General features: G+C 57.6%; 4 protein-coding genes across 10 annotated transcripts in view; 1 reads left to right on the top strand and 3 right to left on the bottom strand.

Annotated features, from left to right (window-relative positions):
- Positions 1-7709: 7709 nt before the first annotated feature.
- ANO8 (anoctamin 8) lies at positions 7710-49065 on the bottom strand. Of its 4 annotated transcripts, none has more exons than XM_042780045.1 (18): positions 48768-49065; positions 40915-41025; positions 37450-37582; positions 36500-36638; positions 33118-33214; positions 30666-30782; positions 29016-29143; positions 25818-25979; positions 23255-23407; positions 22282-22408; positions 22145-22200; positions 20917-20991; positions 20557-20700; positions 18818-19474; positions 16158-16349; positions 13036-13167; positions 10601-10711; positions 7710-8467 (listed from the first exon to the last, which is right to left on the bottom strand). In XM_042780045.1, exons 1-18 carry the CDS (start codon positions 48853-48855, stop codon positions 7802-7804), a joined length of 3288 nt encoding a protein of 1095 aa, XP_042635979.1. In that variant the 5' UTR covers positions 48856-49065; the 3' UTR covers positions 7710-7801. The 4 variants fall into 4 exon arrangements, with proteins under 4 accessions (XP_042635979.1, XP_032938191.1, XP_032938193.1 ...); XM_033082300.2 differs by lacking the exon at positions 48768-49065 and adding an exon at positions 48094-48204; XM_033082302.2 differs by lacking the exon at positions 48768-49065 and adding an exon at positions 41291-41400.
- A 1422-nt stretch (positions 49066-50487) lies between these two features.
- Positions 50488-69515, top strand: GTPBP3 (GTP binding protein 3, mitochondrial). 4 transcript variants are annotated; one of them, XM_033082456.1, is made up of 11 exons: positions 50488-50531; positions 50918-51384; positions 51772-52203; positions 52492-52956; positions 55807-55893; positions 59279-59481; positions 61042-61114; positions 63802-63945; positions 65546-65711; positions 66448-66732; positions 69219-69515. In XM_033082456.1, the coding sequence occupies exons 1-11, from the start codon at positions 50494-50496 to the stop codon at positions 69469-69471; spliced, it is 2613 nt and encodes an 870-aa protein (XP_032938347.1). In that variant the 5' UTR covers positions 50488-50493; the 3' UTR covers positions 69472-69515. The 4 variants fall into 4 exon arrangements, with proteins under 4 accessions (XP_032938347.1, XP_032938348.1, XP_032938346.1 ...); XM_033082457.1 differs by having other exon boundaries at positions 50918-51537; positions 52069-52086; positions 52420-52956; XM_033082455.1 differs by having other exon boundaries at positions 50918-52086; positions 52420-52956.
- Positions 69516-71146: 1631 nt separating this feature from the next.
- On the bottom strand, positions 71147-79688 carry LOC117008519 (plasmalemma vesicle associated protein). Its single transcript, XM_033082458.1, has 6 exons — positions 78858-79688; positions 76532-76610; positions 75091-75680; positions 73741-73855; positions 72463-72520; positions 71147-71263 (listed from the first exon to the last, which is right to left on the bottom strand). The coding sequence occupies exons 1-6, from the start codon at positions 79233-79235 to the stop codon at positions 71257-71259; spliced, it is 1227 nt and encodes a 408-aa protein (XP_032938349.1). The 5' UTR covers positions 79236-79688; the 3' UTR covers positions 71147-71256.
- A 33422-nt stretch (positions 79689-113110) lies between these two features.
- The window catches only part of CILP2 (cartilage intermediate layer protein 2), a 10512-nt gene continuing 4877 nt past the window's right edge, over positions 113111-118745 (bottom strand). Inside the window, 29 exon segments of the mRNA XM_033082281.1 lie at positions 113111-113347; positions 113349-113401; positions 113404-113454; positions 113457-113493; positions 113495-113728; positions 113730-113798; positions 113800-113817; positions 113819-114036; positions 114039-114279; positions 114282-114308; positions 114310-114429; positions 114431-114508; positions 114510-114614; positions 114616-114720; positions 114722-114754; positions 114756-114845; positions 114847-115164; positions 115166-115327; positions 115329-115496; positions 115498-115550; positions 115635-115652; positions 115655-115687; positions 115690-115735; positions 115738-115792; positions 115884-115992; positions 116086-116145; positions 116148-116345; positions 116461-116593; positions 116595-116620. Of these exon segments, the coding sequence (XP_032938172.1) occupies positions 113150-113347; positions 113349-113401; positions 113404-113454; positions 113457-113493; positions 113495-113728; positions 113730-113798; positions 113800-113817; positions 113819-114036; positions 114039-114279; positions 114282-114308; positions 114310-114429; positions 114431-114508; positions 114510-114614; positions 114616-114720; positions 114722-114754; positions 114756-114845; positions 114847-115164; positions 115166-115327; positions 115329-115496; positions 115498-115550; positions 115635-115652; positions 115655-115687; positions 115690-115735; positions 115738-115792; positions 115884-115992; positions 116086-116145; positions 116148-116345; positions 116461-116593; positions 116595-116620 (3056 nt within the window). The 3' untranslated portion in view covers positions 113111-113149.

The following is a 118745-nucleotide window of genomic DNA, read 5'->3' as shown; positions in this document are numbered from 1 at the left end:
TGGGAATGGGGAAAAAATGGGAATGGGGAATTCCAGGGGTGGGAAACCCTGGATTGGTTTGGGATTCCTTGGATTTGGGATTCCTTGGATTTGGGATCTCTGGGATTTGGGATTGTCATCCATGGATTAATTTGGGATTCCTGGATTTGGGATTCTCCTCCCATCCTTGAATTTGGGATTCCTTGGATTTGAGATCCCTGGATTGATTTGGGATTCCTGGATTTGGGTTCCCTGGGATTTGGGATCCCTGAATTTGGGATTCTTGGGTTTGGGATTCATGGATTGATTTGTCTTCCCTGGATTTGGGATTCCTTGGATTTGAGATCCCTGGGTTGATTTGGGATCCTTGGGTTTGGGATTTCTGGGATTTGGGATTCCTGGGATTTGGGTTCCCTGGAATTTGGGATTGTCATTCATGGATTGATTTGGGAGTTCCTGGATTTAGGGTTCCCTGGATTTGGGATTCCTGGATTTGGGATTCTTGGATTGGATTGGGATCCCTGGGATTTGAGATTCCAGGTTTTGGGATTCTTGGATTTGAGGTTCCTTGGATTGATTTGGGTTCCCTGGATTTGGGATTCTCCTCCCATCCCTGGATTTGGGATTCCTGGGATTTGAGATTCCAGGATCTGCGATTCCTTGGATTTGGAATACCTGGATTTGGGATTCTTGGATTTGGGATTCCTGGATTGGTTTGGGATCCCTGGGATTTGAGATTCCAGGTTTTGGAATCCCTGGATTTGGGATTCCTGAGATTTGGGATCCCTGGATTGATTTGGGTTCCCTGGATTTGGGATTTATGGATTTGGAATCCTTGGACTGGGGATTCCTTGGATTGGGGATATCTGGATTTGGGATTCCTGGATTTGGGGTTGTCATCCATAGACTTATTTGGGATCCTTGGGATTTGGAATTCCTGGATTTGGGATCCCTGGATTGATTTGGGATTCTTGGATGTGGGATTCCTGGATTTAGGATTCCTTGGATTTGGGATTCTGGATTTGGAATTGTCATCCATGGATTGATTTGGGAATTCCTGGGTTTGGAATTCCAGGATTTGGGATTCTTCTCCCATCCCTGGATTTGTGGTTCTTGGATTTGGGATTCCTAAATGTGGGATTGTCATCCATAGATTTATTTGGGATCCCTGGATTTGGGATTCCTGCATTTGGGATTCCTTGGATTTGGGAACCTTGGATTGATTTGGGGTCCCTGGATTTGGGATTGTCATCCATGGATTGATTTGGGAATTCCTGGATTTAAGGTTCCCTGGATTTGGGATCCCTGGGATTTGGGATTCTCCTCCCATCCCTGGATTGGTTTGGGATTCCTGGGATTTGGGATTCCTTGGATTTGGGATCCCTAAATGTGGGATTCTCATCCATAGGTTTATTTGGGATCCCTGGATTTGGGATCCCTGGATTTGGGATCTCTTGGATTTGGGATTCCTGGGATTTGAGATTCCAGGTTTTGGGATTCTTGGATTTGAGATCCCTGGATTTATTTGGGTTCCCTGGGTTTGGGATCCCTGGATTTGGGATTGTCATCCATGGATTGATTTGGGAATTCCTGGATTTAAGGTTCCCCGGATTTGGGATTTCTGGGATTTGGGATTTTTGGATTTGGAATTCCTGGGATTTGGCATTCCTGGATTTGAGATTCCTGGTTTTGGGATTCCTTGGATTTGAGATTCTTGGATTTGGGATTGTCATCCATAGATTTATTTGAGATCCCTGGATTTGGGATCCCTGGATTGATTTGGGTTCCCTGGATTTGGGATTTTTGGATTTGGGATTGTCATCCATAGATTTATTTGGGATTCCTTGGATTTGGGATCTCTGGGATTTGGGATTCCTGGGATTTGAGATTCCAGGTTTTGGGATTCTTGGATTTGAGATCCCTGGATTGATTTGGGTTCCCTGGGTTTGGGATCCCTGGATTTGGGATTGTCATCCATGGATTGATTTGGGAATTCCTGGATTTGGGATTCCTGGGATTTGAGAATCCAGGTTTTGGGGTTCTTGGATTTGGGATTTTTGGATTGATTTGGGATCCCTGGGATTTGGGATCCCTAAATGTGGGATTCTCATCCATAGATTTATTTGAGATCCCTGGGTTTGGGATCCCTGGATTGATTTGGGTTCCCTGCATTTGGGATTTTTGGATTTGGAATCCTTGGATTGGGGATTCCTTGGATTGGGGATTCCTTGGATTGGGGATTCCTGGATTGGTTTGGGATTCCTGGATTTGGGATTGTCATCCATAGATTTATTTGGGATTCCTTGGATTTGGGATCTCTGGGATTTGGGATTCTTGGATTTGGAATTCCTGGGATTTGGCATTCCTGGATTTGAGATTCCTGGTTTTGGGATTCCTTGGATTTGGGATTCTCCTCCCATCCCTGGATTGGTTTGGGATTCCTTGGATTTCGGATCCCTAAATGTGGGGTTCTCATCCATAGGTTTATTTGAGATCCCTGGATTTGGGATCCCTGGATTTGGGATCTCTGGGATTTGGGATTCCTGGGATTTGAGATTCCAGGTTTTGGGATTCTTGGATTTGGGATCCCTGGATTGATTTGGGTTCCCTGGATTTGGGATCCCTGGATTTGGGATTGTCATCCATAGATTTATTTGGGATTCCTTGGATTTGGGATCTCTGGGATTTGGGATTCTTGGATTTGAGATCCCTGGATTGATTTGGGTTCCCTGGGTTTGGGATTCCTTGGATTTGGGATTGTCATCCATGGATTGATTTGGGAATTCCTGGATTTAGGGTTCCCCTGATTTGGGATTTCTGGGATTTGGGATTCTTGGATTTGGGATTCATGGATTGATTTGGGTTCCCTGGATTTGTGGATCCCTGGGATTTAGGATTCTTAGATTTGGGATTCCTAGGATTTGAGATCCCTGGATTGATTTGGGATCCCTGGATTTGGGATCCCTGGATTTGGGAACCTTGGATTTATTTGGGATTCCTTGGAATTGGGATCCCTGGATTTGGGATCCCTGGATTTGGGATCCCCACACTCTGCCCTTCCATTTCCACACAGAATCTCAGATTCCAAACCTGGAATTTCCCAAAATCCTGCAAAAATCCCATAAAGATTTCCCCAAATCCCACAAATATCCCGGATTTCCATTGGAATATTTTTAATTTTGGGGAAAATCTTATTCAAAATCCTTCCATTTCCACCCAAAATCTTGAACTGCAGAGCTGGAAAATTCTGGAATTCCCAAAATCCAGCAGCAATCCCAGATTTCTCTTGGAATTCTTTTCCCAGGAATTTTCCCCCAACAATTCCACATTTTTATAAATAATAATTCGATGAAATTCCAAGATTTTAATCGGATTTTTTTCCATCCTTTCCTCATTCCTGGGAAATTTTGGATCCCTTTAATTAAAATATTCCGATATGCAAATGAGATGCAAATGAGCTGTCGAAATAAATTTCTTTTTTATTGCGGATTTTACAAAAATAAATTAAAAAGAAATAAATTAAATCCCACCCCTTTCCCCCCCCTTTCCCATTTTCCTTCTTTTCCTGGAATTCCCATTCCAAGGGAAAAACAAAAAAAAAAGAAAAAGAAAAAAGGAAAAACCATTCCTGGATTTTTTTTGATGTCCCCGAGCGCGATTTTTAGGGGGAAAAAAAAAAAAACATAAACAAAAACAAAACCCAACAAATCCAGGGAATTCTACAGAATTCCCGGAATTCCAGGAATTTTAGGAATTTTAAGAATTCCTCCCCGCGGCAGCAGCGAAGCTCCCACCCCTTATTGCGACAAAATTCCCGAGAATTTTCCCCCGCTGGGATTTGGGATTTTTTTGGGATTTTTTTTTTTATCTTTTGGGGCGGGGGAGAAGCGGCACCGGCGGCGGGATTTGGGATTTTTTTTGGGGAATTTTTTGGGATTTAGTGCAAGAAACGCTGCCCCATGCACGGCTGGAAAATTCCTCGGTTTGGGAAATTTTGGGATTTTGGGAGCGGGGTTTGAGGCACGGCTGAGATCGGGCTCGTCCCGGGAATCCCAAAATTTCCGGGAATTTCGGGAATTTCGGGAGCGGGGATGTGGCTGCGGCTGCTCCCGGAGGATCCAAAAGGATGAACCGGGAGTGTGGAAAATTCGGGATGCTCCGAAAAAACCGGGATAACTCAAAAAAAACCCGGGATAACTCCAAAAAAACCGGGATAACTCCAAAAAAAACCGGGATAACTCCAAAAAAACCCGGGATAACTCCAAATAAACCGGGATAACTCCAAAAAAAACGGGATAACTCCAAAAAAAACGGGATAACTCCAAATAAACCCGGGATAACTCCGAGCCGTGAGCACGGAAAATTCGGGATGCTCCGAAAAAACCGGGATAACTCAAAATAAACCCGGGATAACTCTCAACCGGAGCATGGAAAATTCGGGATACTCCGAAAAAACCCGGGATAACTCCGAGCCGTGAGCACGGAAAATTCGGGATACTCAAAAAAAACCCGGGATAACTCCTCCCGGTGAGATTTTGGGATGCTCCAAAAAAAAAAACCCGGGATAACTCCGAGCCGTGAGCACGGAAAATTCGGGATGCTCCAAAAAAACCGGGATAACTCCAAAAAAAACCGGTATAACTCTCAACCGAAGCATGGAAAATTCGGGATACTCCAAAAAAACCCGGGATAACTCCGAGCCGTGAGCATGGAAAATTCGGGATGCTCAAAAAAAACCCGGGATAACTCCGAGCCGTGAGCAAGGAAAATTCAGGATGCTCCGAAAAAACCGGGATAACTCCAAAAAAACCCGGGATAACTCCGAGCCGTGAGCGTGGAAAATTCGGGATGCTCAAAAAAAAAACCGGGATAATTAAAAAAAAAACCGGGATAACTCCTCCCGGTGAGATTTTGGGATGCTCCAAAAAAAAACCGGGATAACTCTCAACCGGAGCATGGAAAATTCGGGATAACTCCGAGCCGTGAGCGTGGAAAATTCGAGATGCTCAAAAAAAAAAAAACGGGATAATTAAAAAAAAAACCGGGATAACTCCTCCCGGTGCCCACGGAAAACGGGATGTTCCAGCCAGAGAGGGAGCACGGAAAAAATTTGGGATGCTCCAAAAAAAAACCGGGATAACTCCGAGCCGTGAGCATGGAAAATTCGGGAGCCCGGGACCGGGATTTTTCCGGGATAATTTGCTCCGTGCTCCCGGTACCGGAATTTTTCCGGGATAGTTCCATGCCCCAGGTACCGAGATTTTTCCAGGATAATTTGCTCCTTGCTCCCGGTACCGAGATTTCCCAGGATAACTCCGCGCTCCCAGTACCGGGATTTTCCAGGATAAATCATTCCATGCTCCCAGTACCGGAATTTTCCGGGATAACTCCGTGCCCCCATACCGGGATTTTTCCAGAATCCCTCGCTCCACGCTCCCGGTACCAGAATTTTGCAGGATAACTCTCTCCGTGCTCCCAGTACCGGAATTTCCCAGGATAACTCCGTGCTCCCAGTACCGGGATTTTCCAGGAGAACTCCGAGCTCCCGGTGCCGGAATTTTTCCAGGATAATTTGCTCCGTGCCCCCGTACCGGGATTTTTCCAGGAAAACTTTCCGTGCTCTCGGTACCGGGATTTTCCAGGATAACTCCGCGCTCCCGGTACCGGGATTTCCCTGGATAATTCTTTCCATGCTCCCGGTACCGGAATTTTTTCCAGGATAACTCCGCGCTCCCGGCACCGGGATTTCCCAGGATAACTCCGTGCTCCCGGTACCGGGATTTTTTCAGGATAACTCCACGCTCCCAGTACCGGGATTTCCCGGGATAACTCCGCGCTCCCGGTACCGGGATTTTTCCAGAATAACTCTTTCCGTGCTCTCGGTACCGGGATTTCCCAGAATAAGTCCGTGCCCCCGGTACCGGAATTTTCCGGGATAACTTTTTCCATGCTCCCGGTACCGGAATTTTTCCAGGATAGTTCCATGCCCCGGGTACCGACTTTTCCAGGATAATTCGCTCCACGCTTCCGGTACCGGGATTTTTTCAGGATAACTCCGTGCTCCCGGTACCGGGATTTCCCTGGATAACTCTTTCCATGCTCCCGGTACCGGAATTTTTTCCAGGATAACTCCGTGCCCCCATACCGAGATTTCCCAGGATAACTCCGCGCTCCCGGTACCGGAATTTTCCGGGATAATTCTTGCCGTGCTCCCGGTACCGGGATTTCCAGGATAACTCCGTGCCCCCGGTACCGGGATGTCCCAGGATAACTCCGTGCCCCCGGTACCGGAATTTTCCAGGATAACTCCGCTCTCCCGGTACCGGGATTTCCCGGGATAACTCCGCTCTCCCGGTACCGGGATAACTCTCCCCGTGCCCCCGGTACCGGAGCTCTCAGCCCTCCCCCGCTGTCCCCCCGCGGGTCCCGGGGCGCTGCCGGCGGCGGCTCCGCGCGGGGGAACCGGGAGGGACAAAGAACCGGGGACCGGGGGGACACAGCCCGGAGCACCGGGGGGACACGGGGGGACACCGGGGGGACACGGGGGGACACAGCACAGGGCACCGGAGCGGAGCGCGGCGCTGGAAGCCCCCGGGTTCGGGCTGGCCCCGCGGGCGAGCGGCGGCGAGAGGCTCCCGACGGCCACGGCTGCGCGGAGCAGGGAGCGAGCGGCTCCCGGGGACACCGGAACCACCGGAGCTCCGGTCAGAGCCGGGAATCGCCGCCCTCCCGCTCCGCCCGGTTCCTCCCGAACCCTCGGAACCACCGGAGACCCGCTCAGAACCGGGAATCGCCGCTCTTCTCCCGGTTCTTCCCGAATTCCCCGAGTTCCCGGAGCCCCGGTTAGAACAGGGAACCTTCGCCCTCCTCCTTCTCCGCCCGGTTCTCCGGCTCCCCAAGCCCGGGGATCCCCGGTCAAAGCCCGGCACCGCCGCTCTCCCGCTCCTCCCGGTTCTTCCCGAACCCTCGGAACTCCCGGAGCCCCGGTCAGAACCGGGAACCTTCGCCCTCCTCCTCCGCTTCCTCCTCCTTCTCCGCCCGGTTCTCCGGTTCCCCGTGACCCCGGATCCCCGCTCAGAGCCCGGCACCGCCGCTCTCCTCTTCCTCCTCCCGGTTCCTCCCGTTCCCCCGTATCCCGGGTCAGAACCGGGCACCGTCGCTCTCCCGGTTCCTCCCGAATTCCCCGAGCTCCCGGAGCTCCGGTCAGAACCGGGAACCTTCGCTCTCCTCCTCCCGGTTCCTCCCGTTCCCTCGTATCCCGGATCAGAACCTGGCACCGTCGCTCTCCCGGTTCCTCCCGAATTCCCCGAGTTCCCGGAGCCCCGGTCAGAACCGGGAACCTTCGCTCTCCTCCTCCGCTTCCTCCTCCTTCTCTGCCCGGTTCTCCGGCTCCCCAAGCCCGGGGATCCCCGGTCAAAGCCCGGCACCGCCGCTCTCCTTTCCCTCCCGGTTCCTCCCGTTTTCCCGTATCCCGAGTCAGAACCGGGAACCTTCGCCCTCCTCTTCCTCCTCCTTCTCCGCCCGGTTCTCCGGCTCCTCGTGCCCCCGTATCCCGGGTCAGAGCCCGGCACCGCCGTTCTTCTCCCGGTTCCTCCCGTTCCCCCGTATCCCGAGTCAGAACCGGGAACCTTCGCCCTCCTCTTCCTCCTCCCGGTTCCTCCCGTTCCCTCGTGTCCCGGCTCAGAACCGAGCACCGCCGCTCTCCTTTCCCTCCTCCCGGTTCCTCCCGTTCCCTCGTATCCCGGCTCAGAACCGAGCACCGCCGCTCTCCTTTCCCCCCTCCCGGTTCCTCCCGTTCCCCCGGAGCCCCGGGAGCCCCCGGTCAGAGCCGGGCACCGCCGCCCTCCTCCTCCTGCCGGTTCTCCGCTTCCTCCCTCGCCCCTTCCTCGTTGAGCTGCGCCTTCCCCGTCCCCGCGTCCGCCGAGGGCCCGGCCCGGGGCTGCGGGGACGCTCCGGTGCCTCCCCCGTTGGCCCCGAGCCCTTCGGATTTGCCAAAATTAAAAAGCTTGCCGGGGTTGAAGGGCTTGGTGGGCGATTGCACCTTCTCGGTGCCGCCCGCGTCCCGCTTAGTCTCGGGCGATTTGAGGAATTTGAAGCTCAGGAACGCCGGCAGTTTGTTCTCAGTGCCCGTGGGCGACTGAGGCGACCTGGAGGTGGCAGTGCCACCCGCGGCCGCGCCACCCGACAGGAATTTGCCCTGCAGGGGGATGATCTGCTTCAGCTTCATCACGTTGTTGGTGGCCAGCAGCGAGCTGGGCCGTTTGGGTTTGTCCGAGCCGTGCGAGGAGGAGGCTCCGGAGCTTTTCCCCTTGGGCTGGCTCTTGTCGTGGGCCGGGTCCTGCCCGGTGGTCTCGGATTTGGTGGCCTCGTCGCGGGCGGGGTCGCGGTCGCGTCGCGCCTGCAGCTCCGCGTGTCGCTGCCGCTCCTCCTCCTCGCGCTTGCGGCGCTGCTGCTGCTGGAAGTGGTGCTGGGCCTGCCGCTCGTGCTTCTGGGGACACCAGGGGACATCGAGGGGACACCGCGCGTGGGGGGACGGCCGGGGGATGGGGACAGGCAGGGGACACCGGGAATGGGGACAGGGAATGGGGACAGGCAGGGGACATCGAGAGGACATCGGGTATGGGGACAGCCAGGGGAGAGGGAATGAGGACAGAGAGGGGACATCGGGCATGGGGACATCGAGGGGACACCGCCCGTGGGGGGACGGCCGGGGGGATGGGGACAGAGAGGGGACAGGGAATGGCGACAGAGAGGGGACATCGAGGGGACACCGCGCGTGGGGGGACAGCCGGGGGGGATGGGGACAGCCAGGGGACATCAGGCGGGGGGACAGCTAGGGGGACACCGGGAATGGGGACAGAGAGGGGACAGGGAATGGGGACAGCCAGGGGGACATCGAGGGGACACCACACGTGGGGGGACGGCCGGGGGGAGTGAGGACAGCCAGGGGGAAACGGGATTTGGGACAGCGAGAGGACAGTGAATGGAGACATAGCTAGGGGACAGAGAATGGGGACACCGCGCATGGGGGGACGACCAGGGGATGGGGACAGGCAGGGGGACAGGGAATGGGGACACAGCTAGGGGACACCGGGAATGGGGACAGGCAGGGGACATCGAGGGGACACCGCGCGTGGGGGGATGGCCGGGGGGATGGGGACAGGCAGGGGACATCGAGAGGACATCGGGTATGGGGACAGCCAGGGGGGAATGGGGACAGCCAGGGGAGAGGGAATGGGGACAGAGAGGGGACACTGGGAATGGGGACAGGGAATGGGGACAGCCAGGGGGACATCGAGGGGACACCGCGGGTGGAGGGACGGCCGGGGGGATGGGGACAGCCAGGGGGAAACGGGATTGGGGACAGCTAGGGGGACACCGGGAATGGGGACAGAGAGGGGACAGGGAATGGGGACAGCCAGGGGGACATCGAGGGGACATCAGGCATGGGGACAGCCAAGGGGGAATGGGGACAGAGAGGGGACACCGTGTGTGGGGGGACAGCCGGGGGGAATGGGGACATCGAGGGGACATCGGTCATGGGGACAGAGAGGGGACACTGCGCGTGGGGGGACGGCCGGGGGGATGGGGACAGGCAGGGGACAGGGAATGGGGACAGAGAAGGGACACTGGGAATGGGGACAGCCAGGGGGACATCGAGGGGACACCACACGTGGGGGGACAGCTGGGGGGAGTGGGGACAGCCAGGGGGAAATGGGATTGGGGACACAGCTAGGGGACACCGGGAATGGGGACAGAGAGGGGACATCGGGCATTGGGGGACAGCCAGGGGACAGGGGATAGGGACAGAGAGGGGACACTGAGTGCGGGGATACAGTCAGGGGGACATTGAGAATGGGGACAGCTAGGGGGACACTGTGTGTGGGGGGACAGCCGGGGGGATGGGGACAGCCAGGGGACAGGGAATGGGGACAGAGAGGGGACACTGGGAATGGGGGGACAGCCGGGGGGATGGGGACAGAGAGGGGGACATCGGGCATGGGGACAGAGAGGGGACATCGGGAATGGGGACAGCCAGAGGAAGCAGGAATGGGGACATGGAGGGGACAGGGAATGGGGACACAGCTAGGGGACACTGGGAATGGGGGGACAGCCAGGGGGACATCGAGAGGACACCGTGCGTGGGGGGACAGCCATGGGGATGGAAATGGGAACAGGGAATGGGGACAGAGAGGGGACACTGGGAATGGGGACAGGGAAGGGGACATCACACCGGCATGGGGGCAGCGAGGGGGACATCGAGGGGACACCGGGCATGGGGACACAGCCAGGGGGGAATCGCAACGGGGACAGAGAAGGGGACATCGAGGGGACATTGGGAACAGGGATACATCCAGGGGACACTGGGCATGGGGACATTGAAGGGACACCGGGCATGGGGGCCACACCCAGGGGACACCAGGCATGGGGACAGCCTGGGGTGGCCATGGGGACACCTTGGGGCAGCCACCAGCCCTGGGGGCACATTGGGGACCCCAGCAGCCCCCGGGGACACCTCGGGGACACTCTGGGGACACCTTGGGGACACCTTGGGGACACCCTGGGGACACCCTGGGGACACCCTGGGGACACCCTAGGGACACGGTGGCCCTGGACCCACCTTGAAGGCCTCTCGGCGCTGGTACTCCAGCTTGGCCATCTCCTCGGCCACCCAGGCCGGGATGTCGGGAATCGCCGCCTGGATCACGAACTTGAGCAGCAGCGCCAGGTGCTGGGGACATGGGGACAGGGGACGTGCCTGAGCACTCCCAGAGTGCCCCAAATCCAGCCCAAAACAAGGCCCAAAATCCCAAATTATGGCCCAAAATCCAGCCCAAAATCCAGCCCAAAATCCCAAATTATGGCCCAAAATTTGGCACAAAATCCTGCCCCAAATCCCAAAACAAGGCCCAAAATCCAGCCCAAAATCCTGCCCAAAATCCAGCCCAAAATCCCAAAATATGGCCCAAAATCAGGCACAAAATCCGGCCCCAAATCCCGAAATATGGCCCAAAATCCAGGTCTAAATCCCAAAATTCCAAAATCAGGGTTGTGAATTTCCAGGGATTTGAGTGTCCAGGCTGCCCAACCATTCCGTGGGCCATTCCCAACATTCCCAGTCCCGCCATTCCCACCAGTCCCACCATTCCCATCAGTCTCACCATTCCCAGTCCCGCCATTCCCAGTCCCACAACTCCCAGTCCCATCATTCCACCATTCCCACCATTCCCACCATTCCCAGTCCCGCTATTCCCAGTCCAACCATTCCACCATTGCCACCATTCCCACTCCCACCATTCCCACCATTCCCAGTCTCACCATTCCCACCATTCCCAGTCCTGCCATTCCCACCATTCCCATTCCCATTCCCACCATTCCCACCATTCCCACCCTTCCCACAATTCCCACCATTCTCACCATTCCCAGTCCTGCCATTCCCATCATTCCATGTTTCCACCATTCCCAGTCTTACCACTCCCACCATTCCCACTGTTCCACCAGTCCCCACCATTCCCACTATCCCACCATCCCACCATTCCCACCATTCCCAGTCCCACCAGTTCCACCATTCCCAGTCCCACCAGTTCCACCATTCCCAATCCCACCATTCCCAGTCCCACCAGTTCCACCATTCCCATTCCCACCAGTCCCACCAGTCCCATCCCACCATTCCCACTCCCACCCTTCCCACCCCGAGCCGCACACCCCCAACCACAACCACCACACCCCAAACCCCACAGCCCAAGCCCTGCAGACCCCAAACCCCACAGCCTGCAGACCCCAAACCCCCCAACCCCAGCCCTGTAGACCCAAACCCCAAACCCCACAACCAGCACACCCGAAACCCCACAGCCCCAGCCCTGCAGACCCCACAACCCAAGCCCTGCAGACCCCAAACCCCACACCCCAAACTCTGCAGACCCCAAACCCCACACCCCAAACTCTGCAGACCCCAAACCCCACAGCCTGCAGACCCCAAACCCCAGACCCCAAGCCCTGCACACCCCAAACCCCACAACCTGCAGACCCCAAACCCCCCAACCCCAGCCCTGCACACCCCAAACCCCACAGCCCAACCCCTGCAGACCCCACAGCCCCAGCCCTGCAGACCCAAACCCCACAGCCCCAGCCCTGCGGACCCCAAACCCCACAATCAGCACACCCCAAACCCCACAGCCCCAGCCCTGCTGACCCCAAACCCCAAACCCCAACCCCTGCAGACCCCAAACCCCACAGCCAGCAGACCCCAAACCCCACAGCCCCAGCCCTGCAGACCCCAAACCCCACAGCCCCAGCCCTGCACACCCCAAACCCCACAGCCCCAGCCCTGCACACCCCAAACCCCAAACCCCAACCCCTGCAGACCCCAAACCCCACAGCCCAAGCCCTGCACACCCCAAACCCCACAGCCCCAGCCCTGCACACCCCAAACCCCAAACCCCAACCCCTGCAGACCCCAAACCCCACAGCCTCAGCCCTGCACACCCCAAACCCCACAGCCCCAGCCCTGCACACCCCAAACCCCAAACCCCAACCCCTGCAGACCCCAAACCCCACAGCCCAAGCCCTGCACACCCCAAACCCCAAACCCCAACCCCTGCACACCCCAAACCCCACAGCCCCAGCCCTGCACACCCCAAACCCCAAACCCCAACCCCTGCAGACCCCAAACCCCACAGCCCAAGCCCTGCACACCCCAAACCCCACAGCCCCAGCCCTGCACACCCCAAACCCCAAACCCCAACCCCTGCAGACCCCAAACCCCACAGCCTCAGCCCTGCAGACCCCAAACCCCAACCCCTGCAGACCCCAAACCCCCCAGCCCCAGCCCTGCACACCCCAAACCCCACAGCCTGCAGACCCCAAACCCCACAGCCTGCACACCCCAAACCCCACAGCCTCAGCCCTGCAGACCCCAAACCCCACAGCCTGCAGACCCCAAACCCCACAGCCCCAGCCCTGCACACCCCAAACCCCACAATCAGCACACCCCAAACCTCACAGCCCCAGCCCTGCAGACCCCAAACCCCTCTCGGGGTGACCACCACCCCGCACCTCCAGCACCACCACGGACACGATGGCTCCCTCGGGGCTGAGCCACGGGAACAGCCTCTGCAGCTGCCCACACTGGGCTATCAGGTAGCAGTTGACCACGATGGCCAGCACGCCCATGGCCTCCATCACCTTCTGCAAGAGCACAGATTGTCCCTCTGTGAGATGTCTTGGGTTGAAATGCGGGATGTGAGCAGAAGTGTGGGATCTATCTGCATCTGTTAAACCAGGTGGGGCAGTGATTCTGATCTCTGGGGGATATCTCCTGTTAATGGCTCATATTTTATAAACCAGGTGGGGCAGTGATTCTGATCTCTGTCAGAGATATCTCCTGTTAATGGATCAAATTTTATAAACCAGGTGGGGCAGTGATGTTATCTCCATGGGAGGTATCTCTTGTTAATGGGTCATCTGTTAAAAACCAGCTGGGGCAGTGATCTTTATCTTTATCATCTTTATCTTTATCTTTATCTTTATCTTTATCTTTATCTTTCCACAACCCATCCTTCCTCCAAGAGATATCTCCTGTTAATGGCTCATATTTTATAAACCAGATGGGGCAGTGTTCTTTATCGTTTCACAACCCATCATCCCTCCAGAGGGATATGTCTTGTTAATGGGCCATATTTTATAAATCAGGTGGGGCAGTGCTCTTATCTCTGTGGGAGATAATCTCTGTTAATGTGTCATTTGTTAAAAACCAAGTGGGGCAGTGATCCTTATCTCTGTCAGGGATATCTCCTGTTCATGGCCATATTTTATAAACCAGGTGGGGCAGTGTTCTTATCTCTGTGGGAGATAATCTCTGTTAATGGGCTATCAATTAAAACCAGGTGGGGCAGTGATCCTTGTCTCTGTCAGAGATCTCTCCTGTTCATGGCCATGTTTTATAAACCAGGTGGGGCAGTGTTTATCTTTATCTTTATCTTATCTTTATCTTTATCTTTATCTTTATCTTTATCTTTATCTTTATCTTTATCTTTATCTTTTCATAACCCATCCTTCCTCCAGGAGATCTGTCCTGTTAATGGCTCATATTTTATAAACCAGTTGGGGCAGTGCTCTTATCTCTGTCAGAGATATCTCCTGTTAATGTGTCATTTGTTAAAAACCAAGTGGAGCAATGATCCTTATCTCTGTCAGAGATATCTCCTATCAATGGCCATGTTTTATAAACCAGGTGGGGCAGTGATCTTTATCTTTAGCTATCTTTATCTTTATCTTTATCTTTATCTTTATCTTTATCTTTATCTTTTTGTCTTTATCTTTATCTTTATCTTTTCACAGCCCATCCTTCCTCCAGGAGCTATCTCCTGTTAATGGCTCATATTTTATAAACCAGGTGGGGCAGTGATCCTCATCTCCAGGAGATCTCTCCTGTTCATGGCCATGGAGTCTCACAGCCTGACTGATAAAATTCCATCAGCTCATTTGAGTTGCTCCAGCCAGGGGGAGGAGCCAAACCTTTCCTACCCAGATAAAAACTGAGATTTGGAACATCAGAGCAGCCTTTCCCACTGGATCCCAGAGGAAACCCAGACCCTTCCACATCATCCCTGGAGCTTGGGAGGGAAACTGCACCTTGTACAGAACCACATCTGTCAGTGCAGGAGGATGCAGCCACCATGGGATGGCACTGCTGCCAATCCCTGCCTGACTGACGGTGTCAGCTTGGATTCTGGCTCTGGTAGGGTTTGGGGTTTGTGCTTTGTAATTCTGTATTTCTATTTTAATTTCTTCAGTAAAGAACTGTTATTCCTATTCCAAATTTCCTGAGAGCTCCTTAATTTCAACATTATAATAATTTGGAAGGAGGGGGTTCCATTCTCCATTTCAAACAGAGGCTCCTGCCCTTCTCAGCACACACCTGTCCTCCAAACCAGGACAGTAATTCTGTATTTCTATTTTACTTTCCCTAGTAAAGAACTGTTATTCCTATTCCCAAATTTCCTGAGATCCCCTTGATTTCAAAATTATAATAATTTGGAGGGAGGAGGTTTCCATTCTCCATTTCTGCCTTTCTCAGCACACACCTCTCCTCCAAACCAGGACAGTAATTCTGTATTTCTATTTTGATTTTCCTAATAAAGAACTGTTATTCCTATTCCCATATTTCCTGAGAGACCCTTAATTTCAAAATTCCAATAATTTGGAAGGAGGGGGTTTACATTCTCCATTTCAAACAGAGGCAGGGTTTGGGGTTTGTTCTTTGTAATTCTGTATTTCTATTTTACTTTCCCAGTAAAGAACTGTTATTCCTATTCCCATATTTCCTGAGAACTCCTTAATTTCAAAATTACAATAATTTGGAGTCGGGGGTTTATATTCTCCATTTCAAAGAGAGGCAAGGTTTGGGGTTTGTTCTTTGTAATTCTGTATTTCTATTTTAATTTTCCTAGTAAAGAACTGTTATTCCTATTCCCATATCTTTACCTGAGAGCTCCTTAATTTCAAAATTATAATAATTTGGAAGGAGTGGGTTTACAGTCTCAATTTCAAGGAGAGGCTCCTCCCTTTCTTAGCAAACACCCATCCTCCAAACCAGGACAGTAATTCTGTATTTCTATTTTACTTTCCCTAGTAAAGAACTGTTATTCCTATTCTCATATTTCCTGAGAGCCCCTTAATTTCAAAATTCCAATAATTTGGAGGGAGGGGGTTTCCATTCTCCATTTCTGCCTTTCTCAGCACACACCTCTCCTCCAAACCAGGACAGTAATTCTGTATTTCTATTTTACTTTCCCCAGTAAAGAACTGTTATTCCTATTCCCATATTTCCTGAGAGACCCTTAATTTCCAAATTATCATAATTTGGAGGGAGGGGATTTTCATTCTCCATTTCAGAGGCTCCTGCCTGTCCTCCAAACCAGGACAGTAATTCTGTATTTCTATTTTACTTTCCCCAGTAAAGAACTGTTATTCCTATTCCCAAATTTCCTGAGAGCTCCCTAATTTCAACATTACAATAATTTGGAGGGAGGGGGTTCCATTCTCCATTTCAGAGGCTCCACCCTTCAACAACCACCCATCCTCCCAACCAGGACAGAGACAAAACCACCCCAGACCCCCTTGGGGTGTCCCCAGGGTGTCCCCAGGGTGTCCCCAGGGTGTCCCCAGGGTGCCACCTGCCACTGGCCGATGCTGGGGACGCGCTGGCCGAAGGGTCTCTGCAGCCCCGTGCAGAGTTTGAAGGCGTCGCTGCGGATCTCGATGACGTTGTTGAGCAGGGCGCACATGGCGGCCAGCGGGAAGGCCGAGGAGAAGAGCACCACGTAGCCAAACTGGATGAACATCTCCTGGTAGTCCTGGAACGTGTCCTGAGGGGGGAAAGGTGGCGTGGGTGGGGTAAGGGACATTTCTGGGGGGTTCTGGTGGCCGTGGGGACACCTCGGGGATTCTGGTGGCCATGGGGGGACATCGGGGAGCCCACCAGGAACAGGGACACTTTGGAAGGCCACCAGGCATGGGGACACCTCAAGGAACCTTGGGGTTCCTGGTGGCCATGGGGACACTTCAGGGAGGCCACCAGGAACAGGGACAATTTGGGGATCCTGGTGGCCATGGGGACATCGGGGAGCCCACCAGGAACAGGGACACCTCAGGGATCCTGGTGGCCACGGGGACACCTCAGAGAGACCACCAGGAACAGGGACACCTTGGGGATCCTGGTGACCACAGGGACACTTTGGGGATCTTGGTGGCCATGGGGACATCTTGGGGAGGCCACCAAGGACTGGGACACCTCAGGGATCCTGGTGGCCATGGGGACACCTCGGGGAACTTGGTGGCCATGAGGACACCTCAGGGATCCTGGTGGCCATGGGGGGACATTGGGGAGGCCACCAAGTCCAGGGACATCTCAGGGTGTCCTCAAGGACACTTTGGGGATCCTGGTGGCCACAGGGACAACTCAGGAAGGCCACCAGGTCCAGGGACACTTTGGGGAGGCCACCAGCCATGGGGACACCTCAAGGAACCTTGGGGCTCCTGATGGCCATGGGGACACTTCAGAGAGGCCACCAGGTCCAGGGACACCTTGGGAAGGCCAACAGGAAGAGGGACACCTCAGGGACCCTGGTGGCCACAGGGACACTTTGGGAATCTTGGTGGCCATGGGGGCACTCTGGGGAGGTCAACAGGAACAGGGACACCTCGGGGATCCTGGTGGTCACAGGGACAATTTGGGGATCCTAGTGGCCATGGGAACACTTCAGAGAGGCCACCAGGAACAGGGACAATTCGGGGATCCTGGTGGCCATGGGGGCACCTCAGGGAGGCCATCAGGAGCAGGGACACCTCGGGGATCCTGGTGGTCATGGGGACACTTTCGGGAGGCCACCAGGAACAGGGACACCTCGGGGTTTCTGGTGGCCATGGGGACACCTTGGGCATCCTGGTGTTGGGGACACGTCGGGGAGCCCAGCAGGAACAGGGACACCTCAGGGATTCTGGTGGCCACGGGGACACCTCAGAGAGGCCACCAGGTCCAGGGACACCTTGGGGAGTCCACCAGCCATGGGGACACCTCAAGGAACCTTGGGGTTCCTGATGGCCACGGGGACACCTCGGGAAGGCCACCAAGTCCACAGGGACACCTCAGGGTGTCCTCAAGGACACTTCGCGGATCCTGGTGGCCACAGGGACAACTCAGGGACCCCACAAGCCTTGGGGACACCTTGGGGTTCCTGGTGGCCACAGGGACACCTCGGGAAGGCCACCAGGTCCAGGTGGCCACTTCGGGGATCCCAGTAGGTCCAGGGACACTTTGGGAAGGCCACCAGCCGTGGGGACACCTCAAGGAGTCCACAGGACATGTTGGGGATCCTGGTGGCCATGGGGACACCTCGGGGACCCCACAAGCCCTGGGGACACCTTGGGGATCCTGCTGGCCACGGGGACACCTCGGGGAGGCCACCAGGAACAGGGACACTTTGGGGAGGCCCAGGCACACCTCGGGGATCCTGGTGGCCATGGGGACACTCTGGGATCCTGGTGGCCATGGGGACACTTCAGAGAGGCCATCAGGAACAGGGACACCTCGGGGATCCTGGTGGCCATGGGGACACTTTGGGGAGGCCACCAAGTCCACAGGGACACCTCAGGGTGTCCTCAAGGACACTTTGGGGATCCTGGTGGCCACGGGGACGCCTCAGGGAGGCCACCAGGTCCAGGGACACTTTGGGGAGGCCACCAGCCATGGGGACACCTCAAGGAACCTTGGGGTTCCTGGTGGCCATGGGGACACCTCAGGGAGTCCCACAGGTCCAGGGACACCTTGGGGTTCCTGATGGCCACAGGGACACCTCAGGAAGGCCACCAGGTCCAGGTGGCCACTTTGGGGAGCCCAGTAGGTCTGGGGACACTTTGGAGAGGCCACCAGCCATGGGGACACCTCAAGGAACCCACAGGCCATGTTGGGGATCCTGGTGGCCATGGGGACACCTCAGAGACCCCACAAGCCCTGGGGACACCTTGGGGTTCCTGATGGCCACAGGGACACCTCGGGGAGGCCACCAGGAACAGGGACACTTTGGGGAGGCCCAGGAAGACCTTGGGGATCCTGGTGGTGACCATGGGGACACCTCAGGGAACCCACAAGCCCTGGGGACACCTTGGAGATCCTGGTGGCCGTGGGGACACTTCAGGGAGGCCACCAGGGACAGGGACACCTCGGGGATCCTGGTGACACCTCAGGGAGCCCCAGGCACACCTTGGCGAGCCCAGCAGGTCCAGAGACAAGATGACAAAGGTGACAAAGGTGACAAAGGTGACGAAGGCCACCCACCTCGTACTTCTTCATGCAGCTCTCCACCTCGGCCTGCGTCAGCTGCGTGGAGAAATCCTCCTCGGGGGGGTCAATCCACGAGGCTCGGTTGCGCTTCCTCCCCTCCTCCTCTCCTTCCTCCTCCTCCCTCCTCCTCCTCCTCGCCACCCCCGCGGGCTCCTCCGCCCCGCCGGGACTCCCGGGCTGCGCTTCGGCCTCATCCTCCTCCTCCTCCTCGCACATCTCGAACACGGCGGCGGGGTCCATGCCCTTCTCCACCATGGTGGGGCTGCCCTCCTCCAGGAAGGGCTCATCCTCGGGGCCAGCGGGCTCTGCTCGCCGCTCGCCACGCTCGATGAAGCTCACCTTCTTCAGCTTCAGCCCGCAATCCAGCGCGCTCTCCTCCTCCTCCTCCGAACCTCTCCGCTCTTCCTCCTCCTCCTCCTCCTCCTCGGGCACTCCGCACCCCCCGTTCAGACATTTCTTCTCGCCGCGCGGTCCCTCCGGAGGGGGCTGCGGGGGTCGCCGAGGGGCGAGCAGGCAGAGCAGGGCTCGGGCGAGCTGCCGGAGGTTGCGCACGGTGAGGTCGCCGCGGCGGAGGCGCCGGTACAGGTGGGGCTGCGACACCTCGCGCACGTTCTGCAGGAACTGGCGGGTGATCAGCAGCGTGGCCAGCATCTGCGGGGACACGGCGGCCACCGCGTCACACCCGGGTGGTGGCGGGGGTGTGGCCAAGGTGTGGTTCTGGGGGGGGGTTTTGGTTCTCCTGGGGTGTCACCAATTCGGCTGAGCTCTCCCTGCTCCTCTCTGTTGTCCCCTCGGTGTCCTCCCTGTGTCCCTGCTCCTCCTGTGATGTCCTCGTGGTGTCCCTGCTCCTCTCTGCTGTCCCCAAGGGGTCTCTGTTCCTCCTGTGATGTCCCCGTGGTGTTCCTGCTCCTCTCTCTTGTCCCCTCGGTGTCCCTGTTCATCCTGTGATGTCCTCGTGGTGTCCCCACTTCCCCCGTGGTGTCCCCAACTCCTCCTGTGATGTTTCCCTGATGTCCCTGCTCCCTCTCTGCTGTCCCCAAGGGGTCTCTGCCCCTCCTGAACTCTCCCTGTTCCTCTCTTCTGTCCCCTCGATGTCCCCTGTGGTGTCCCTGCAGTGTCCCCACTCCTCCTGTGATGTCCCCATGATGTCCCTGCTCCCTCTGTACTGTCCCTGTTCCTCTCTCTTGTCCCTGCGGTGTCCCCACTCCCCCTGTGATGTCCCCGAGGGGTGTCCCTACTCCTCTTGTGGTGTCCTCCTGATGTCCCCGCTCTTCTCGTGGTGTCCCCAATCCTCCTGAGCTGTCCCTGCTCTTGTCCCATGTCCGGGTGTGTCCGGGACAGTTGGGGACACCGCTGTCCCCTGGCTGTCCCCACAGCCAATGAGGGTTTGGGGACACCGCTGTCCCTCCCATGTCCCCAAAACCAGGGGGGATTGGGAACATCTCTGTCCCCTGGCTGTCCCCATGGCCCAGGCGAGGTTGGGGACACTGCTGTCCCTCCCATGTCCCCGTGGCCAAGGCGGGGTTGGGGACAGCACTGTCCCCCGTCTGTCCCCATAACCAAGACAGGGTTGGGGACACCACTGTCCCTCCCATGTCCCCGTAGCCAATGGGGGTTTGGGGACATCGCTGTCCCCTGAGTGTCCCCACAGCCAGGAGAGCTCGGGGAAGTTTGGTGACACCTCTGTCCCCCCTCTGTCCCCCCCGTCCCCACCCTCCCCTCCCCGCTCCTACTTTGGATACTCCCAGGGTCCAGCAAAAGCGCAGGAGGCGCCTGAGGAAGATGAGGGACAGGTGGAGGTGGAGGAGGATGGAGGGGAGCAGAGCCTCCCGGAGCTGCCGCGCGAGGCTCTGCGACAGGGACAGGATGAGCAGGAGCTGCGGAAGGGACACACAGGGACACAGAGGGGACACCGAGGGACAGGACACAGAGGGGACACCACGGTGACACAAGGACACAGAGACACCCGTGAGCCGCGCTGGCACCGCCCGTGCCACGGCGGGGACACACGCGGGGACAGCCGGAGGGGCTCGGTGGTGGTGGATGTTGGGGACAGTTTGGGGACAATGTGGGGACACGTGTGTCCCCCTCACCTCCTTGAGGCGCTCCATGTCCTTGAGGTAGAATCCGATGTAGAAAAGGCTCAGGTAGGAGTTGACGAACTGGAACTGGCGGTGACACCGGGGGGGTGGCACCTCGGTCACCTCCGTGTCCCCTCGGTGTCCCCTCGGTGACATCGCCAGCCCCAGCTGTCACCTCTGCAGCTGCCAGGACCCCTCTGGTCCCCATGTCCCTTCTGTCCCCTCCAATCCCCTTGTGTCCCCTGTGTCCCCATGGTGTCCCCATGTCCCCTGTCCCAGAGTCCCCCTGTCCCCTGTCCCAGTGTCCCTATGTCCCCCCCAGTGTCCCCAGTGTCCCCCTGTCCCCTGTCCCAGTGTCCCCATGTCCCCATGGTGTCCCCTGTCCCGTCACCAGGGCAATTTTAATGATGAGGTGTCCCCTGTCCCTCTGTCCCCTTTCCCCCCAGTGTCCCCATGGTGTCCCCATGTCCCCTGTCCCATCACCAGGACAATTTTGATAATGAGGTGTTCCCTGTCCCCTGTCCCAGTGTCCCTATGTCCCCTCAGTGTCCCCAGTGTTCCCTGTCCCCCCAGTGTCCCTTGTCCCCTCACCAGGACGATTTTGATGATGAGGTGTCCCCTGTCCCCCCAGTGTCCCTAGAGTCCCCATGTCCCCCTGTCCCCCTGTCCCCTCAGTGTCCCCAGTGTTTCCTGTCTCCCCAGTGTCCCCAGTGTCCCCAGTGTCCCCTGTCCCCTGTTCCCCTGTCGCCTGTACCCCCAGTGTCCCCAGGTCCCCTCACTGTCCCCTCACCAGGACGATTTTGATGATGAGATGTCCCCTGTCCCCTCAGTGTCCCCAGTGTCCCCTGTCCCCCTGTCCCCTATCCCCTCAGTGTTCCCTGTCCCCCCAGTGTCCCCATGTCCCCCCAGTGTCCCCAGTGTCCCCTGTCCCCTCCCTGTCCCCTCACCAGGACGATTTTGATGACGAGATTTCCCCTGTCCCAGTGTCCCCTGTCCCCTGTCCCGTGTCTCAGTGTCCCCCTGTCCCCTCAGTGTCCCCAGTGTCCCCTGTCCCCTGTCCCCTCACCAGGACGATTTTGATGACGAGATGTCCCCTGTCCCCCCAGTGTCCCCAGTGTCCCCAGTGTCCCCATGTCCCCTCAGTGTCCCCTCACCAGGACGATTTTGATGATGAGGTGTCCCCATGTCCCCTCAATGTCCCCAGTGTCCCCTGTCCCCTCAGTGTCCCCTGTCCCCTCACCAGGACGATTTTGATGATGAGATGTTTCTCGTAGGCGCTCTGCAGCCGATAATTCTCTGCAGGGCACGGGGAGGGGTCAGGGGGTCCCAGGGCCACCCCAGGGCCACCCCGGGGCCACCCCAGGGTCCCCAGCTCACCCATGTCGTTGAGCCACAAGGCCACTTTCTTGTAGAGCTCGTCACAGGCGGTGACAATGACAGCCAGGATGATTTTGGGCAGGAAGCGAAGGATGCGCGGCAGCTCGGGGACACTGAGCACAAACTCCTGAGGGGACAGGGACAGAGGGGACAGAGGGGACAGGGACAGGGATGGGACAGGGACAGGGATGGGACAGGGAGAGGGATGGGACAGGGACAGGGACAGGGACAGGAGATGGGGACAGGGATGGGGACAGGATTGAGACAGGGGACAAGGGATGGGGACAGGGAAAGGATGGGGACAGGGATGGGGACAGGGATGGGGACAGGGATGGGACAGGGATGGGGCAGGGACAGGAGATGGGGACAGGGGCGGGGACAGGATTGAGACAGGGGACAAGGGATGGGACAGGGGATGGGGACAGGGATGGAACAGATCAAGACAGGGTTGAACAGGGAACAAGGGACAGGGATAAAGGTCAAGGGATAAGGGACAGGGACAGGGATGGGACAGGGACAGGGATGGGGACAGGGACAAGAACAGGATCAGGGTCAGGATCAGGAACAGGAGCAGTGTCCCCATCCCTGTCCCTGTCCCTGTCCCCATCCTTGTCCCATCCCTGTCCCCATCCCTGTCCCATCCCTGTCCCTGTCCCATCCCTGTCCCTGTCCCTTATCCCTTAACCTTTATCCCTGTCCCTTGTTCCCTGTCTCAACTGTCCTGATCTCCTGTCCCATCCCTGTCCCTGTCCCTGTCCCTGTCCCTGTCCCCTCCCTGTCCCATCCCTGTCCCCCCTGTCCCTGTCCCATCCCTGTCCCCTCTGTCCCCATCCCTGTCCCTCTCCCCTCCCTGTCCCTGTCCCCATCCCTCTCCCCTCCCTGTCCCTGTCCCCTCTGTCCCCTCCCTGTCCCACCCCTGTCCCTGTCCCTGTCCCCTCTGTCCCCTCCCTGTCCCTGTCCCCTGTGTCCCGACCTGCAGCTGGAAGCAGCCCAGCATGAGGACGAAGACGATGGCGAGGCAGGCGAGGCACAGGGGGAGGCTGACGAGGCTCTGGAACAGGAGGCGCTTCCAGGGCGGGTAATAGAACTCCTCGGAGCTGGTCACGGGGCTGATGCGCTTGGTGCCCTGGGGACAGGGAGCTGGCACCGGGACTGGGACCCCAAAACCCCCCTGGGACACCCCTGGGACCCCTCTGGGACCCCCCTGGGACCCTAAAAACCCTGGGACCCCAAAAACCCCCCTGGGACCCCAAAAACCCTGGGACCCCCCTGGGACCCTAAAAACCTGGGACCCCAAAAACCCTGGGACCTCATAGCCCTGGGACCCCAAAAACCCTGGGACCCCCCTGAGACCCCCCTGGGACCCCTCTGGGACCCCATAGCCCTGGGACCCCATAAACACTGGGACCCGTCCCCAACCCTGTGACCCCATTCCCATCCTGTGTCCCCATTCCCATTCTCTGACCCCATTCCCCATTCTGTGACCCCAATCCCATCCCTATTACCCCAATCCCACTCCATGACCCCATTCCCCATTCCATGATCCCATTCCCACTCTGTGACCCCATTCCCATCCCTGTGACTCCAACCCCCATTCTATGACCCCAATCCCAGCCCTATAACCCCATTCCCCACTCTCTGACCCCATTCCCCATTCCATGACCCCATTCCCCATTCCATTACCCCAATCCCATCCCTGTGACCCCATTCCCCACTCCATGACCCCATTCCCCATTCCATGACCCCAATCCCATCCCTGTGACCCCATTCCCCACTCCATGACCCCAATCCCATCCCTGTGACCCCATTCCCCACTCCATGACCCCATTCCCCATTCCATGACCCCAATCCCCATTCCATGACCCCAATCCCCATTCCATGACCCCATTCCCCATTCCATGACCCCATTCCCCATTCCATGACCCCATACCCCATTCCCCATTCTATGACCCCATTCCCCATTCCATGACCCCAATCCCCATTCCATGACCCCATTCCCCATTCCATGACCCCAATCCCATCCCTATGACCCCATTCCCATCCTGTGACCCCATTCCCAATCTGTGCCCCCATTCCCCACTCTATGACCCCATTCCCAATCTGTGACCCCATTCCCAACCCTATGACCCCATTCCCCACTCCATGACCCCAATCCCATCCCTGTGACCCCATTCCCCATTCCATGACCCCATTCCCCATTCCATGACCCCATTCCCATCCCTATGTCCCCATTCCCCACTCTGTGCCCCCAATCCCCATTCCATGACCCCATTCCCCACTCCATGACCCCATTCCCCATCCCTATGACCCCATTCCCCATTCCATGACCCCAATCCCACTCTGTCACCCCATTCCCATTCCATGACCCCAATCCCCACTCTGTGCCCCCATTCCCCATTCTATGACCCCATTCCCATTCCATGACCCCATTCCCACTCTGTGCCCCCATTCCCCATTCCATGACCCCATTCCCCATTCCATGACCCCAATCCCCATTCCATGACCCCATTCCCATTCTATGACCCCAATCCCATCCCTATGATCCCATTCCCCATCCTGTGACCCCAATCCCCATTCTATGCTCCCAATCCCATCTCTGTGCCCCCATTCCCACTCCGTGACCCCAATCCCATTCTGTGCCCCCATTCCCCATTCCATGACCCCATTCCCCATTCCATGACCCCATTCCCCATTCTATGACCCCATTCCCCACTCTGTGCCCCCATTCCCCATCCTGTGCCCCCATTCCCCATTCCATGACCCCATTCCCCATTCCATGACCCCATTCCCCATTCCATGACCCCAATCCCCATTCCATGACCCCATTCCCCATTCCATGACCCCATTCCCCATCCTGTGCCCCCATTCCCCATTCCATGACCCCATTCCCCATTCCATGACCCCATTCCCATTCCATGACCCCATTCCCATCCCTATGACCCCATTCCCATTCTATGACCCCAATCCCCATTCCATGACCCCATTACCATCCCAGTGACCCCATTCCCCACTCCATGACCCCATTCCCCATTCCATGACCCCATTTCCCATTCCATGACCCCAATCCCCATTCCATGACCCCATTCCCACCCCTGTACCCCCATTCCCCACTCTGTGACCCCATTCCCAACCCTATGTCCCCATTCCCCATTCCATGACCCCATTCCCCACTCCATGACCCCATTCCCACTCTGTGCCCCCATTCCCCAATCTATGACCCCATTCCCCATTCCATGACCCCATTCCCATCCCTGTGACCCCAATCCCAACCCTGTGACCCCAATCCCCATTCCATGACCCCATTCCCCATTCCATGACCCCCTCCCCACCCTTGTCACCCCATTCTCCATCCCATGACCCCATTCCCATCCCTATGACTCCAATCCCATTCCATGACCCCATTCCCATTCTATGACCCCATTCCCCATTCCATGACCCCATTCTCATCCCTGTGACCCCATTCCCCATTCCATGACCCCAATCCCCATTCCATGACCCCGTTCCCACTCTGTGCCCCCATTCTCCCACCCCCTGACCCGGAATTGGGGCCGGGGCTCCTCCAGGGACTCCCCGGGCGTGTCCAGCGTTCCCCACTTGTAGGCGAACTCGGCGCCGCGGCGCTTCCACTCCTCCAGGAAGAGCGTGGCCCAGAGCACGTTGAACAGCGCGAAGAGCACGCAGGAAATGTCCTGGCTGGTCTGGGGGACGCACGGCACCCACTGCAGCGGCCCCACACACCCCACACGCGGCTCGTGGGGTCGGGAATTCCCTCGGAGGGGGAGGGGATGGGGGGGAGGAGGGAAATCCTAAAGGGAGGGGTGGGAAATCCTAAAGGGAGGGAAATCCCAAAGGGAGAGATGGAAAATCCCAAAAAAGGGAAAGCCCAAAAAAAGGAAATCCCAAAGGGAGAGATGGAAAATCCCAAAAAAGGATGGAAAATCCCAAAGAAGGATGGAAAATCCCAAAGAAGGATGGGAAATCGCGAAGAAGGGAAAGCCCAAAAGGAGAGATGGAAAATCCCAAAGAAGGGAAATCCCAAAGAAGGGAAAGCCCAAAGAAGAATGGGAAATCCCAAAGAAGGATGGGAAGTCTCAAAGAAGGATGAGAAATCCCAAAAGGAGGGGTGGGAAATCCCAATGAAGGATGGGAAATCCCAAGGAAGAAAGGGAACCCCACAAGGAGAGATGGGAAATCCCAAAAGGAGAGATGGGAAATCCCAAAGAAGGATGGGAAATCTCAAAGAAGGATAGAAAATCCCAAGGAAGAAAGGGAACCCCAAAAGGAGAGATAGGAAATCCCAAAGAAGGGAAATCCCAAAGAAGGATGGGAAATCCCAAAGAAGGGAAATCCCAAAGAAGGATGGGAAATCCCAAAGAAGGGAAATCCCAAAGCGGGATGGGAAATCCCAAAGAAGGAAGGAAAAGCCCAAAGAAGGGAAATCCCAAAGGGAGGGGTAGGAAATCCCAAAAGGAGAGATGGGAAATCCCAAAGAAGCGAAATCCCAAAGGGAGGGGTGGGAAATCCCAAAGAAGGGAAAGGCCAAAAGGAGGGGTGGGAAATCCCATGGAAGAAACGGAACCCCAAAAGGAGAGATGGAAAATCCCAAAGAAGGATGGGGAATCCCAAGGAGGGGTGGGAAATCCCAAAGAGGGATGGAAAATCACAAAGAAAGATGGGAAATCCCAAACAAGGATGGAAAATCCCAAGGAGGAAAGGGAACCCCAAAAGGAGAGATGGAAAATCCCAAAGAAGGGAAATCTCAAAGGGAGGGATGGAAAATCCCAAAGAGGGATGGAAAACCCCAAAGAAGGGAAAGCCCAAAAGGAGGGTTGGGAAATCCCAAAAGGAGGGATGGAAAATCCCAAAGAAGGGATGGGAAATCCCAAAGAAGGGATGGGAAATCCCAAAAAAGGGAAATCCCAAAGAAGGATGAGAAATCCCAAAGAAGAAAGGGAACGCCAAAAGGAGAGATGGGAAATCCCAAAAGGAGAGATGGAAAATCCCAAAGAAAGATGGGGAATCCCAAAGGGAGGGGTGGGAAATCCCAAAGAAGGGAAATCCCAAAAGGAGAGATGGGAAATCCCAAAGAAGGGAAAGGCCAAAGAAGGGAAATCCCAAACAAGGATGGAAAATCCCAAGGAAGAAAGGGAACCCCAAAGGGAGAGATGGGAAATCCCAAAGAAGGGAAAGCCCAAAGAAGAACGGGAAATCCCAAAGAAGAATGGAAAATCCCGAAGAAGGATGGGGAATCCCAAAGAAGGGAAATCCCAAAAGGAGGGTTGGAAGTCCCAAAAGGAGGGATGGAAAATCCCAAAGAAGGGAAATCCGAAAAGGAGGGGTAGGAAACCCAAAGAAGGATGGGGAATCCCAAGGAAGAAAGGGAACCCCAAAAGGAGAGATGGGAAATCCCAAAAGGAGAGATGGAAAATCCCAAAGAAGAATGGGAAATCCCAAAGGGAGGGGTGGGAAATCCCAAAGAAAGATGGGGAATCCCAAAGGAAGGGGTGGGAAATCCCAAGGAAGAAAGGGAAGCCCAAAAGGAGAGATGGGAAATCCCACAAGGAGGGATGGGAAATCCCAAAGAAGGGAAATCCCAAGGAAGGGACAGAAACCCCAAGGAAGGATGGACACCCTCAAGCAGGGATAGAAACCCCAAATAGGACAGAACCCCTGTGGGATTTGGGAACCCCAAAAGGGCCCCACTCCTATGGGATTTGGGGATTTGGGATTTGGGATCTGGGGTCCCCACCCTGTGGGATTTGGGGTTTGGGGTTTGAGAATTTGGGGGTTTGAGGATTTGGGGATTTGGGATTTGGGGGTTTGGGGATTTTGGGTTTTGGGGATCTGGGAATCAGTGGATTTGGAGGTATGGGATTTGGGAATTTGGGATCTGGGGTTTGGGTGTTTAGCATTTGGGGATTTGGGGATTTAGGATTTGGGGTTTGGGATTTGGGGGTTTGGGGATTTAGGGTTTGGGGGGTTGGGGTTTGGGAGATTTGGGTATTTGGGGGTTTGGGATTTGGGGTTTTGGGGTTTGGGGATTTGGGAATCAGGGGATTTGGGGGTTTGGGATTTGGGGTTTGGGGGTTTGAGGTTTGGGATTTGGGAATTTGGGGCCAGCCCCAGCCCTGTGGTATTTGGGGATTTAGGGTTTGGGGTTTTGGAGGGTTGGCATTTGGGTATTTGGGGGTTTGGGATTTCAGGACTTGATGTCTGGGATTTGGGGTTTGGGTGTTTGGCATTTGGGGATGTGGGGATCTGGGATTTGGGGTTTGGGGATTTGGGGATTTGGGAGTTCGGGGATTTGGCGGTTTGGGATTTGGGGGTTTGGGGATCTGGGGACAGCACCAGCCCTGTGGGATTTGGGGATTTGGGGTTTGGAGTTTGGGGATTTGGGTGTTTGGGTGTTTGGGATTTGGGGATTTGGGATTTGGGGTTTGGGACCAGCCCCAGCCCTGTGGGATTTGGGGATTTGGGGTTTGGAGTTTGGGGATTTGGGTGTTTGGGTGTTTGGGATTTGGGGATTTGGGATTTGGGGTTTGGGACCAGCCCCAGCCCTGTGGGATTTGAGATTTGGTGTTGGCGATTTGGGGTTTGGGGATTTGGACACACCAAAAGGACAGACCCCAGTAGGATTTGGGGATTTGGGGTCTGGGGTCTGGGATTTGGTGTTTGGGATTTGGGGTCTGGGGTCCCCACCCTGTGGGTTTTGGGATTTGGGGTGCGGGTCCCACCTGGTCGCTGTCGGTGAAGCCGTAGAGCACGGAGCCGAACACGGCCGGGTACAGCAGGGCCGAGGTGTAGAAACCCAGCCAGGAGAAATACATGGCGATCTTCACCCCAAAATAGTCACAGATCTCATCTGGGGGGGACGGGGGGTCAGCGGGGCCCCGAAAACACCACGGGGGGATCCCAAAAACACCACCAGGGTCATCCCAAACTGAGGGGCTGGGACCCCAAAAACCCCATAGGAGGACCCCAAAAAACCTCTAGGACCCCAAAAACATCACAGGGGGACACCAAAAACACCGTGGGGGGACCCCAAAACCCCTTTGGGACCCCAAAAACACTTCCAGGGTCATCCCAAACCCACTGGGACCCCAAAAACCCCACAGGGGGACCCCAAAAACCCCACAGGGGGACCCCAAAAATCTCACCAGGGTCATCCCAAACTCTCTGAGACTCCCTCAAATCTGCCCCAGGGTGACCCCACAGTGCCCAGAGTGACCCCAAACTGTCCCAGGGTGACCCCAAACCCTCTGGGAAAACCCCCACTGTGCCTGGGGTGACCCCAAAAACCCCACCAGGGTCATCCCAAACCCTCTGGGACCCCCTAAACCTGCCCCAGGGTAACCCCAAACCCTCTGGGACAACCCCCACACTGCCTGGGGTGACCTCAAACTGCCCCAAGGTGACACCGAACTACCCCAAGGTGACCCCACAGTGGCCCAAGGTGACCCCAAACTGCCCCAGGGTGACCCCAAAGTGCCCAAAGTGAGCCTGAACTGCTCCGAGGTGACCCCACAGTGGCCTGGGGTAACCCCACAGTGCCAGGGGTGACCCCAAACTGCCCAAGGTGACCCCGAAGAGTCCCGGGGTGACCCCAAACCCTCTGGGATCCCCCAAAGTGCCCTGGGGTGACCCCAAAAACCCCGCCAGGGTCATCCCAAACCCTCTGGGACCCCCCAAAGTGCCCCAGGGTGACCCCAAACTGTCCCGGGGTGACCCCACAGTGCCCAAGGTGACCCCAAAGAGCCCCAAGGTGACCCCAAAAACCCTCTGGGATTCCCAAACTGTCCAAGGTGACCCCAAACTCTCTGGGACCCCCCCAAATCTGCCCCAAGGTGACCCCAAAGTGCCCCGGAGTGACCCCAAACTGCCCCAGGGTGATCCTGAAGTGCCCAAGGCGAGCCCAAATCTGCCCCAAGGTGACCCCAAAATGCCCAAGGTGACCCCAAACTGCCCTGGGGTGGCCCCAAACCCTCTGGAACAACCCCTCCAGTGCCCCAGAGTGACCCCAAATCTTCCCCAGGGTGACCCCAAACTGCCCCAGGGTAATCCTGAAGTGCCCAAGGCGAGCCCAAATCTGCCCCAGGGTGACCCCAAAAACCCTCTGGGATTGCCAAAGTGCCCCGTGGTGACACAAAGTGTCCCAAGGTGACCCTGAAGTGCCCAAGGTGACCCCAAACTGCCCCAGGGTGACCCCAAACCCTCTGGGACCCCCCAAAGAGCCCCAGGGTGACCCCAAGGTGCCCCGAGGTGACCCCAAAGTGCCCCGGGGTGACCACAAAGTGTCCCAGGGTGACCCCAAACCCTCTGGGACCCCCCAAAGTGCCCCAGGGTGACCCCAAGGTGACCCCAAGGTGCCCCATTCCCCCACTGACCGAGGGGCTGCGCCTCGCACACCGCCTGCACCCAGGACTTCATCAGGCGCTTGAGGATCCTCTGCTCGTGCAGCGGGAACAGCTGCTGGATCACCCCCCGTGCGGCCAGCTCGGGGACTGGGACATTGGGGACATTGGGGACATCATTGGGGACATTGGGGACAGCTGCTGGATCACCCCACGGGCTGCCAGCTCGGGGACTGGGACATTGGGGACATTGGGGACATCATTGGGGACATTGGGGACAGCTGCTGGATCACCCCCCGGGCTGCCAGCTCGGGGACTGTCACAGGGACAGGGACATTGGGGACATCATTGGGGACATTGGGGACATCATTGGGAACATTGGGGACAGCTGCTGGATCACCCCATGGGCTGCCAGCTCGGGGACTGTCACAGGGACAGGGACATTGGGGACATCATTGGGGACATTGGGAACAGCTGCTGGATCACCCCACGGGCTGCCAGCTCGGGGACTGGGACATTGGGGACATTGGGGACATCATTGGGGACATTGGGGACAGCTGCTGGATCACCCCCCGTGCGGCCAGCTCCGGGACTGGGACATTGGGGACATCATTGGGGACATCAGGGACATCATTGGGGACATCATTGGGGACATCATTGGGAACATTGGGGACAGCTGCTGGATCACCCCCTGTGCGGCCAGCTCGGGGACTGTCACAGGGACAGGGACATTGGGGACATTGGGGACAGGGACAGGGACAGGGACATAGCCTGGGAACCTCAGTGACATCCCATGGGACAGGGACACGGCTCAGGGACATTGAGGTCAAGGGTCAGGGACAGGAACATTGGGGACACGGGTAAGGGACACGAGGACACAGCTTAGGGACATTGGGGACATTCGTCAGGGACGGGGGATATGTGACAAGGACATTGGGGACATTGGGGACACGGCTCAGGGACAGGGGACAGGGACATTGGGGACATGGCAGCTCTGTGCCCAGCACCACCCCACAATGGCAGTGCCACCAGGTGCCACCAGGTGCCACGACAGTGTCACCAGGTGTCACGGCAGTGCCATCAACTGCCACCAGGTGCCATGTCAGTGTCACCAGATGTCATGGCAATGCCACCAGGTGCCACTGGGTGTCATGGCAGTGTCACTGGTTGTCACCAGGTGCCATGGCAGAGTCACCAGATGCCACCAGGAGCCATGTCAGTGCTACCAGGTGTCCCCGTGCGCCGTGTCAGTGCCACCAGGTGTCCCCGTGTGCCATGGCAGTGTCCCCGTGTCCTGTCAGTGTCCCCGTGTCCTGTCAGTGCCACCATGTCCCTGTGTCCTGTCAGTGTCCCCGTGTCCTGTCAGTGCCACCATGTCCCCGTGTCCTGTCAGTGTCCCCGTGTGTCCCCGTGTCCCGTCAGTGTCCCCGTGTGTCCCCGTGTCCTGTCAGTGTCCCCATGTCCTGTCAGTGTCACCATGTGTCCCCGTGTCCTGTCAGTGTCCCCGTGTCCTGTCAGTGTCCCCGTGTCCTGTCAGTGTCACCATGTGTCCCCGTGTCCCTGTTAGTGTCCCCGTGTCCTGTCAGTGTCCCCGTGTCCTGTCAGTGTCACCGTGTGTCCCCGTGTCCTGTCAGTGTCCCCGTGTCCTGTCAGTGTCCCCGTGTCCCCGTGTCCTGTCAGTGTCACCGTGTGTCCCCGTGTCCTGTCAGTGTCCCCGTGTCCTGTCAGTGTCCCCGTGTCCCCGTGTCCTGTCAGTGTCCCCGTGTCCTGTCAGTGTCCCCGTGTCCTGTCAGTGTCACCGTGTGTCCCCGTGTCCCGTCAGTGTCCCCGTGTCCTGTCAGTGTCCCCGTGTCCTGTCAGTGTCACCAGCTGTCCCCGTGTGCCATGTCAGTGTCACCATGTGTCCCCGTGTCCTGTCAGTGTCCCCGTGTCCTGCCAGTGTCCCCGTGTCCTGTCGGTGTCCCCGTGTCCTGTCAGTGTCCCCGTGTCCTGTCAGTGTCCCCGTGTCCCCGTGTCCTGTCAGTGTCCCCGTGTCCTGTCAGTGTCCCCGTGTCCTGTCAGTGTCACCGTGTGTCCCCGTGTCCCGTCAGTGTCCCCGTGTCCTGTCAGTGTCCCCGTGTCCTGTCAGTGTCACCAGCTGTCCCCGTGTGCCATGTCAGTGTCACCATGTGTCCCCGTGTCCTGTCAGTGTCCCCGTGTCCTGCCAGTGTCCCCGTGTCCTGTCGGTGTCCCCGTGTCCTGTCAGTGTCCCCGTGTCCTGTCGGTGTCCCCGTGTCCTGTCAGTGTCCCCGTGTCCCCGTGTGTCCTGTCAGTGTCCCCATGTCCTGTCAGTGTCCCCGTGTCCCCGTGTCCTGTCAGTGTCCCCGTGTCCTGTCGGTGTCCCCGTGTCCTGTCAGTGTCCCCGTGTCCTGTCAGTGTCCCCGTGTCCCCGTGTGTCCTGTCAGTGTCCCCCTGTCCCGTCAGTGTCCCGTGTCCCCTCACTCACTGATGGGCTGCCCCTCCAGGAAGTGGATGTTGTGCAGGGACTCTCCCTGCTTGGCCCGCAGGTTCTCCAGCCAGTACCGGATGATGTTCTGCCGCTCCTGGGGACAGCCAGCCTTGTCCTGTCCCCTCTGTCACACCTGTTCCCCCTGTCCCCTCCTGTCCCACCTTGTCCCCAGAACCAGGGGTGGCTGAATTCTCACCCAGCCCCCTCATATCCCCGTATCCTGTACCCCACATCCCATATCCCCATAGTCCTGTATCCCACATCCCATATCCCATACCCCATATCCCACATCCCATATTCCACATCCCCACATCCCCACATCCCAAATCCCATATCCCATATCCCCACACCCCTGTACCCCATATTCCCATATTCTACCCCCCACACCCCACATTCCTGTGCCCCACATCTCCACATTCCTATATCCCATATCCCACATTCCACACCCACACCCTACGTCCCACATCCCATATTCCCATACACCATGCCCCCCACCCCGTCCCCCATACTCCATCCTCTGTGCCCCACATCCCCACATTCCTATATCCTATACCCCATATCCCCACATCCCAAATCCCCACATTCCTATATCCTATGTCCCACATCCCCACACCCCATATCTCCGTACCCCACATCCCCACATTTCTATCCTATACCCCACACCCCATGCCCACACCCCACACCCCCACATTCCTATATCCTATATCCTATATCCTATATCCTATATCCTATATTCCACATCCCCACATCCCCACACCCCACATCCCTGTAACCCCACATCCCATATTCCCACACCCCACACCCCACATCCCCACATTCCTATATCCTATATCCTATATCCTATATCCTATATCCCACACTCCACACCCCTGTACCCCACATCCCCACATTCTTATATCCCACACCCCTACACCCTGTGCCCCACATCCCATATTCCCACATCCCATCCCCCACACTCCTGTATCCTACATTTTATATCCCATATCCCACACCCCACACCCCGTATCCCACATCCCCACATTCCTATATCCCATATTCTATATCCCATATCCCATATCCTATATCCTGTATCCTATATCCCACATCCCCACATTCCTATACCCTATATCCCACACCTCAAATCCCTGTACCCTACACCCCCCAGCCCTTGCCCCACACATCCACGTTCCTATATCCTATATCCCACACCCCCAATCCCCACATCCCCACATCCCTGTACCCCATACTCCCACATTCCTATATCCTATATCCTATATCCTATATCCCACACCTCACACCCCACATCCCACACCTCACATTCCTATATCCCACACCCCACATCCCTGTATCCCACATCCCATATTCCCACAACCCACACCCCGTACCCCACATCCCCAATCCCCAATCCCCACATTCCTGTATCTCACACCTCAAATCCCTGTAACCCCACACTCCTGTACCCCACATTCCCACATTCCTATATCCTATATCCCACACCCCAACCGCCACAACCGACATCCCCACATCCCTGTACCCCACATCCCATATTTCCACACTCTACATTGCCAATCCCCACATTCCCATATCCAATATCCTATATCCAATATCCTATATCCAATATCCTATATCCCACACCTCACACCCCACATTCCTATATCCTATATCCCACACCCCACATCCCATATTGCCACAACCCCACATCCCCACATCCCCAATCCCCACATTCCTATATCCTATACCCTATATCCCACACTCCACATCCCACACCCCACACCCCTGTACCCCACACCCCACACCCCTGCATCCCACATCTCCACATTCCTACATCCTATATCCCACACCCCATACCCCACATCCCACACCCTTGTACCCCACATCCCCACATCCCCACATCCCCACATTCCTATATCTATATCCCACATCCCCACATCCCCAATCCACACATCTGCACACCCTGCATCCCTGTACCCCACATCCCATATTCCCACATCCCACATCCCCACATTCCTATATCCCATATCCTATATCCTATATCCTATATCCCTCATCCCCAATCCCCACATTCCCATATCCTATGTCCTATATCCCACATCCCACACCCCACATCCCTGTACCTCGCATCCCCACATTCCTACATCCTATATCCTATACCCCACATCCCCAATCCCCACATCCTCAATCCCCACATCCCTGTACCCCACATCCCATATTCCCACATCCCCACATTCCTATATCCCATATCCCATATCCCATATCCCATATCCCATATCCTATATCCGATATCCTATATCCCACATCTCCAATCCCCACATTCCTATATCCAATATCCTATATCCAATATCCTATATCCCACACCTCACACTCCACATCCCACACCCCACATTCCTATATCCTATATCCCACACCCCACATCCCTGTACCCCACATCCCATATTGCCACAACCCCACAGCCCCACATCCCCAACCCCCACATTCCTATATCCTATATCCTATATCCCACACTCCACATCCCACACCCCACACCCCTGTACCCCACACCCCACACCCCTGCATCCCACATCTCCACATTCCTACATCCTATATCCCACACCCCATACCCCACATCCCACACCCTTGTGCCCCACATCCCCACATCCCCACATTCCTATATCCTATATCCCATATCCCACACCCCACATCCCTGTACTTCACATCCCCACATTCCTACATCCTATATCCTATATCCTATATCCCACACCTCAAACCCCTGTACCCCACACTCCACACCCCACACCCGACATCCTCACATCCCCACACCCCCACATTCCTATATCCTATATCCTATATCCTATATCCTATATCCTATATCCCATACCCCACACCCCTACATTCCTATATCCTATATCCCACATCCCCACATCCCCAATCCACACATCTGCACACCCTGCATCCCTGTACCCCACATCCCATATTCCCACATCCCACATCCCCACATTCCTATATCCCATATCCTATATCCTATATCCTATATCCTATATCCCTCATCCCCAATCCCCACATTCCCATATCCTATGTCCTATATCCCACATCCCACACCCCACATCCCTGTACCTCACATCCCCACATTCCTACATCCTATACCCTATATCCCACATCCCCAATCCCCACATCCTCAATCCCCACATCCCTGTACCCCACATCCCATATTCCCACATCCCCACATTCCTATATCCCATATCCCATATCCCATATCCTATATCCTATATCCCACATCTCCAATCCCCACATTCCTATATCCCATATCCCATATCCCATATCCCATATCCTATATCCGATATCCTATATCCCACATCTCCTATCCCCACATTCCTATACCCTATATCCTATACCCTATATCCCACACCCCCCACCCCGTGCCCACCTGGGAGCTGAAGAAGCCGAGCTCGTTCTCGATGTTCTCGTAGATGTAATCCTCCTCGCACGAGAAGCTGCGCATGCCGCCCCCGAACTCCGCCTTCACCGGCTTGCGCAGCCCCAGCTCGTCCGCCCCGCGCAGCAAGCTGGGCCAGGGGACATGGGGACACTCTGGGACACTCTGGGGACACTCTGGGGACACTCTGGGGCATTGGGGACACTCTGGGGACACTCTGGGGACACTCTGGGAACACTCTGGGAACACTCTGGGGTCATTGGGGACACTCTGGGGACACTCTGGGGCATTGGGGACACTCTGGGGACACTCTGGGGGCTCTGGGGACACTCTAGGGACACTCTGGGGACACTGGGGATGCTCTGGGGACACTCTGGGGACACTCTGGGGGCACTCTGGGAACAGGTGACACTCTGGGGACGCTCTGGGGACATTGGGGACGCTCTGGGGATGCTCTGGGGACACTGGGGACGCTCTGGGGACAGGGGACACTCTGGGGGCACTCTGGGGACACTCTGGGGACAGGGGACACTCTGGGGACACTCTGGGGGCACTCTGGGGACACTCTGGGGGCACTCTGGGGGCATTGGGGACACTCTGGGGGCACTCTGGGGACATTGGGGACACTCTGGGGACACTCTGGGGGCATTGGAGGCACTCTGGGGACACTCTGGGGACACTCTGGGGGCATTAGAGGCACTCTGGGGACACTCTGGGGACACTCTGGGGACATTGGGGACACTCTGAGGGCACTGGGGTCACTCTGGGGACACTCTGGGGACACTCTGGGGACACTCTGAGGACACTCTGGGAACAGGGGACGCTCTGGGGGCATTGGGGACACTCTGGGGACACTCTGGGGACACTCTGGGGATGCTCTGGGGACACTCTGGGGACACTCTGGGGACATTGGGGACACCCTGGGGACACTGGGGACGCACCTCTCGTAGGTGGCGGTGACGAAGAAGGCGTAGGCGCGCGTGTTCTTGTGGTGCCGCACCTGCACGATGAGCTCGGGGATGCCCAGGCGGATGTGGTTCAGCAGCCACAGCAGCGTGTGGTCATCCGTGCTGTCTGCGGGGACACGGGCTGTGTCCGGCTGTGTGTCCCTTGTCCCTGTCCCCTTCCATCCCTGGGTCCCTTGGCCTGGTCCTGATCCTGCTGTGTGTCCCTTGTCCTGGTCCCCCCATGCCCGTGTCCCTTGGCCTGGTCGTGATCCCACTGTGTGTCCCTTGTCCCAATCCCCATTCCCTTATGTGTCCCTTGTCCTGATCCCACTGGGTGTCCCTTGTCCCAGTCCCCATCCATCCCCGTATCCCTTGTCCCAGTCCACATCCATCCCCGTGTCCCTCATCCTTGTCCTCGTCCATCCCCATGTCCCTTGGCCCGGTCCCCCCATCCCCGTGTCCCTTATCCCGCTCCTCATCCCGTTATGTGTCACTTATCCCAGTCCTGATCCTGCTGTCTGTCCCTTGTCCCAGTCCCCATCCATCCCTCTGTCCCTCGGCCTGGTCCTGATCCTGCCACGTGTCCCTTGTCCCAATCACCATTCCCTTATGTGTCCCTTGTCCTGATCCCACTGTGTGTCCCTTGTCCTGGTCCCCATCCATCCCTGTGTCCCTTGTCCCAGTCCCCATCCATCCTCGTGTCCCTTATCCCACTCCTCATCCCCTTACGTGTCACTTATCCCAGTCCTGATCCCATTGTGTGTTCCTTGTCCTGGTCCCCATCCATCCCTGTGTCCCTTGGCCTAGTCCTGATCCCGCCACGTGTCCCTTGTCCCAATCGCCATTCCCTTATGTGTCCCTTGTCCTGGTCCCCATCCATCCCCGTGTCCCTCATCCTTGTCCTCGTCCATCCCCGTGTCCCTTGGCCCGGTCCTGATCCCACTGCATGTCCCCTTATCCTGGTCCCCATCCATCCCTGGGTCCCTTATCCCGGTCCCCATCCCATTATGTGTCCCTTGGCCTGGTCCCCATCCATGCCCGTGTCACTCATCCCAGTCCCCACCCATCCCCGTGTCCCTTACCCCAGCCCACATCCATCCCCATGTCCCTCATCCTTGTCCTCATCCATGCCTGTGTCCCTTGTCCTGATTCCATCCATCCCCGTGTCCCTTGGCCCGGTCCTGATCTCACTGTGTGTCCCTTGGCCCAGTCTCCATCCATCTCTGCGTCCCTGATTCCGGTTCCCATCCCGTTACGTGTGCCTTATCCCAGTCTTGATCCTGCTGCGTGTCCCTTGTCCCATTCCTCATCCCGTTATGTGTCCCTTATTCCGGTCCCCATCCATCCTCGTGACCCTTGGCCCAGTCCTGATCCCGCCGCGTGTCCCTCGGCCTGGTCCCCATCCCATTATGTGTCACTTATCCCAGTCCAGATCCGGCTACTGGTCCCTTGGCCTGGTCCCCATCCATCCTCGTGTCCCTTGGCCCAGTCCTGATCCTGCTACAGGTCCCTTGTCCTGTTCCTCATCCTGTTATATGTCCCTTATCCCCATCCTGGTCCTGCTGCGTGTCCCTTATCCCAGCCCCCATCCATCCCTGTGTCCCTTGTCCTGGTCCCCATCCATCCTCGTGTCCCTTATCCCAGTCCTTGTCCATCCCCATGTCCCTTATCCTGGTTCTCATCCATCCCCGTGTCCCTTGGCCTGGTCCCCATCCATCCCCGTGTCCCTTGGCCTGGTCCTGATCCCGCCACGTGTCCCTTGTCCCAATCCCCATTCCCTTATGTGTCCCTTGTCCTGATCCCACTGTGTGTCCCTTGTCCCAGCCCACATCCATCCCCGTGTCCCTCATCCTTGTCCTCGTCCATCCCCGTGTCCCTTGGCCTGGTCCTGATCGCACTGCATGTCCCTTATCCCAGTCCCCATCCATGCCCGTGTCACTTGGCCTGGTCCCCCCATCCCCGTGTCCCTTGTCCCGATCTTGATTCCGCTGTATGTCCCTTGTCCCATTCCTCATCCATCCCTGTGTCCCTTATCCTGGTCCTTATCCCGTTATGTGTCACTTATCCCAGTCCTGATCCTGCTGCATGTCCCTTGTCCTGGTCCCCATCCATTCCCATGTCCCTTGTCCCATTCCTCATCCCATTATGTGTCCCTTGTCCCAGTCTTGATTCAGCTGCATGTCCCATATCCCAGTCCACATCCATCCCCGTGTCCCTTATCCTGGTCCCCATCCATCCCCGTGTCCCTTGGCCTGTCCCACATCCATCCCCGTGTCCCTCATCCTTGTCCTCGTCCATCCCCATGTCCCTTGGTCCGGTCCTGATCCCACTGCATGTCCCTTGTCCTGGTCCCCATCCATGCCCGTGTCCCTTGGCCCAGTCCTGGTCTCACTGTGTGTCCCTTGGCCCAGTCCCTATCTATCCCTGTGTCCCTTGTCCTGATCCCATCCATCCCCGTGTCCCTTGGCCCAGTCCCCATCTATCCCCGTGTCACCTCATCCCAGTCCTTGTCTATCCCCGTGTCCCTTGTCCTGGTCCCCATCCACCCCCGTGTCCCTTGGCCCAGTCCCTCCATCCATCCCTGTGTCCCTTATCCCGCTCCTCATCCTGTTATGTCTCACTTATCCCAGTCCTAATCCTACTGCGTGTCCCTTGTCCTGGTCCCCATGCCCTTATGTGTCCCTTGTCCCATTCCTCATCCCGTTAGGTGTCCCTTGTCCCAGTCTTGATCCCGCTGCGTGTCCCTTGTCCCACTCCTCATCCATCCCCATGTCCCTTGTCCCAGTCCCCATCCTGTTAGGTGTCCCTTGTCCCAGTCCTGATCCCACTGTCTGTCGCTTGTACCACCCCTCATCCATCCCCGTGTCCCTTGTCCCGGTCCTGATCCTGCTGCGTGTCCCTTGTCCCGGTTCTCATCCTGTTACGTGTCCCTTGGCCTGTTCCTCATCCCGTTATATGTCCCTTGTCCCAGTCCCCATCCATCCCTGGGTCCCTTGTCCCGCTCCTCATCCATCCCCATGTCACTCATCCCTGTCCCCACCTCTCCACACATTCCCCATCCCTGTCCCCACCCCCTATTCCTGTCCCCACCCCAATCCCGATTTTCCCAGCCACATTCCCACCCCAATCCCGGATTTCCCGGTCACACCTGATCCCGATTTTCCCCATCCCACCCCAATCCCGGTTTTTCCGGTCACACCCCCTCCCGCTTTTCCCTATCCCGATTTTCCCAGCCCCATCCCAATCCCGATTTCCCCAGCCACATTCCCACCCCAATCCCGATTTTCCCCATTCCCACCCGATCCCTATTTTCCCCATCCCACCCCAATCCCTATTTTTCCCATCCCACTCCAACCCCGATTTCCCCGGCCACATTCCCACCCCAATCCCGATTTTCCTGGTCCCACCCCCTCCCGTTTTTCCCGTTTTTCCCGCTGTTCCCGCTGTTCCCGTCCCTACCCGGGAATGTCATGAGCACGTCGCAGTTCTCGGTGGGCACCGTTTTCATCCAGGCCTTGTGGGACATGATGTAGCGCCCGGCCTGGAGCAGCCGCTTCCCGAAGAGTTTATCTGCGGTGGGGAGACCGGGAAAGGATAAAAAAAAAACCGGGAAGGGATCAAAAAAAACCCGGGAAGCGAATCCCGACCGGCCCGGGAGCGCCGGGATGGGAACAGGACACGTCCCCAAGCCCGGGTGACAGCGGTGTCACCACCCCGGCATCGGATTTCTCCCAAAAAATCATCCCCGACAGCTGCGGGGAGGAGGTGCCAGCGCGTCCTGGCACGGCCGAATGTCGCCGGGATGTCCCCTCGGAGTGTCCCCAAAGCCTCTCACCTCCTCCCGGTGCCCCTCGGCGGGGCCGGGCTCCCGGGGATGGAAAAACCGCAGGAAAAACGGGAATAGGGGGAAAAAATAAAAATCATCCGGTCTCCATGGAAACCGCGCCGCCGCATCGAGGTGGGATGGGGACATGGGGACATGGGGACAGTCCGAGAGGGTGGCAGCGAGGGATGTCCCGCTCTGGGGTGGGGACAAGGGACATCCCAAAAAAAACCACCCAGGGTTGGCCGGGAGGGAGGGAGGGACGGGGGTCCCGTGGTACCGTGGGGACCCCGATTGTCGCTTCCCTGCCTCGGTGTCCCCTCGGTGTCCCCTCAGTGTCCCCTCCGCGGATGTCGCGGGTGCCCCAGGGCTGGGAAGGGCTCGGGGTGGCGGAATGGAAAACAGGAAATGCCAGAGCCGGGAACGCGCCCCAAATGTCGGGGAGCGGCCGAGACCCCACAAACCCCGCGGGTTCTGAAAGGCTGCGCTGTCCCCGAGCCGGGGGTGGCACTTGGGGACAGGGCCAGGCTGCCAGGATGCCACCCCCGCTGTGGCACCGCTGCGGGGGTTGGGCACGGATGGGGGGGCTGGGGGCGGGGAATGGGGGGCCAGGGTTTAGGGGTGCCAGGGTTTAGGGGGGCTGGGGAATGGGGGAACTGGGGTAATGGGGTGCCAGGGTGTTTGGGTAATGGGGTAATGGGGTGCCAGGGTTTTGGGATATTGGGATAATGGGGTTTCAGGGTATTGGGGTAATGGGGTGTCAGGGTTTAGGGGGGCTGGGGGAATGGGGGGGTATTGGGTAATGGGGTTTAGGGGTGCAAGGGTTTAGGGGGGCTGGGTAATGGGGTGTTGGGGTAATGGGATGTTGGGATTTTGGGGTACTGGGGTGCTGGGGTGCCAGGGTGTTTGGGTAATGGGGTGCCAGGGTTTAGGGGGGCTGGGGGAATGGGGTACTGGGGTGCTGGGATAATGGGGTGCCAGGGTGTTGGGGTAATGTGGTAATGGGGTGCCAGGGTGCTGGGGTGCTCGGGTGTTGGGGCAATGGGGTAATGGGGTGTCAGGGTTTTGGGGTGCCAGGGTGTTGAGGTACTGGGGTAATGGGGTGCCAGGTTGTTTGCATAATGGGGTCATTCATGGGGTCCCAGGGTGTTGGGGTGCCAGAGTATCGGGGGACTGGGGTAATGGGGTGCCAGGGTTTAGGGGGGCTGGGGAATGGGGTGTTGGTGTAATGGGATGTTGGAATGTTGGGATGTTGGGGTAATGGGGTGCTGGGGTCATGGGGTGCCAGGGTTTAAGGGGGCTGGGGTGCTCGGGTATTGGGGCAATGGGGTAATGGAGTGTCAGGGTTTTGGGGTGCCAGGGTTTAAGGGATATTGGGGTAATGGGGTTTCAGGGTGTTTGGGGGAATGGGGTGCCAGGGTGTTGGGGTGCCAATGTCGGGCACTGGGGTAATGGGGTGCCAGGGTGTTGGGGTGCCAGGGTGTTGAGGGACTGGGGTAATGGGGTGTCAGGTTGTTTGGGTAATGGGGTTTAGGGGTGCAAGGGTTTAGGGGGGCTGGGTAATGGGGTGTTGGAGTAATGGGATGTTGGGGTACTGGAGTGCTGGGATAATGGGGTGCCAGGGTGTTGAGGGACTGGGGTAATGGGGTGCCGGGTTGTTTGGGTAATGGGGTGCCAGGGTTTAGTGGGGCTGGGTAATGGGGTGTTGGGGTAATGGGGTGTTGGGGTGCTGGGATTTAGGGGTGCCAGGGTTTAGGGGGGCTGGGTAATGGGGTGTTGGAGTAATGGGATGTTGGGGTACTGGAGTGCTGGGATAATGGGGTGCCAGGGTGTTGAGGGACTGGGGTAATGGGGTGCCAGGTTGTTTGGGTAATGGGGTGCCAGGGTTTAGCGGGGCTGGGGAATGGGGTGTTGGAGTAATGGGGTGCCAGGGCGTTTGGGGTAATAGGGTGCCAGGGTTTTGGAGTGCCAGGGTTTTGAGGGACTGGGGTAATGGGGTGCCAGGTTGTTTGGGCAATGGGGTAATGGGGTGCCAGGGTTAGGGGGGCCAGGATTTAGGGGGGCGGGGAATAGGGTGTTGGGGTAATGGGATAATGGGATAATAGGGAAATGGGGTACCTGGGGTAATGGGGTGCCAGGGTTTAGGGGGGCTGGGGAATGGGATGTTGGGGTAATGGGGTACTGGGGTGCTGGGATAATGGGGTGCCAGGGTGTTGGGGTAATGGGGTAATGGGGTGCCAGGGTTTTGGGATATTGGGATAATGGGGTTTCAGGGTATTGGGGTAATGGGGCGCCAGGGTTTAGGGGGGCTGGGGGAATGGGGGGGTATTGGGTAATGGGGTTTAGGGGTGCAAGGGTTTAGGGGGGCTGGGTAATGGGGTGTTGGGGTAATGGGATGTTGGGATTTTGGGGTACTGGGGTGCTGGGGTGCCAGGGTGTTTGGGTAATGGGGTGCCAGGGTTTAGGGGGGCTGGGGGAATGGGGTGCCAGGGTGTTGGGGTAATGGGGTAATGGGGTGCCAGGGTTTAGGGGAGCTGGGGAATGGGATGTTGGGGTAATGGGATGTTGAGATTTTGGGGTACTGGGGTGCTGGGGTAATGGGGTGCCAGGATGTTTGGGTAATGTGGTAATGGGGTGCCAGGGTGCTGGGGTGCTCGGGTGTTGGGGCAATGGGGTAATGGGGTGTCAGGGTTTTGGGGTGCCAGGGTGTTGAGGTACTGGGGTAATGGGGTGCCAGGTTGTTTGCATAATGGGGTCATTCATGGGGTCCCAGGGTGTTGGGGTGCCAGAGTATCGGGGGACTGGGGTAATGGGGTGCCAGGGTTTAGGGGGGCTGGGGAATGGGGTGTTGGTGTAATGGGATGTTGGAATGTTGGGATGTTGGGGTCATGGGGTGCTGGGGTCATGGGGTGCCAGGGTTTAAGGGGGCTGGGGTGCTCGGGTATTGGGGCAATGGGGTAATGGAGTGTCAGGGTTTTGGGGTGCCAGGGTTTAAGGGATATTGGGGTAATGGGGTTTCAGGGTGTTTGGGGGAATGGGGTGCCAGGGTGTTGGGGTGCCAGCGTCGGGGAACTGGGGTAATGGGGTGCCAGGGTGTTTGGGTAATGGGGTGCCAGGGTTTAGCGGGGCTGGGGAATGGGGTGTTGGAGTAATGGGGTGCCAGGGTGTTGGGGTAATGGGGTGCCAGGGTTTAGGCGGGCTGGGGGTAATGGGGTGTTGGAGCAATGGGATGTTGGGATTTTGGGGTACTGGGGTGCTGGAATAATGGGGTGCCAGGGTGTTTGGGGTAATGGGGTGCCAGGGTTTTGGAGTGCCAGGGTTTTGAGGGACTGGGGTAATGGGGTGCCAGGTTGTTTGGGTAATGGGGTAATGGGGTGCCAGGGTTTAGGGGGGCCAGGATTTAGGGGGGCGGGGAATAGGGTGTTGGGGTAATGGGATAATAGGGAAATGGGGTACCTGGGGTAATGGGGTCCCAGGGTTTAGGGGGGCTGGGGAATGGGATGTTGGGGTAATGGGGTACTGGGGTGCTGGGATAATGGGGTGCCAGGGTGTTTGGGTAATGGGGTAATGGGGTGCCAGGGTGTTGGGGTACAAGGGTGCAGGGGTAATGGGGTAATGAGGTGCCAAGGTGTTGGTATATTGGGGTAATGGGGTTTCAGGGTGTTTGGGGTAACGGGGTGTTGGGGTGTTGGGGTAATGGGGTACTGGAGTGCTGGGATAATGGGGTGCCAGGGTGTTGGTATATTGGGGTAATGGGGGTTTCAGAGTGTTTGGGGTAATGGGGTGCCAGGGTTTAGGGGTGTTGGGGTAATGGGATGTTGCGGTAATGGGGTGCCAGGGTGTTGAGATGTCGGGATGTTGGGGTACTGGGGTGCTGGGGGAATGGGGTGTTTGGGTAATGGGGTGCCAGGGTGCTGGGATAATGGGATGCCAGGGTGTTGGGATATTGGGGTAATGGGGTTTCAGGGTGCTGGGATAATGGGGTGCCAGGGTGTTGAGGGACTGGGGTCATGGGGTGCCAGGGTTTAGGGGTGTCAGGGTTTAGGGAGGCTGGGTAATGGGGTGTTGGGATAATGGGGGAATGGAGGAATGGGGTGTTGGGGTAATGAGGGAATAGGGAAACAGGCTGCTAGGGGAATGGGGTACCAGGGTTTAGGGGGACTGGGGAAATGGGGGGGTTGGGGTAATGGGGCGTTGGGGTAATGGGGTGCCATGGTGCTGGTGGTGCCAGAGTGTTGGGGGACTGGGGTAATGGGGTGCCAGGCTGTTGGGATGTCAGGGTACTGGGGTGCTGGGGTAATGGGGTGCCAGGGTTCTGGGGTAATGGGGTACCAGGGTGCCAGGGTGTTGGGGTGCCAGTGATTAGGGTGCTGGTGTTTTAGAGTCCCAGGCCATTGGGATATCGAGCTGTGGGGCCAGCAGGGTGCCAGGATATTAGGGTCCCTGTGTTTAGGGTGCCTGTGTTTTAGGGTGACAATGTTTTAGGGTGGCAGGCTGTTAGGGTGCCAGTGTTTTTAGGGTGCCAGTTTTTAGGGTGGCGGTGTTTTAGGATCCCAGGCCATTGGGATATCAGGCTGTGGTGCTAGCAGGGTGCCAGGTTGTATTTTTAAGGTGCCAGTGTTCCAGGGTGCCAATATTTTTTGATATTTTGGGATCCCAGGCCATTGGGATATCACCCTAGCAGGGGCCAGGATATATTTCAGGGTGCCAGTGTCTAGGGTGCCAGCATTTTTGGGTGCCAGCATTTAAGGGTCCCAGGCCATTGGGATATCAGACTGTGGGGCTGTCAGGGAACCAGGCTACATTTTAGGGTTCCAGGTTGTATTTTAGGGCACCAGTTTTTAGGGTGCTGGTGTTTTAGGATCCCAGGCCATTGGGATATCAGGTTCTGGAGCTACCAGGGGCTCAGGCTGTATTTTAGGGGTCCAGACTGTATTTTAGGGTGCCAGTTTTTAGTGTGGCAGTATTTTAGGATCCCAGGCCATTGGGATATCACCCTAGCAGGGGGCCAGGCTGCATTTTAGGGTGCCAGCTTTTAGGGTGCTGGTATTTTAGGATTGCAGGCCATTGGGATATCAGGCTCTGGGGTTATCAGGGAACCAGTCTGTATTTTAGGGTACCAGCTTTTAGGGTTCTGGTATTTTAGGATCCCAGGCCATTGGGATATCAGGCTGCAGATGTCCCAGGCCATTGGGATATCACCCTAGCCAGGCTATATTTTAGGGTGCCAGTGTTTTTAGGATCCCAGGCCATTGGGATATCAGGTTCTGGGCCTAGCAAGGTGCCAGGCAGTACTTTAGGGTGCTAGGCTGTATTTTAGGGTGCCTGTATTTATGGTGCTGGTACTTTAGGATCCCAGGCTATTGGATATCAGGCCCTGGGGCTAGCAGGGAACCAGGCTGTATTTTAGGGTGCCAGGCTGTATTTTAAGGTGCCTGTTTTTAGTGTGGCAGTGTTTTAGGACCCCAGGTCATTAGGATATCACCCCAGCAGGGGGCCAGGCTGTCTATATTTTAGGGTGCCTGTATTTAGGCTGCTGGTATTTTAGGATCCCAGGCCATTGGGATATCAGGCTGTGGGGCTATCAGGGAACCAGGCTGTATTTTAGGGTGCCAGGCTGTATTTTAGGGTGCCAGTTTTTAGTGTGGCAGTATTTTAGGGTGCCAGACCATTGGGATATCACCCTAACAGGGGGCCAGGCTGTATTTTAGGGTGCCAGTGTTTTTAGGATCCCAGGCCATTGGGATATCAGGCCCTGGGGCTATCAGGGAACCAGGCTGTATTTTAGGGTTCCAGGCTGTATTTTAGGGTGCCAGTTTTTAGTGTGGCAGTATTTTAGGATCCCAGGCCACTGGGATATCAGGCCCTGGGGCTATCAGGGAACCAGGCTGTATTTTAGGGTGCCAGTTTTTAGTGTGGCAGTATTTTAGGATCCCAGGCCATTGGGATATCACCCTAGCAGGGGGCCAGGCTGTGTTTTAGGGCGCCAGCTTTTAGGGTTCTGGTATTTTAGGATCTCAAGCCATTGGGATACCACCCTAACAGGGTGCCAGGCTGTATTTTAGGGTGCCAGTTTTTAGTGTGGCAGTATTTTAGGATCCCAGGCCATTGGGATATCAGGTTCTGGGGCTACCCAGGGGCTCAGGCTGTATTTTAGGGTGCCTGTATTTAGGGTTCTGGTATTTTAGGATCCCAAGCCATTGGGATACCACCCTAACAGGGGCCAGGATATATTTTAGGGTGCCAGTTTTTAGTGTGGCAGTATTTTAGGACCCCAGGCCATTGGGATATCAGGCTGTTTAGGGTATTTTAGGGTGCCAGTTTTTAGGGTTCTGGTATTTTAGGACCCCAGGCCATTGGGATATCACCCTAGCAGGGTGCTAGGCTGTATTTTAGGGTGCCAGGCTATATTTTAGGGCCCCTGTATTTAGGGTTCTGGTATTTTAGGACCCCAGGCCATTGGCCTATCGGGCTGCAGATGTCCCAGGCCCCCCGGTGGCGGCGGTGGTGCCAGTGCCACCCTGCCCGGGTGACGCCGCCGGGCTGAGCTCACCCACCCTGCATTATTTATGTCGTGCCCGCAGCGGTGCCACCCGGCGCGGGGACAGCGACACCCGCGACACTGCCACACACACACACGCGTGTGCCACCCCCCTCCCGAGGGACAGGGGGGTCACGGAAAAGGGGGGTCCCCAATGTCCCCAAAGCGGGGGGTGACCCCACCCTCTGCCGCGCTGTCCCCGCAGCCCCTCCCGACAGTGCCACCACCGGTGTCCCCCCGCTTGTCCCCGTTTGTCCCCGGCCGTGGCGCTCACCTTGGCTCCCGGGCTAAGGTCACCGGAGCTGCGGCGTGGTGGGGACCGCCACTGCCCGCTGTCCCCAGCGGTGTCCCCAAGGGGAGGGGGGGGACACGAAGTGGGTCACCCGCAGGCAGGAGTCGCGCTGGGTGGCACAGAAGCCACCAGGCCTTGTCACCACCCCCCTCCCCCGCTGCGGGGACCCCAATCGGGGGGATGTCACCACACGGGGTGGGGGGAGGGGACCCCAACAACGCCAGCGTGGGGACAGCGACACAAAGGCGGAGAGCTGCGCCACCCCCTTGTCGCGATGGGTGGGGGGGGTTGGAAAGGGGCACGAGGGGACCAAAAAAATCCTCGGTGGGGTGGGGGTGACACCGGGGGGTGGCGCTGGGGGTGGCACCGGTGAGGTGGGGTGGGGGAGGGGAGGGGGGGGGGGGTTCGGAGCTGCGCGGGGGCGACACAAAATCAGCCGGGACCCGCAGGGAAGAGGCGGGGGATGAATCCGGAGCTGTCCCGGTACCGGGGGGATGCTCAGAGCTCCACCGGCACCCCCCCCCTCCATTCCCGGTAATCCCGGGGAGCCGCATCCGCAGCGAGCCGCATCCCGGCCCCTCCTTATCAACAACACCTCCGGACCCCCCCTCCGGGCTTCCCACATCCCTCCCGGTCCCTCCCGGTTCGGTCCGTACCCAACACCCCGGTGGGCGCCGCCGGTTCCGTTCGCTCCTCCCCGGCCGGGCCCCGCCGGGTTCGCTCCGGCTCCGGCGGTTCGGGCATGGTGAGGGGCACGGCGGCGGCGATCGGTGCATGAGGCCACCGGGGCCAGCACCGGGAGCCACCGCCGGTGCCACGGCCGGTGGTGGCTCGGGAGGAGGAGGAGGAGGGGACAAAGGAGCGGAGCGGAGCCCGCAGCTCCGAGCGGCCCCCCCGTGGATGCGCTGGTTGGCCACGCGTGTCCGGCCGCGCCCCGTGTCGGTGGGGGGGTCCTTGGGGAGAGGTTCGACCCTACGGTGTCCCCACGGTGTCCCCACGGTGTCCCCAGTGTCGTATCGCCACCCCCTCCCCTTGTTTTGCCCCCCTCTCCCGTCCCCGTAATCCGAACCCTGGTGACATTTTGGGTGACCCCAAAGCGGCTCCCCCACCCCTCCCCACCCCCCTCCTCTCCTCTTCCTCCCCCCGCAGCCCCCACCCCCCAAAAAAATAAATCTGAAATATTCAGGATGGGCCCCCTGTGATCCCCGCCCCCCCCCCCAGGGTGGGAATTTGGGGATTGGGGTGGGGGGCCCCACCCTGCCCCACCCCCCCTCCCGCGGTTATTTTGGGGCAGGGGCTGGCTGCCAGCTCGGCTCGCTGGTGCCACCAGGAGATGTCCCCGCTGTTGTCACCTCGGCTGGGGACAGGGGACAGCTCGGGGGGAAGGGACAGGCCTGGGGGGTTTTGGTGGTTTTGGGGTGGGGGGCACGGGAAGCTTTTTGGGGGCTGGGTTGGGGGTCCTGGGAAAATCCCAAATCCTGTCCTGGATCGGGGGGCTGGGGTTGCCTGATCCCAAATCCCAGTCTGTCCCAGTTCATCCCAGTCTGTCCCAGTGCATCCCAGTCTGTATCCCTGTGTGATTCCCAGTTTGTCCCAGTCAATCCCAGTTTGTATCCCTGTGTGATTCCCAGTCTGTCCCAGTCCGTATAGACTGGGAGCAGGAAGGGATGCGGGATAAAGGAGAGGAATGGGAGCAGGGTGGGATGAGGATGAGGATGAAGATGAGGATGAAATTAGGAACTTGTAGGGAGAGGAAAAATATTCTAAAACTTTTATTCTAAATTTTATTCTTTTTCTTAGAGTTTCTAGCAATAAAGTTTTTCTTTATACCATTGAAAATTAAACCTGTTTTGCCTTCCTCCTAATCCTACCTCACAGCAGAAAATCAATATATATTCTAATAAACGCACTGACAATTTGGCCAGCGCTAAACCCACAAAACAAAAAAAATTAAAATTAACAAACCCCAAAACCGCTACAGGGGGATTTTTAGGGGACAGCCGGGGCTGGAAGGGACCGAGAGGGGCGAGCTGCAGCCCGGTAGCCCCGCGGGGTGCGGGACAAGCCCGGGGGGTGCGGGCAGGGGGACCCCGAGGGGACACACGGGGACCTCGGGGCGGAAGCGCCGCGTCCGTACGGCTTCAACGAGGGCGCCGCCATCTTTGCGGATTAACCAATCAGAAGCCGCGTTTCACCGTTAGCCCCGCCCCTCGCTGCGTACTAACCAATAGGATGCGTTGATGGGCGGAAGCGCTGTGGAAGGGGCGCTGCCATTGTTATGAATTAACCAATCAGAAGCGGGATTTTCTCTTAGCCACGCCCCCTCGGTGGGTATTGACCAATGGCGTGCGGCGGTGGGCGGGGCCAGGAGGGCGCGCGGTGATGGCGCTGAGCGGGGTCGGGAGGGCGGCGTGGGGCAGGTACCGGGGACACGGGGACAGGGGGACACCAGAGGGACACGGGGACACCAGAGGGACGGAGGGACACCAGAGGGACAGGGGGACACGGGGACATCCCCGAGGGTGGCTGTGGGATGGGGGGAACGGGGGTGCATGGGGAGTACCTGGGGATGGCGGTACCTGGGGATGGGTCACACCTGGGGAGGGTCACACCTGGGGAGGGTCACACCTGGGGATGGGGTCACACATGGGGAGGGGTGTCACACCTGGGAAGGGGTCACACCTGGGGATGGGGGTACCTGGGGAGGGGGTCACACCTGGGGAGGGGGGTCACACCTGGGGATGGTCACACCTGGGGGGGTCACACCTGGGGTGCCCATACTGACCCCACCCCTCTCCTCCCCCAGGTGGGCGCGTCCCCTGAGCTGCGCAGTGTCACCAGCGGGGACAGGTGTCAGAGGTGACAGAGGTGTCCCAGGTGTCAGAGGTGTCACAGGTTTCGGAGGTGTCACAAGGTACAGAGGTCACACAGTTGACACAGGTGTCACAGGTTACAGAGGTTACAGAAGTGGCACAGGTTACAGAGGTGTCACAGGTGTCACACGTGGCAGAGATCACACAAGTGACACAGGTTACAGAGATGGCACAGGTGACAGAGGTGGCACAGGTGGCCCAGGTCACAGAGGTGACACAGGTGGCCCAGGTGTTAGAGGCAGCACATCTTACAGAGATTACAGAGGTGACACAGGTGCCACAGATGACAGAGATCACACAGGTTACAGAAGCAGCATAGGTGGCCCAGGTGACAGAGGTGACACAGGTGGCCCAAGCAGTACAGGTTACAGAGGTAGCCCAGGTGACACAGGTTACAGAGGTCACACAGGTGGTGCAGATGGCCCAGGTGACACAGGTGACAGAGATCATGGAGGTTACAGAGGCAGCATAGGTGGCACAGGTGACACAGGTCACCCAGGTGGCGCAGGTTACAGAGGTGGCCCAAGCAGCACGGGTTACAGAGGTCACAGAGGTGACACAGGTGGCCCAGGTCTCCCAGGTGGCCCGGGTGACACAGGTGGCACAGGTTACACAGATGACACAGGTTACAGAGGTTACAGAGGCAGCATAGGTGGCCCAGGTGGCACAGGTTACAGAGGTCACACAGGTGACACAGGTGACAGAGGTGTCCCAGGTGATACAGGTAGCCCAGGTGGCACAGGTGACAGAGGTGGCACAGGTTACAGAGATCACACACGTGGCCCAGGTGGCACAGGTGACAGAGGTCACGCAGGTAGCCCAGGTGGCACAGGTGACAGAGGTGGCCCAGGTGGCCCGGATGACACAAGTGGCGCAGGTTACAGAGGTTACAGAGGTCACACAGGTGACACAGGTGGCAGAGGTCACACAGGTAGCACAGGTGACACAGGTGGCCCAGGTGACAGAGGCCCCCCAGGTGACACAGGTCACACAGGTTACAGAGGTGGCCCAAGCAGCACAGGTTACAGAGGTCACAGAGGTGGCCCAGGTGACAGAGGTGACAGAGGCCCCCCAGGTGTCACAGGTTACAGAGGTGACACAGGTTACAGACATGACACAGGTGACACAGGTGACAGAGGCCCCCCTGTTGACACAGGTGTCAGAGGTGACAGAGGCCCCCCAGGTGACAGAAGCCCCCCAGGTGACACAGGTCACACAGGTGACAGAGGTCACCCAGCTGACACAGGTGACACAGGTTACAGAGGTCACACAAGTTACAGAGGTTACAGAGGCTCCCCAGGTGACACAGGTGACACAGGCCCCCCCGGTGACACAGGTGACAGAGGTTACAGGGGTCACACAGGTGGCACAGGTCACACAGGCCCCCCAGGTTACAGAGGCCCCCCTGGTGACAGAGCCCCCCCCGGTGACACAGGTCACACAGGCCCCCCCGGTGACACAGGTTACACAGGTGACAGAGGTGGCCCAGGTGACAGAGGCCCCCCAGGTGACACAGGTGACAGAGGTCACAGAGGTTACAGAGGCCCCCCAGGTCACACAGGCCCCCCCGGTGACACAGGTCACACAGGTGACAGAGGTGACAGAGGTGCCCTAGGTGACACAAGTTACAGAGGTGACAGAGGTCACACAGGCCCCCCAGGTGACAGAGGCTCCCCAGGTGACACAGGTCACACAGGTCACACAGGCCCCCCAGGTGACACAGGTCACACAGGTTCCCCCGGTGACACAGGTGACAGAGCCCCCCCCGGTGACACCATCTTCGCGCTGTCCTCGGCCCCGGGCCGCAGTGGCGTCGCTGTGATCAGGGCCAGCGGCCCCGGCAGCCGCGGGGCCCTGCAGAGCCTGGCTGGGACCCCCCCCCTGCCCCCCCCCCGGCTCCTGGCCCTGCGCAGCATCCGGGACCCCCACACGGGAGAGACCCTGGACAGGGGCATGGTGGTCTGGTTCCCAGGTCTGGGGGAAAAAATTGGGGTCTGGGGCAGAAAAAATTGGGGTTTGGGGATAAAAAATGGGGTCTGGGGGGCAAAAAATGGGGAGAAATTTGGATTTGTGGGGCAAAAAATGGGGTTTGGGGGGGCTCAGGGCTCCATGGAGGTCTGGGGGGAAAATTGGGGTCTGGGGGGGAGGAATTGAGGTTTGGGGGGGAAAGATTGGGGTTTGGGGGGCAGAAATTGGGGTTTAGGGGGCAAAAAATGGGGTTTGAAGGGGCTGCTCAGGGCTCCATGGGGGTCTGGTTCCCAGGTCTGGGGGGAACATTGGGGTTTGGGGGGGATATTGGGGTTTGGGGGGCCAGAAATTGGGGTTTAGGGGGGCTCAGATTGGGGTTTTTGGGGGGTAAAAAATGGGGTCTGGGGGGGGATAATGGGGTTGGGGGGGCAAAAAAATGGGTCTGGGGGATAAAAAATGGGGTTTGGGGGGCAGGAATTGGGGTTTTGGGGGGTCGGGGGGGGCTCAGATTGGGGTTTGGGGGCCAGAATTTGGGGTTTAGGGAGGCTCAGATTGGGGTTTGGGGGACAAAAAATGGGTCTAGGGGGCAAAAAATGGGATCTGGGGGGAGCTCAGAGATCCATGGGGATCTGGTTCCCAGTCTGGGGGGGAAAATTGGGATCTGGGGGGGAAAATTTGGGTTTAGGGGGCAGGAATTGGGGTTTGGAGGGCAAAAAATGGTGTTTGGGGGTAAAAAATGGGGTTTGGGGGAACTCAGGGCTCCATGGTTCCCAGGTCTGGGGGAAAAATTGGGGGCTGGGGCAGAAATTGGGGTTTGGGGGGCAAAAAATGGGGGGAAATTGGGGTTTTTGGAGGGACATTGGGGTTTGGGGTGTAAAAAATGGGGTTTGGGGGGGCAGAAATTGGGGTTTGGGGGGCTACTCAGGAGTCCATGGGGGTCTGGTTCCCAGGTCTGGGGGGAAAATTGGGTCTAGGGGGGCTCAGATTGGGGTTTGTGGGGCAAAAAATGGGTCTGGGGGTAAAAAATGAGGTTTGGGGGGGCTCAGGGCTCCATGGTTCCCAGGTCTTGGGGGGGAAAATGGGTCTGGGGGGGGCAGAGATGGGGTTTGAGGGGGTAGAAAATGGGATTTGAGGGGTAAAAAATGGGGTTTGGGGGGGAAAAATGGGTCTGGGGGGTAAAAAATGGTGTTTGGGGGGTTAGAATTTGGGGTCTGGGGGCAAAAAATGGGTCTGGGGGGCTCAGGGCTCCATGGTTCCCAGGTCTGGGGGGCAAAATGGGTCTGGGGGGGCAGAAATGGGGTTTGAGGGGGTAGAAAATGGGATTTGAGGGGTAAAAATGGGGATTTGGGGGGGGAAAAATGGGGTTTGGGGGAGCTCAGGGCTCCATGGGGGTCTGGTTCCCAGGTCTGGGGGGAAATGGGGATGGGGGGGGGGGGAAAGGGTCTGGGGGTTAAAAAAATGGGGTCTAGGGGGGAAAAATGGGGTTTGGGGGGGCGAAAATGGGGTTTGGGGGTCAGAATTTGGGGTTTGAGGGGGCTGGGGAGGGGGCTCAGGGGTCCATGGGGGTCTGGTTCCCAGGTCTGGGGGGTAAAATGGGTCTGGGGGGCAAAAATGGGGTCTAGGGGGTAAAAAATGGGGTCTGGGGGGCGAAAAAATGGGGTTTGGGGGGCAAAAAATTGGGGAAATTGGGGTTTGTGGGGCAAAAAATGGGTCTGGGGGGACTCAGGGCTTCATGATTCCCAGGTCTGGGGGGGACATTGGGGTTTGGGGGGCAAAAAATGGGGTTTGGGGGCGCTCAGGGCTCCATGGTTCCCAGGTCTGGGGGGGAAAATGGGTCTGGGGGGGCAGAAATGGGGTTTGATGGGGTAGAAAATGGGATTTGAGGGGTAAAAAATGGGGTTTGGGGGGTAGAATTTGGGGTCTGGGGGGCAAAAAAATTGGGTTTGGGGGAGCTCAGGGCTCCATGGGGGTCTGGTTCCCAGGTCTGGGGGCAGAAATTGGGGTTTGGGGGACAAAAAATGGGGTTTGAGGGGAAAAATTGGGGTCTGGGGGGCAAAAATTGGGTCTGGAGGGCAAAAAATGGGGTCTGGGGGGGCTCAGGGCTCCATGGTTCCCAGGTCTTGGGGGGGAAATTGGGTCTGGGGGGGCAGAGATGGGGTTTGAGGGGGCAGAAAATGGGATTTGAGGGGTAAAAAATGGGGTTTAGGGGGGAAAAATGGGCTTTGGGGGGGCTCAGGGCTCCATGGTTCCCAGATCTGGGGGGTAAAATGGGGTCTGGGGGGCAGGAACTGGAGTTTGGGGGGGGACAAATTTGGGTTGGGGGGGAAATTGGGGTTTGGGAGGGACAGAAATTGGGGTTTGGGGGGAAACATTGGGGTTTGAGGGGACAAATTGGGGAGGAAATTGGGGTTTAGGGGCAGAAATTGAGGTTTGGGGGACACAGTTTGGGGTTTGGGGCAGAAATTGGGGTTTGGGGGGCAGGAATTTGGATTGGGGGGGACAGATTGGGGTTTGGGGGCCAAAAAATGGGGTTTGGAGGGGAGAAATTTGGGTTTGGGGGCCAGAATTTGGGGTTTAGGGGGCAGGAATTGGGGTTTGGGGGGTACCCAGTGCTCCATGGGGTTTGTCCCCATTTTGGGGGGCACAATTTGTGGTTTTGGGGGCTCTGGGTGATGATTTGGGGGTCCCCACTGCCCTTTTTGGAGGTTTAGGGAGGCCTGGCAGAGCCCCCAGCCCATCCTGACCCCATTCAGGATTGGGATTTTGGGGCAGGGGGGTCCCCAAGGCCAATTTTGGGGTGTGGGGGTGGGGAGGGGATTTGGGGGTGCCCAGCCCAGCCCCCTGTGCCCCCCAGGACCCCACAGCTTCACGGGGGAGGATTGTGCTGAGCTGCACGTGCACGGGGGGCCCGCCGTGATCAGCGGGGTGCTGCAGGCTCTGGGTGAGACCCCCGACCCAAAATGGGTCTTTGTCATCCCAAAATGTGCCTTTTCCACCCCAAAGTGTGCTTTTTTCATCCCAAAATGTCCCTTTGTCATCCTAAAATGTCCATTTGTCACCTCAAAATGTCCCTTTGTCACCCCAAATGTCCCTTTGTTATCCCAAAATGTCCCTTACCGACCTCAAAATCCCTTTGTCATCCCAAAATTTCCCTCTGCCATCCTAAAATTTCCCTTTGTCATCCTGAAATGTCCCTTTTCCATCATATCCCAATCCTTTCCCATCCCAAAATTTCCCTTTCCCACATAAAATGTGCCTCTGCCACCCCAAATGTCCCTTTTCCACCCCAAAATTTCCCTCTGTCACCCCAAAATGTGTCTTTGTCATCCCAAAATGTCCCTTTCCCATCCCAAATGTCCCTTTGTTACCCCAAAAATGTGTCTTTGTCACCCCAAATGTCCTTTTGTCATCCCCAAATGTCCCTTTCCCACCCCAAAATGTCCCTTATCGACCCCAGAATGTGCCTTTATTATCCCAAAATGTGCTTTTTTCATCCCAAAATGTCCCTTTTCCATCCCAAAATTTCCCTTTGTCACCTCAAAATGTCCCTTTGCCATCATATCCCAATTCTTTCCCACCCAAAATGTGCCTCTGCCACCCTAAATGTGCTTTTTTCATCCCAAAATGTCCCTTTGTCACCCTAAAATGTCCCCAAAATGTCCCTTTGTCATCCCAAAATGGGCCCCTGCCACCCCAAATGTCCCTTTGTCATCCTAAAATGTCCATTTGTCACCTCAAAATGTCCCTTTATCATCCTGAAATGTCCCTTTTCCATCCCAAAATGTGCCTTTGTCACCTGAAAATGTGTTTTTTTCATCCCAAAATGGCCCTTTGTCATCCCAAATGTGTCTTTGTCATCCCAAAATTTCCCTTTGTCACCTCAAAATATCCCTTTTCCATCATATCCCACCCAAAATGTGCCTCTGCCACCCCAAATGTGCTTTTTTCACCCCAAAATGTGTCTTTGTCACCCCAAAATGTCACTTACCGACCCCAAAATGTGTCTTTGTCATCCCCAAATGTGCTTTTTCCATCCCAAAATGTCCCTTTGTCATCCCAAAATGTGCCTTTTCCACCCCAAAATGTGCTTTTTTCATCCCAAAGTGTCCTTTTGTTATCCCAAAATGTCCCTTACCGACCCCAAAATGTCCCTTTGTCATCCCAAAATGGGCCCCTGCCACCCCAAATGTCCCTTTGTCGTCCTAAAATGTCCCTTTTCCATCCCAAAATGTGCCTTTGTCACCTCAAAATGTGCTTTTTTCATCCCAAAATGGCCCTTTGTCATCCCAAATGTGTCTTTGTCATCCCAAAATTTCCCTTTGTCACCTCAAAATATCCCTTTTCCATCATATCCCAATCCTTTCCCATCCCAAAATTTCCCTTTCCCACCCAAAATGTCCCTCTGTCAGCCCAAAATGTCCCTCTGTCACCCCAAAATGTGTCTTTGTCACCCCAAATGTCCTTTTGTCATCCCAAAATATCCCTTACCGACCCCAAAATCCCTTTGTCATCCCAAAATTTGCCCCTGCCATCCCAAAATGTCCCCAAAACGTCCCTTTGTCATCCCAAAATGTCCCAAAAATGTCCCTTTTCCATCCCAAAATGTCCCTTTGTCATCCCAAAATGGGCCCCTGCCACCCCAAATGTCCCTTTGTCATCCCAAAATGTGCCTTTGTTATCCCCAAATGTGCTTTTTTTCATCCCAAAATGTCCCTTTGCCATCATATCCCAGTCCCTGGGATGCTTCAGGCCCTGGGTGAGACCCCCGACCCAAAATGGGCTTTTTTCATCCCAAAATGTCCCTTTGTCACCCCAAAATGTCCCTTACCGACCCCAAAATGTGCCTTTGTTATCCCCAAATGTGCTTTTTTCACCCCAAAATGTCCCTCTGCCCCTTTCCCCCAATCCCTTTTCAACCCAAATAATTCCCCCATTCCCTCCCACCCCCATTTTTGGGATTCCCCGTGTCCCTCCCCCTCTTTTTTTGGGATCCCCTCCATTCCCTGTCTCCCTCCCCCCCATTTTTGGGATCCCCCATGTCCTCCCCCATTTCAGTCTCCCCTCCTTCCCTTTCCCCCACCCCATTTCGGGACCCTGCCTCCATCCCCTGTCCCTCCCACTCATTTTTGGGATCCCCCATGTCTCCCTCCCCATTTTAGGATCCCCCTCTCCATCCCCCATTCCCTCCCACTCTTTTTTTTGGGATCCCCTGCATTCCCCCCGTCTCTCCCACCCCTTTTTCGGGACCCTCCCCTCCATCCCCCAGTCCCTCTCCACCTTTTTTGGGATTCCCTGTATCCCTCCCCTCCTTATTTCAATCTCCCCTCCCTCCCTCCCTTTCCCCCACCCCATTTTCAGATTCCCCTCCCTCTCTGTCCCCCCCATTTCAGTCTCCCCTCCGTCATTTTTGGGATTTCCCGTGTCCCCCCCATTTCAATCTCACCTCCCTCCCTTTCCCCCACCCCATTTTTGGGATCCCCTCCATTCCCTGTCCCTCCCACCCCATTTTGGGATCCCCTTCATTCCCCCATTTCCTCCCCACCCCATTTTTGGGATCCCCCCGTGTCCCACCCCCCTCCATTTCAGTCTCCCCTCCATCCCCCACTCCCTCCCCCCTTTTTTGGGATTCCCTGTATCCCTCTCCCCTCATTTCACTCTCCCCTCCCTCCCCTGTCCCCCCACCCCATTTTGGGACCCCCTCCCTCCCCTGTCCCTCCCTGTCCCTCCCCATTTTTGGGATCCCCCATGTCCCCCCCATTTCAGTCTCCCCTCCCTCCCTCTCCCCCAATCTCAGTCTCCCCTCCCACCCCTGTCCCTCCCTCCCCTCCATTTTTGGGATTCCCCGTGTGCCCCCCACCCCATTTTTGGGATCCCCTGTATCCCTCCCCCCCCCCCCATTTCAGGCTCCCCTCCCTCCCCTGTCTCTCCCACCCCTTTTTCGGGACCCTCCCCTCCACCCCCCAGTCCTTCCCCCCATTTTTGGGACTCCCCGTGTCCCTCCCCCCATTTTGGGATCCCCCCTCCATCCCCCATTCCCTCCCACTCTTTTTTTGGGATCCCCTCCATTCCCTGTGTTCCTCTTTCCCCATTTTTGGGATTCCCCCATGTCCCCCTCATCTCAGTCTCCCCTCTATCCCTCCCCATATTTCAGTCTCATCTCCCTCCCTTTCTCCCACCCCATTTTTGGGGCTCCCCTCCATTCCTTGTGTCCCTCCCCCATTTTTGGGATCCCCCATGTCCCACTCCCCCCCATTTTCGGGGTTCCCCGTGTCCATCCCCCCATTTTTGTCACTCCCCGTGTCCATCCCCCCATCTCTCTCCCCCAGCCCGTGTCCCGGGTCTCCGTCCTGCCGAGCCGGGCGAGTTCTCTCTCCGCGCGTTCCGCCGGGGGAAGCTGGACCTGCCCGCGGCCGAGGGGCTGCGGGACCTGATCGGGGCCGAGACCGCGGCCCAGCGGCGCCAGGCGCTGCGGGAGCTGCGGGGCGAGCTGGGCCAGCTCTACCGGGCCTGGAGCCACGCCCTCACACAGGTGGGGCTGGGCTGTGGGCTACCGAACGGGGGGGGGTGGCTACTGAGTGCTGGTGTGGCCACCAAACCCTCCCGGGGCCACCAAACCCTCCTGTGGCCACCAAATGCTGCTGGTGGCCACCAAACGCTGCTGGTGGCTACCAAACATTGCTCGTGGCCACCAAACCCTGCCATGGCCACCGAATGCTGTTCATGGCCACCAAACCCTCCTGTGGCCATAAAACCCTCCCATGACCACCAAACCCTGCTGGTGGCCACCAAACCCTCCTGTGGCCACCAAATGCTACATGTGGCCACCAAACGCTGCTGGTGGCTACCAAATCCTCATGTGGTTATCAAACCCTCCCATGGCCACCAAACACTACTGGTGACCACCAAACCCTGCTGTGGCCACCAAATGCTGCTCATGGCCACCAAACCCTCCTGTGGCCACCAAACACTGCTGGTGGCCACCAAACCCTGGTGATGGCCACCAAATGCTGCTCGTGGCCACCAAACCCTCGCATGGCTGTCAAACCCTCCCGGGGCCACCACACCCTCCTGTGGCCACCAAATGCTGTTCATGGCCACCAAACCCTTGCATGACTGTCAAACCCTTCCAGGGCCACCAAACCCTCCTGTGGCCACCAAACACTGCTGGTGCGGCCAAACCCTCCTGGGGCCACCAAACGGGGATGGTGGCTACTGAACCCTGGGAGGGTTCTGTGGCCACCAAATACTCCTGTGGTCACCAAACCCTTCTGTGGCTACCAAACCCTGCTGGTGGCCACCAAATGCTGCTGGTGCCACCACACCTTGCTGGTGGCCACGAAACACTGCTCGTGGCCACCAAACCCTTGCATGGCCGCCAAACCCTTCTGTGGCCACCAAACCCTTCTGTGGCTACCAAATGCTGCTGGTGGCCACCAAACCCTGCTAGTGGCTACCAAACACTCACGTGGTCACCAAACCCTCCTGGGGCCACCACACCCTGTTTGTGGCCATCAAACGCCACTGTTGGCCACTGAACCCTCCCATGGCCACCAAACACTCCCATGGCCACCAAACCCTGCTGGTGGCCCCAGAGTGGGGCTGTCCCCGTGTCCCCTCAGTGTCTCCTCAGTGTCCCCACCCCCCACAGTGTCCCCGCAGTGTCCCCTCAGAGTCCCCGCAGTGTCCCCGCAGTGTCCCCTCAGTGTCCCCGCAGTGTCCCCTCAGAGTCCCCGCAGTGTCCCTGCAGTGTCCCCTCAGTGTCCCCACAGTGTCCCCAGTGTCCCCACAGTGTCCCCTCAGTGTCCCCGCAGTGTCCCCGCAGTGTCCCCGCAGTGTCCCCGCAGTGTCCCCACCCCCCTCAGTGTCCCCTCAGTGTCCCCGCAGTGTCCCTGCAGTGTCCCCTCAGTGTCCCCGCAGTGTCCCCGCAGTGTCCCCGCAGTGTCCCCGCAGTGTCCCCACCCCCCTCAGTGTCCCCTCAGTGTCCCCGCAGTGTCCCTGCAGTGTCCCCTCAGTGTCCCCGTGTCCCCGCAGTGTCCCCTCAGTGTCCCCTCAGTGTCCCCAGTGTCCCCTCAGTGTCCCCACCCCGCAGGCTCTGGCGCACCTGGAGGCGTTCATCGACTTCAGCGAGGATGACAACGTGGAGGAAGAGGTGCTGGCCCGAGGTGAGGCCTGTCCCCAGTGTCCCCAATGTCCTCTCTGTGTCCCCTGTGTGTCCCCAATGTCCCCTCGTGTGACAGCTGTGTCCCCGATGTCCCCTGTGTCCTCTCTGTGTCCCCAGTGTTCCCTCTGTGTCACAGGTGTGTCCTCGATGTCCCCTCTGTCACTGCTGTGTCCCCTCTGTGTTCCCAATGTGCCCCCTGTGTGTGCAGTGTCCCCTCTGTGTCATGTTTGTGTCCCTAGTGTCCCCTCTGTGTCATGGCTGTGTCTCCTCTGTGTCCTCTCTGTGTCCCAATGTCCTTTCTGTGTCCCCAGTGTCCACTCTGTGTCCCCTGTGTTCTCTCTGTGTCCGCTCTGTGCCACTGCTGTGTCCCCTCCAGGGGAGCTGATGTCCCCTCTGTGCCACAGCTGTGCCCCCAATGTCCTCTCTGTGCCACAGCTGTGTCCCCAATGTCCCCTCTGTGTCACGGCTGTGTGCCTGATGTCCCCTGTGTGTCTCCTCTGTGTCCCCACCAGGGGAGCTGGTGTCCGCTCTGTCCCCTCTGTGTCACAACTGTGTCCCCTGATGTCCCTTCTGTGCCATGTTTGTGTCCCCAGTGTCCCCTGTGTGTCATGGCTGTGTCTCCTCTGTGTCCCTTCTGTGTCTCCTCTGTGTCCCAATGTCTTTTCTGTGTCCCCAATGTCCCCTCTGTCACAGCTGTGTCCCCTCTGTGTCCCCACCAGGGGAGCTGATGTCCCCTCTGTGTCCCTTCTGTGTCACGGCTGTGTCCCCTGATGTCCCTTCTGTGCCATGTTTGTGTCCTCAGTGTCCCTTCTGTGTCACAGCTGTGTCCCCTCTGTGTCCCCTCTGTGCCACTGCTGTGTCCCCTCCAGGGGAGCTGATGTCCCCTCTGTGTCACAACTGTGTCCCCAATGTCCCCTCTGTCACGGCTGTGTGCCTGATGTCCCTTGTGTGTCCCCTCTGTGTCCCCACCAGGGGAGCTGGTGTCCCCTCTGTGTCACAGCTGTGCCCTCTGTGTCCCCTCTGTGTCACAGCTGTGCCCTCTGTGTCCCCTCTGTGTCCCCAGTGTCCCCTCTGTGTCACAGCTGTGCCCTCTGTGTCCCCTCTGTGTCACAGCTGTGCCCTCTGTGTCCCCTCTGTGTCCCCAGTGTCCTCTCTGTGTCACAGCTGTGTCCCCACTTTCACTGCTGTGTCCCCTCTGCGTCCCCTCTGTGCCACGTTTGTGTCCCCAATGTCCCTTCTGTGTCAGGGCTGTGTCCCCAATGTCCCCTCTGTGTCCCCTCTGTGTCCCCACCAGGGGAGCTGGTGCTCCCTCTGTGCCATGTTTGTGTCCCCAGTGTCCCCTGTGTGTCACAACTGTGTCCCCTCTGTGTCAGGGCTGTGTCCCCAATGTCCCCTGTGTGTCCCCTCCAGGGGAGCGGTGCCCTGATGTCCCGACTGGGACAGGGGGGTCACTCCTGGTGTTTATTCCCCAAATTTGAGGTGCCCCCGGGGGTCTCTGTGTGTCTCCCCCTATTTGGGGTGCACCCGGGGCTCTCCCCTGCTATTTATTTGGGGTCAGGACAGGGGGTCTCCCCCGTTGTCTCCCCATATTTGGGGTGCACCCAGGGTTCTCTGGGTGTTGTATTCCCCTATTTGGGGTGCCCCCGGGGGTCTCCCTGCTGTCTCCCCCTATTTGGGGTGCACCTGGGGATCTCTCTGGGTGTTTTATTTCCAAATTTAGGGATCAGAACCATGTTCTCCCTCTATTTGGGGTGCACCCGGGGGTCTCTGTGTGTCTCCCCCTATTTGAGGTGGCCCCGGGGGTCTCCCCTGCTATTTCCCTCTATCTGGGGTGCACCCGGGGGTCTCTGGGTGTTTTCTCCCCCTATTTGGGGTGCACCCAGGGGTCTCTCTGGGTATTTCCCCTATCTGGGGTGCACCCGGGGGTCTCCCCGCTGTCCCCTCTATCTGGGGTACCCCCAGGGGTCTCTGGGTGTTTTCTCCCCCTATTTGGGGTGCACCCGGGGGTCTCTCTAGGTATTTCCCCTATTTGGGTGCCCCTGGGGGTCTCCCCTGCTATTTCCCTTTATTTGAGGTGCACCCGGGGGTCTCTCTGGGTGTTTTATTCCCCTATTTGGGGTGCACCCGGGGGTCTCCCCACTATTTCCCTGTATTCTCCCCCGTTATTTCCCTTTATTTGGGGTGTCCCCGGGGGTCTCTGCATATTTCCCCTATTTGAGGTGCACCCAGGGGTCTCTGAGTGTTTTCTCCCCCTATTTGGGGTGCACCCAGGGGTCTCCCCTGCTATTTATTTGGGGTCAGGACAGGGGGTCTCCCCCGTTGTCTCCCCATATTTGGGGTGCACCCAGGGTTCTCTGGGTGTTTTATTCCCCTATTTGGGGTGCACCCGGGGGTCTCTCTGTGTGTCTCTCCCTATCTGGGGTGCCCCCGGGGGTCTCCCCACTGTCCCCCCCCATTATTTGGGTGCCCCCGGGGGTGTCCCCGCTGCCCCCCGGATTATTTGGGGTTCCCCCGGGGGTCTCTCCGCTGCCCCCCCCCATTATTTGGGTGCCCCCGGGGGTCTCCCCGCTGTCCCCCCCCATTATCTGGGGTTCCCCCGGGGGTCTCTCTGGGGTCTCCCCCCCATTATTTGGGGTACCCCCGGGGGTCTCCCCGCTGTCCCCCCCCATATTTCTCCGCCCCCCGCAGTGCAGGGCGCCGTGCGGGCTCTGGAGCGCCAGATCCGGGCGCACCTGCGGGACGGGCGCCGGGGGGAGCGGCTGCGGGCCGGGGTCCGCGCCGTCATCGCGGGACCCCCCAACGTGGGCAAGAGCAGCCTGCTGAACCTGCTGTGTGAGTGGGGAGGGGTCCGGGCCGGGATTCCAGGGGGGATCGTTCCTGGGGTGTTGTGGCACCCATGGGATCGGGATAATTCCCGAAATTCCAAAGGGAGCCATTCCCGGGGCGTTGTGTCACCCATGGGTGGGGAGGGATTGGGATCCATCCTGGAATTCCAAAGGGAATCATTCCCGGGGTGTTGTGTCACCCATGGGATCGGGACAATTCCCAAAATCCCGCAGGGAATCATTCCCGGGGTGTTGTGTCACTCATGGAATCGGGATCCATCCCAAAATTCCACAGGGAATCATTCCTGGGGCGTTGTGTCACCCATGGGATCGGGACAATTCTGGAAATTCCACAGGGAGCCATGCCCGGGGCATTGTGTCACCCATGGGTGGGGAGGGATTGGGATAATTCCCGAAATTCCGCAGGGGATCATTCCCGGGGCGTTGTGTCACCCACGGGTGAGGAGGGAGCGGGAAAATTCCCAGAATTCCACAGGGAGCCATTCCCGGTGTCCCCAGGGCATGGTGTCACCCATGGGTGGGAAAGAAGCGGGATAATTCCCAAAATCCCACAGGGAATAATTCCCGGGGCATTGTGTCACCCATGGGTGGGGACTGGGTGGGGAGGTATTGGGATAATTCCGTAAATTCCACAGGGAGCTGTCCCTGGTGTCCCCAGGTCACCCATGGGTGTCCTTCCCTTGTCCCCAGGGCATTCTGTCACTCATGGGTGAGGAGGCATCGGGAAAATTCCCAAAATCCCAAAGGGGAGCCATTCCCGGTGCCCCAAAGCCATTGTGTCACCCATGGGTGAGAGGGGACCAGGACAATTCCCCCAAATCCCAGCGGGTCCCTCCCCTGTCCCCACGCCACCCACGGGTGTCCCCTGCTGTTCCCAGGACACTCATAGATGTCCCACGGGTGTCCCCCACTGTCCCCACGCCACCCACGGGTGTCCCCTGCTGTCACCACGTCACCCGTAGATGTCCCTGCTGTCCCCAGGACACTCATGGATGTCCCATGGGTGCCCCCACTGTCCCCACGTCACCCATGTGTGCCCCCACGTCCCAGGACACCCATGGATGTCCCTCGCTGTCCCCATATGGGTGTCCCCTGCTGTCCCCACGTCACCCACGGGTGTCCCCCGCTGTCCCCACGTCACACATAGGTGCCCCCCTGTCCCCAGGACACTCATGGATGTCCCCCGCTGTCCTCCCACGGGTGTCCCCTGCTGTCCCCACGTCACCCATGTGTGCCCCCCCGTCCCCAGGACACCCATGGATGTCCCTCACTGTCCCCATATGGGTGTCCTCCGCTGTCCCCACGCCACCCACAGGTGTCCCCACGTCACCCACGGGTGTCCCCCCCTGTCCCCACACCACCCACGGTGTCCCCGCTGTCCCCAGGACACCCATGGATGTCCCACGGGTGTCCCCCGCTGTCCCCACGCCACCCACGGTGTCCCCGCTGTCCCCCTATGGATGTCCCTCGCTGTCCCCCCACGGGTGTCCCCGCTGTCCCCACGCCACCCACGCTGTCCCCGCTGTCCCCTCACGGGTGTCCCCCGCTATCCCCACGCCACCCACCGTTGTCCCCGCTGTCCCCAGGCCGCCGCCCTGCCGCCATCGTGTCGCCGTGGGCGGGCACCACTCGGGACGTGCTGGAGGTGCCGCTGGACATCGGGGGGTTCCCGCTGCTCCTTGGGGACACCGCGGGGCTGCGACAGGCCACCGACCCCGTGGAGCAGGAGGGGGTGGCACGGGCCCGGGAGCGGTGAGAGGGGGGGTCGGGGGGTTTGGGGGGGGTCCCCACGGCTCAGACTCCGAGGTGACATCACTGTGTGTCCCCAGGCTGTGCAGTGCTGGATGTCACCTCGGTGTCACCCACACCCATTGGCCCTGAGGGACTTTGGGGGGTTTTGAGCGGGATTTGGGGGTGTCCCCACGGCTCAGACCCCAAGGTGACACCACCACGTTGTCCCCAGGCTGTGCAGTGCTGGCAGTGCTCGATGTCACTTTGGTGTCACCCACACCAGTGGCCCTGGGGGCTGGAGGAGTTTTCAGGGGGGTTTTGGGGTCCATTTGAGTGGGTTTTGGGGGATTTTGAGTGGATTTTGGGGGGTTTTCAGGTGGTTTCAGGGGTGTCCCCATGGCTCAGACCCCAAAGGTGACACCACCACGTTGTCCCCAGGCTGTGCAGTGCTGGCAGTGCTGGATGTCACCTCGGTGTCACCCACACCAGTGGCCCTGAGGGGTTTGGGGGGGTTTTGGGATGGTTTTGAAGTGGTTTTGGGGAAGTTTTGGGGGTGTCCTCACAGCTCAGACCCCAAGGTGACATCACTGTGTGTCCCCAGGCTGTGCAGTGCTGGATGTCACCTCGGTGTCACCCACCCCGGTGGCCCTGGGGGGGTTTTTGAGGAGTTTTTGGGATGGTTTTGAGGTGATTTGGGGTGGTTTTGGGGTGGTTTCAGGGCTGTCCCCACAGCTCAACATCATCACGTTGTCCCCAGGCTGAGCCAGGCTGACCTGGTGCTGGCAGTGCTCGATGTCACCTCGGTGTCCCCCACCCCGGACTCCCTGGGGGCTGCTCTGGCCGCCCTGGAGCCCCCCCCGGACACCCCCTGCGTGCTGGTGCTCAACAAAGCCGACCTGCTGTCCCCAAGTGCCACCTGTGCCCAGGGCCACCCTGTCACCGGGCTGTCCTGCCAGGGCCACCCTGTCACCCTGCTGTCCTGCAAGACGGGGGAGGGGCTGGAGGCGCTGCTGGAGCTGCTGGGGCAGCAGCTGGCGCGGCTGTGAGTGCGGGGGGATCCCAAATGTTCATCCTGGGATTGGGGCTGCTCTGGGATGGATGGGTTCCCTTTGTCACCCTGAGATCTTTGCCATCCCTGATCCCATTCCCACAATTGATTCCCTTTTCCCATCACTGATCCCCTTTTCCTGTCACTGATCCCTTTCCCATCCCTGATCCCATTTCCATGGCTGATCTCATTTTCCCATCACTGATTCCTCTTTTCCATCCCTGATCCCTTTTCCATCCCTGATCCCTTTCCCATGGCTGATCCCCTTTTCCTGTCAGTGATCCCATTCCCAAAATTGATCTCGTTTTCCCATCCCTGATCCCCTTTTCCCATCCCTGATCCCTTTTCTATCCCTGATCCCCTTTTCCTGTCACTGGTCCCTTTTCCATCCCTGATCCCTTTTCCATCCCTGATCCCATTTTCCATCGGTGATCCCTTTTCCATCCCTGATCCCCTTTTCCATCCCTGATCCCATTTTCCTGTCACTGATCCCCTTTTCCTGTCACTGATCCCATTCCCACAATTGATCCCCTTTTCCCATCACTGATCCCCTTTTCCCATCCCTGATCCCTTTTCTATCCCTGATCCCCTTTTCCTGTCACTGATCCCTTTTCCATCCCTGATCCTGTTTCCCATCCCTGATTCCCTTTTCCCATCCCTGATTCCCTTTTCCCATCCCTGATCCCTTTTCCATCCCTGATCCCCTTTTCCTGTCACTGATCCCATTCCCACAATTGATCCCCTTTTCCATCCCTGATCCCATTTCCCATCACTGATCCCTTTTCCATCCCTGATCCCATTTTCCATCCCTGATCCCCTTTTCCTATCACTGATCCCTTTCCCACAATTGATCCCCTTTTCCCATCACTGATCCCCTTTTCCCATGTCCAGTTTCCCCCTTTCCCATCCCTAACCCCATTCCCACACCTTCTCCCCTTTCCCAGGTGCGGGGATCCCCTTTTCCTATCCCTGATCCCCCTTTTCCCATCCCTGATCCCATTCCCATACCTTTTCAATTCCCAGGTGCGGGGATCCCCCTTTCCCATCCCTGATCCCCCAATCCTACACCTTCTCCCCCATTCCCAGGTGTGGGCATCCCCCAATCCCACACCTTCTCCCCCAGTCCCATCCCTGACCCCATTCCAACACCTTCTCTCCATTCCCAGGTGTGGGGATCCCCTTTTCCCATCCCTAACCCCAATCCCACACCTTCTCCCCTTTTCCCATCCGTGATTCCCCTTTCCCACACCTTCTCCCCCTTTCCAGGTGCGGGGATCCCCTTTTCCCATCACTGACCCCATTCCCATGTCCAGTTTCCCCCTTTCCCATCCCTGCTCCCCTTTTCCCATCCCTGACCCCAATCCCAGGTGCGGGGATCTCTGACCCCATCCCTGATCCCTCTTTCCCATCCCTGACCCCATTCCCACACCTTTTCTATCCCCCGGTGCGGGGATCCCCTTTTCCCACACCTTCTCCCCCTTTTCCAGGTGTGGAGATCCCCCTTTTCCCATCCCTGACCCCATTCCTACACTTTCTCCCCCATTCTCAGGTGCGGGCATCCCCCTTCCCCATCCCTAACCCAAATCCCACACCTTCTCCCCTTTTCCCATCCCTGATCCCCCATTCCCACACCTTCTCCCCCTTTCCCAGGTGCGGGGATCCCCCTTTTCCCATCCCTGACCCCAATCCCACACCTTCTCCCCTTTTCCCATCCCTAATCCCATTCCCACACTTTCTCCCCATTCCCAGCTGCGGGGATCTCTTTTTTCCCCATCCCTAACCCCATTCCAGATGTGGGGATCCCCCATTCCCACCCCTTTTCCGTTCCAGATGCAGGGATCCCCCATTCCCACACCTTCTCCATTTTCCAGGTGCGGGGATCCCCTTTTCCTATCCCTGATCCCCCTTTTCCCATCCCTGATCCCATTCCCATCCTTTCTCCCCATTCCAGGTGCGGGGATCCCCTTTTCCAGGTGCGGGGATCCCCTTTTCCCATCCCTGATCCCCCTTTTCCCATCCCTGACCCAAATCCCAGGTGCGGGGATCCCCTTTTATCCCATCCCTGACCCCAATCCCACACCATCTGTCCCTTTTCCAGGTGTGGGGATCCCCTTTTCCCATCCCTGACCCCATTCCCACACCTTCTCCATTCCCAGGTGCGGGGATCCCCTTTTCCCATCCCTGATCCCCCTTTTCCCATCCCTGACCCCAATCCCAGGTGCGGGGATCCCCTTTTATCCCATCCCTGACCCCAATCCCACACCTTCTCCTCTTTTCCCATTCCTGATCCCCCATTCCAACACCTTCTCCCCCTTTCCAGGTGCGGGGATCCCCTTTTCCTATCCCTGATCCCCCTTTTCCCATCCCTGACTCCATTCCCACACCTTTTCCATTCCAGGTGTGGGGATCCCCTTTTCCAGATGTGGGGATCCCCCTTTCCCATCCCTGATCCCCCTTTTTCCACCCCTTTTCCATCCCAGGTGCGGGGATCCCCTCCTGGGCTCTCCCCTGCTGACCCAGAGCAGGCACAGCCGCCACCTCGGGGCGTGCGCGGCGGCGCTGGCGCGCTTCAACCGCGGCGACAACAACGGCGACAGCGGCGACAGTGGGGACCTGGCGGTGGCCGCCGAGCTGCTGCGGGTGGCACGGAGGGAGCTGGGCAGGATCACCGGGCAGGTGACCCCCGACGATGTCCTTGATGTCATCTTCAGGGATTTCTGCGTGGGCAAGTGACGCTGGACTGGTGGTGGCACCGCGATTAAACCTTGGTGGCTTTGGTGGCTTTGGTGTCGCCTCGTTGGTGTCCCCAAGCCCCGAGCGCGGGGCTCGGGAAGCGCCTGCTGCTCCGAGATTATCCAGGAGGAATTCCAGGAAATCCTCTGGCGCGGCTTGAGACCTTCACAATTTGTCACTTTGTCACCTTTGTCACCGCCATCCCGTCCTGGCGCTGGGCAGGAAGCGGCGGAGGAGGGGACGCGGTGGCAGGAGGTGGCAGTGCCACTGTCGCGGTTTGGGGACACTCGGGGGACACTCGGGATGGCGCAGGGGACAAGGGACACTCCGGGTGGCACAGGGGACAAGGGACACTCTGGGGCACTCGAGGGACACTCGGGGTGGCGCAGGGGACGAGGGACACTCGAGTGACACTTGGGGACATTCGGTGGCGCCGGGGAGCGCCTGGCGGGGCAGGGACGGCGCGGCAGGAAAAGGATTTTCCACAGGAAAGGCGGCTGGAAATGCCGGGAATAAATCATGGGAATAAATCCCGGGAAAAAAAAAATAACGAGAATAAATAACGGGAAAAAAATAACGAGAATAAATCCCGGGAAAAAAAATAACGAGAATAAATCCCAGAAATAAATCCCGGGGGGAAAAAAACGTCCCTGGAGAGAAATCCTGGGAATTAATTTTGGGAATAAATAACTGGAATAAATCCCTGGAATAAATGCCTTGGAATAAACCCCTGGGAATAAATCCTGGGGATAAATTTTGGGAATAAATCCTGGGGATAAATTTTGGGAAAAAATCCCTGGGAATAAATCCTGGGAGTAAATCCAGGGAATAAATCCTGGGAATTAATTTTGGGAATAAATTCCGGGAAAAAATAATGGGAATAAATTCTGGAAATAAATCCCTGGGAATAAATAATGGAATAAATAATAGGAATAAACCCTGGGAATAAATTCTAGAATAAATCCTGGGAAAAAATCCCTGGGAAAAAAATAACGAGAATAAATCCCAGGAAAAAAAAATCCCTGGGGATAAATCCTGGGAATAAATCGTAGAATAAATCTGGGAATAAATCCTGAGAATAAATTCTGAAAATAAATCCCAGGAATAAATAATGGGAATAAATTCTGGAATAAATAATGGAATAAATCCCTGGGAAAAAAAATCCTGGGAATAAATCCCAGCCTTGCTCAGGTCCAGGGGACAAGGACAGAGTGGTCCCCTGTCCTTTGGGGACAAGGCCACCCCTGTCCCCTGTCCTCAGTCATTTCCCAACCCTCTGTGTGGATTTGGGATGGAATTCCTGCTCCCCCATCCCGATTTTTCCATGGATTCTGTGTCAGGGGACAAGGCCATCCCTGTCCCCTGTCCTTTGGGGACAAGGCCACCCCTGTCCCATCTCAGACATTTCCCACTCCAGGCTGCAATTCCCTCTCCCCATTCCCGATTTTTCCATGGATTTCCACACACGTGAGCAGGAGATTGTCCCCAAACTCAGGACCTTGGGACAAGGCCACCCCTGTCCCTGATCCTTTGGGGACAAGGCCACCCCTGTCCCATCTCAGACATTTCCCGATTTTTCCATGGATTTCCACACACACGAGCAGCGAGTTGTCCCCAAATCCGGGGCTGGCTTTTGTCCCCCTGCAGCCGGGGGGGGTGTGACATCCTTTGGGGACACGGTGGGGGTGGGGTTGGGGACACGGGGACGAGGGGAGGGGACAGTGCCATCCGTGCTGAGGGCAGCACCTCCTGGGCAGCTCCGGCGATTCCGGGGGGATTCTCCAGTTAGGAACTGCGGGAAACGGGGTTGGGTCAGGGGGTGGTGACACCTGGGTCACCTGTGTCACCTGGGTCACCTGTGTGTCACCTGTGTGTCACCTGTGTCACCTGAGTGTCATCTGTGTCTCACCTGTGTCACCTGAGTGTCATCTGTGTCACCTGTGTCACCTGTGTCACCTGTGTCACCTGGGTGTCACCTGTGTCATGTGTGTCACCTGTGTGTCACCTGTGTCACCTGGGTGTCACCTGTGTCATCTGTGTCACCTGTGTGTCACCTGTGTCACCTGTGTGTCACCTGTGTGTCACCTGTGTCACCTGGGTGTCACCTGTGTCATCTGTGTCACCTGTGTGTCACCTGTGTCACCTGTGTGTCATTTGTGTCACCTGTGTGTCACCTGTGTGTCATTGGTGTGTCACCTGGGTCGCCTGGGTGTCACCTGGGTGTCACCTGTGTCATCTGTGTGTCACCTGTGTCACCTGGGTGTCACGTGGGTGTCACCTGTGTCATCTGTGTGTCACCTGTGTGTCATCTGTGTGTCACCTGTGTGTCACCTGTGTCACCTGGGTGTCACCTGGGTGTCGCCTGTGTCATGTGTGTGTCACCTCTGTCACCTGTGTCATCTGTGTGTCACCTGTGTGTCACCTGTGTGTCACCTGTGTCACCTGGGTCACCTGGGTGTCACCTGTGTCACCTGTGTGTCACCTGTGTGTCACCTGTGTGTCATCTGTGTGTCACCTGGGTGTCACCTGTGTGTCATCTGTGTGTCACCTGTGTGTCACCTGGGTCACCTCAGTAACCTGTGTCACTGGGGTCACCTGTGTCACTTGTGTCACCTGTGCCACCTGTGTCACCTGTGTGTCACCTGTGTGTCACCTGTGTCACCTCAGTAACCTGTGTCACCTCTGTGTCACCTGTGTCAGCTGTGTCACCTGAGTAACCTGTGCCACCTGTGTCACCTGTCTGTCATTTGGTGTCACCTGTGTGTCATTGGTGTCACTTGGGTCACCTCAGTAATCTGTCACCTGTGTCATCTGTGTCCCCTGTGTCACCTCCCTATGGCCTGTGCCACCTGTATCACCTGTACCACCGGTGTCACCTGTGTGTCACTTGTGTCCCCTATGTCCCCTGTGTCCCTAGTGTCCCCAGTGTCCCCAGTGTCCCCAGTGTCCCCGGTGTCCCCAGGGTCCCCAGTGTCCCCGGTGTCCCCTCACCTGGGATTCCTCAGCTGCTGCTGCATCACCCGCTGGATGTCCTCCAGGTTCTTCCTTCCTGTGGGGTTGGGGTTGGGATCAATGGGATCAATGGGATCAATGGGATCAATGGGATCAATGGGATCAATGGGGTCAATGGGGTCAATGGGATCAATGGGATCAATGGGATCAATGGGGTCAATGGGATTGGGATGGGATCCATGGGATCAGGATTGGATCAATGGGATTGGGATCAATGGGATCAAAGGGATCAATGGGATCAGTGGGATTGGGATCAATGGAATCAGGATGGGATCAATGGGATTGGGATGGGATCAATGGGATCAAAGGGAATGGGATGGGATCCATAGGATTGGGATGGGATCCATGGGATCAATGGGATTGGGATGGGATCAATGGGATCAGGATGGGATCCATGGGATTGGGATGGGATCCATGGGATCAGGATGGGATCAATGGGATCAATGGGGTTGGAATGGGATCAATGGGATCAAAGGGAATGGGATGGGATCAATGGGATTGGGATGGGATCAATGGGATCAGGATGGGATTAATGGGATCAATGGGATTGGGATGGGATGTGATTTATGGGATCCATGGGATTGCAATGGGATCAATGGGATTGGGATGGGATCCATGGGATCAATGGAATCCATGGGATTGGGATGGGATCAATGGGATTGGGATTTATAGGATTTATGGGATTTATGGGGTTGGGGTGGATGAGATTTACAGGATCCATGGGATTGGATTGGGATCCATGGGATGGGATTGGGGTGGGATGAGATTTACAGGATCCATGGGATTGGATTGGGATTGGGATCCATGGGAAGGGATGGGATTTACAGGATCCATGGGATGGGATGGGATGGGATGGGATGGGATGGGATGGGATGGGATGGGATGGGATGGGATGGGATGGGATGGCCAGCAGGGTGACACACTGTCCCCCCGTGTCCCCAGCCCTGCAGGACTCACCCAGCGTGGCCAGCAGGGTGACACACTGTCCCCCCGTGTCCCCAGCCCTGCAGGACTCACCCAGCGTGGCCAGCAGGGTGACACACTGTCCCCCCGTGTCCCCAGCCCTGCAGGACTCACCCAGCGTGGCCAGCAGGGTGACACACTGTCCCCCCGTGTCCCCAACCCTGCAGGACTCACCCAGCGTGGCCAGCAGGGTGACACACTGTCCCCCCGTGTCCCCAACCCTGCAGGACTCACCCAGCGTGGCCAGCAGGGTGACACACTGTCCCCCAGTGTCCCCAGCCCTGCAGGACTCACCCAGCGTGGCCAGCGTGTTCGGGTTCCCCAGGAACTCCAGCAAGGGGCCGGGGACGGGGAAGGAGCGGCCGGAGCCGAGCGGAGCCCGCGAGCTCGGGAACTCCAGGTGTGGCACCTGGGGACAGCGGGCACCGGGCAGGGGACACCCGTCAGGGGACACCAGTGACACCGGGCAGGGGGTACTGGTCATTGGGCACTGGTCAGTGGGTACTGGTGAGGGGGCACTGGTCAGTGGGGACACTAGTGGCACCGGTCAGTGGGATACTGGTCATTGGGCACTGGTCAGTGGTGGCACTGGTCAATGGGGACACCAGTGGCATTGGTCAGTGGCACTGGTCAGTGGTGGCACTGGTCAGTGGGGACACCAGTGGCACTGGACAGTGGGTAGTGGTCAGTGGGGGCACTGGTCAATGGGGACACCAGTGGCATTGGTCAGTGGGGACACCAGTGGCACTGGTCAGTGGTGGCACTGGTCAGTGGGAAATTCCCCCCACAAATCAAATCCTGGTGTCAGGGAGGAAAATCCCAGTGCAGAGGTGCCCGTGCCCCCAGTGCCCCATGTCCCCAGGGAAGTCCCCGTGTCCCCATGTCCCCAATGTCCCAATACTCCATATTCCTGTGTCCCCAATGTCCCCATGTCCCCAGGGAAGTCCCCATGTCCCCGTGTTCCCAATTCCCCATGTCCCCGTGTCCGGAGGGTCCCCATATCCCCATGTCCCCAATGTCCCAATGTCCCATGTCCCCGTGTCCCCAATTCCCAATGTCCCCGTGTCCCCACCTTGGCCAGGCACGCCCCCAGCCTCTCCCTCAGCATCTCCGCCTGCGCCACCGCCCGTGTCCCCATGTCCCCATGTCCGCATGTCCCAATGTCCCCGTGTCTCCATATCCCCGTGTCCCCGTGTCCCCATATCCCCATATCCCCATGTCCCCATGTCCCCAGTGTCCCAATTCCCAATGTCCCCGTGTCCCCGTGTCCCCGTGTCCCCATATCCCCATATCCCCATGTCCCCATGTCCCCAGTGTCCCAATTCCCAATGTCCCCGTGTCCCCGTGTCCCCACCTTGGCCAGGCACGCCCCCAGCCTCTCCCTCAGCAGCTCCGCCTGCGCCACCGCCCATGTCCCCATGTCCCCAATGCCCCGTGTCCCAAATTCCCCATATCCTCCTTGTCCCTGTATCCCCAGTGCCCCACGTCCCCATATCCCCAATGCCCCGTGTCCCCAGTGTCCCAATTCCCCATGTCCCCATGTCCCCATGTCCCCATGTCCCTGTATCCCCATGTCTCCATGTCCCCAATTCCCCATGTCCCCATGTCCCCATGTCCCAATTCCCAATGTCCCCGTGTCCCCACCTTGGCCAGGCACGCCCCCAGCCTCTCCCTCAGCATCTCCGCCTGCGCCACCGCCTCTCTCCTCTTCTCCTCCAGCTCCTTCCCCTCCTTGTCCTTGTCCCCCTGCAGCCTCCTCCTCTCCTCCGCTCCGTCCCTCTCCCTCCTCTCGGCCTCCTGGATCCTCCTCTCCAGCTCCTGCATCTCCCGGGAGCAGTTCAGCTCGCAGTGCCGCACGCTCAGCTCGCAGCTCCCTTTCAACACGAATTTGGAATCGCGCTCCTGCTGCTCCCGGAACAGATTCTCCACCCTCCCCTGGATCTGCTGCAGCTCGCTCTCCGCTCCTTTGCACTGATATTGCTTCGCCAATTCCTTGACCGTCGATAATTTTTTGTGCACGTCGTTCTGGAGGGAGCTGAATTTGCCTTTCTCCAGGTCCAGCTCCATCCTGCGCAGCACAACCTCGTCCCTGGAGCTCTTCAGGTCCTGCTGGCACCTCTCCTTCTCCTGGGTGGCTTTGGCCAGCTCGGCTCGGCTCTGCTTGCTGCTCTCCTCCAGGGTTTGTTTGGAGGAGGTGGCCTTGCTTAGCTGGTTCTGCAGGTCCAGTTTGTCGCCTTGAGGGGGGTTAAGGGGGCAGGGTTTGGCTCTGGGGAGGTGGCACCTCGTGGTTTGGGGTCTTCAGGGGGTGCTGGGGGGAAGGGTGAGTTGGGGGTTTCCAGGATGGTGGGAAGGGGGTACTGGGGGTTTTCAGGGAGTGTTGTAGGTCCCCAAGAGGGTGGGAAGGGGATTCTGGGGGTCCTTGGGGAGTCCTGGGGGGTCCCAAAGGGGATGGAAAGGGGATTTGGGGGGTCCTCAGGGATTCTGGGGTCCTCAGGGAGGGTTGGGGGTCCCAGGAGGGTGGGAAAGTGGTGCCTGGGTTCCTCAGAGAGTGGGAAGGGGATTCTGGGGGTCCTCAGAAGGTTCTGAGGGTTCCCAGGAGGGTGGGGAGGGGGTTCTGGGTGTCCCAGGAGGGTGGGGAGGGGGTTCTGGGGATTCCCAAGAAGGTGGGGAGGGGGTTTTTTGGGGTCCCAGGAGAGTGAGCAGAGGATTCTGAAGGTTCTCGGGGAGTTCTGGGAGTCCCAGGAGGATGGGGAGGGGGTTCTGGGGGTCCTCAGGGAGTTCTGAGGGTTCTCAAGAAGGTGGGGAGGGGTTTCTGGGGGTCCCAGGAGAGTGAGGAGAGGATTCTGGAGGTTCTCGGGGAGTTCTGGGGGTCCCAGGAGGGTGGGGAGGGGGCTCTGGGGGTCCCAGGAGAAAGGGAAGGAGGTTCTGAGGATTCCCAGGAGGGTGGGGAGGGGATTCTGGGGGTCCCAGGAGCAAGGGAAGGGAGTTCTGAGGGTTCCCAGGAGGGTGGAAAGGGGATGTTGGGTGTCCCAGGAGGGTGGGCAGGGTGTCCCCAGAGGTTTTTTGGGGTGGGGGTGTCCCTCACTGTGGCAGGTGGCGTTGATGGCCGAGTTGAGCACGTAGCACTGCGCCAGCAGCACCTGGTGGTACACGAGGTCCTGCAGCTGGGAGGGAGGAAGAGGAGGAGGAGGAGAGGGGTCAGAGCACCCCAAAACAACCAAAACAACTCCCAAAAACAACCAAAACAACACCAAAAAACACCCCCGGCAGCATCCCGGGCCCCGCAGACCACAGAGAGAGACCCGGGGAGGAAGAGGAGGAGGAGGAGGAGGAGGAAGAGGAAGGAGAGAGGGGTCAAAAAAACCCAAAAGGACCCCCCGGCACCACCTCAGGAACGCTGGGAAGAGGAGGAGAAGGAAAAGGAGGAAGAGAGAGCCCAGAATATTCCAAAAACCGCACGAGCACGAGGCACAGGGAGTGGGAAAGGAGGAGGAGGAGGAAGAAGAGAAAGAAGAGAGGGATCAGAACATCCCAAAAGGACCCCCCGGTACCACCTCAGGAGCGCTGGGAGAGCTGGGGAGGATGAGGAGGAGAGGGAAAAGGAGGAAGGGAGAGGTCAGAACATCCCAAAGACACCCCCGGTGTCATCCCCGTCCCCACAGGAGACAGAGAACCCCGGGATGAGGAAGAGGAGGAGGAGAGGGAAAAGGAAAAGGAGGAAGGGAGAGGCCAGAATATTCCAAAACCAGCACGAGCACGAGGCGCAGGGAGTTGGAAAGGAGGAGGAGGAGGAAGAGGAGGAAGAGAGGGGTCAGAACACCCCAAAAACCCCACCCGGCATCCCCTGATGGGCACTGGGAGAGCGCGAGGGGCACGGAGGAGGGAGGGGGAGAGGGGTCAGAACATCCCAGAAACACCTCGAGGATGAGGCACCGGGAATTGGAGCGGAGGAGGAGAAGGAGAGGGATCAGAACACCCCAAAAAGCACCCCCGGCACCCCCCGATAGGCTCTGGAAGAGCTCCGGGGGCAAGGGAGGATGAGGAGGAGGAGGAGAGGGGTCAGAATACCCCAAAAAGATCCCCCGGCACCACCTCAGGAGCGCTGGGAGAGCTCCGGGGATGAGGAGGAGAGGGAAAAGGAGGAAGAGGAGGAAGAGAAGAGTCAGAGCACCCCAAAAACTCCTCGAGCACGAGGCGCCAAGGGTTGGAGAGGAGGAGGAAGAAGAGGAAGAGGAAGAGAAAGGTCCGAACACCGCAAACCCAGCACGAGCACGAGGCGCCAGGGGTTGGGGAGGAGGAGGAAGAGAAGGAAGAGGAAGAGGACAGGGATCAGAACATCCCAAAAATTCCTCGAGCACGAGGCGCCGGACGTTGGAGAGGAGGAGGAGGACGAAGAAGAGGAAGAGAGAGTTGGGAACACCCCAAAAAGACCCCCTGGCATCGCCTGGTGAGCTCTGGGAAAGCCCCGGGGATGAGGAGGAGAGGGGAAAGGAGAAGGAGGAGGAGGAGGAGAGGGATCAGAACATCCCAAAAACTCCTCGAGCACGAGGAGCCGGGAGTTGGAGAGGAGGAGGAAGAGAAGGAGGAGGAAGAAAAGAAAGAGAGAGAGAGAGAGAGAGGTCAGAGCACCCCAAAAAGTCCCCCCGGTATCATCTCAGGAGCGCTGGGAGAGCCCCGGGACTGGGGAGGATGAGGAGGAGAGGGAAAAGGAGAAGGAAGAGGAGGAAGAGAGGGGTCAGGGACATCCCAAAAACACCTCGAGCACGAGGCGCGAGGAGTTGGAGAGGAGGAGGAGGAGAAGGAGGAGGAAGAAAAGAAAGAGAGAGAGGTCAGAGCACCCCAGAAAGAGCCCCCGGTATCATCTCAGGAGCGCTGGGAGAGCCCCGGGGCTGGGGAGGAGGAGGAGGAGGAGAGGGAAAAGGAGAAGGAAGAGGAGGAGGAAGAGGAGAGGGAGAGAGGTCAGAACACCCAAAAAAACTCCTCGAGCATGGGGACAGGGGTTGGGGAGGAGGAGGAAGAAGAGTAAGAGGAAAAGTCAGAGCACCCCAAAAACAGCACGAGCACGAGATGCCGGGAGTTGGAGAGGAGGAGGAAGAGAAGGAAGAGGAGGAAGAGAGGGGTCAGAACACCCAAAAACTCCTCGAGCACGAGGCACCGGGACTTGGAGAGGAGGAGGAGGAGGAAGAAGGATCAGAACACCCTCAAAAGACCCCCAGCACCCCCCGATGCGCTCTGGGACAGCTCCCGGTGCACGGGAGGAGGACGAGGAGAACACCGAGGATGAAGAAAAAATCCCCGACATTCCAACCTCCCCCTCCCCTCGCTGCCGCCACCCCCCTGAGGGGACAAAGAGGCGACACCCCCAGGCTGTGCCACCCCTTCCCCCGTCACTCCCCGAACCCAGGGCTCACCTTGGGGACACTGTTGGAATTTTGGCTGCTGTTGCACTTCTCCAACTCCCTCTGCACCTTCAGCGCCATCCCCTGCAGCTTGTCCTTGTCCTTGAGGGTGGCGTTGAGGACACGGCTCAGGTTGGCGTTGGTGGCACTCAAGGCGACAATCCTGCCGTAGTGGCTCTGCACCTGCTCCTCCAGCAGCCTCAGGTGAGTGTCGGTGCCCGCCTGCACGTTCCCGTACACCATGAACAGCACCAAGCCCAGGATGATCAAAAACTGAATCAGCGAGGTGAAAAGGAAAATATATTTGACATAAAACCCGCAGTCGCGCTTGGGCATCGCCTCTTTGTGCTCCAAACCGAATTTAGCCATGGCGAAACTGCTCTTCTCCATGCTCGCCACGCTTCTGGCAGCCCCACCCCGCCTGGACCTCGCTTTTTAGGGGGGTTGTGTTGGGGTGGGGCTGCTCCCGACGCGGTGTTTATATGGCAGGATTTAATATTTCCTCCTGCTGGGCTCCTTCCTGCCGTGCCGGATGCTCCCGGGACCCGCGGGGTTATCCGGGCCCGGCTGCTGCTGCCGCTCGGATTGTTCGTGGAGAGGGGAGAGGAAAAAGGGATGGGGTTTCGTGATTGCCATCGCGTTTCGGTGTCCCTGGGGTTGTCTGGGATTGTGTTCTGCACTAAAATTCCCATCCTTGGCGTGGGAATTCCTGGGGAATTCGATCCCGCTGGGATTGTTGTGTCTGGAGGGGAGAGGGGGAAAGAAAAAGAAAAAAATGGATTTCATTCCTTCCATCCCATTTCGGCCTCTCTGGGATTGTCTGGAATTGTCTGGAATTGTCTGGGATTGTGTTCTGCGCAAAAATTCCCAACCCTGGCGTGGGAATTCCAGGGAATTGGATCTCTCCGGGTTATCAGGGCTCTGGGATGGTTCCTGCGGCGGGGAGAGGAAAAAATTGGGATTTCATTCCTTCCATCCCATTTCTGTGCCCCTGGTGTTGTCTGGAATTGTCTAGGATTGTGTTCTGCCCTGAAATTCTCATTCTTGGCGTGGGAATTCCCGGAATTCGATCCCACTGGGATTGTTCCTGGAGTGGGAAGAGGAGAAAGAAATGGGATTTCATTCCCTCCATCCCATTTCGGCACCCCTGGGGTTGTCTCGAATTGTCTGGGATTGTTTGGGATTGTCTGGGAATGTCTGGGATTGTTTGGGATTGTCTGGGATTGTGTCCTGCCCCGAAATTCCCACCCTGACATGGGAATCCGAGGGAATTCGATCCCACTGGGATTGTTCCTGGAGTGGAGAAGGGGGAAAAAATTTGGATTCCATTCCTTCCATCCCATTTTTGTGCCCCTGGAATTGTCTGGGATTGTCTGGGATTGTGTCCTGCCCCAAAATTCTCATCCCCAGGGTGCGAATTCCAGGGAATTCGATCCCGCTGGGATTGTTCCTGCCGCGGGGAGAGGAAAAAGAAATGGGATTTCATGCTTTCCATCGCGTTTCGGTGTCCCTGGGGTTGTCTGGGATTGTGGTTCTGCACTAAAATTCCCAGCCCCGGCGTGGGAATTCGATCCCGGCGGATTATCAAGCCACTGGGATTTTTCCTGGAGCGGGGAGAGCAAAAAGAAATGGGATTCCATTCCTTCAATCCCATTTTGGTGCCCCTGGAATTATCTGGGATTGTCTAGGATTGTGTTCTGCCCTGAAATTCTCATCCTTGGCGTGGGAATTCCCGGGAATTGGATCCCACTGGGATTGTTCCTGGAGTGGGGAGAGGAGAAAGAAATGGGATTTCATTCCCTCCATCCCATTTCGGCACCCCTGGGGTTGTCTGGAATTGTCTGGATTGTCTGGGATTGTCTGAGATTGTCTGGAATTGTCTGGGATTGTCTAGGATTGTGTTCTGCCCCGAAATTCTCATCCCCAGGGTGGGAATTCCAAAGAATTCGATCCCGCTGGGATTGTTCCTGCAGTGGAGAGGGTGGAAAATAATCGGGATTTCATTCCTTCCATCCCATTTCTGTGACCCTGGGATTGTCTGGGATTGTGTTCTGCACTAAAATTCCCAGCCCCGGCGTGGGAATTCCATCCCGCCGGGTTATCAAGGCGCTGGGATTTTTTCCTGGAGTGGGGAGAGGAGAAAGAAATGGGATTTCATTCCCTCCATCCCATTTCGGCACCCCTGGGGTTGTGTCCTGCCCCGAAATTCCCACCCCTAGAATGGGAATTCCAGGGAATTGGATCCCGCTGGGATTGTTCCTGCGGCTGGGAGAGGAAAAAGAAATGGGATTTCATTCCTTCCATCTCATTTTGGTGCCCCTGGTGTTGTCTGGGATTGTCTGGGATTGTGTCCTGCCCCGAAATTCCCATACTTGGCATGGGAATTCCCGGAATTGGATCCCACTGGGATTGTTCCTGGAGCGGGGAGAGGAGAAAGAAATGGGATTTCGTGTTTTCCATCCCATTTCGGCACCCCTGGGGTTGTCTTCAATTGTCTGGGAATGTCTGGAATTGTCTGGGATTGTCTGGGGTTGTCTGGGATTGTGTCCTGCTCCGAAATTCCCATACTTGGCATGGGAATTCCCGGAATTGGATCCCGCTGGGATTGTTCCTGGAGCGGGGAGAGGAAAAAGAAATGGGATTTCATTCCTTCAATCCCATTTTCGTGCCCCTGGAATTGTCTGGGATTGTATCCTGCCCCGAAATTCCCAGCCCTGGTGTGGGAATTCGATCCCGCCGGGTTATCAAGGCGCTGGGATTTTCCTGGGATTGTCTGGAATTATCTGAGATTGTGTTCTGTCCCAAAATTCTCATCCCCAGGGTGGGAATTCCAAAGAATTCGACCCCGCTGGGATTGTTCCTGGAGTGGAGAGGGTGGAAAATAATCGGGATTTCATTCCTTCCATCCCATTTCTGTGCCCCTGGAATTGTCTGGGATTGTCTGGGATTGTCTGGGATTGTCTGGGAATTGTCTGGGATTGTGTCCTGACCCGAAATTCCCACCCCTGGAATGGGAATTCCAAAGAATTCGATCCCGCTGGGATTGTTCCTGCGGCGGGGAGAGGAAAAAGGGATGGGGTTTCGTGATTTCCATCGCGTTTCGGTGTCCCTGGGGTTGTCTGGGATTGTGTTCTGCACTAAAATTCCCAACCCCGGCGTGGGAATTCCATCCCACCGGGTTATCAAGGCGCTGGGATTGTTGCTGAGTGGGAAGATGAAAAATAAATGGGATTTCATTCCTTCAATCCCATTTTGGTGCCCCTGAATTGTCTGGGATTGTCTAGGATTGTGTTCTGTCCCAAAATTCTCATCCCCAGGGTGGAAATTCCAAGGAATTCGATCCCACTGGGATTGTTCCTGGAGTGGGGAGAGGAGAAAGAAATGGGATTTCATTCCTTCAATCCCATTTCGGCACCCCTGGGGTTGTCTCGAATTATCTGGGAATGTCTGGAATTGCTGGGATTGTCTGGGATTGTCTGGGATTGTGTTCTGCCCCGAAATTCCCACCCCTAACATGGGAATTCCAAAGAATTCAATCGCGCTGGGATTGTTCCTGCAGTGGAGAAGGGGGAAAAAATTGGGATTCCATTCCTTCCATCCCATTTCTGTGGCCCTGGGATTGTCTGGAATTGTCTGGAATTGTGTCCTGCCCAAAATTCTCATCCCCAGGGTGCGAATTCCAGGGAATTCGATCCCGCTGGGATTGTTCCTGCGGCGGGGAGAGGAAAAAGGGATGGGGTTTCGTGATTTGCATCGCGTTTCGGTGTCCCTGGGGTTGTCTGGGATTGTGTTCTGCACTAAAATTCCCAGCCCCGGCGTGGGAATTCCTGGGGAATTGGATCCCGCTGGGATTGTTGTGTCTGGAGGGGAGAGGGAGAAAGAAAAAGAAAAAAATGGATTTCATTCCTTCCATCCCATTTCGGCCTCTCTGGGATTGTCTGGAATTGTCTGGGATTGTGTTCTGCACAAAAATTCCCAGTCCGGCGTGGGAATTTCAGGGAATTGGATCTCTCCGGGTTATCAGGGCTCTGGGATTGTTGCTGGAGTGGGGAGAGGAAAAAGAAATGGGATTTCATTCCCTCCATCCCATTTCTGCGCCCCTGGGTTGTCTCGAATTGTCTGGGAATGTCTGGAATTGTGTCCTGCCCCGAAATTCTCATCCCCAGGGTGGGAATTCCAGGGAATTCCATCCCGCTGGGATTGTTCCTGCAGTGGAAAGAGGAGGGAAAAATTGGAATTTCATTCCTTCCATCCCATTTCGGTGCCCGGGACGCTCTCCTGGAATTTCCCCCCATCCCAAAATTCAGTCCCGACTCGGGAATTCCAGAGAATTCGATCCCACGGGGAATCCCTGTGGGGTGACACAGGAGGATGGGGACAGCGCGGGTGGCACCGTGGGAAAGGGGACAGGGAGGGGACAGGGATGGGACAGGGATGGGGACAGGGAGGGGACAGGGATGGGGACAGGAACAAGGACAGGGGACAGGGAGAGAGGTGACAGAGCTGGGGACAGCTCCGAGGGAGGGGAACAGGGTTGGGGACAGCTCTGCCGTGACTTCCCAGCATCCCCGGGCGCACTTTGAAGCGGTTTCCAGGAAAGTTGGATTTTCCCTGCGGCCGCATCCTGTGCAAAGGGCAGCGACACATCCGGGCCACCCCCCCCGAGCCCCCCGGACCCTCGGGGGGATCCCCCCGTGTCCCCCTGACCCTGCCGAGGAGGGACAGAGGGGACAGTGGTGACATCTTCGGTGTCCTGAACCCTCGAAACCCCCCTGACCCTGTCGGGAAGGGACAGCGGTGACATCCCGGTGTCCTGAACCCCCCCAAACACCCTGATCCTGTTGGGAGGGGACAGAGGGGACAGAGGGGACAGAGGTGACAAGCGGTGACATCCCTGTGCCCTGAACCCCTCGGACCCTGCTGGGAGGGGACAGAGGGGACAGCGGTGACATCCCGATGTCCTGAGACCCTCGAAACCCCCTGACCCTGTCGGGAAGGGACAACGGTGACATCCCGGTGTCCTGAGGCCCCCCGACCCTGCTGGGAGGGGACAGAGGTGACATTCCGGTGTCCCAAACATCCCCCGTGTCCCCCTGACCTTGCCGGGAGGGGACAGCCGTGACAGTGGTGACATCCCGGTGTCCTGAACCCCTCGAAACCCCCTGACCCCGTCGGGAAGGGACAGCGGTGACAGCGGTGACATTCCGGTGGTCCTGGACCCCCCACCGACCCTGCTGGGAGGGGACAGAGGGGACAACGGTGACATCCCGGTGTCCCGAACCACTCCAAACCCCCTGATCCTGCTGAGAGGGGACAGAGGGGACAAGCGGTGACATCCTGGTGTCCCAAACACCCCCGTGTCCCCCTGACCTCTCTGGGAGGTGACAGCGGGTGGACATCCCGGTATCCTGAGCCACTCCAAACCCCCCTGAATCCTGCTGGGAGGTGACAGCGGTGACAGCGGTGACATCTCGGTGTCCTGAACCCCCCCAAACACCCTGATCCTGTTGGGAGGAGACAGGGGGGACAGAGGTGACATCCCGGTGTCCCAACCCCCCCCGTGTCCCCCTGACCGTCCCGGGAGGTGACAGAGGTGACGGCGGTGGACATCGCGGTTGTCCTGAACCCCCCCGGACCCTGCTGGGAGGGACAGAGGTGACAGCGGTGACATCCTGGTGTCCTGAGACCCCCAAAACCCCCCTGACCCCATCGGGAGGTGACAGCGGTGACATCCCGGTGTCCCCTGAGCGGCCTCCCTGGGATGGGGAGGGGACCCCAAACCCCAAATCCGGGATTGGGGAGGTTTGGGATGGAGACGTGGAACTGGGAACTGAATCCTGAACTGGGAACAGAATTCCTGAACTGGGAACAGAAATCCTGAACTGGGAACAAAAATCCTGAACTGGGAACAGAATTCCTGAACTGGGAACAGAAATCCTGAACTGGGAACAGAAATCCTGAACTGGGAACAGAAATCCTGAACTGGGAATAGAAATCCCGAACTGGGAACAGAAATCCCGAACTGGGAACAGAAATCCCGAAGTGGGAAACTGAAATCCTGAACTGGGAACAGAAATCCTGAACTGGGAACAGAAATCCTGAACTGGGAACAGAAATCCCGAACTGGGAACAGAAATCCCGAACTGGGAACAGAATTCCTGAATTGGGAACAGAATTCCTGAACTGGGAACAGAATTCCTAAACTGGGAACAGAGATCCTGAACTGGGAATTGTGAAAAACGGGTTTTACTATGTCGGTAAAATTTAAACATTTTAATAAAAAACAACAGGACACACACAAAGCAAAGGGTTAAAACGGTTCAAAGCCGCGCGGTTTGTTCTGGGTTTTTTAAAATCCACTTTACCACACATCAACTTGCTGCATATTTATAATTTCTTATGCAGAGTAAAAAATTTCTGAGAACTGTTTGGCACAGTTGCTCCTCGGGTCTGGTGGTTTTTTGGTTTTTTTTTTTTTTAGAACACGGTGTTTTTTGGGTTGTGGTTTTAGTTTTTTTTTATTATTTTCATTCGGGTGCTGCCTTTTGCAGCCGTGGGTGTTGATAGGTGTCGTGTCGGTTTTTATCGCACCTTCACGGGCTGTTATTTTAATTAGGCGGGTAATTGAAGCAAATTATCTTATAAAAAACCCTCATGTTTCGTTTTTGCTATCAGAAGAAAAGAAAAAACCTTTATTTATACAGGAAAAAATGAAAATATTTTAACATTATACACAGAGCGTTTATCCCGATAGTTGGGAAAAGCCAACGATGTCAGGAACTTCTAACTGGGAACAGAAATTCTGAACTGGGAACAGAATTCCCGAACTGGGAACTGAAATCCTGAACTGGGAACAGAAATCCCAAACTGGGAACAGAATTCCTGAACTGGGAACAGAAATCCTGAACTGGGAACTGAAATCCTGAACTGGGAACTGAAATCCTGAACTGGGAACAGAAATCCCGAACTGGGAACAGAAATCCTGAACTGGGAACAGAAATCCTGAACTGGGAACAGAAATCCTGAACTGGGAACAAAACTGGGAACAGAAATCCTGAACTGGGAACAGAGATCTCGAACTGGGAATAGAAATCCTGAACTGGAACAGAAATCCTGAACTGGGAACAGAAATCCCGACTGGGAACAGAAATCCTGAACTGGGAACAAAAATCCTGAACTGGGAACAGAAATCCTGAACTGGGGACTGAAATCCTGAACTGGGAACAGAAATCCCGAACTGGGAACAGAAATCCTGAACTGGGAACAGAAATCCTGAACTGGGAACAGAATTCCCAAACTGGAACAGAAATCCTGAACTGGGAACAGAGATCCTGAACTGGGAACTGAAATCCTGAACTGGGAACAGAAATCCTGAACTGGGAACAGAAATCCCGAACTGGGAACAGAAATCCTGAACTGGGGACAGCAGTGTCCCCTCGGGGGGGTGGCAGGAGGGTCAGGGGTGGCAGTGTCCCCGGAGGGGTGGCAGTGTCCCCTCGGGGGGGTGGCAGGGGGGTCAGGGTGGCAGTGTCCCCTCGGAGGGGTGGCAGTGTCCCCTCGGGGGGGTGGCAGTGTCCCCTCGGGGGGGGTGGCAGTGTCCCCTCGGTGGTGACAGGAGGGTCAGGGGTGGCAGTGTCCCCTCGGGGGGGTGGCAGGGGGGTCAGGGATGGCACTGTCCCCTCGGGGGGGTGGCAGAGGGGTCAGGGGTGGCAGTGTCCCTCGCGGGGGTGGCAGTGTCCCCTCGGTGGTGGCAGGGGGGTCAGGGATGGCGATGTCCCCTCGGGGGGTGGCACTGTCCCCTCGCGGGCCCGAGGGTGACTCAGTGTTATTTGCAGCTCAGGAAAAGGAAGCGGCGGTAGCTGAGAGCGGCTCCGGCAGCGACACCGGCCGGGCCACCGCAGACACTTCCCGGTCCCCAGGGGACGCGGAGCAGCCAGGGCAGGAAACAGCCACCGGGCAGGGGTCAGCCCGGCCACCCGGCCCCCCTGGGGACAGCAGGGACCCCCGGGGACAGCAGGGACCCTCCGGGGACAGCAGGGACCCTCCGGGACAGCAGGGACAACAGGGACCCTCCGGGGACAGCAGGGACCCCCCGAGCACCCCTCGGGGACAGTAGGGACCCCCCCGGGGACAGCAGGGACCCTCCGGGGACAGCAGGGACCCCTCGGGGACAGCAGGGACCCCCCGAGCCCCCCTGGGGACAGCAGGGACCCCCCGAACACCCCCGGGCATCCTGCAGGGTTTGGGGGTCGTGACACCCCCGTGGGTTGGGGACAATGTGACAGTGGTGGTGGCAAGAGGGATGTTCCACAGCTTGGCCACTCTATGAGATGGGGACAAGGGGACAGTGATGATGGCAGTGGCAGGACCTGGGCTGCCACGTCCTGACCCACCCCCGGCATCCTGCAGGGTTTGGGGGTCGTGACACCCCATGAGATGGGGACAAGGTGACAGTGGTGGTGACAGGAGCGATGTCCCACAGCTTGGCCACTCTCTATGGGGTGGGGACAAGGGGACAAGGTGACAATGGCCATGGGCAGGACCTGAGGTCTCCCCCAGGCATCCTGGAGGGTTTGGGGGTCCTCATGAGGAGGGACAATGTGACAGTGGTGGTGACAAGAGCGATGTCCCACAGCCCAGTCCCTCTCTATGAGATGGGGACAAGGTGACAGTGGTGGTGGCAGTGGTAGGACCTGGGGTGCCACGTCCTGACCCACCCCGGGCATCCTGCAGGGTTTGGGGGTCGTGACATCCCCATGGGATGGGGACAAAGTGACAGTGGTGGTGACAGGAGCGATGTCCCACAGCTTGGCCACTCTCTGTGGGGTGGGGACAAGGGGACAGGGGGAAAAGGGGACAAGGGGACAAGGTGACAATGGCCACGAGTAGGACCTGGGGTTCCCCCCCGGGGCATCCTGCAGGGTTTGGGGGTCACAATATCCCCACGGATTGGGGACAAGGTGACAGTGGTGGTGGCAGGAGCGATGTCCCACAGCCTGGCCACTCTCTATGGGATGGGGACAAGGGGACAAGGTGACAATGGCCATGAGTAGGACCTGGGGTCTCCACCCGGGCATCCTGCAGGGTTTGGGGGTCACAACATCCCCACAGACTGGGACAGTGTGACAGTGGTGGTGGCAGGAGTGATGTCCCACAGCCCAGTCCCTCTCTCTATGGGGTGGGGACAAGGGGACAGGGGGACAGTGACAGGATCTGGTGTCCCACATCCTGGACCCCCTGGACTCCCCCCCGGGCATCCCACAGGGTTTGGGGGTCCTCATGAGGAGGGACAAGGTGACAGTGGTGGTGACAGGACGGATGTCACACAGCCTGGCCACTCTCTATGGGATGGGGACAAGGGACAAGGTGACAATGGCCATGGGTAGGAACCTGGGGTCCCCCCCCGGGGCATCCTGCAGGGTTTGGGGGTCGTGACATCCCCATGGGATGGGGACAAAGTGACAGTGGTGGTGGCAGGAGCGATGTCCCACAGCCTGGACCCTCTCTATGAGATGGGGACAGGGGGACAGGGGGACAAGGGGACAGTCCCTCAAAGCCAGGAGTGACTGCACAGGCTGTGGGAATTTTTCTTTTTTTTTTTACTCCTCTCAAAGCGAGAGGCGACTCCATAAACTCTGGCAATATTTTTTTCCTCTCAAAGTGAGGAATTCTGCACAGGCTGTGGCTATAATTTTTTTTTTACTCCACTCAAAACAAGAGGTGACTGCACAGGCTGTGGGAATAATTTAAATTTCCTCAAAATGAGGGGTGACTGTGCATTTTTTGTGTGTGTGTAAAACATCGACCTTCCCACAAAATGAGAGGTTCTGCACAAGCTGTGAGTATAATTTTTTTTTCCTCTCAAAACCAGGAGTGACTGCACAGGCTCTGGGTATAATTTTATTTTTTTCTGTCAAAGCCAGGAGTGACTGCACAGGCTGTGGGAATAATTTTTAATTCCTTCAAAGTGAGGGGTTCTGCACAGGCTCTGGGAATTTTTCTTTTTTCCTCTCAAAGCTAGGACTGACTGCAAAGGCTGTGGGTATAATAATTTTTCTTTTTCACTCCTCTCAAAACGAGGTGTAACTACACAGGCTCTGGGTATAATTTTTCACTCCTCTCAAAGCGAGGTGCAACTGCACAGGCTGTGGGAATATTTTTTTTTTTTTCCTCTCAAGCCAGGGGTGACAGCACAGACTCTGTGTTTGTGTAAATTTTTTTTTTCTCTCACCCAGGGAAGAAGGAGTTGAACACACTGCAGGCTGTGAATGTAACTCAAATTTTTTATCTCCCTGCGCTGCTTTTACTTCTCCCTCTCACAAAGTTGTTGTTTTTCTTGTTTACTTCTCTTCACTTTGGTTTTTTTCTCCCACCCAAAGAAGGAAGGAACTGAACACTCTGCAGGCTCTGAGGATAATTCGAATTTTTGGCCTCCTTGCAATGGTTTTGCTTCCCCCTCTTAAAATTCGCTTTCTTGTTTACTTCACTTTGTTTTTTTCTCCCCCAGAGAAGGAGCTGAACTCTGCAGGCTGTGAGGATAATTCGAGTTTTTGGCCTCCCTCAGTGGTTTTGCTTCCCCAAATGACAAAGTCCCAGCGCCAAGGATGGAGTTGTGTTTTCACTCTGAGTGAATGGAAGCAGGCCTGACAAGGGGGGAGGGGACAGGAAATGGGTCTGGGAAATGGGATTGGATCGGTGGGATCGGGGATCAGTGGGGTCAGGGGTCAGTGGGGTCAGCACCCAATAGGATCAGGATCAGTGGGATCAGGAATCAATGGGATCAGGGATCAATGGGATCAGGACCCAACGGGATCAGGGATCAGTGGGATCAGGACCCAATGGGATCAATGGGATCAGGGAACAGTAGGATCAGAAATCAATGGGATCAGGGATGGGATCAGGACCCAAAGGGATCAGGGATCAGTGGGCCCAGGGATCAGGGATCAATGGGATCATGGTGAGATCAATGGGATCACGATGGGATCAGAAATCAATGGGATCAGGGGTCAGTGGGATCAGGGGTCAGTGGGATCAGGGATCAATGGGACCAGCACCCAATGGGATCTGGGATCAGGGATCAATGCGATCAGGGATCAATGGGATCAGGGATCAGTGGGATCAGGGATCAGTGGGATCAGGGGTCAATGGGATCAGGGATCAATGGGATCAGGACACAGTGGGATCAGAAATCAGTGTGATTAGGGATAAATGGGATCAGGGATCAATGGGATCTGGATCAATGGGATCAGCACCCAATGGGACCAGGAATCAATGGGATCAGGGATCACGGTGAGATCGGGACCTGATGGGATCAGGGATCAATGGGATCAGGGGTCAATGGCATCAGGCATCAGTGGGATCAGGGATCAATGGGATCAGTGGGATCAGGGATCACGGTGGGATTGGGAATGAATGGGATCCATGATCAATGGGATCAGTGATCAATGGGATCAGGACACAATGGGATCAGGGAATCACAGTGGGATCAGCACTCATGGGACCAGGGATCAATGGGATCAGGACCCAGTGGGATCAAGGAACAATGGGATCAGCACACAATGGGATCAATGGGATCAGGGTCGATGGGATCAGGGTTCGATGGGACCAGCACCCAATGGGATCAGAAATCAATGGGATCAGGGATGCGATCAGGATCAATGGGATCAGGGATGCGATCAGGGATCAATGGGATCAGGGATCAGTGGGATCAGGGATCAATGGGATCAGGGATCAGTGGGATCAGGGATCATGGGATCAGGGATCAATGGGATCAGAAATCAATGGGATCAGGACTCAATGGGATCAGAAATCAATGGGATCAGGGATCAATGGGATCAGAAATCAATGTGACCAGGACACAATGGGATCAATGGGATCAGGGATCAATGGGATCAGGGGGTCGATGGGATCAGGGATCAGTGGGATCAGGGATCAATGGGATCAGGGATCATGGGATCAGCACTCCCCAGGCTGCGCTGGCGGCTCCAGGACTGAACCCCGCTGGTCCCAGCGCTGGGGACACGGTGGGACCGGGAATGTAGCGATTTTGCACCGGAAATGTCGCGATTGGCACCAGCAATCAGCACCGGGAATGTCACAATCAGCACCGGGAATGTCACAATTGGCACCGGGAATGTCGCTATTGCCACAGGGAATGTCGCGATCGGTGGGGCGGGGCCGGGGGCTGCGGGCCTCAGCCCTTCCTGCAAAGGGGGGGACAGGGGTGAGTCCCGCAGCCCTGGGGACACGGGTGACAATGGCAGCGAAGCCACAATCCCTGCTGTGTCCCCTTCCCGGGGTGTCCCCTCTCTCAGGAGTGTCCCCTCTTCCCAGAATGTCACCTCTCCCCAGGTTGTCCCCTCTCCCCAGGATTTCCTCTCTCCGGGTTGTCCCCATCCCTGTCCCCCGCGCTATCCCCATCCTGTCCCCATCCCTGTCCCCCTCTCGGGGCTGTCCCCGTCCCTGTCCCCATCCCTGTCCCCTCTCGGGACTGTCCCCTCTCTCCGGGCTGTCCCTATCCCTGTCCCCCCTTGTCCGGACTGTCCCATCCCTGTCCCCTCTCTCCACCCTGTCCCCATCCCTGTCCCCGGCTGTCCCCATCCCTGTCCCATCCCTGTCCCCCCCGGGCTGTCCCCACCCCGTGTCCCCTCCGAAGGTACCGGGTTTGGGGACACCTGCGCCCGGTGCCTCTGTCCCTGCCCCGCCGCCGCAGCGCCTCCAGCTCGGCCGCGTAATCCCGGCTGTGGGGACAGCAGTGACGTCAGGGGGTGGCACTGTCCCGGGAGGGGACACTGGGGGACCCCAAGGGGAGTAGGGACAGGATGGGATGGGACAGGGATGGGGACAGGGAAGGATTGGGGGACACACGGGGGGACAGGGACAGGGATGGGGACAAGGAAAGGGACAGGGACGGGACAGGGACAGGGATGGGACAGGGACAGGGATGGGACAGGGACAGGGATAAGACAGGTAAAGGGACAGTGAAGAGACTAGGGGACTGGGGGGACACACGAGGGGACAGGGACAGGGATAAGGAAAGGGACAGGGATGGGACAGGGATGGAGACAGGGACAGGGATGGGACAGGGACAGGGACAGGGACAGGGACAGGGATGGCGACAGGGACAGGGACAGGGACAGGGACAGGGACAGGGACAGGGATGGGGACAGGGATGGGACAGGGGTGGGACAGGGACAGGGATGGGGACAGGGACAGGGACAGGGAGGGGACAGGGATGGGACAGGGATGGGGACAGGGGTGGACAGGGACAGGGATGGGGACAGGGACAGTGAAGGGGACGAGGGACTGGGGGGACACACGAGGGGTCCCATGGGGGAGGGACAGGACAGGATGTCACAAGGGTGGGGAGTGGCCTTTTTTAGCGGGTGGTTGCTCTGGGGGTGGCAGAGGGCGACAAGGACCTTACAGGGGATGTCCCTGGGTGACAAGGACCTTGCAGAGCGTGACCCTAAGAAACAGGGACCTTACAGGGGGTGTCCTTTGGGGACAGGGACCTTACAGGGGATGTCCCCGAGGAACAGGTGATGTCCCCAGGGGACAGGGACCTTAAAGGGGGTGTCCCCGAGGAACAGGGGGATGTCCTTTGGGACAGGGATCTTACAGGGGGTGTCCGCAGGGACAGGTGGATGTCCCAGAGGAACAGGGACCTTACAGGGAGTGTCCTTTAGGGACAGGGACCTTACAGAGGGTGTCCCCGGGGGACAGGGACCTTACAGGGGATGTCCCCGGGGACAGGGAGTGTCCTTTGGGACAAGGACCTTACAGGGGCTGTCCCCGAGGAACAGGTGATGTCCCCAGGGGACAGGGACCTTACAGGGAGTGTCCTTTAGGGACAGGACCTTACAGAGGGTGTCCCCGGGGACAAGGACCTTACAGGGAATGTCCCCGAGGAACGAGGGGTGTCCTTTGGGGACAGGGACCTTACAGGGGGATGTCCCCGAGGAACAGGGGGTGTCCTTTGGGGACAGGGACCTTACAGGGGTGTCCCCGGGGGACAGGGACCTTACAGGAGTTATCCCCGGGGGAAAATGACCTTATAGAGGGATGTCCTTTGGGGACAGGGGATGTCCTTTGGGGACAGGGGGATGTCCCCAAGGGACAGGGACCTTACAGGCTGTCCTGGAGCTGGCTCTGTCGCGCCTGGCAGCGCTCCCGGCTCTCCCTCAGCTCCCGCTGCCGCTCCAGCTCCTCCCGCAGCCGCCGCCGCAGCTCCCGCGCCTGCTCCGCGCCCCGCGCCACCTCCTCTGGGGACAGCGGCGACAGCGGGGTCACCGCAGGGCCGAGCGCAACCCCCCCCCGCCACCCCCCGGCCGGTGGGACACCGCTCGGATTTGGGGACACGGCTGGGATTTGGGGACACTGTTCGGATTTGGGGACACGACTCGGATTTGGGGACACGGCTCAGATTTGGGGACACGGTTCAGGTTTGGGGACACGGCTCGGATTTGGGGACAGGGTTCATATTTGGGGACACGGTTCAGGTTTGGGGACACGTTCAGATTTGGGGACACGGCTGGGATTTGGGGACACAGTTCAGATTTGGGGACACGGCTGGGATTTGGGGACACGGTCAGGTTTGGGGACACGGTTCAGATTGGGGACTCGGCTCAGATTTGGGGACACAGTTCAGATTTGGGGACACGGCTCGGATTTGGGGACACGGCTCGGATTTGGGGACACGGCTCAGGTTTGGGGACACGGCTCAGATTTGGGGACACGGCTGGGATTTGGGGACACGGTTCAGATTTGGGGACACGGTTCAGATTTGGGGACACGGCTGGGATTTGGGGACACGGCTCGGATTTGGGGACACTGCTCGGATTTGGGGACACGGTGCAGATTTGGGGGACACGCTGGATTTGGGGACTCGGCTCAGATTTGGGGACACGGTGCAGATTTGGGGACACGGTCGGATTTGGGGACACGCTCGGATTTGGGGACACTGTTTCGGATTTGGGACACGGCTCAGGTTTGGGGACATGGCTCAGATTTGGGGACACGGCTCACCTCGCAGTGTCACTTTGTCACCCGCCGCTCATCCCGCTCGCGCCGCAGCGCCACCAGCTCGTGTCGCAGCGCGGTGACATTGGCCTCCAGCCTGGCCTGGGGACAGGGGACACTTGGGGACAGTGCGGGGCATTGTCCCCAACCCCTGCCCCACGGCTCTGCGTCCTGCTGCTCTGCCTCGGTGTCGCTCAGTGTCCCCAAGATGTCCCCACGCTCCTGGTGGCTTGGGTGCACCCTCATCTTCCTCAAAGTGTTGGGGACACAAATTTGGGGACAGATTTGGGGACAGATTTGGGGACATGGATTTGGGGACATGGATTTGGGCACAAGGATTTGGAGACAAGAATTTGGGGACAGATTTGGGGACAGATTTGGGGACAGATTTTGGACAGATTTGGGGACACGGATTTGGGGACACGGATTTGAGGACAGATTTGGGGACAGATTTGGGGACAAGAATTTGGGGACATGGATTTGGGGACAAAGATTTGGGGACATGGATTTGAGGACAGGTTTGGTGACACAGATTTGGGACACAGATTTGGGGACAGGTTTGGGGACAAGGATTTGTGAGACAAGAATTTGGGACACAGATTTGTGACATGGATTTGGGAACACGGATTTGGGGACACTGATCTGGGGACACGAATTTGCGGACAAGAATTTGGGGACATAGATTTGGGGCAGATTTAGGGACACAGATTTGGGACATGGATTTGGGGACAAGAATTTGGTGACAAGGATATGGTGACACGAACTTGGGGATACAGATTTGGGGACACAGATTTAGGGACATGGATTTGAGGACATGGATTTGGGGACAAGGTTTGGGGCATGGATTTGAGGACAAGAATTTGGGGACTCGGATTTAGGGGACACAGATTTGGTGACAGATTTGGGGACAAGGATTTGGGGACAGATTTGGAGACACAGATTTGGGGACAGATTTGGGGACACGAATTTGGGGACAAGAATTTGGGAACAGATTTGGGGCCAGGTTTGGGGACAATCCCTGCTTGTCCCGCTGCCCCTGGAGCAGATGTCACCGTCCCGGCTGGCCGAGGTCACCCCGCGGTGACACCGCCGGTGCCAGGGAGGGGACAGAGCTGTCCCCAGCCCCCCGGCCATTGTTCGCCTCTTCCTCCGGGCCCTGCCCGGCCGCGACCGCGGCTAAAAATACCCGGGAGGGACCAACCGGGGAGCGCCCGCCCCGCTGCGGCCTCGGCACCGGGAATTAACGGGATGGAACACCCGGGGCTTGGGACACGGGAATTACCGAGATGGAACACTCGGGACATGGGGACAAGGGAATTACCGGGAGTGGGGACCCGGGATCTCGGGAATTACCGGGATGGAATACCCGGGACACGGGATTACAGGGATGGAGACACTCGGGGCTTGGGGACACGGGAATTACCGGGAGGGGCACTCGGGGGACACGGGAGTTACCCGGAGGGAGGCACCGGGGGCTCGGGAATTACCGGGATGGAACACCCGGGATCTCGGGAATTACCGGGATGGAACACCCGGATCTCGGGAATTACCGGGATGGAACACCCGGGGCTTGGGGACACGGGAATTACCGGGAGGGGGCACCCGGGACAGGGGAATTACCGGGAGGGAGGCACCCGGGATCTCGGGACCGGGAATTACCGGTGGAACACCCGGGGGACACGGGAATTACCGGGATGGAACACCCGGGGGACACGGGAATTACCGGGATTGAGCACCCGGGACACGGGAATTACCGGGATTGAGCACCCGGGACACGGGAATTACCGGGAGGGGGAACCGGGACACGGGAATTACGGGATGGAACACCCGGGGGACACGGGAATTACCGGGATGGACACCCCAGGACACGGGAATTACCGGGATGGAACACCCAGGACACGGGAATTACCGGGATGGAACACCCGGGACACGGGAATTACCGCGATGGAACACCCGGGACACCGGGAATTACCGCGATGGAACACCCGGGACACCGGGAATTACCGGGAGGGGGAACCGGGACACGGGAATTACCGGGATTGAGCACCCGGGGGACACGGGAATTACCGCGATGGAACACCCGGGATCTCAGGACCGGGAATTACCGGGATGGAACACCCGGGGCTTGGGAATTACCGGGAGTGGGGACTCGGGGCTTGGGGACACGGGACTTACCGGGAGGGGCACTCGGGGGACACGGGAGTTACCCGGAGGGAGGCACCGGGGCTCGGGAATTACCGGGATGGAACACCCGGGATCTCAGGAATTACCGGGATGGAACACCCGGGACACGGGAATTACCGGGAGTGAGACACTGGGGCCTCGGGAATTACCGGGAGGAGGCACCGGGGGCTCGGGAATTACCGGGAGTGGACACCGGGAACCTCGGGACACGGGAATTACCGGGAGGGGGCACCCGGGATCTCGGGAATTACCGTGAGGGAGGGACCCAGGGTTCGGGACATGGGAATTACCGGGAGGGGGCACCCGGGACACGGGAATTACCGGGAGGGGGCACCCGGGACACGGGAATTACCGGGATGGAACACCCGGGATCTCAGGAATTACCGGAAGCGGCACCCGGGATCTCAGGACACGGGAATTACCGGGATTGAGCACCCGGGCATTGGAACACCGGAATTACCGGGAGGGGGCACCCGGAGCCTCGGGAATTACCGGGATAAAATAGCCGGGATCTCGGGAATTACCGGGATGGGGCACCCGGGGGTTGGGGACACGGGAATTACCGGGATGGAGGAACCCGGGACACGGGAATTACCGGGAGGTGGCACTGGGGACACGGGAGTTACCGGGAGGGGGCACCCGGGATCTTGGGACACGAGAATTACCCGGAGGGAGTACCGGGAATTACCGTGAGGGGGCACCGGGGGCCTCGGGAATTGCCGGGATGGAGGCACCCGAGGCTTGGGGACATGGGAATTACCGGGAGGGGGCACCGGGAATTATCGGGATGGAGAAACCCGGGGCATTGGGACACGGGAATTACCGGGATGGGGACCCGGGGACACGGGAATTACCGGGAGTGGGGACCCGGGATCTCGGGACCGGGAATTACCGGGAGGCGGCACCCGGGGCATTGGGACACGGGAATTACCGAGAGGGGGCACTCGGGGGACACGGGAGTTACCGGGATTGAGCACCCGGCGCCTCGGGACACCGTTGTCCCCACGTCATTTCCCACAACAAACTATCACTGCCATCCTTCAGCCACCTACGGTGACACTGAGGGACTGGTGAGGTGACAGTGACCATTGTCCCCACCCCATTTCCCACCCCAAACTGGCCCCGGCCATCCCTCAGCCACCTACGGGGACAGGGGACAGCGTTTAGGTCCCAGATAAGGGGACAACGAGCATTGTCCCCATCCCAAAGTGACCAAGCACCGCCTTGTCCCCATCCTGTGTCCCCACCGGGACTGGAGATGGCGTGAGAGACTGGTGAGGGGACAGTGACCATTGTCCCCATCCCATTTCCCACCCCAATGTGGCCACTGCCACCCCTCAGCCACCTACGGGGACAGGGGACAGTGGTTAGACCCCGGATAAGGGGACAATGACCATTGTCCCACCCCAAACCGGCCACCACCATCCCTCCTCCACCTATGGGGACACTGAGGGACTGGTGAGGTGACAGTGTCCGTTGTCCCCACCCCAAACTGTCCCCTGCCACCCCTCAACCACCTACGGGGACACTGAGGGGCTGGTGAGGGGACAGTGACCATTGTCCCCAGCCCATTTCCCACCCCAAACTGCCACTGCCACCCTCAGCCACCTATGGCGACACTGCGGAGCTGGCAAGGGCACAGTGTCCGTTGTCCCCACCCCAAACTGTCCCCTGCCATCCCTCCTCCACCTACGGGGACACTGAGGGGGTGGCAAGGCGACAGTGGCAGTTGTCCCCACGTCATTTCCCACCCCAAGCTGCCACTGCCACCCCTCAGCCACCTACGGTGACACTGAGGAGCTGGTGAGGGGACAGTGACCATTGTCCCCACCCCAAACTGTCCCCTGCCACCCCTCAGCCACCTACAGGGACACTGAGGGGCTGGAGAGGTGACAGTGACCATTGTCCCCAGCCCATGTCCCACCCCAAAGCGACCACTGCCACCCCTCAGCCACCTACGGGGACAGGGGACAGTGGTTAGACCCCGGATAAGGGGACAGTGACCGTTGTCCCCACCCCAAACCGGCCACTGCCACCCCTCAGCCACCCTCGGGGACACTCAGGAGCTGGTGAGGTGACAGTAACCATTGTCCCCAGCCCATTTCCCACCACAAACTGTCCCTGCCATCCCTCCTCCACCTACGGTGACACTGAGGGGCTGGCAAGGGGACAGTAACCATTGTCCCCACGCCATTTCCCACCCCAAACTGTCCCCTGCCATCCCTCCTCCACCTACGGGGACATTGAGGGACTGGTGAGGGGACGGTGACCATTGTCCCCACCCCAAACTGACCACTGCCACCCCTCAGCGACCTACGGGACAGGGGACAGTGGTTAGACCCCGGATAAGGGGACAGTGACCGTTGTCCCCACCCCAAACTGTCCCCTGCCACCCCTCAGCCACCTACGGGGACACTGAGGGGCTGGTGAGGGGACAGTGACCATTGTCCCCACCCTGAACTGGCCACTGTCACCCTTCTCCACCTACGGGGACACTGAGGGGGTGGCAAGGGGACAGTGACCATTGTCCCCAGCCCATGTCCCACCCCAAACTGTCCCCTGCCACCCCTCAACCACCTACGGTGACACTCAGGAGCTGGAGAGGTGACAGTGACCACTGTCCCCACCCCAAACTGTCCCCTGCCATCCCTCAGCCACCCTCGGGGACACTCAGGAGCTGGCGAGGTGACAGTGACCATCGTCCCCAGCCCATGTCCCACCCCAAACCGGCCACCACCATCCCTCAGCCCCCTCGGGGACACTCAGGAGCTGGTGAGGTGACAGTGACCATTGTCCCCACGCCATTTCCCCCCCCAACCCTCCCCCCACGTACCGCCCGCTCGCGACAGGACACCAGGCTGGCATTGTCCCTCCTGCTGTCACCTCGCGCCCTCTCCAGCTCCCTCCTCAGCTCGTCCCCGTCTCGCTCCAGGCGCTCCCTGCTCCTCTCCAGCTCCTCCAGGCGCTCCCCGAGCTCGCGACTCTCGTTGGCCGCTCTGTCGCGACATCCCCGCAGCTTCCCCAGCGCCTCGGAGCGCCACACCATCACCGCCACCGCCACTGTCACCGCGGCCACCAACAGCAGCAGCGCCGCGCACAGCGCCAGCACCTTCAGGGTGGCTCTGGGCACCGCGGGGTCCATGCTGGAGGGGACACAGGGGACAGCAGGGGACAGAGGAGCCGCTCCGGTGGTGGCCGTGCCGGGATGTGCTGGTGGCACTGCTGGTGGCTCCGTAATTGTCGCGTGTGGGTTGAGGTTTGTCGCAGGTGCCAGCCCAGAATAGGTTTTGGTCTGGGTGGTGTCCCAGCCGCGGGGACAAGGCGGGGTGACCTCGGTGACCGCTGGGGTGTCACCCGAGCAAGGACGAGCTGGGGTTTACTGGGTTGTACTGGGTTGTACTGGGTTGTACTGGTTTTACTGGTTTTACTGGTTTTATTGGGTTTTATTGGGAATTGGTTCAGAAAAAGAGGAATTGGGGAATAGCTGTGGCTCAGGGCAGCGTTGTGACGTCCTCGTGTCCCTCTGTCCTTGTCCCCGTGTCCTTATGTCCCTCTGTCCCAGTGTCCCCATGTCCCCGTGTCCCTGTGTCCTTGTCCCCATGTCCCTGTGTCCCCGTGTCCCCTCTTGTGTCCTCGTGTCCTTATCCCCTCCTGTGTCCCAGTGTCCGCATGTCCCCGTGTCCCTGTCACTCACTGTGTCCCCGTGTCCCTGTGTCCCATATCCCCACGTCCCCATGCCCCTGTGTCCCGGTGTCCCCGTGTTCCCGTGTCCCCATGTCACTCTGCCGTTCTGTTCCTCTGTCCCCGTGTCCTTGTGTCCCCGTGTCCCCTCCTGTGTCCTCCTGTCCCTGTGTCCCTGTGTCTCCATGTCCCTGTGTCCCCGTCCCTGTGCCCGTCCCCCACTGTGCCCCTGTGTCCTTATCCGCTCCTGTGTCCCCGTGTCCCCTCCTGTGTCCTCGTGTCCCTATCCCCTCCTGTGTCCCTGTGTCCCTGTCTCCCACTGTGTCCTTCTGTCCCTGTGTTCCCGTGTCCCTGTCACTCACTGTGTCCTTGTATCCCTGTGTCTGTGTCCCCTTCTGTGTCCCAATGTCCCTGTCCCCTCCTGTCCCCCACTGTGTCCCCGTGTCCCTGTGTCCCCGTGTTCCGGTGTCCCGATGTCCCCATGTCTGCACGTCCCCATGTCCCTGTGTCATTCTGTCCCTCTGTCCCTGTGTCCCCGTGTCCTTGTGTCCTCGTGTCCCCTCCTGTGTCCCTGTGTCCTTCTGTCCCTGTGTCCCCGTGTCCTTATATCCCCATGTCCCCATGTCCCCGCGTCCCGGTGTCCCCGTGTCCCCATGTCCGCATGTTCCCATGTCCCCGTGTCCCCTCCTGTGTCCTCGTGTCCCTGTGTCCCCGTGTCCCTGTGCCCCTGTGTCCTTGTGTCCCTGTGTCTTTGTCCCCATGTCCCTGTGTCCCTATCCCCTCCTGTGTCCCCGTGTCCCCGTGTCCCTGTCCCCCACTGTGTCCCGGTGTCCCCGTGTCCCCATGTCTCCATGTCCCCGTGTCCCCGTGTCCCGGTGTCCCCCTGTCCCCATGTCCCCATGTCCCCGTGTCCCCATGTCCGCATGTGCCCATGCCCCCATATCCCCGTGTCCCCATGTCCCTGTATCCCCTCCTGTGTCCCTGTGTCCCCATGTCCCCGTGTCCCCATGTCCCCGTGTCCCGGTGTCCCCCTGTCCCCGTCCCCTCCCTCCCCGTGGTGGCCAGAGTGGAACGGTCACTCCGGGATGTCCCCACGGAGTTGGGGACACTGGGACAACGCTGAGCACCCTGAGGCCACTGCCACCCCCAGGCTGGGTGGGGACAGTCCCGTGTCACCCGCAGAGGGGACAGGGGGACCCCGCGGTGCTCGGTGTCACAGCAGGAGCGTCCCGAGGAGGAGCAGGAGCAGGAGCAGGGTGGGGACAGCGGGGGACACCGCGGGCCTGTCCCCTGCGGAGCGCGGGCTCCTCGCGTCCTGCAGCTGCTCCTGCAGGAACCGGAGCCGCTGCTGGAGCTGCGACCTGCGGGGACAGCGACACTGGGGACAGCGACAGCTACAGTGGGGACAGGGACAGTGGGGACAGGGACAGGGACAGGGATGGGGACAGTGGGGATAGGAATGGGACAGGGACAGAGGGGACAGCGACACTGGGGACAGGGATGGGGACAGGGGGGACAGGGACAGGGATGGGACAGGGACAGAGACGGTGACGGGGTGACAGTGACAGGGGTGACAGGGACCGCGGTGGCAGGGACAGGGGTGGCAGTGGCGGTGGCCGCGGGGCTCACCTGAGCCTCTGCTCCTCCTCCAGCTGCTCTCGCTGCTGCGTCACCTCTGTCCCCAAGCGCGGTTCTGCTCTGCAGAGGGGACACGGGACAGGGTGGCCCGGGGGACAGGGACAGGAAAAGACAGGGACAGGGTGGCCCAGGGAATGAGGGTGGCCCAAGGGACAGGGATCAGGACAACACAGGGGACAGGAGACAAGGCCCACGGGACAGTGCCCAGGGTGGCCCAGGGTGGCCCAGGGGCACAGGACAAGGTGGCCCCGGTGACCCAGGGGACAGGGAACAAGGTGACCCAGGGGACAGTAGCCATGGTGGCCCAGGGGACAGGGACAAAGTGGCCCCAGGTGGCCCAGGGGACAGTAGCCATGGTGGCCCAGGGAATCAGGAGGGACAGGGAACAAGGTGGCCCAGGGGACAGAGGACAAGGTGGCCCCGGGTGGCCCAGGGGACAGTGCCCAGGGTGGCCCAGGGTGGCCCAGGGTGGCCCAGGGGACAGAGGACAAGGTGGCCCCGGGTGACCCAGGGGACAGTGCCCAGGGAATCAGGAGGGACAGGGAACAAGGTGGCCCAGGGGACAAGGATCAGGGTGGCCCAGGGGCCAGGACAAGACAGGGGACAGTGGCCATGGTGGCCCAGGGGACAGCGGCCACCCCGCGGTGACACTCACCCTCCAGCCGGGTGACATCGGCCAGCGCCCGCTCCAGCTCCGAGCTTTGTCCCCGCAGCGCTCCCTGAGCGGTGACACGGTGACAACCCCGCCACTCCCCCTCGGGCTGTCCCCAAACCCCCGGAGCTGATGTCCCCATGTCCCCAACACCCCACCAGCTCCTCCCTGCAGCGCTGCCACCCCTCTCGCGACACGGCCAGGGACCTGTTGGTGACATCCAGAGCTTTCTGCAGCTCCGCCGTGGAATTGCTGTGACACCGCAGGGTGGGGACAGCCACCGCCACCACCGCGGCCACCACCAGCGTCACGGTGGCCACCAGGGTGGTGACAGCTGCCACCACCTTCCAGGGTCGCGTCATGGTCGCAGAACTCGGAGGTTTCGATTCTTCAAAATGACACAAAAAAAAAAAAAAAAAAAAAAAAAAAAAAAAAAGGGGTTTCCAGGAAATCACGTGGTTCCCAAAATCCCCAGCACGGGGACAGTCGGTGACCTCCGGGGTGGCTTTGGGGACATCCATGGGGTGGCTCTGGGGACATTCCCGGAGTGGATTTGGGGACACTCCCGGGCTGGTTTTGGGGACATTCACTGTCCAGATTTGGGGACATTCCCGGGATGGATTTGGGGACATTTGTGGTCCGGATTTGGGGACATTCTTGGGCTGATTTTGGGGACATTCCTGGGGTGGATTTGGGGGCATTCGTGGTCCAGATCTGGGGACATTTCTGGTCCAGATTTGGGGACACTCCCGGGATTGATTTGGGGACATTCCCGGTGTGGATTTGGGGACACTCCTGGGATGGGTTTGGGGACATTCATGGTCCGGATTTGGGAACATTACCGGGCTGGGTTCGGGGACAATCCCGGGCTGGCTTTGGGGACATTCCCAGGATTAATTTGGGGACATTCGTGGGATGGATTTGGGGACATTCCCGGGGCGGATTTGGGGGCATTCATGGTCCAGATTTGGGGCATTTGTGGTCCAGATTTGGGGACACACCCGGGGTGGATTTGGGGACATTCGTGGGATGGATCTGGGGACAATTCTGGGCTGGCTTTGGGGACATTCCCGGGGTGGCTTTGGGGACATTCGTGGGGTGGCTTTGGGGACATTCGTGGGATGGATTTGGGGACATTTCTGGTCCAGATTTGGGGACACTCCCGGGATTGATTTGGGGACATTTGTGGGATGGATTTGGGGACACTCCTGGGATGGGTTTGGGGACATTCGTGGTCCAGATTTGGGGACACTCCCGGGCTGGTTTTGGGACATTCCCAGGATTAATTTGGGGACATTCGCGGGATGGATTTGCGGACACTCCTGGGATGGGTTTGGGGACATTCGTGGTCCGGATTTGGGGACACTCGTGGATGGTTTTGGGGACACTCACGGGGTGATTTGGGACATTCATGGACTGGTTTTGGGGACATTCGCTGTCCAGATCTGGGGACATTCCCGGGATGGATTTGGGGACATTCACGGGATGGATTTGGGGACATTCGCTGTCCAGATTTGGAGACATTTCCCGGTCCAGATTTGGGGACATTCCCGGTGTGGATTTGGGGACACTCCTGGGATGGGTTTGGGGACACTCATGGTCCGAATTTGGGGACATTACTGGGGACATTCTTGGGCTGGTTTTGGGGACATTCGCGGGATGGATTTGGGGACATCCCGGGATGGATTTGGGGACATTCATGGTCCGTATTTTGGGACATTCCCAGGATGGATTTGGGGACATCCGTGGGGTGGCTCTGGGGACATTCCGGGGTGGATTTGGGGACATTCGTGGGATGTGTTTGGGGACATTCATGGTCCGGATTTGGGGACATTCGTGGGGTGGCTTTGGGGACATTCTTAGGGCGGATTTGGGGACATTCGTGTTCCAGATTTGGGGACACTCCCGGCTGGCTTTGGGGACATTCCCAGGATTAATTTGGGGACATTCACGGGATGGATTTGGGGACATTCTTGGGGCGGATTTGGGGACATTTGTGGTCCGGATTTGGGACACTCCTGGGATGGATTTGGGGACATTCCCGGTGTGACTTTGGGGACACTCCTGGATGGATTTGGGGACATTAATGGTCCGAATTTGGGATCACTACCGGGCTGGCTTTGGGGACGTTTGCGGGGTGGATTTGGGAACACGCTTGGGCTGGCTTTGGGACATTCTTGGGATGGATTTGGGGACATTCCCGGTGTGGCTTTGAGGACATTCCCGGGTCGGATTTGGGGACATTCGTGGTCCAGATTTGGGGACACTCCCGGGTTGGGTTTAGGGACATTTCGCTGTCCATATTTGGGGACATTTCTGATCCAGATTTGGGGACACTCGCGGGGTGGATTTGGGAACACGCTTGGGCTGGTATTGGGGACATTTGTAGAGTGGCTTTGGGGACATTCTTGGGATGGATATGGGGACATTCATGGTCCGTATTTGGGGACATTCCCGGGTTGGAGATAAATGGGTTTGGAAGATTTGGGGTTTGGGGGATTTGGGGCACGGGTTCCTGTGATAAGGGGATCAGGGAATGGGGATCAGTTTTATGGGATATTTGGGATCAGGATCTGGGATATTTGGGATCGGGGTTACTCAGGGAACGGGGTTCAATTTTATGCGATATTCGGGATCAGTTTTATGGGATATTTAGGATCAGGGTCTGGGATATTTGGGATCAGCGTTACTCAGGGAATGGGGATTGGGGTCTGGGATATTTGGGATCAGGGTGTGGGATATTCGGGATCAGATTTATGGGATATTTGGGAACAGTTTTATGGGATATTTGGGATCAGGGGTGTGGGATATTTGGAATATTTGGGATCAGAGTTACTCAGGGAATGGGGGATTGGGGTCTGGGATATTTGGGATCAGTTTTATGGGATATTCCGGATCAGTTTTGTGGGGTATTTGGGATCAGTTTTATGGGATATTTGGGATCCGTTTTATGGGATATTTGGGATCAGTTTATGGGATATTTAGGATCAGTTTTATGGATATTTGGGATCTGGGTCTGGGATATTTGGGATCTGAGGTGTGGGATATTTGCAATCAGAGATATTTAAGGAATGGGGGCTCAGTTTTATGGGATATTCGGGATCGGGATCTGAGATATTTGGGATCGGGGTGTGGGATATTTGGGATCAGAGACTCTCAGGGAATAGAGATTCAGTTTTATGGGATATTTGGGATCAGTTTTATGGGATATTTGGGATCAGGGGTGTGGGATATTTGGGATATTTGGGATCAGAGTTACTCAGGGAATGGGGCATCGAGGTCTGGGATATTCAGGATCAGGGTCTGGGATATTTGGGATCGGGATCTGGGATATTTGGGATCAGTTTTGTGGGGTATTTGGGATCAGGGTCTTGGATATTTGGGATTTAGGTCTGGGATATTTTGGATCGAGGTTTCTCAGGGAATAGGGATCAGTTTTATGGGATATTCGGGATCAGTTTCATGGGATATTTGGGATCGAGGGTGTGGGATATTTGAAATATTTGGAATCAGAGTTACTCAGGGAATCGGGGGGATCGGGGTCTGGGATATTTGGGATCAGTTTTATGGGATATCCGGGATCAGTTTTATGGGATATCTGGGATCAATTTTATGGGATATTTGGGATCGAGATCTGGGATATTTGGGATCAGTTTTATGGGATATTTGGGATCGAGATCTGGGATATTTGGGATCAGAGTTATTGAGGGAATGAGGATCAGTTTTATGGAATATTCGGGGATCAGTTTTATGGGATATTTGGGATCAGGGGTGTGGGATATTTGGGATATTTGGGATCAGAGTTACTCAGGGAATGGGGGATTGGGGTCTGGGATATTTGGGATCAGTTTTATGGAATATTTAGGATCAGTTTTATGGGATATTTGGGATCGGGATCTGGGATATTTGGAATCAGTTTTATGGGATATTTAGGATCAGTTTTATGGAATATTCGGGGATCAGTTTTATGGGATATTCGGGATCAGGGGTGTGGGATATTTGGAATGGGGGATTGGGGTCTGGGATATTTGAGATCAGGGTCTGGGATATTCGGGATCAGATTTATGGGATATTTGGGATCAGTTTTATGGGATATTTGGCATCAGGGTCTGGGATATTCAGGATCAGTTTTATGGGATATTTAGGATCAGTTTTATGGGATATCCGGGACCAGTTTTATGGGATATGGGATCAGTTTTATGGGATATTTGGGATCGGGATCTGGGATATTTGGGATCAGTTTTATGGGATATTTGGGATCGGGATCTGGGATATTTGGGATCAGTTTTATGGGATATTTAGGATCAGTTTTATGGTATATTTGGGATCAGGGTGTGGGATATTTGGGATCAGTTTTATGGGGTATTTGGGATCTGGGTCTGGGATATTTAGGATCAGTTTTATGGGATATTCAGGACCAGTTTATGGGATATTTAACATCTGCCTCCCTGAAATAAATGGGATTTGCAATATCCATCCCCTGGGCTATAACAGATCCAGGATTTTGGGATTTTCCCTGGCTGTGACACCCCCCAAACTCCCGATCCCAAACCGGGATCCTCCTTCCTCCCTCACCATCCCAAAAATAACTGCTCCACTTTTAGCACTTTTTCTTCTTCATGTGACAGAAATTTTTTTTTAAAACCCTCAAAAAAAAAAAAAAAAGGAGAAAAACACCAAATATTTACCAAAAACTTCCAGGTGCTTTTTTTTTTTTTTAGGTGTTTTTAACTTTTTTTTTTGTGTTATTTTGAGGCGGATTTTCGCCATCTGGAGAATAAAAAAGAGCTGGCAGGGGCGCTGAAGTGTCAGCGAAAAGGCTTTAAAAATGTTGTGATTATTATTATTTATGGGCTGCAGCCCCGGAGGGGGGAAGGAAGCCAAAAAAAAAAGTTCAAAAATAGCTGGAAAAAGTAAAAAAAAAAAAAAAAAAACACCAAAACAAACCGGGATGTTTTTTCCAGAAGCTCGTTTTGAATGTTTGGGATGCAAAAGCTGAAAAAAAAAAATAAAAATATGAAAGAAATAAAATAAACCTGGAAAATATATTGGGAAAGAGAGGAATTTTCCTGTGGAATTTTACATGGAGAAAAAAAAATTAATAAATTAAATAATCTGTGATCTCACAGCCCCTCAATTTTTGGGCTGTTAAAAAAAAATAAAAATTCGGGTTCCTGGAGACCCCCTGGGCTGTGTCGGATTTTTTTTTTAAATTTATTTATTTTTTTCCTGCTCGTTGTCCCAAAAAATTCCCGGATCCTGGAGGCTCCTCTCCCAAAGGAGACGCTTTGGGAAGGGTGGAAATTTCTGGAATTCCACAGTTGGAAAGATTCTGGTTGGAATTCCACAGCTGGATTTGGGTTAGAATTCCATAGAAAAAAATCTGGTTGCAATTCCACAGCTGGATGGGGTTGGAATTTTGCAGCTGGATCCTTGCTGGAATTCCATAGAAATATTCTGGTTGGAATTCCACAACTGGAAAGATTCTGGTTGGAATTTCACAGCTGGAAAGATTCTGGTTGGAATTCCACAACTGGATCCCGACTGGAATTCCTTATAAATATTCTGGCTGGAATTCCACAGCTGGAGGGGCTGAAATTCCGCAGCTGGATCTGGATTAACATTCCATAGAAAAATTCTGACTGGAATTCCACAGCTGGAAAGATTCTGGTTGGAATTTCACAGCTGGATTCCTGGGAATGTTTTGGATATCTGGGAATGCCCCGGTTTGGGACCCCACAGGTTCCAATTTGGGGTTCCCGGGGATGATCCAAGTTGGGATTCCCAGGGATTCTCTGATTTGGGATCAGGGATTTTGATCAGGAATTTCCCTGATTTTTATCTCTAATTTGGGGTTCCCAGGGATGCTTCGGTTTGGGATCCCACAGATTTTAATTTGGGATTCCCTGGAATAATCCAGGTCAGGAATTCCCGGGGATTCTCTGATTTGGGATCAGGGATTTTGATCAGGAATTTCCCTGATTTTTAACCCTGATTTGGGGTCCCGGGATGATCCCAGTTCCAGATTCCCAGAGATTCCCCAATTTGGGGTCCCCAGGGATGCTCCGGTTTGGGATCCCCACAGATTTCAATTTGGGATTCCCTGGAACAATCCAGTTCAGGAATGTCCAGGGATTCCCTGATTTGGGATCGGGGATTTTGATCAGGAATTTCCCTGATTTTTATCCCTGATTTGGGGTCCCCTGGAATAATCCAGGTCCAGAATTCCCAGAGATTCTCAATTTTGGGGTCCCCGGGGATTCTCTAATTTGGGGTTCCCGGGGAAGCTCCAATTCGGAATTCCCAGGGATTCCCCAATTTGGGGTTCCTTGGAATAATCCAGTTCAGGAATTCCCAGGGATTCCCCAATTTGGGGTTCTCTGGAATGATCCACTTCAGGAATTCCCACAGATTCTCTGATTTGGATCAGGGATTTCCCTGATTTTTATCCCTAATTTGGGGTCCCCGGGGATGCTCAGGTCCGGAATTCCCAGGGATTCTCAATTTTGGGATCCCTGGAGTTGCTCTGGATCTCCTGGGATTCCAAATTTTGGGGTCCCCAGGGATTCTCTGATTTGGGGTCTCTGGAGATGCTCTGGACCCTCGGATTCCAAATTTTGGGGTCCCCAGGGATTCTCTGAATTCCCCAGGGATTCTCAATTTTGGGGTCCCGGGGATCCCCCATTTGTGGATCCCAAATTTCCCTTCCCCTTTTCCCTCCCTGTTCCCTCTCACTTTGTTTTTTTTTTTTGTAAATGTATTTTTGTGCATTTTTCTCTATTTAGGGCCTTTCCAGCTGCTTCCTTTTGTCCTTTTCATTCAGACCCTGTCATTACATTTTCCATTCTTTCAAAGAAATAAAAAAAAAAAACCCAAACCCAAAAGCCTCTTCCTTTCCAGTTCCTCATTCCCGAGGGGAAGAGGATGAAAAATCCAAAATTCCAAATTAAAAAAAATTCCCAAATTCTCCCTCTTCCCTGTGGAGTTTTTAGGGTTTTGTTGTTGTGTTTTTTATTTTTTTTTGAGGGTGGAATATCCCAAAAAGCCTCCACGAGATCCCGACGTGCTGGCACATCCTTTTCCCATCTTTTTTTGGGATCTGGCCATCCCGAATTACCGGGGCGGGTCGGGAGCTGCCGGCTCCGGGCTCCCGTTCCCATTCCCGCTTGGAATGGGGCCTGGAATGGGGAAAAGAAGCAGCTGAGGGGGTTTTATTTTGGGTTTTTTATCCCATTTTTCCGCTCTCCCGGGATATTCCCAGTCCCGCTTCTCCCTCCAGGGTTGAATCCATCTCTGGATCACCCCAAAATTCACATTTAGGGGAGGTTTTGGGGGATTCTCATCCCGCATTCCCGCATTGCCTCATTCCCTCAGGATCCCGGATCCCGAATTCCCGAATTCCCTCAGGATCCCGAATCCCGTATTCCCACAGGATTTCGGCATTCCCACACAGAATTCCCAAATTCCAGCATTCCCAAATTCCCGCATTTCCTCATTCCCTCAGGATCCCGAATCCTGGATTCCCGCACTGAATTCCCACATTCCCGCATTCCCACAGGATCTCGGCATTCCCACACTGAATTCCCGAATTCCCAAATTCCCAAATTCCAGAATTCCCTCATTCCCATTCCACAGGATCTCGAATCCCTACATTCCACCATTCCCGAATTCCCGAATTCCACAGAATCCTGGATTCCAACATTCCCAGATTCCCGAATTCCCGGATTCCCACAGGATCCTGAATTCCGAAATTCCTGCATTCCCGCTTTCCTCCATTCCCGCATTCCTGGATTCTCAAATTCCCGAATTCCACAGGATCCTGGATTCCAGCATTCCCGCATTCCCACAGGATTTCGAATCCCTACATTCCAGCATTCTCGGATTCCCGAATTCCACAGGATGCCGGATCCTGGCATTCCAGCATTCCCGAATTTCCGAATTCCCACAGGATCCTGCATTCCAGCATTCCCGGCATTCCTGAATTCCCACATTCCCAAATTTTGGCATTCCACAGGATGCCGGATCCAGATTCAACATTCCCCATTCCTCATTTCCACAGGATCTCGAATCCCTGCATTGCAGCATTCCCGAATTCCACAGGATCCTGGATTCCAGCATTCCCAGATTCTCGAATTCCCGGATTCCCACAGGATCCTGAATTCCGAAATTCCTGCATTCCCGCTTTCCTCCATTCCCGCATTCCTGGATTCCCAAATTCCCGGGTTCCCACAGGATTTCGAATCCCTATATTCCAGCATTCCCGAATTCCCACAGGATCCTGCATTCCAGCATTCCCGGCATGCCCGGATTCCCACATTCCCAAATTTTGGCATTCCCTCATTCCCACAGGATGCCGGATCCTGGATTCCCATTCCCACATTTCCGCATTCCCACAGGATCTCGAATCTCTACATTCCAGCATTCCCGAATTCCCGAATTTCACAGGGTCCTGGATTCCAGCATTCCCGAATTCCCACAGGATCCTGGATTCCAGCATTCCCGCATTCCTGGATTCCTGCATTCCCACAGAATCCCGGTTTTCCCACACTGAATTCTCAAATCCCCGCATTCCCTCGTTTCCGGATTCCCACATTCTTGCATTCCCACAGGATCCCGGCATTCCCGGATTTTCCCCATTCCCGCATTCCCGAATTCCCACACAGGGTCCCGATTCCCACAGGATCCCGAATCCCGGATTCCAACATTCCCGGATTCCCTCATTCCCAGATTTCAGCATTCCCATATTGAATTCCCAAATTCCAGCATTCCCAGATTCCCGCATTCTCGGATTTCCGAATTCCCACAGGATCCCGGATCCCGGTCCTGTCCCGGCCGCTGCCACCGGGATCTTCCCCCGAGTTTCCCTGGGGACCGTGGGGACAATTCCTGGCACCGGGAAAATCAGGATCCGGGGAGAAACAGGATCCAGGGAAAACGGGATCCAGGGAAAACGGGATCCAGGAAAACGGGATCCAGGATGAGCAGGATCCAGGGACAAACGGGATCCAGGGACAAACGGGATCCAGGGACAAACGGGATCCAGGGATTAACAGGACCCAGGGAAAAATGGGATCCAAGGAAAACGGGATCCAGGGACAAACAGGATCCAGGAAATGCAGGATCCAGGGTAAAACGGGATCCAGGATAAGGAGAATTCAGGAATGAGAGAGAGAATCCAGGGACAGGTGGGATCCAGGGATAAGGAGCACCCAGGATAAGGAGAATCCAGGATAAGGAACACCCAGGATAAGGGAAATCCGGATAAGGAACACCCAGGATAAGGGAAATCCGGGATAAGGAGAATCCAGGATAGGGAGAATCCAGGATAAGGAAAATCCCGAATAAGGAGCACCCAGGATAAGGAGAATTCAGGATAAGGAGCAGCCTGGGATGAGGAGAATCTAGGGAAAAACAACACCCAGGATTGGGAAAATCCGGGATAAGGAACACCCAGGATAGGGACAATCCGGGACAAGGAACACCCGGGATAAGGAGAATTCAGGATAAGGAGAATCCAGGATAGGGAGAATCCAGGATAAGGAGAATGCAGGAAAAACAAGACCAGGATAAGGAAAATCCAGGACAAGGAGCACCCGGGGTAAGGAGAATTCAGGATAAAGAGAATCCGGGATAAGGAACCTCGGGACAAGGAGAATTCAGGATAAAGAGAATCCGGATAAGGAGAATCCAGGGATAAGGAGAATACAGGATAAAGAGAATCCAGGATAGGGAGAAGCCGGGATAAAGGGGAATCCGGGGAAAAACAACACCAGGGTAGGAGAATCCAGGACAAGGAAACACCCGGGATAAGGAGAATTCAGGACAAGGAAAACCCAGGGAAAAACAACAACCATGACAGGGGAAAAACCAGGACAAGCAGCAGCCGGGCACAGGCAGCACCCAGATTTTTGGGAAGGAGGGGTTGGAATGACACCTCGCCGTGGAATTTCAGCATTCCAGGTGCCTCCTCCCTCCCTCCCTCCCCCTCTCCCTCTCCCTCTCCCCCCCCGCCCGCCGTGGGATCCGCATCCGGCGGGACCGGGCCGGGATTTGGCCGCGTGTTTTAGCCAAGGATCCCCCCCCCGAGGGCCCCCGCACCCCCTTTGATCCCACATCCAGCGAAAAGGGTGGAAAGCAGGGTGGAAAAATGCCGCTCCGGGGCCAGGGCGGCTTGGAAAAGGGAAATGTTGTCCCGGGTTTGGCCCCATAAACGTCCGCCTGTTCCATTACAGCATCCGCGGCTGGGACGGCGAGGAGGGGAAAAAAATCGGGGGGGGGAACATCCAAAAAAAACCTCGCTGGGGACACCCAGGTGGCAGCAGGACAGAGCCACCCTGGTCCCTCACCCCGCTGGGGTCACGCGGGGGGTTGGCCAGCTGGTGGCTTTGGCACATCGCGGTGCCAAGGGGGGGTGGAACTGGGTGGGTCCCGTCTGCCACGTCCCGCTGGCCACGGCGAGCTGGCAGCTGAGCCCCCCCGGGTTCTGCCAGCCCGGCTGAGCCACGGCCCAAGGCAAACAGGAGCGGTCGGGATGGTGCTACCGAACGGGGGCAGGGTTTGGGGACAACGGGGACACGCTGGGGACACGCGGGGGACACGGTGGGGAGACGGGAGTTGCGCCCACCCCGTCCCGAGAAGCCCAGCAGCCAGGCGGGTGTATAAGGAATTATATATTTTTGTAATAAATAATGTACAAATCCGCCCAAATCTGCGCCGCCGCGGGTGGTGGGATGGCACCGGAGCCCGCTGAGGGTGGCACCGCGGGGAGGGATTTTATCCGCGTTATTTTTGGGGTTTCCACCCCTAAAAATCCAGTTTTTTGTAGGATTCAGGGATGAAATTCCACGCTGCCCCTTCCCCGGTTTGCCCCCACCCTTCTCTTTTTAAATTCCTTTTATTTCGATCCCCACCGCGGGCTGAGCACCAAGAGGATAGGCAGCGACAGCACCGGCAGGGGATGGCAGGACCCCCTCCCCACGTCCCCGCTGTCCCCCTGTCCCCTCCAGCTCCGCGTGTCCCCCCAATTCTTCGGGCGTTATAATATGAGCGCTGCAAAAAGCGACAAAAAAAATGAGAAAAACGGGGGGAGGCGCACAAAGCAGAGCCGGGGAGGGGACACGGAGGGGACTCAACGCTGTCCCCTCAGCCGGCCCGGTCTCCGCTGGGGGGTCCGGCGGGTGGGACCGGGGGCTCCGGAGGCGAAGTCCATCACATCGGGGGGAGCTCGGCGCAGCTCGGATCTCCCCATCTCCCTGCGGATCTCATCCAGCGCCTCTGCCGGAGCGTTCAGCAGGCGCTGGAAGAAACTCTCCCTGCCCACCGGGCGCTTCCTGGCAGCTGAAGGTGACGGCCGTGCCCTCTCCCGCTCTCATCTCCCTGGAAAACCATCCGAGGTGCCCGCGAAGCAGCGGCCGATGGCGATTTCCTTGGCAGCCGCGGGTTCTGGTCCGTCACGGTGTAGATTCCGTAGTTTGTGGCCCAGCGGGTCCAGCGGGGCCAGCATGGAGAAAGCTCCGGTGTGGTTGTTGTCAGCCAGAGGCGGGTGGCGACTCAGGTAATCCCTCAGTAGCCCGTTGATGGCCGTGCGGCGACAGCTGCCCTGCGGCACGATGGTCACCAGGGTTCTGTCCACCAGGCTCTGGTCGAAGAGCATCCCGCCGCACTTGAACTCCACGCAGGCTCCCGAGGTGTTGTCCAGCAGCGGGTCCCCGCACGCTCCGGCTGTCCCGCAGCCCGTAGAGCTGTCCCCGAGTGCGGGGGTGGCTCCCCCCGACGTTTGCGCGACCTCACCATGTATTTCCTGCGGCCCCTCCAGCTGCACCTTGATAAAACACGCTCTGAACTCCTGCGGGTTGGGCCACCACGCCAGGTAATCGCCGGTCCAGGAGGTGACATCGCTCTCCTTGAAGGGCACCACGTTGTACTCGTACTTATCCACCTCCACGCGGTAGAAGCGCAGGTGGTTGGCGCTCACCGGCGCCTCCTCGCACTCCCGCAGGCTCCGGTACGAATAGACGGCCCGTTATTCTCGTCCACGTTGTTGGGGTCGGGTTTGGCCACGTTGATCTGGAACGCCGTCTTCTTCAGCGCCGCGTCCTCATGGTCCGAGCGCCGATAGCCCAGCTTGCCCAGGTAGGGCTGGGCCACCCTACGGCGTTAGGGTTGAGCCTTGGGGCTGGAGGCCACGGCTTCCAGCTCCTCGCCACCAAGCGTGGCCGTCACCAGGGCCGTGTAGGCGTCGGGGCGCTGCCCATCGCAGAGAACGCGGGCAAACAGGCGCCGTTGGGGACCGGTGACCACACGCTGTCGAAAGCGGCCCCAAGCCCGCGGGTTGCTGGGGAAGCCGGGCTGCGGCTCCAGGTTGATGAGGCTGATCACCACCCCTTCCAGCTGCTCGTAGGGGTTGAACCTTCTCGTTGCTGTAAGCCCTGACCTTGACGAAGCAGCGGCGATCCTCGGGCACGTCCAGGTTGAAGAGGCGCCGCTCGCCGGATCTCCAGGTTGCCCACCAGGAATGTTCTCTCCTCCCTTTTCCTCCGGTTACCTCCGGCCGGCCGCAGCTCGCCCTCCTCCTCCCACAGGCCGCTCTCTCTCGGGGTTCAGGGACCACAGCTTCATCTTCTGCAGGTGCTCGGCCATCCACACCTGCCCCGCGTCCATCCTCACCTGCACCGGCCCCGCCTGCAGCTCCTCGCCGCTGTTCGCCTTCGCGGAAATCCACGGCGAACATCCTCGTAGGTGCGCAGGGGGACGATTTCCCCCTCGGCGTTGGCGAAGCTCAGGTCGCTGGATGCTGCGCTGGCCGTGGCCATGTCCCTGGGATACCACGAAGGTCACGCTGGCTTTGACGGTGCCGTTAAAAAACCTCCCCGGACGGGCGGTGTGAAAAACCCCGGCCGGCAGCAGCAGCTCCCCGACGGGCTCGCGGCCGCCGGACTCGCCCAGGGGGATGGCGTTGCTCCGGCCACCGTCCAGCTCCACCGGCTCCTTCTTGCGCATCATCTTCACCTCCTGGTACACGGCTCCTCCTCGCCCGGTCGAAGGCAGCACCTTGACCGTGGTCCACCAAGCGCTGCTTGGCCGTCCGCGAATGCGAACGACCAAACGCCGCGTGTCCGGCGGCACCTCGATGGTGAAGGAGCCCTTGGTAGCCGGTGAACCCCACTTTTCTCCCTCCGAGGAAGATGTGGCCGAAGCGCAGCGGCTCCCCGGTGTCGGCCGCCGTCACCCGGCCCTGCACCAGCACCCTGGGCTGGGCACAGGGCCCGCAGCCACACTCGGCCACCACCTTGATGGGCAGCACGGATTCCGCGGCACTGCACCTCGCGGAGCTCCATCCTCCGCACCCCGCAGCAGCGCCCCGACTCCTCCCCGCACCCGCTCGGGCTCTGCGGGGCCTCCCGGGCACGGCGAGGCCGGCAGCGCCCCACGTTGTAGTAGCGAGAGCCGCCTTCATCCTGCGGGCAATCGCTGGGGCAGCTCCACCAGGCTGGGCTCCGGCTCCGCCCTGCAGCTCTGCTGGCCCTGGGCTAGGGGGGCACGGAGGGGGTTGGCATTAGAGGGGACAGCGGGGGTCTGGTCACCCCGGGGGAGTCCCCGCGGTGCTCGCTCACCCAGCACGGTGAGCTGTGCGGCTCCGAGCGGATGGTGCCCGCCTCGGAGCTGGCTTGCAGTGGTAGGTGCCAGCCTGGTGCGGTGCCAGCCCCCGCAGAGCTCCAGGCGACCGCTGGTGCGCTGAGCTGGCCCCTCCAGCAGCGTGCCGTTGTGGTACCTGCGGGGACAACGCGACAACGCAGCTCAGGGTGTGGGGACACTGCCACCAGCACCGCCCAGTGCCAGCCCAGCCCGCTGCGCCACCTCACCAGAAATATTTTCGGGGCGCGGGGGTGCCCGAGGCTTTGCAGCAGAAGGTCACGGCTTGCACGGCCTCCCGCACCTTGGCCGCGGGGTGCAGCACCATGTAGGGCTTCTCTGAAAATGAGTGAAAAGGACAGCGAGCCCATGGGCAACCCCGCTTGCCCTGCCGGGGGTGACCCCCCCAAAATCCTCACCCCTCGTTCTCACCGAGCCGCCGCAGCCTCAGGTGCGCCACGGCCACTCCCGAGCCGTTGGTGGCGATCGGTGCAGCCCCGGGGCGAAGCCGTCGCGGTGGGCGCTGAGGTTGGCCGAGGGGCCAGCGCACAGCCCCGAGGCCGTGAATCGCCCCTGGGCATCGCTGCGGGCCAGCAGCACGTCGGGCTGGCCAGCCAGGTAAACGCGGGCACCGGGCAGGGCCACCCCGCTGGATGTCACCACGGTGCCATGCAGCGTGCGCCCGGGGCAACCTGCGGTGGGGAGGGGGCGAGCGGGGGGGCGCGGCTCAGAGCCCGTAGAGGGCAGAGAGGGGGGTTGGTGTCACCTGGGGGTGTCACCTGGGGGTGTCACCTTGGGGGGTGTTACCTGGGCAAGGTGACAAGGGGACATTTCTGGCTCTCGGTGGCGCGGCCGGGACACGGGGGTTCTTGGCGGTTCTGCAGCTGCGGCGCCGCGAGCGCGTCCCCGAGGTGCCGCAGGTGAGGGAACAGGGACCCCACAACGCCCCACTCGGTCCAGGTGGGCTCTGCGGGGACAGGGAGGTGGCAATCGGGTGTCACCAAAAGGAGGGACAGAGGGGGGTGGCACCAGGTGGCACCAGGTGGATCCGCCCTCCTGATGTTCTTGTAGGGGCTGAGATGGGGATTGGGGTCCCTGGAGAGAGCCCTGGCCTTTGTCACCTGTCACCACCCTTTGTCACCACCCCAGTGCCACCCCAGTGCCACACCCAGTGCCACCCCAGTGCCACCTCCAGCAACGACTCCATGGTCACCCCGTGTCCCCTCTCCAGCAGCCCCCAGGGCACAGGTGAGTGACACCGCGGGGTTTGGGGTCCTTACCTGCCAGCCCTCAGCTCACAGGTGAGTGTCACACACCTGGGCGGGGTTTGGGGTCCCTACCTGTGCTCAGGTGAGTGTCACCACTGGGTTTGGGGGTCCCTACCTGCACACAGGTGAGTGTCACCAGTGGGGTTTATGTGTCCCTACCTGCGCACAGGTGAGTGTCACACACCTGGGCAGGTGTTTATCTGTCCCTACCTGCACAAGGTGAGTGTCACGTACCTGGGCAGGGTTGGGGGTCCCTACCTGTGCACAGGTGAGTGTCACCATGGGGTTTAGCTGTCCCTACCTGCGCACAGGTGAGTGTCACACACCTGGGCAGGGTTTATCTGTCCCTACCTGTGCTCAGGTGAGTGTCACGTACCTGGGCAGGGTTTGGGGGTCCCTACCTGCCGTCCCCGGGCACAGGTGAAATGTCACCATGGGGTTTTGGAGTCCCTACCTGCCCACAGGTGAGTGTCACATACCTGGGCGGGTGGGGTTTTGGGGGTCCCTACCTGCACACAGGTGAGTGTCATGTACCTGGGCAGGGTTTTGGGGGTCCCTACCTGCACAAGGTGAGTGTCACCATGGGGTTTATCTGTCCCTACCTGTGCACAGGTGAGTGTCACCATGGAGTTTTGGAGTCCCTACCTGCACAAGGTGAGTGTCACGTACCTGGGCAGGGTTTGGGGTCCCTACCTGTGCTCAGGTGAGTGTCACACACCTGGGGCAGTGCTTTATCTGTCCCTACCTGTGCTCAGGTGAGTGTCACACACCTGGGCAGGGTTTATCTGTCCCTACCTGTGCTCAGGTGAATGTCATGTACCTGGGCGGGGCTTGGGGGTCCCTACCTGCCATCGCCCCGGGTAAGGTGAGTGTCACCATTGGGGTTTACCTGTCCCTACCTGTGCACAGATGAGTGTCATCATGGAGTTTTGGTAGTCCCTACCTGCACACAGGTGTATGTGACATGACCTGGCAGTGTTTATCTGTCCCTACCTGTGCTCAGGTGTGTGTGACATACCTGGGCGGGGTTGGGGGTCCCTACCTGCACACAGGTGAGTGTCACACACCTGGGCGGGGTTTGGGGGTCCCTACCTGTGCACAGGTGAGTGTCACCATGGGGTTTATCTGTCCCTACCTACACACAGGTGAGTGTCACCATGGGGTTTTGGAGTCCCTACCTGCCCACAGGTGAGTGTCACGTACCTGGGGCACGGTTTGGGGGTCCCTACTTGCACACAGGTGAGTGTCACACACCTGGGCAGTGGTTTATCTGTCCCTACCTGCCCACAGGTGTGTGTCACACACCTGGGCAGGGTTTGGGGGTCCCTACCTGTGCACAGGTGAATGTCACCGTGGGGTTTATCTGTCCCTACCTGTGCACAGGTGTTTGTCACGTATCTGGGCAGGGTTTGGGGGTCCCTACCTGCGCACAGGTGAGTGTCCACACACCTGGGCAGGGTTTATCTGTCCCTACCTGCGCACAGGTGAGGTGTCACACACCTGGGCAGTGTTTATCTGTCCCTACCTGCCCACAGGTGAGTGTCACGTACCTGGGCAGTGTTTATCTGTCCCTACCTGCCCACAGGTGTTTGTCACGTACCTGGGCAAGGTTTGGAGGTCCCTACCTGTGCTCAGGTGAGTGTCACGTACCTGGGCACGGTTTGGGGGTCCCTACCTGTGCTCAGGTGAATGTCATGTACCTGGGCAGGGTTTGGGGGTCCCTACCTGCCCACAGGTGAGTGTCACGTACCTGGGCAGGGTTTGGGGGTCCCTACCTGCCCACAGGTGAGTGTCACGTACCTGGGCAGTGTTTATCTGTCCCTA

The sequence above is a fragment of the Catharus ustulatus genome, chromosome 29, assembly GCF_009819885.2.
Source record: "Catharus ustulatus isolate bCatUst1 chromosome 29, bCatUst1.pri.v2, whole genome shotgun sequence".
In the NCBI taxonomy this organism is placed as follows: domain Eukaryota; kingdom Metazoa; phylum Chordata; class Aves; order Passeriformes; family Turdidae; genus Catharus; species Catharus ustulatus.
The sequence above is the reverse complement of the archived record's forward strand: the minus strand, read 5'-3'. Positions and strand labels throughout refer to the sequence as shown.

What these genes read in the sequence shown, in the direction of transcription:
- ANO8 (XM_042780045.1), bottom strand. Translation starts at nt 48,855, where the DNA reads ATGCCCGAACCGCCGGAGCCGGAGCGAACCCGGCGGGGCCCGGCCGGG. An exon ending in GGCGCCCACCGGGGTGTTGG is followed by an intron (nt 41,026 to 48,767) that starts GTACGGACCGAA and finishes TCCCCACCGCAG; the next exon opens with ATAAACTCTTCGGGAAGCGG. An exon ending in CGTGCTCATGACATTCCCGG is followed by an intron (nt 37,583 to 40,914) that starts GTAGGGACGGGA and finishes GTGTCCCCGCAG; the next exon opens with ACAGCACGGATGACCACACG.
- GTPBP3 (XM_033082454.1), top strand. Translation starts at nt 50,494, where the DNA reads ATGGCGCTGAGCGGGGTCGGGAGGGCGGCGTGGGGCAG. An exon ending in GGAGCCACGCCCTCACACAG is followed by an intron (nt 59,482 to 61,041) that starts GTGGGGCTGGGC and finishes CCCACCCCGCAG; the next exon opens with GCTCTGGCGCACCTGGAGGC. An exon ending in GTGGCACGGGCCCGGGAGCG is followed by an intron (nt 65,712 to 66,447) that starts GTGAGAGGGGGG and finishes CGTTGTCCCCAG; the next exon opens with GCTGAGCCAGGCTGACCTGG.
- LOC117008519 (XM_033082458.1), bottom strand. Translation starts at nt 79,235, where the DNA reads ATGGAGAAGAGCAGTTTCGCCATGGCTAAATTCGGTTTGGAGCACAAA. An exon ending in CATCAACGCCACCTGCCACA is followed by an intron (nt 75,681 to 76,531) that starts GTGAGGGACACC and finishes ACCCCCCTCAAG; the next exon opens with GCGACAAACTGGACCTGCAG. An exon ending in GAACACGCTGGCCACGCTGG is followed by an intron (nt 72,521 to 73,740) that starts GTGAGTCCTGCA and finishes CCAACCCCACAG; the next exon opens with GAAGGAAGAACCTGGAGGAC.